Below are 144,179 nucleotides of genomic sequence, written 5' to 3'. Positions count from 1 at the left end.
AACTTTTGCCAGACAATTTGAATTACTGCTGTCCTCAGCCTCTCAGGGACACAAAACAGAGCCAGGTCCAACAACATTTAAAAAAAAAAATGTGAAATTACGCAGCAGCAAACGAAACTCCCAGGTGGGATGTATTCACTGCTTATTAACCATTTCTAAGATGCTGAATGCCAAAAGGCAGTCGATGGAAATTTGCCTAGACTTGTCCATTGGTACTAATAGAGTTACAAAGAAAACAGATGAAGCACTGATCTTAAATTAGAACTGCCTCATCATATAAAAAGCCATTGTTTATGCCAGTATGTCCAGGTGTCAGATGAATTATAAATGCTAGATCACTGTTTCATAATAACAACATCTGGCAAATTTTTTGTTGCTTCTAAAAGAAATTGGCATAGTTCAAATGATATCATTACAGGATGCTTCCTTTTCTTAAAATAGTTGAACCAAATTCAAAAAGAAATACATCCAAAATACAAAATGAAATTTTTACCTAAAATTTATTTTTAAAATATAATACCAGGGGACCAGACATGTATAATATGAACGAAAACATGAAGTATAAGAAAGCATCTCCTCTATGTCAACTTAGAGTAAATCTTTGAGTGTTTCTTAGAACTTTTTCATTATTTCCTACCTTGAGAAAAACAAGTAACAGTTATAACTTTGCTTTGAAGCTTATTGAAGTTGTAAATTTACTCTCTCTGGTCTGCCTGTGTGATACAGTCCTCCTCATGGTTACGACATGCCAGCACTGTGCTAGGTCCTATTCCAAAAAGAAAAACTATTCATCTCTTGAAGATAGGAACTTTCCTTGTGAGCACATGTGTGAGAAGCTAAGCTGCCCTCACACAGTTTGGTTACTCCAAAATTTATCCATGAATACTGGCAAAATAACTGCAGTTAATGGATTAATGGTCTATTCAAAGTTTCTGTGTCTGCCCGCTTCCCATTTACTTGAAAACTGGCAGAAATTGACATAACCCAACTTGTTTAATATCAAAACAATTTTACATTTAAGTTTTTGAGCCCATAAAGTAAATTTGTATCTACATATCAGTCTTACTTACTAATTTTTGATCTTTAATAAATTATTTAACCTCTCTTTGCTTTGGTTTCTAGATAGATACGTGGATAGATAGCTATCAGAAGGATCACAAATTTTATGTAAAGCGATCGGCACAGTTAATGTTTGTTAAATCTTTAAAAACTAACATTAATTATCTGTTTTCTAGGCTGTGTCTGTCATACGCAGTTTTTCCAATGTTGATACCATTCTATATAGGGTCTCTTGTAGCTTAACGTTTCTAGTTCTTGAAAGCAAAATCCAATGTTAACTTACTATATTTTATTCCCAAAATGTTGATCTTTCCTGGGATTTGAGTCATAGCTTATTTTATGGGCCTTTAAATTTTATAAAGTACTTAGTGACACATGGGCAAAAAATAAGACGCTATAAATTCATGTTTCTCCAAATTCCATTTTAGAGCCTTTTCTTATAAATAAGTAAAAGTGGCAGGTTTCACTCCATAATGGAAAACAAAACTAAAATAACCTCACATAGCTTTGTCTTTTAAATCTGTATAAATTTCCTCAAACTCTAAATAGTATCTATTTCTTAAGAACCTACACCTAACATCATCTGTTTTAACAGTGAAAGACTAAATGCTTTTCCTCTAAGATCAGGAACAAGATGTGGATGTCTGCTTCACCACTTCTGTTCAACATTGTACTAAATTAAGGTCCTAGCCATGCAATAAGACAAGAAAATAATGATAATAAAGACATCCACATTAGAAAAGAAGTGAAATTATCTTTATTCACACGCAAAATGGTTGTCTGTGGAATCTATAAAAAACTACTAGAATAAGTGGATTTAGCAAAGCTATAGGATACCTGATCAGTATTCAAAAATCACTAGTATTTCTACATACTAGCAATGAATTATTGGAAAATTAAAATGTAAAAATTATTATCTTTACAACAGTATCAAGAAACATGAAAGAAATCTAACAAAATATCTTAAAAGCCTAAACACTGAAAACTACAAAACATTACTGAGAGAAAGTAAAGCCCTAAATAAATCAAGAAATACCTCTTGTTTATGGGTCAGAGGATTCAATATTGTTGAAATGTCAGTCTCCCCAGATTGATGGAAAGATTCAGAGCAATCACAATCAAACTCCCAGGGGCTAGCTTATTTGTAGAAATTGGCAAGCTTATTCTAAAAGCCATATGGAAATGCAAAGTATCTAGAATAGCCAAAACAGCTTTGAGGGGCACCTAGGTGGCTCAGTGGGTTAAGCCTCTGCCTTTAGCTCAGGTCATGATCTCAGGGTCCTGGGATCGAGCCCTGCATCGGGCTCTTTGCTTGGTGGGGAGCCTCCTTCCCCCACTCTCTCTGCCTGCCTCTCTGCCTACTTGTGATCTCTGTCTGTCAAATAAATAAAATTTTAAAATCTTTTTAAAAATTTTTTTAAAAAGCTTTGAAAAAGAACAAAAATTGGAAGACTAGCACTATCTGATTTTATTATAAAGCTACAGTAATCAAGATTGTGTGATAATTGGTGTAAAGATAGGTCAGTGGAACAGAATAGAGTCCAGAAATAGTCCCATACTATATGTAATATGTGGAAAACTGATTTTCAATGAAGGTGAAAAAGCAATCAATAGAGAAAGGGTAGTCTTTTCAACAAATAGTTGAAAGACAGTTGGATTTCCAGATGCAAAAACAAATAAAAAACCAACTTCTGTCCAGATCTAGCACCAATACAAAAGTTAATTCCAAAGGGATCACAGACCTAAATATAAGACCTAACATTATACGATTTCTAAAAGGAAACATAAGAAGATGGGGCACCTGGGTGACTCAGTTGTTAAGCATCTGCCTTCAGCTCAGGTCATGATCCCAGGGTCCTGGGGTTGAGCCCCGCATTGCACTCCCTGTTCACAGTGGAATCTACTTCTCCCTCTCCCTCGGCCCCTCCCCTACAACCCTCACTACCTTTGCTTCTGTGCATGCATTCTCACTTGTTTTCTTTCTTTCTCTCTCTCTCTCTCTCTCTCATGCATGTGCATGCAAAAACAAATAAAATCTTCAAAAAAATAAAATAAAAATAAAAAATTAAAACTCAAAAAATAAAAATACTAAAACAATAAAACAATACTTAACAGAAGGGGAAGGAAGCATGTGGATTGTGCTCTTATGGAAACTGCTGTGGTATTTTATAGCAGAAGAATCTAGGTGTCTCATTGACAAGGAGGAAAAAATGCCAATGAAGTAGACAAACTGAGTCCTTGGGAGATAGGACTAAATGGAGAAAGTATATTTTTTCTTTTTTACTGGAAATATAAGCACCATATTTTGTCATGCAAATACAGTCAGGTCTTTGCCTCTTGTTATGGTAAGAAGACATTTCAGAAAACAGAATTGAGAGTCCAGAAGTAAACCCACACATATATGGACAATTAATTTACAACAAAGGAGCCAAGAACATAAAATGGAGAAAGGACAATCTTTAATAAATGGAAAAACTGGGCAGCTACATGCAAAAGAATGAAACTAGACTAGACCACTATCTTACACCATACACAAAAATTAACTCAAAATGGATTAAAGACTTGAATGTAAGACCCAAAACTATAAAATTCCTAGAAGACTCCAAAGGCAAAGGAAGCAAAAGCAAAAATAAACAAATGGGACTACATCAAACCAAAAAGCTTCTGAACAATGAAGGAAACATCAAAATGAGAGGGCAATCTACTGAATGGGAGATGATACTTGCAAATCATCTATCTGTAAAGGGGTTAGTTTCCATAATATATAAAGAACTCCTACAACTCAGTGATTAAAAATATATATATATGGGCAGAGGATCTAAATAGGTATTTTTCCCATGTTTCTTAATGTCAGATTCCAAATGTGGCTTTCTACATATTAATCAACCCAGCATTCAGGTCAGTCTGATTTTCTTTTTTCATGGAAGAAAATCCTCACATGCTTGTTTCTTAAACTGTAGCTAAAGAATTTTTTTTTTTAAAATGCTTATATCTTCTTTTCTACTTCCAGTAGACCTGATAATTAACCCCAGTTTAGGGGCAGATTGTTTTTCGACCTCAAACAGCGCCAGCAGGTGCCCTTGTGGCATGCAGACACACAGACACACACACAGTGCCCCCAAGTACTGACACTGTGATGCTATCTAAGCACCAATTACAGTTCAAGCAGGGTGAGTGCCAGTGGCCTTGAGAAGTGTCTAACCTTTCTAACATAATTGTATGCTCCAGGATTTGTGGTGAGGCCCAGTCACTCAGTACAGTGGGCTATGAAAGTATTTTTCCACTTGTAGAGGAGTTTTGCTTCTAGTCCTAGCATATGATCTCCCTGAAATGCCTGTAAGTTCAACTTAAGGTCATATTCATTATCATTTCCATTCTACTTTACCACATAAGTGAGTCTTCAAAATCATATACGTAAGCACATGAAGTGTCAGAATAATCAAAGAAAGATACAGATTTTTATGAGGCAGTGGTTTCTATGGAGAGTGGTCATTGAGAGAACGGTTTTGTTATTTGCAACTTTGTTTAATAAAAGTTTTTTTTTAAGTTTTTAGAACCTGTTATGGACTGGGTCCTTAGAAATAGCCCTAAACTTTTCTTCCCCTGTGTCTAACAAGGTTTATTCCAATGTCTGTTGGGGCAAAGTTGTTCTTGGAGCTCACTCTCCTTGAGCACATTGCAGATTCCTCCTCCCTAAGACTCTCAGATGGAAAGGAACCAAGTTCCATCCTGGGTCTGTCTCCTTCTGTCCTACCAGCCACAATCTGAGTCACACCTCTCTATCAACACTGGCTGTTGGAGTGGTGCCATTGATTCCAAACCAGGAGCTTGGGCTAGAGTGCGTACAGTTCTGAAACCCTGAGATAGGGCACACCACCTGGCTATTCAGGGCCATGTCACAGTTGTCCCATGGAAAGCTGTCCCATCTTATGGGAAGCAGCTCTGCAATATACAAGCCCACTGAATGAAAGTCATACTCTCTCTTAATATGTTTTCCTAAAATCCATTTTATTTTAATTACTTATGAGCTAAAATTTTAGTTCATTTTAAAAGTCATTAAGAAAATGTTGTAGGGAGAAAAAAACCTTTAATCACAGAAAACTGGGTTTCTAACCAGATGATAAACTCTGATAAATCAATGATACCCAGTTCATGACTTTAAATTCTCACTGATCTATTAGGCACTAACATCAACATATTACACACATGCCTGCTCACTTTGGCTGACCAAATGTAGGCCTACATTGCCAAATTAAACATGGAGAGAAAAGCTGGCTTCTAGACAGCCTGCCTTAACATGTTCATTTGAAACAGCTTTTAAGCAAATATAATTGTGATTGGAACTTATCTCAACCAAACAGAATTCTCTAATGGTCATGAGAGATTGAGCAAAATGGAGGTGGGATTGCAAGGTGGAATGGAGTGTCACAAGGTCATCAGCCTACCTTCTGTGAACATAAGAAGGCTCCACGGAGTCTGCATACAGCTTATCTAAAGTACACTGTAGCTCAGTGACCATTCCAAGCTCTGCCTTGCTCCTGCTCTCCCGTATCATGCCTTCATCCTTATTCCTACATCCAGTGACCTCACTGCCTAACTTAATGATCACCAATTAAGTTAAAAGGCATAAGCTCTTCCCCTTTCCTTTGGCACTTGAACATCTCTTTCTTCTAATCTACTCTTCTATCCCTTCTCATTTCCAAGCTATTCCCTATATCTGAGCCCTTAGCCTCATTCATTCTTGCTTTCCCAGGCCTTGCTCTTAGTTATCAGATCTTTTGCCACAATTTGTTCTCTCTCTACTGGCTTCTCCTGCACTGTCTTCAGACAGCCATATATTTCTTTTGTCCTGAAAACTACCATCTCCTCTTCTCATTCCTTTCACCACCAAACTTCTCTGTACAACTTTCGTTTTATTACACACTACTGTATACCACAAGTACCTGAAAAGCAAGTTATGACTTACAGTAATGTATGTCTGTCAAGAACCTAGCAGAGTATAAAGCAGTGAATGAGGCCCAAACCTTGGGTTCAAATTTGGTCTCCCTGGTTACTGTCAAATGACCTTGGGAAATTACTTAATCTTACTCATCCTCAGCTTCTTTGTTTCTAAATGAGGAGGGGTGTGGGAATTATAATGCTTATCTTCAGAGGCTCTAAATAGGGATTTTTCCAAAGAAGACATACAGACAGCCAATGAGTATTATGAGAAAGTGTTCAACGTCACTAATATCAGGAAAATGCATAATCAAAACCACAATGAGATATCACCACACATCTATTAGGATGGCTAGTATCGTGAAGACAAGAGGTAACAAGTATTGGCAAGATACAGAGAAAAGGGAGCCCTTGTGTATAGTTGGTGGGAATGTAGATTAGTGTAGCCACTGGAAAAGTAGTTCCTCAAAAAATTGAAAACGGGGGACGCCTGGGTGGCTCAGTGGGTTAAGCGGCTGCCTTCGGCTCAGGTCATGATCCCAGCATCCTGGGATCGAGTCCCACATCGGGCTCCTTGCTCTGCAGGGAGCCTGCTTCTCCCTCTGCCTCTGCCTGCCTCTCTGCCTGCCTGTGCTCGCTCTCACTCTCTCTCTCTCTTACAAATAAATAAATAAAATCTTAAAAAAAAAAAAATTGAAAACGGAATGACCTTATGATCCAGCAATCCCACTTCTGGGTACGCATCCAAGGGAGTGAATTTGGTATCTCAAGGAGATAGCTATACTTCTGTATTCACTGCAACATTCTTCACACTAGCCAACATATAGAAACAACCTAAGTGACCATCTATAGATGGACAAAGAAAATGTTTTATACACACATGCACACACACACACAATAGAATATTATTCCGCCATGGGGGGGGGGGGGAGGAAATCTTGCCATTTGCAACAATGTGGCTGGACCTTGAGGGCATTATGCTAAGTGAAATAATTCAGAGAAGAATAAATTCAGTATGATCTCATTTATATGTGGAATCTAAAAAAGCCAAACTCATAGAGATAGTAAAATGGTGGTTGCCAGAGGCTGGGGATTGGAGGAAATATGGAGATACCAGTCAAGGGATACAAACTTCTACTTATAAGAAGAGTAAGTTCTGGGAACTCAATGTACAGCCTGATGACTGTAGTTAACAGTTCTGTATTATTTACTTGAAAGTTGCTAAGAGACGGGATATTAAATATTCTCACTAAGAAAGATGCTTATGAATTTATGTGAGGGAATAGAGGTGTTAACTAATCCTATTGTGGTAATCATTTCATAATAGATAATGTGTATCAAGTCATCACATTGTATACCGTAAATTGACCATGTTATATGTCAGTCATATCTCAATAAAGCCAGGAAAGAGTAATGCCTATTTTATAATGTTGTTATGGAGATTACATGAAATTATGTTTATAAAAATCCCCAGCATGGTGTCTAGCATGTAGTAGGCACTGAGAATGCCTGGTTCCCTTCCCACCTCCACTCATGGTAGGGGCGCAGTTGATGGATCATACGGTCTCCCACAGATTTCAGGTCACTATTCAGTGGCATAGCATCCAGTTTTTGTTAAGTTTGATTTTTACTCTTTTCTTTGTCGTGTATGTTTCAGGTTCACAACCAATATCCAACAGAGTTTGAATTCAATCTCTATTACTTAAAGTTCTTGGCTTTCCACTATGTGTCTAATCGCTTTAAAACATTTCTCCTGGATTCGGACTATGAAAGATTAGAGCATGGTATGTGTTTGCACTCCCTTATTCCATCTTTTTTGTTAGTTTTGTGTGTTTTTAATTAAAATTTCTAGTAACTTACTACCCCCAAGTGTGGCAAGGTCATTTTAGGGTTTTACCCTGAACTATAAAAGTAGAATAGATATGAGTGAGTGCCTAAATTCTCAGGTTATGTGCTGTGCTAACTTTTAGGCTAACTCTTAGACAAGTGGTCATCCCTATAGCAAAGGTGAAATCTGCTTACTATTTTAACAGCTCAAAGTGGTATCACTGTTTAAAGAGAACATTTTACTTAGTTTTTCCATCCCTGGTATACTCACTATAGTAGGGAAAGCTCCTGCTTTTGGAGGCAGTGTGAATAGCAGGAAAGGCCATGGGCTCCGGAGAATAGATCAGGGTTCAGTTCCAGTATTTCCAGTCCCAGCTGAGCACTTTGGACAAGTTAGGTACCTTTCTGAGTTTCCTCAGTGTTCTCATCTCTAAAAATGATGACAATAATAGCACCTACCCCTTTGGCCATAATGATCACATGAGGAAATAGTTATAAATTTCTTAGCACAGTTTTTAGCTTTTAATAATCATTCATTGAATTTTAGATATCCCCATCATTATTATAGTTTTTAATAGTAGTAATACTTGTAAAGAGTAGATTTTGAAAGTTAGCCTCTATGAAAACATTCCCCACAGGGATTTTACATTCTTACATTTGTTGTTGTTTTAAGGAGAAGGGAAGGGATGATACACAGGATGTTGTTAAGAAAACAGTAAAGGAAAAAAAATAGCTATTTCCAATATATGTACCTGGATATTCATAAAGAGAACTCTTCTACTGGCTAAAAATATTTACTGATGTCCTCAATTTAAAAAATGAAATCTGAAAATGTTACAGTTCCAGTGATGCTATTAGGTGGTCTAGTAGGGTGTTTCATACTTTTGGTAAAGGAGACAGCACTGGTTCTTATTTATACTTATTTAGACCTTTTTTGACTCGTCATAATCAGAAACTAATTTCTTAAGCACTGTGTGTTGGAAAGACAGTAAGGAGAACTGATTACATTGGACATTGGAGTCCCTTAGAGAGCTGTTAAAATGACTAGTATCTGGGACCCATCCTCAGAGATTCTGATTTAAGTGGTCCGAAGCAAGCCCTAATAAGCACTGGGATTTTTTAAAGCCCTTGATTTTTCTGATGTGTGGCCAGGGTTGAGAGCTACCACACTGGGCTCTGCGGGTAAAAGTTAGACAAGAAACAATAATTAGTCTTGGAGGACTCTTGTAGGATTTTGTGCAGCCTTGGGCTTGAAACATCTTTTCCGATCAACTGGTAAAATGCTTGTTGACTTTTGACTGTGTCATTTCATTCAAAGCAAGACAGCACTGCTAAGAGAAGCACCCTTCCTGGCCCTTTGAAGAAGTACCCTCCTTCCTCACCCTTACACATCTTCTCTGTTAAAACCAAAGTGAGCTTATGTGAGTGGCAGATTGAGGGTTTGATAGGTATAGAATAAGATCAGAAAAAGCCTGAAGCACCCCCGCCCCTACCTTTGGCTTTTGTTAAGTCACCCAAAGATACAGACCACACCCTTCTATCATCCAAAGTCTCCATGACCACGATTTGCAGTATACATAAACTATTTAAAAAAGAAGAAACTTTAAACAGCTTCATAATGAACAGCTGAAACTGGAAAAAGAAACCTAAAATTATGTTTTTCTTTTTTTTTTTTTTTTTAATTTATTTTTTATTTTCAGCATAACAGTATTCATTATTTTTCACCACACCCAGTGCTCCATGCAATTCGTGCCCTTTATAATACCCACCACCTAACCGAACTTCATCACATCAACTCAAAGTCCTTCCCATTTCTCCTGAAAAATGTGTAGAATGACGCCTGGCATGGAGCTCTTTGAATCTAGATATAGACATAGGATGTGGATTAAAAGACGGTCATGATGTGCTGCTAAATACTTGGGAAAACCTTATCAGCTGTTTCCTTCCATTTGGGTTTTTTTCCCTATAGCAGTAAGTTCATTCCTGTCCTTAGCTTTAAGTGACCTCCTAAGGTTTCTGCACATACATTGCTATTTTGAGAGCCATAAGATAGAGTTCACTTTTCATCTGCTACATGCATCATAGTTTTAGGCAAACTGTTGATTTATTTGACTTTTGTTTATTGGGTTGTTTTTGTTTGTTTGTTTGTTTGTTTATTTACAGGAACTTTGTTTGATGATAAAGGAGACAAGCATGCCAAAAAAGGAATTTGTATTTGGGAGTGTATCGATAGAATGCACAAGAGGAGTCCCATTTTCTTTAATTATTTATATTCACCAGTAGAAATAGAGGTATAGTAAGAAAGTATTTATTTTTCATTTTCTGAATGTTTAGTGTTAAAGTTTTCCTTACTTTTTTTAAAATTTAATTTCTTTTCAGTGTAACAGAATTCATTGTTTATGCACCACACCCAGTGCTCCATGCAATACGTGCCCTCCATAATACCCACCACCAGGCTCCCCCAACCTCCCACCCCCCACCCCTTCAAAACCCTCAGATTGTTTTTCAGAGTCCATAGTCTCTCATGGTTCATCTCCGCCTCTAATTTCCCTCAACCCCCTTCTCCTCTCCATCTCCCCACATCCTCCGTGTTGTTACTTTTAAGTATATATAAGCTGTTAAAGTTTTTTCTAAACATTGGACTAGGAAGCTATTGAAAATACCAGAAGCTATTTAAAAGTTTGATACACCATGGGTTTGGGTTATGGTGGAATGGAAACTGTTCTTCATATTCTTGACCATAAAAATTATGAGCTGGACCCCCAAATCTAGAAAGGGTAACTTAAAGAAAGTCAAAGCAAGGCAACTTTCCACAGGATGAAAGACCAAACAAAACTTGAAACTGCAACTGGTTATCTAAGCTGAAAAAAAAGGTCTAAAATACTTTGGGAAAGATTTCTTTAAAGTCCACTTATACCAAAGCCATGGGAAGCAGGGATGTTTGGAGCCCAGCCCAAGAAGCAGGACATCTCAGGGGCAACCATGCTGTGTGATGCACGTCTGTACGAAGTAAGCTCTGGGATGGGACAGACTGGTGTGATGAGCAGGACCACCTTCCTCAGGAACAAGAAGGCCCTTGTCCTTGGCTCCATTCTTAGGACCCCTCCCTGGCCCTTCTCCAGCAACCCCTTCCTCATAAGATGCAGAACACAAAAAAACCAAGTGTTTGTGCTTAGATACTCCTTCTTTATCTAAACCATGCTCTGTTACCCCAAAATTTCTTACCCAAATCTAAGTTACTAACGAGGCTACTTCCAGTCTGTCTCCCGAGCCAGTACATGTGCCCCTCATTCAGCGCCAAGTGTGCCTAAGAAGTAGCTGTTTGGCAGAGAGTAAACAGGGTTTAGCCTTGTGTGTTGGAGTATATATACACATTCATGAAAGACCCTCACAATATAGGACCGAGCCAGAGTGAGAGGAGCAGGGACTTAGGCCAAGGAGTCTGGTTGCTGGGCCCAGCTTCTCCAATGCTACCACTGTCTGGTGTAGAGTTCTAAAGAGTCCAAGCTCTCTCATTTTGAGCATCGTCTTGCAGGTCATTAGGAAGTTTTATTTATCAAGCTAGGAGGAGAGACATATTTTATTTAATAGTTTATCTTAATGTATACCATTTAAATATTTAGAATATGGTATTGAACATCCATTCATGCTCTTGCCCTAGATCCTGCAGATGTTAGGGGCCAGCCTGCCTGTGCACTTGAGGTACTTTGAGGTCAAGATGAAACTATATTTCAGAATTCTCTTTGAACAGGCCCTGAAGCCCAATGTAAATGTCTCCAGCCTCAAGAAGTGGGATTACTACATAGAGGAAACACTTTCCACAGGGCCTTCATATGACTGGATGATGCTAACTCCCAAGCAGTTCCCCTGTGAGGACTCTGAAGCAGCCGGAGGAGCTGGGCCTCAGAGCCAAAGAAGAACGGTGTGGCCATGCTATGATGATGTCAGCTGTGCTCAGCCTGATGCACTCACCAGCCTCTTCGGTGTAAGTCAGGCCCACGGAGACATGCATGTAGGGCACCTGAGGCCTCAGGAACCAGGTTCAGTTAAAACTGGCTCTCAGACTTCTAGACATGGCTCTCCTCCCTCTGGGCTAGTGTTCTACGTGGCACCTCAGGAGGGTGAGGAAACCAAATTTGCTCCCCAGCAGCAGCAGGGGATCAGACTCAACTACTGGAAAAGAGTAAAAACAGTAAGTTTTCCAGCATTATGAGGAAGCAATCAAGCAAATGGAGCAATTTGCAGCTTCCCAGCTGTTTTAGCTGCCCAGCAGCCTGAGTCAGTCCTGGATTATGGCTTTTGTGGGTGCTTTGCTTCCTCTGGTCAGAAGTGTGGGTAGTTGATGGCCTGATGGCGTGCTGCCAACCATCTTCTCCAGGGAATATTCTGGAGTGAAACAGTCCCAGCAGTAGCCACCCTGATGAGAGCAGCAGCCTGGAGGAAGGGGTTTGAGCCCTGATCTGGGCCAAACAGTTCCTGAAGAGTCTTCGTCCCTTCTTGTGACCAGCGGGGCATAGGTATGCTGCAGGGAAGGCGCTGTCACAGGGCAGCTGCTCTGCTCACTGGCATCCCTCTCCAAAGGAAATTCCGTTCTTGGGCAGTTCTTGGCTCATTTTTTCCACATCTGGTTTTAAATCATCAGAGGTGGGGGTTCCTCTGTCAAGAACAGACCTCCACCTTGCTGTTAGGGTTTGGACACCAGCCCAGTGCTTGACCTTTTGCTGTGGCCATCAGATTTCCTGCGGGGTGGCCAGAGGTGAAGGTGTACCTTTGCCACAGTATGTCACACCAGCTAGAGCTCCCACCCCTGTTCCTGCCTTGAGAGACCTCTGAGGCCACCAGCTTTCTCTGCCTTCTGGCCGTGGTATTCATCGGGCCCAGTACAGAGGAGATTTGGCTCTGGGGACACTTTCTGATTTCTATGAAATTCTTAGTGTCAGAAAAAACTCCTTTTAATTACTTCACAGGAAATTGAAAAATTGGAGCATAAATTGAACCAAACCCCTGAGAAGTGGCAGCAGCTGTGGGAAAGAGTAACAGTGGACCTTAAGGAAGAACCCAGAGCAGACCGTGTGAGTTGCTAAAATCCTGTGAGGAGCTACTTCTGAGCTTTCTGAGCCTGCTCGGTCAGGTGGGGCCTGCTGCTGCAGGTAACCCAGGTGGGCTTATGGCCAGAGGGTGGGGTCATACCCTGGAGGTCCAGGGCAGAAGGTTCCAAGTGACTGAATACTTCCTGAGTGTCTCACTTTACCACAGTGACATAAGACTTGTGTTTCAGGGCCCCGTACTCAGGGAAAATTACTGGGTTCTTTTCTATCTGCGCCTCTGTGGTTTCAGCTGATTTTCTGCCACATGAGTGGGGAGGGGAACACCAGGACCATCTTTCCTTCAGAGAAATAGCCAGAGAAAAGAAAATATTTTTAAAAGACAGATTATGCTACTTTCCCTTGCTCACACCCCCTTTTCTGTTTCTGAATTAAGAAACATTTATCATAACAATATTTTAAAAACACACACTGTTTTCTGTCTTTCACAGTCCCTCTTCTGTTTTTGACTTCAACCTCTATCAGGCATGGAATAGGTGCAAGAGACGGTGCTGAGCCCCACCCACACTTTAGTGTCCTCTGCAGCCCACAGGGAGGGGGTCGCGTCCCTGCTCACATGCGAGGGGACAGGCACAGAGATCACACACCTCATATTGGATACAGCCACCATCAAACCCACTTCAGACTGGCTCCAGATGGAACAGAAGGGAGGTCAGGACAGCTGTGGGTGTTCTGAAGGGACTTCACATGTCACAGAGGGACAGGGAGAGGGGGGCACAGAAGAAAGCCTCTAGCATGCTGAGAAGGGCCTTCAGATGGCAACTCAGGGAACTATTGTCAGGCCACAGGCAGGTGGTGTCTGACTTTAATTCTCAAAGCTTTATTCTTTAATTCTCAGAAGAATAAAACCATTTCTTGATATTTTTTCTGATTATGAGAGATATATCTATTCTTTTAAGTAAGATAATACCACAGATAGTTATAAGCAGAGGATAAAAATCACCTACAATTTATAGCCTAGAAACAAATTGCGAGCTGTCAAACTTATTGTATCATTCTTACACACATAGAAAGGGATTTACTATGCATACTGTTTTATTCATTTATTTATTTATTTATTTATTTAAAAGATCTTATTTATTTATTTGTCATAGAGAGAGACGTGAGAGCAAGCACAGGCAGACAGAGTGGCAGGCAGAGGCAGAGGGAGAAGCAGGCTCCCTGACGAGCAAGGAGCCCAATGTGGGACTCGATCCCAGGACACTGGGCTCATGACCTGAGCCGAAGGCAGCCGCTTAACAAACTGAGCCACCCAGGGGTCCCACTATGCATACTGTTTTAAAACCAGCTTTCTGGAGCGCCTGGGTTGCTCAGTAGGTAAGCATCTGCCTTCAGCTCAGGTCATGATCCCGGCATCCTCGGCTGTAGTCCTGCATTGGGCTCCCTGCTTAGCAGGGAATCTGCTTCTCCCTCTCCCTCTGCCGTTCCCCCTGCTTGTGCCCTCTCTCTCTCTCTCTCTCTCTCTCTCTCTCTGGTAAATAAATAAATAAATAAGATATTTTTAAAAAATATATGAGGCATACATGACCTTCCATTTGTCATATATGTCAGCATAGCAGTTCTGTTGGCTGTCTAGAATTTCACTCTACGGAAATACCATTTTTTTTAAAAGATTTTATTTATTTATTTATTTATTTATTTGACAGAGAGAGATCACAAGCAGGCAGAGAGGCAGGCAGAGAGAGAGGAGGAAGCAGGCTCCCCACTGAACAGAAAGCCCTACGCAGGGCTTGATCCCAGGACTCTGAGATCATGACCTGAGCCAAAGGCAGTGGTTTAACCCACTGAGCCACCCAGGCATCCCCGGAAATACCATTTTTTTTTTAAAGATTTTATTTATTTATTTGACAGAGAGAAATCACAAGTAGATGGAGAGGCAGACAGAGAGAGACAGAGGGAAGCAGGCTCCCTGCTGAGCAGAGAGCCCGATGCGGGACTCGATCCCAGCACCCTGAGATCATGACCCGAGCTGAGGACAGCAGCTTAAACCACTGAGCCACCCAGGCGCTCCCGGAAATACCATTTTTTTAACCAGTCCCCTAATGATAGACATTTACATTGTTTCTGGTTTTTTATTATCATAAACAACTCCAGGATAAACATCTTTGTATGTGTATTTTTTTAATTGCTCCTTGAGTTACTCAGTTTTCTCCTTGAGATAAATTTTTAAAAATGAAATTACTGGATGAGTTGCTCAATAAAATCTTTATAAGGCTTTCCTAGCTCTTTTTTTTCCTTTAACTTAAAATGCAAATTTATCATCTTACAGTTTGGGTTTGTTGTTTTTTTTTTTTTTTTTATCAAAGTATGGTTCTTTTTCAGCTGCAGAGACACCCTTCAGGCTCCCCAGGAATTGTGTCTACCAACCTGACCTCCTGTCAGAAGAGGTCTCTGCTGCACCTCCCAGACAGCAGCGTGGGCCAGGAGCACAGCGCCAGCATCTCCCCGTCCAATGGCGTGGACCGCAGAGCAGCCACGCTGTACAGCCAGTACGCGTCCAGGAATGACGAGAACAGGTGGGCGTGCCGAGCTGCTGGGCCTGGGCAGGACAGCCTTCTGTAACCCTGAGATGGATTTGCTTTCATTCTTCGTTTCTGTTGTAAATGTGTCAGATGGCTCTTTGAAGAGGAGAAGTCAAAATTACAACTAAAATAACGCCAAGAAGTTATGGTGATTTGTGGTTGAGTCCTGGTTATTATTATCTCATGCCTGTCAGATCGTTTGAGAGAGTATGTGTTAGTCAACACTTTTTTAGTGGTAGACATCAGAAGTTCAGCTCGCGCTAGCTTGAGCAAAAAGGAATTTACTGGCACACCTGGGTGGCTCAGTGAGTTAAAGCCTCTGCCTTCAGCTCAGGTCATGATCCCAGGGTCCTGGGATCGAGCCCCACATGGGGCTCCCTGCTCAGCTGAGAGCCTGATTCCCACCCCCCACCTCTCTCTCTCTGCCTGCCTCTCTGCCTACTTGTGATCTCTGTCAAATAAATAAATAATTTTTTTTTTTAAGGCATTTAACCCCAGACCCTGGAAAGGCCAAGGATGTGCCAGTTTCTCACAGTTTTCCTCTAGTGGTTGCATCATTCTCAACATGGCACAAAAGATGGCTATTGAGAGCTCCAAACCTTACAAGTTTGTTAATTCCAGCAGAAAGAAGCAGTCTTTCCCCCAAAGATCTAGTGAAAAAGAATCTGGAAAGAATTCTGATTGGCTTTTTTTTTGGACTATCAAGGGAAAGAGAGACTTGGCAAAAACAACAGACATCCCCTTCATAGCACTTTTTAAATGAAAAACCAAAATTAATTGCCTGTCATCATTTCTTCTAGGTCCTTCGAGGGAACGCTTTACAAAAGAGGGGCTCTGCTGAAAGGTTGGAAACCCCGTTGGTTTGTGTTGGATGTAACAAAACATCAGGTAATAATACTGTCAAAGCCTACAGAGAATCACCTCTCTCTAGGCTAGACTGTGGCCTCATTCTACCTCAGAACTGACCAGTCAGCCTGGAGGCAGAGAACCCTTTTGTTTCTCAACACATTCATCTCTAAAATGAAGTCTGTTGAGGGGCACTTGGGTGACTTAGTTAAGCATCAGCTCTTGATCTCCCTCAGGTCTTTACCTCAGGGTTGTGAGTTTAAGCCCCACATTGAGCTCCATGCTGGACATGGGGCCTACTTTAAGATAAGATAAGATGTATAAAATAAAATAAAAAATAAAGGCTGTTGAGAAAGATACAAACTGGTACCCCTATACAGTGTTCTGTAGGACCTGCACCTAGAAGACCATTTTCACATAAAGATCTTAAGTGGGGACCACGTTTCCCTCTGCTCAGGGCATTTCATAAAAGTTATAGAATCTTTGTGGAAGAATATAGAGAATTTATTTACAAATATGCAATGGAAGCCCTTTAGGGGAGGTTGTACTTTAACATAACAGTGTCTCTGAAATCATAAGAATATGCTGTGGAGACAAGTTCCATTAAACCACTAAATATAACACAGGACAATCTCATAATTTTTCTATTATTTATAATTACACCAAATTATACTTGCATTCTTACCAACTTTTGCATTTCTTGAACACAAAACATACAGTTTTCCATTTTCGACCTATTTCTACCCATGCCTGACTGGAGAAACAGAGGTAAGTATGAGGCCAGGCTGTAGTGACAGAGGCACTAGACACTTCTCTGCCGTATAAGTTACAGAGTGATACCCAGTCCTGGCACATAATAACCGCTCAATCAAATGTTGAGCTAGTTTTTCAAAAATCATTTTATATCTACATGCTGTCTGGCAACTTATATTTTTATATACTATAATTGAACATATTTTCCTACCAGTTCATAAAGATCTTCCTTATCATTTTTGAAAAGTTACGGTATTCCATATTACTGATATAATTAACCAACCATCATCTAATTAACAAACACCCCCATTGAAAGACAGATACATCTCTTCCATTTTTAGCTAATAAAAATAGTGCTGAAGGAAACCTCTTTCTCTGTGTCTCTGCATGCTTGTGGGAGTGTTTCTGCAGAGGTGAGAAGGACATATCAATAGGCATAAACTTTTTAAATTTGAGTTGCTGTTGCCAAATTTAGTCCAAAAGGTTTCTAACAAATTATATACCCACTAACAGTGTTTGAGAATACTTAGTGCCTTACAATCAACCTGAATATTATCAGCCATTTTTAATATTTCTTAATCTACGTGAAAAGTGAAATCTTACTGATTACATTACCCCTCTTCCATCACCGAGGTTGCACATCTTTTCAGATGTTTATAGGTCATTTGTATTTCCTCTGTGACTTGCTCACTGAGCTTTTTTAATCATTTTTCTACTAGATTATCTTTTTCTTACTGATTTCTAGGAATTCTGTACATATTCTAAAGAACCTCTTTTTTTTAATAGTAAATAATTTTTTATTTAATTTTTTATTTTTTATATAAATAATATATAAAGAACCTCTTTTTTATATGTTATATATATTTTTTACAACTGGTAGTTGACATTTAATTTTATTTTTAATATGTAGTATTTTTATGAATTCAAATTTCAAAAAAAAATATTTTTCCTCCTTTCTGTCAGCCACCAAGAAGCAAGCAGTGTTTTTATTTTCTTATTTATTCTTTTAGGCATAGGTTAGCAAGATACAAAGGAAGGTATTCAAATACATTTTGAAAACCCACGCCATTTTCCCTTTCTGTGTGTCTTATATCCCATCTGTATCCTTTTGGTTCCAGCTGCGATACTATGACTCAGGTGAGGACACAAACTGTAAAGGCCACATTGATCTGGCTGAAGTAGAAATGGTCATCCCTGCTGGCCCCAGCATGGGAGCTCCAAAGCACACGAGTGACAAGGCTTTCTTTGATGTAAGTTGATCTTGTCTTTTTCTCACTCAATCTGTACATGACTCCTTACAACCCATCCATCTATAAGAATTTTGGGGCCTCAGAGAAATTGATGGAGACAGCAGATAGGTTGCAGACCCCTTGGATATGGGAATTGCTACAGAATTTGAATTCAGCACTCAGTGCCCAAATCTGACCTCTCCTGGCTGTTCAGATGTCTCAAAAAGGCTGCATATTACTTTACACAAAGGACTTCTTCAGTGGGTATCCAGCCACATATGGAGGAAAATGAATTCCCTGTTAAATATTGTTAGTTATTTTACTCACCACCTACTGTCAAGAAGATGCTACTTCCCTTTGGATCCAGTGGTCTTCATGCTTGACTGTCCATAAAAATTGTCCATAGTCATACATGCTGACTGTTTGCCCTAACATCTTCAGCAGCCCTTAGGTGAGCCTTGGGGCATTTTATGGGCCACACAATGGAGTTCTTAGTTCTGCTTAGTTCCCATAGCCAAGCAGGGCTTCATAAAGAGCACAGTCATAGTGAGGGCTCTGTTCTGGCTATGAAGCCATTTCCCTGAGTCTGGGCTTCCAGGGTGGCCCCAGCTGAAGCCTTTAGAGAAAGGGATAGAAAGAGGACAGGAAAGGCGACTTGCTCATGGTGTGGACGATTCTCAGGCTTCACAGAGGATCACAGGAAGCTTCCATGGCACCTTTGCTGCATCTGTGACTCCGCGAGAGGCCAGAGACTCCGCAGCCCTTCTTGACCCGCCTTCTTAGTCAAGGAAGGCCCAGGAAAATGCGAAGTTAGACTCTCCTAGCATGTCTCCTTTTCTGCCAGTGCCCTTCTATTAACATCTTCAGGGACTCTGGGGACCCAAAACACGAAGTGACCATCAAGGCAATGGCAGTATGGTAGTGGAGGGGAGAGAGAACATAGAGGTTCTGGGGTGGCATGGGCAGGGAAGTTCACTGGGATTGATTCGCACACTTGCCCAAAGCCATAGAGCAGGCCTGCCCTTCATCTGTGTTTCTTGTCTTTCGGTTTTGTAGCTCAAGACCAGCAAACGTGTGTATAACTTCTGTGCCCAGGATGGACAGAGTGCCCAGCAGTGGATGGACAGGATTCAGAGCTGTATCTCTGATGCCTGATGTCCCTGGTCAACCCAAGCAGAAGAGGGAGGAAGGACTCAAGCTGTCAGATAGAACAAAGTGCATGAATCCTTGAGCAGCTGACAGCTTCCTGTTTGGTTCTAAAGAGTCATCCCAGGCCTGAAGTTCTCCTGCCCAGTCTTACCCAGTGCCCTCTTTGAGCAGTTGCTATGTCTGCTTAGCCTGATTGAATGCATCCCAGAGGGCTGGCCAAGAGCCCCAGGCACTCCCTGTGTCTTGCACTAGGTTGTTCTAACAGGGTCTTAGTGGTTAGGGACCAGAAGAATGCTTCCTGAGCCAACTGTCATCCATCCCCTAGGCAAAATGGCTACCACTTACTTGACTCCTTCTTGATGAAACTAGATCTTTTTTGTTACCAAGGTCATAATTTCCTTGAAGAACTTTCTGACAAGCAAAAATCAAAACTGTCCAAGTTGATCTTACATTCTGTCTGGAACAGGTTTCCCAGCAGAATAGTTCCTACTCTTACTGTCTGACCTTAGAGATGCTCAGTTCTCTGGTGCTGCCTAAAGGTGCTTCCATAACCCCTGCTTGGCCACTGGGGATCATACAGGAACCTCAGTGCTCAGTGGCAGGCAAAGGGGGCGCACACAGGATTCTCCTGAAGGAAAAAGATGGCAGGGAATGATGCAACAATGACCAGGCCAATGCAGGAAAATATTGCTTCCAAAACACTGAATTTTCTAGGCCAAAGGTGCCCTGAGGATCCAGGACTTTGTGTTCCTATGTATTCTTCTGCTCCCTGACAGCTTCTTACACGAAATAACATGCAAAAAGCCGAATGCACTAACTCACAAAATAAACCCTTGCACTGAACTCTTAATGAAGTGAAGATGTTGGAAAGACAGAAGCCAGCTGTCCATGAGCACAGCACACCTGTGACAGGCTGTGTAGACAGCAGTCGCACGGTGGCATGATCAGTTGCCCAAACAGCACTTCTGCACATGAAGAGTAAGCAGGGTCGGTAGATTTTCTTTACTTTTGATAATATTGTCTTTGTTCAGCTGAAGATCTGAGGAATGCTGTGTGTTCCCCACCAGCGGCCGCAGCGAGATCCCTGCTCACAGGCGCTGTGGCCGGCTGGAGTCAGAGGTAGCTAGAGCGTCATTTTGAAATGTTAATATGTTAAATACCAAACTAATATTTCAAAAATATGTATATATGATTTCTATATCCTTGTTTTTCAGATAGCCTACTTATAATTTAATATAAAATTAACTGATTCATGCATAAGATTTCAGTCATGAAAATAGTTCCCTTTTTAAAAGATAAGAAACCACTTTGTCTTTGTAGATTACAAATAAATCAGATTTTCAAATTTAAAATTATCTACACACTAGGAAATAGAACTGTGTTAATATATAAGAAATTGGGGAAAAATAAGAATGAAGGATTTTTCTATCATTTTCATTTTATAAATTGCCACCTGTGAAAATGATTTTTGCACATTATTTGTATTTTTTCTTTGTATATGAAATAATTTTTGTACTTTGTAAAATATGGAGCCCATTGTACCTTCAGCTATTTGAGACTGTGCACAGTGCTTCTTTTATAACTGGATTCTTTTAACTTTCTTAAAGGTGTTCCATGCCTTACAGTCACTAACCACCTTGAATTAAATTTATTTCTTAAGAAAAAGCATCCTCATTTGCTGTGAAATAAAACTCACTGTGTAGTACATACTGCTCAGAAGGCAACATCCAGGATTTATGTATGAGACTAAAAATTCAAGGGTGGAACAGCCCATTTCGTGCCTTGCTTAGGTGGTCACTAGACACTGGACATGCTGGCTTGAGCTTCTGGGCTCTAGACACACAGCCGCCGAGTTTAAGTAAGAGACCGGAAGCCACTCTTCCCACCCTGTGCCTCTCATGGCAGTGTGAAATTGTTGGAGTCCTTTTCGTCTTCTCGGTCACAGGTTTACCTCCTATGTATGGTATGTGGCAGTTAGTGAGAATTTTAGGCAGGAAGAACTGAACTGTAGTCAGGTGGCTGGCTTTTCTGTTTCAGGAAATCATTAAAACAGCACAAATGAAGGATCAGTGATTTCCGTTCTGGGCAACGTTTCTTCTGGTTGAACCCTTGATTTTACTTTGGGGACCTTAGCTACATCCCAACATGGAGCCAACAGAATTGGGGTTCTCAGCCCAGAGCTGAACCTCTCAGTCTTTTGATATCCAGGATCCCACTCTGAGCCAGGCAGAATGGGCCCTTGAAGCCTTCAGGTTGCCTCAGTCTAGAGGGCTCAGGTGATCCAGGCAGGGGCTCTCCGGCTTCACTGGTCCCAGGATTCTGCCCTGCTTCATTCACAAGAGAAACTACTGAGATTGGGGGTTGAGTACGAGAATATCCGGATGCCCTTCATTCTTCAGGTCTTAGCTATGGTGGGGGGGGGAAGAACACTGGATTCCAAGGAAGAAAGATTAAGGCCTTGCACCTTGTAAGGAGCTTAGCAGCCACCGCCCCTCCCCTGTGGCGCTTGTGACAAACCTTTCTATGGCTGGGCTCTGGAAAGATGCAGATCCTGAAAGGAGCACATTGTACAGGTCCGGCTTCCCAAGCCCTTTGGCCCAGGTTCGTTCTTCTCACTTCCCAAAGCCCTCTGCCCAGTGGCCTCTGTTCCAGGGCTAGAGCTTAGACTGCTAATGGCACAGCATGTTTGCTTCTCAACAGAAATAGACATTTCTAGATACTTCATTGGGAGTTCTCTTAAGAGTTATTAAATAACCCCATCATCCCATAAAGAATTTCTGAACCATCTCAGAGTGATAACTGGGATATGCCTTCAGCACCAGCCACTGGAGCTATGGGTTAAGCAAAGAATAAGGCAGTATTGATGCAGACAGAGGGCTTCAAGCAGCACTGTCAGATACATAAAGCAAGCCATATAATGTATATTTTTTAAAGTAAAAAAGCAGATGTAGCGTCTCCCACTCCAATTCCTCCCCCTTCATTTTTCCCTTCGAAATAAACGGAGGGTTTTAGAAAGGGGGTGTGGGGAGATGGGTGAGCCCGGTGATGGGTATTAAGGAGGGTACGTACTGCGTGGAGCACTGGGTGTTTTACGCAAATGATGAATCATGGAACACTACATCAAAAACTAATGGTGTACTGTATGGTGACTAGCATAAGAAAGTAAAAAATAATAAAATTTTAAAAAACAAATGGAACTGATTTTAATAACATTTCATCTTATTTTTAATATATTTTTACTTAACCCGGTATAACAAAAATATTATTTCAACATGTAATCATTCCAAAAAATTATTAATGCTGTATCCCCGTGCAGTTTACCCATTGCCCTTTGCCTTACTCAGGCTCAATCCCAGAGGTAGTTATCTCCATCTTACGGACTGCCTCCAGGCCCATCCATTTTTATGACTTGATGCATCCAATAGAACCCAAGTCATAATGGACAGTTTCAGATGTCCCTCTTGGTGTACTTTGGTCAAGTGTTCTGTCTCTAGTAACATGCTAGAAACTGTTCCTCAAAATGGTGTGTAATTCGCTGTTGCTATTAACATGGCCCTGCTGGGGCATCCAAGGGGCCTGCTTTGGGACTTTCCCACTGAGCCGTGCCGTAAGCACCATACTACCTCTTCCCCTTTCCCACTGCCAACATTCCCAACACCTCCGGCTTCCAAGCACGGGAGCCTGGCCCTGTTGCAGAGCCTTCCCCTGCTGTGGGACCCCCCCTGCAGCCGACAGCCCTACACATCATCCAGAACACTTGTGTTGTCCCTAAACCCAGAGATAGCTGCCATCCACCGTGCTTCCTTCACAGTGGCAAGGGATAGAAGATACAATAATTTCTCTTACTCTTGACTTTCTTTCACTGGCCACTGAACCCCTTAAAACCTCATTAAAGTGGCAGGTCCTTAAATCTTTACCAGTTTTATATGCTACACTCTGGAGTGCATGTGACTGAGCCGTGACCGCCAGCACAGGACACCTCTTACTCATCCTGCCTGATCAGCACAAGGTCATTGATGTAATGGATCAGTGTGGTGTTCTGTGGGATGTCCACATGGCCCTGATCTCTTGACATGACATTAAGACAGAGGGCAAGGCAGTTTACACAACCCTGAGGCAAACTGTAAATGAATATTGTTGTCCATCCCATGTGAATATGAACTGTTCCCAATACTTTTTTCCAATTGGAATGGAAAAGAACACATTGACCAAATGACTGCAAACCACATACCTACGGCCTTATTAATCTGCTCTAGCAATGACCCATGTCTGGCACAGCATCTGCGAGCAGGGCTCCTCCTTGGTTCAGCCAGAGGCAGTCTAGCTAGTCTTCCTCCAGAATCCATCAGATTCATGCAGAGGTCAGACAGGTGAATTAAAAGGAGAAATGGCAGGGACCACCACCCCTTCGCCCTTTAAGTTGTTAACGGCGGCATTACTTTCTGCCATATACCCTGGTATGAGATGAGATGTTTTCATTTACTACTTTGGGCAAGGCGAGGGAGCCAGGAGAAGGCAGCATGTTCAGAGGTCTGCACATGGCATTCTCTGCTATGACTGCTCCAACCCAGTAAGCCAGTGGCCTGATGTGGGAGTCACTCCAGCTGTAAGAGCACATGAGTTCTGATGGAGCACCTCGGTGCAAGGGACTGCTGGGCAACTTCGTGGACACAGCGAGCCCACTGCAAGTCAGACCTTAGCTGTGACTCCCCTTTTCCCTGACCCCCAGGGGCCCCACTCTAAAAAAGGGCCCATGATGATGCTTTGAGTCTCATAGATTCATGTGAACTAGAACTCCGGTATCCACTAGTCCCTTGTCTCTAGTGAACAGTCACCCAAATAAATGGCCATAGACCTTTGGGAGAAAACTTCAGGAATCACCATATATACTTGCTGCAGTTTTGCAGGGTCCTTCCTCCTAGACCCCTGGCCCCTCTTTAGACGATGGGTTCCGGATCCTCAGACTGGCTCAGGTCTGGGAACTGAGCAAGCGACCAAGACTTTACATTGAGCCTGCCTCCTGCACCTCCATTCCTGTGGGCTTTTTTCATTGTACTTTCAAAGCAGAACCTTATTGGCTGCCTGTTTTGTACCTAGGGACACCATGGTCCACGTGCCTTCTCCACAGCTTTCTGTGGGTTGAGCCGTCTTGCCTACCCCTCCATCCTTACTGGCCTTACATAATACATCCATTCCAGCACCCCCACTCTGGCCCAGCTTCTTTTATTTCTTCTTTACCATCTGCCAGGAAAACTCGGGTATTTCCACTGCTTTTTCCAGACTTCTAAGAGCCACCCCAGCAGAATCTGCCCTATCGCCTCATGTCCCATCCAGGGTATTAAATCTGTGTCTCAGGAAAATGCCCCCAAATCCATGACTTCTTGCTTATCCGGTCTTACTTTCTAGCCCCCTTAATCAAGCGTTCCCTAAATCCAAGCCCAGAGCCATTCCTCTGGCTCCTGCTAATGTCTGTGATAGTTAACTATTCTTTCATGTTACTCTCTTTCCTTCACCACCGGGCTCAGTATGTCCCCAGCTGGATTATTCTGGAATTCAACCCTAATCACCGTCCATGGCCAGTAGGGGAAGAAGTGGGGGCAACTCCCTAGAAAGTACCCGTTGCCCGGCAGGGGTGAGGCCTCTGTGGCATCCTTCAGCACAGCAGAAATGGTAGCTCTTAGGAGGAGGGGTGGCTGTCTCTGTAACTAAGCCTGGAGGCTCAGGAAGGCTGCAGCCCCCACATCCTCAGGGCATCCACGCTGATGTCTTTATCTCATGTCGCAGGGTTCCAGACTTTCTGACCTTCACAGAAGTAGCTTGGCTGAGCGTTCAGACTTATCTGTGCAACTCTGATCTTCAGCCTGCCGCTCCGCTGCATCTGTTCTCCACGGCCGGAGATAAGTGCTGCTTTGTAAGCTTCCATGGAAGCTTGCTGGCTTGCACGCTGCCCCAGTAACTGCTTGTCAGTGGCCCGCGGTCCCTCTTCAGTCCTCCGCAGAATATCAGCTTGCGTTCACAGTCACCAGTCAGTTCTTAGCGGGCATTTTTCCATCCCCAGCCACCCACCCCTACCCCCGCCTTATTTTTTAAATGCTTGGATGATCGCACCTACCACAACATTCCCCTCCCCTAGGAAATTTTCCCAGGCCTTTACCCATGAAATCTTTAGCATTTGAGCTGCTACCTTACTCAAGGGACTATCTGGGGCCCCCATCAACCAGGACGGCTTCCTCTTCCCCATCCGCTCTCAAACAGGCCCAAATCCCTATCTTGCCACTGTTTCCGCAGACCACTTATGTTAGTTCTGGTCGTTCCACAAAGACAGGACTCTCTGTGTGCAAGAGACTTACAGGGGAACACGTGTGAGGGAAGATGAGCAGAGCACAGGTCGGGGAGGTTGGGAGGAACGTGAGGCAGTGATGCAGATTTGACCCTGTGAACGAGAGACAGAAGGACGGGAGGCGGGGTGGAAGAGTTGGAGGCTGCAGTTGGGATCTAAAAGGAGCAAGGCCAATGGGGAGCCCTTGTGTCATTAAAACCGCCTGTCAGAGAAATCTTGTATCTCGCAAGAAGGAACCCATCTTAGTCACTGGCTGAGAGCAGCCTGTGGGCCTCAGTGCAAACCCTGAGGATATGAGAATGCAGCCACAAGGGCCAGTCTGAAATCTGAGAGGTGCATTTTCATGGCCACCACCCAAGTTCTAGGGGTTTCTCTCCATTGGAGCGCTAGACCCAAAGGAGCAAAGATGTCTGCATTTTCCACCTGAGGGAGTATATACGGAAGCTCCTTGTTTCTGTCACATACAGCTTCTTTGGCCCAACTTCTCTGAGCCTTATTTTCCTCACCTGTAGAATGGGAACAAAAGTCGTGATAATACATATGAAAGTACCCAGCACAAATGAGTTCTCAGTATATCACTTGACTGAATCAGATCTATCAAAATATGTAATAAACCCAGTACAGGCTGGGTTCTGAGGAGTCTATGGATGAGTCAGAGGCCCAAAGAGTTGGAAAGAGACAGGCCATCTGTGGTGTGCAGAATAATGCCCACTGACCCTGAAGACATCTACGGCCACATCCCCCAGAATTTGTGAACGTGCTACCTGCTGCCGCAAAGGAGCGTTAAGGTTGCAGATGAAATTAAGGCTGTGCATCAGCTGATCTCAAGAGATCATCCTGACGCACCCAGTGCCATCACAAGGGTCCTTGTAAGCTGAGGAAGGAGGTGGAAGCGAGTGGCAGAGAGGGGTGACATGAGAGACATGGCCAGTCACTGCAGGCTTAGAAGATGGAAGGGGCCAGAGGTTGGGGGCCAAGGTCGGGGGCCAAGGACCGTGGGCAGCCTCTGGAAGCTGGGAAAGGCAAGAAAACCTCCTCCCCTCAAGCCTCCCGCAGGAATGCAGCCCTGCCAACACCTGGAGTTTTGCCCAGTGAGACCCGTTTGGACTTCAGACCTTCAGAACTGTAAGATAATAAATCTGGGTTTTGTTTGTTGTTGTTGTTGTTACATAAATTAACCCATTTATTACAGACTAGCGATGTTTCAAACGGTGAAGCTTCTACTGATCTTTCAGCTCCTCAGTCTTCGGGTGGCGGGCTCTACTGTGATGGCAGAAGTGGTTCTGTGGGCCCAGGTGGCCCGCGTTCCACGTCTTCATGCAGGATCCCCAATGCCAGATCCCCACAGCTCATCTCTTCATCTTGGCTTTGCCACAGGAGGAGCAGGTGCACTTGGCATGCTGGCTTATTTCCATTTTCTTCACCATTTTCCTGAGGGAGGCAGCACCACAACAGATCCCACACTTAGCAACAACCTTGCCCTTCTTGGTGCACGTAGCCATGTCACCAGATGAAGTCTGAGCCGGGAGAGCAATCAGTAGCTGTTTGAAGCCTCTACGTTGGCAGTAATGTGTCACAACAGCACCAGAAAACAAATACAGGTTGATACAAGTGACCTGCAGTGACAGAAGCGTGTGCAGGGTACAGGAGCCCGGGACAGGGATGCTGGCTGCGGGGTGGCCCAGGGAGAGGGGAGAGGGAGGTAGAGGGCCTGAATGCCACGAGAGGTGTGGGCTTGGGGGGTTGCGCCAGCAGGGGCTTCCTGCCAGGCCCACCTGGTGACACAGGCACGTTGCATGCAGACACTGTCAGACACAGGCCCACCTGTCACCTACAGTCCACCTGTTTCTGGTGACCTCTCTCAACATCCACGTTTCCCAGGGGCAGATGAGTTTGACAGGTGGGGTTGGGAATCCCTGCTGTGACCCCATCACTTGAAGCCTCACAGTGGGAGGCGGCTGGAAGTCATTTCTCTGCAGGGACTTCAGGAGGCAAGGTGCCAGGGAAGCCTGATGGGGTGTGCGTTCCTCCCAAACCTCCCACCGTGAGATGGAGCCTACCACAAAAGGTGCAGTCACTCAAAACCACAGAGGCCCATCTTTTCATGCATTTGCTCATTGTTCAGTCAGTCAGTACATTTATAGGTACTTGCTGTGTGCTGGTGCCCATTGAGGCTACTTTGGACCCCAAATAAGCCATTAGCCACACCTGCAAGGTGTCCTATCTAGGGTAATCAGAACTGTGACCAGGTGGGGACAGTTATGGGAGAGGACCCCAGCCCAGCCCCTGGCGTCAGAGAAGACCTCCCAGCGTGAAAAACTGACGTGACTGGAGTCATTTTAAAATGAGTCGGCGGGCGGGGGGAGGAGGTCACTACAGAAAAACCGCCTTACCTGCCCGTGTTTGAACTGGGCAAGATCATCCACAGACTCAACAGTCTGTGGACAGCAGCCTTCTTGGCCATAAAACTGCTGGCTGTGGGCTTTGGAAAGACAGAGCAGGTCTCTAGAGCATACCAGGAATAGTTCCGTTGTTAACCCAAGAGTCCATCAGTGTGCACCCCGCAGCAGGGCGGCCTGTTAGCACCAAGTCACGAAAATGCCCCCCTTCCTCTCCCTCGCTCTTGCCCCAAGGCAGGAGGATGCTTTTCCCAGTTACTGCCAGAGTCTGTGCTCTGCGCACTGCAATTCCTAGATCCCAAATACACCCTCATTTTCGTCTTGTTGTGGCTCCTTATTTTCGGGTTAACACCCGAATACATGACATGGAGGCTAAGTCTTAGGACAAGAGGGAGCCAGCTGGGCAAAGGGGAAGGGCAGGAGGGCAAGGAAAGGCAGATAAGCCAGGATGGGACATGTGTTTAGAAAGACCTCCCTGCTGAAGACGCACAGGGGGACTGGGAAGTGGGGGGCGGCTGGGGGCTGTTGTGGCTGTTCAGATCTGAGAGGGCAGGCAGCAGGGCTGGAGAGACGTCCCTGAGGTGGCCTACCTGCTGGGGTCAGTGGGGAGAGAGGGGAGAGGGACAAGACTATCAGGTTGGTGCCTGAGAGACCTGAAAATGGCCGCAGCCTCTGAGTAGTCCAGTGGAGGAAAGATGGCCAGGCAGGCCCTGCTGGAGAGAGGGGTGGGCAGCCCTGCCAGGCTCTGGGAGGGCTTGTGTCCCACAGCAACAGGCAGGTGGACCCCCTGCCCAAGTCACAGACACACCATGCAACTTGAGAGAATTGGAGTGGCCACCCTCTGCTCTGCAGCTGAGGGCTCCCTGCTTTGGAGAGAGAGGTCAGAGGCCCAGGTCAGACGGTAGTGTCTGATGGAGACAGGCTTGAACCCAGGCTTGAGTGACTGACTGTGTCCCGATCTCGCCCTCCCTAGTCATCCATACTTCAACCAGGCCAGTCTCGGCACCAGAGAAAGGAGATGAGTAGGGATCACTGACCTCCACCTCCCAACCAGCCAAGCCAGGCCACTTAGAGGGCCATTCAAGGCCAGGAGCACACTGCCATGACCTCGCCCTCCTGGGGACTTGACCAGGACATCAAGTTTCTTCTGCAGATGGAATGAGCTAGGGCCTCCAGGAGAGGACAGAGGGGCCCACAACTGACTCAGCTCCCTTACATTCTCTCCACACGGGCCACGCACCCCACAGACCACTTGAGAAGCATATATCCCTGTCTGGAAGCAAGGATTCCTGCCTCCTTGCCAAGAAGAGCACAGGCCTAGCCCAGATCATCCCCCACTGTCACACAGCTCAGCAAAGCTCGGCCTTCCAGGAAATGCACACCCGGCCAGAAGAAACCGAGTTCAGGGCTTAGAACAAGGACGCTCATGTGATCCTGGTGAGATCTGGTCCTGTCTGAGCCTGTTTCCTCATCTGCAATGTAAGGCTGGGCTCATTTACCCTAAAGCTTCAGCAGCTGTGACGCTCTTTTGTGTCTGCTGTACAGTCTCTGGCCCCATTCCAGTTGAAGGGTTGCACACCAGATGCCTGGTCCCTGCAGAGAACCCCCGACTCTGGCCTCAGAGATCCACCTCCTCACTCCCCGCAGTTCCCCCGAGGTCCGAGGTTCAGTGCAGCCCCAGCCAGAGGAATGTGAGCCATTCCCGGCATCTCCTCCCCTGTGGCCAGCCCAGAGAGGGGCTGGGGCCTCTGGGCCTTTCTGACAGGAAATTAGCTGGGCCTGGCCTTCCCCACTACCAGCTGCTCTGCTGACCCTGACCCCGTGTTTTCTGAAACCTGATACTGCTAAGTTCAGAGCCTCCTCACCATTCCCAAGGAGGCCTGGGTGAGCTCTGTGTCTAACCTCCAGCCTGCATGCGGGTTCGCCTTCCTGCCCTGGAAACTCCAGCCCTACTGCGACCCTAAGCAGGCCCTACTCTCTCTAGGAGACTGGTGTCCCCATGTCTGAGGCTTGAGGCAGAGCCCGGGTGCAGAGTGGCTACAACATGGAAAATGGCTTGGAGGGAGGCAAGTGAGAAGGGCTGTGGAGAGACCATGTAAGAGGCTGTAGTGATCCAGGGGAAGAGTGCAGGTGGTGAGGATTAGGAAGGGGCAGTGAGGCTATGAAGAACTGAAGAGTTCAGAGCTATGGAGGCAACAGGATGAAAGGGGTGGTAGTCTGGCCACGGAGACTGCAGGGTGAGGTGTGTGAGGCCCCCTAGCTTTCTGAGTTGCAAAGACTCTTGGGGAGCAGCAGGGGCTGAGCAGGGCTGTGGGGAAGGACTCCAGTTTGCCTTGAATCATCCAGGCTAAGGTGCCTTTCAGGTGCCCTAGTGAATATTTGGAATCAGACAGGAATGAGCCAAAGTGCACACTAGGGAGGCAGGACAGCAGATGGTAACCCAAGCTGAGAGGCGGACAGGGGGCCCCAGGCGAGAGTTCAGAGAAGAGGAGAGAGCCAGCCTGCGCCCAAGGACAGTAACGCTGAGTGGCCGGCCTGGGCTGGGTGGACCCGGAAGGAGCCACGAGGAGCGGCCGGAGATACAGGAACAACCCAGAATGCTGCGCCCCACAAGGAAGGGAGAAGGGCAGTTCGAGCCAGCGCTGAAGGCTGCTGGACAACTGGGAAGAGCAAGACTGGACAGTGTCCTGGGGTCACTGACGACTTCAGGGAGCACGTTCTAGGTGAGGGAGGGGCCGATGAGGCAGGCTGCAGTGGGCCAGGAGGCCCGTGAGAGGGAAGCAGTGGAGCGGCCTGCGGAGGAACTGCCCTGTGCAGCGGCAGGGGGGCTGTGGGGTCAGAGACAGGATCTGGCTTGTTCGTGTTTAGGGCGAGCGAGAAGCGAGCGTGTTTATGCGTAGCCGCCGAGGCTTGTCACTGAGGGGTTGCTAATAGCCTTGAGAGCAGGGATGACCCTCAGAAAGATCGCCCGGAGCCTGCAGGGACCCCGCCCCTCAGGGGCCGAGCTCGAGCGAGGTACGCACGTGGCCACGACGGGGCGCTGTCCTCCGCGGCCACGCGGCCTGGGCTCCCCGCCCCCGCCCAGCGCACGCGCATGCGCACACGAACGCACGCGCCTGAAAGACTAGGGAACCCGGGGTAGACCTCGGCCACTATGAGGTCGTGTGTCCGGGAGGTGACAGACGTACACGGTCACACACACTTCTCATCCGAGTGTGGGGCATCCCTGAGAAGTCGAGTCGCGCCCAGTGCCAGGCTCCATCCTGAACGACGGCAAGCTGCTGTTGCTCTAAGTTGTCCACTCACGGGTTTTCCACGAAGCTGCCGTTCGCCTCTGCCTGGAAAGAGCCAGCGCCGCGCCGGCACACCTGCGTGTCCGCGCTAGGCTCCTGGGGGCCCCGGGAGACACAGGCGGGCGCCCGTGCCGAAAGGCGGAGCTGGGATGGCCACGTCGTACCCCGGCCCTCCCTGTGCGCCGCGGAGCTGAGTTGGGCACGTCACCCTGGGGCACGGAGACACCAGTCATAAGCCGGAGCCTCGCCTTTCCCGAGCTCTCCGCGGCTCTTGCCAGCACCCCCTCTGGCTTCAGACATGCTCTCACCCAGTGTCTCGTGGTTTCCCTCCAGCCTCTCGTCCACTCCGTCCACTCCGCACAGACCGACAGTGCTGCCTGTCGTCCCCAACGCCCGGGATCCTGTCTCTGCTTGCCCCCTCCCTGGAGAGCTGGCGCTGCCGCTTCATCGCTGTCGCAACTCAGGCCTAAGCCTCCTCGCGAGCCCTGGCTGCCTCTGGACGCCTCCACCCGACCTCTACCTGCACTCCCTGCCCACCGAAAAAGAAACCTTGCTTCACTTCCTCTGAACTGGGAACTCCTTACACTTGCCCTTAGCCCCAGGCCGAGTCGTCCTCCACGGGATGTTCCTTGCTCTCACACCCACAGCTGACACTACCTTCAAAATACACCCTCAGCCTCACCACTTACCGCCTTTGCCACCGCCAGCCTGCCCCGCCTCCCACCTAGGCTTGTGCAGGAGCGCCCTCGGCAGTCTCCCTGCTCCCACCCAACAGTACCAAGGGCGCCCTTATAAATGTAAGGTCAGGGTATCCTCTGTCCAACATCCCCCAGTGCTGTTCCCTCTTCCTTGGACTGGAAGTCTCTAAGACCTTACAACACCTACAAACCCTGTGGCGACCCCTCCCTCTGCTGCCAGCCAGGCGTCGTCTCTGCCCAAGGGCCTCACACTCACCTGCACCAGCAGCGACATACTTGGCCTGCCCTCTTCCTGGGACACTCCTCCCGAAGACTTCCCTGAGCTCGCCCCTCACTTTGCTCCCCTCTCTGCCCCCAGCATGTCCTGGGTATGTCCAGAGCCTCACCATTCTGGCGCAGCCGCCTGTCCCTGCCCTCAGAAAGCCAGCTTTGTGAAGGCCATAATTCCTGTTAAGAGTCTCTCAACACATGCAAGCATGGTTAGGCACAAACATGCACGTAAATAATCACTTGGCAGGAACGTGTTGGAGGAAGGAGCGGAAGTAGCTGAGAGAGGATGGTCACTGGGCATCAGGGAGGATGCCAGCCAGCTGAGGGAGGATCAGAAAGGACAGACTGAGAGATCCACAGAAGATGGAGAGAAGGGCGCCCTTCTGGACCTGCCAGGTCCAATCTGCATGTGACTTGAGTGTTGGTGAGGGCTGCGAGGTGGCTCATTTTATCCTCCACTGTCTCCCACCTCTTTCCTGATGATGCAGGTTTCTGCTCCTTGGAAGCAAAACAGTCTTGACTCAAGCACTGTCCTTCTACCCACCCTCCACATCGCCACCCTACATCCAGCCTTCCCAGCATCTAGACATCTGGTCATCTAGACATGACTAGTCCAACAGCCCACTGGGCCCTTCATCCCCAAGAGCATCTGCCTGCCCAGAGTCCACCCAGCCACCTACCAGATAGAACAAACAACTGTCGCTCTGCACATCAGCCCCTCAAAACTACATGTAGCATAGGGCCAAATCATAGAGGGTCTTGAATGCCAGCGGAGCTATGGAAGAGAGAAAAGTTAAGTAATCTGATTGGTATTTTAGAAATAGAACACTGGCGGTTGTGAAGAAGATGGATGAGAGGAGGTAATCTAAAGCAGGAAGACGGGTTGGGGTAATAATCCAATACTTCAGATGATGCAGTAGGGCAGAAGCTGAGTGGCTAGGGAAAGGAAGCTTCGAGGAGAAGACCGGAACAGCCTGGGAGCAGGCCTGTCAGGTGGGGGACCGTCTAATGGGCCTCAGCTTGGCAGCCCCCGAGGTGGGCCTGGGCACCATGCCTGCCCCAGCCCTTAGGTAGGGCTGTGCCTCCTGCACATATGGCCCCAGAAGTTCAGGACAGGCAGTCCTCAGGGGCTCAGCCCAGATCCAGTCCTTTCTGGGCCCATCTACAGAGCCCTCTGCCCTATAGCTCAAGCCCCTGAGCAAGTGACATTTCCAGAGTACACTGTCACCACCAACTCCAGTGTCACAGCTCAGCCTGGGCTACAGAAAGCGGGGGCCTCTTCTCTGTTAATTTTCTCCAACTTCTCAGAGGCTGGGCCTCAGGCCCAGTGAAGTCACAGTTTGGGAGGCAGCCCTGGCTCCCTGCCGCCCACGGAGGCTATATTTGGAGCAAGACAACTCCCTACAGACATAGACTAGGGACCCACCCTGCAGCACTGCCCCAACCAATTTTACCTATCCAAGCAGTGTGAGCGTCACTCACATTCGCACGTACCTGCTTATTCATTCTTTCGGTCCCTCACTGATTCATTCCCCATAGAGTTACTGATCCCCTCGTATGACGGGACAGGCACAGCAGGATGTATGGTGGGCACGTGTGTGTGTGTGCAAGTATATGTGGGTATCTGTGTAGAAATGGGGATGGCAGAACATACTCTCAGCACCCTCCTCAGGGTTCCACGCTGCCTGTGACTCAGGATCGGGGCTCAGCGGCATCTGTGGGCACCTGTGAGCCTGTGCGTGCAGGCACGTGCTCTCCGAGGAGGCAGCTGTGACTCAGCTATACCTGGTGTCTGTACGGTACCTGGGTACCTGTGCGGATAGGACTGTGTGTGCCTCGCGAGCCCTTGCCCCCAGGGGGTGGGGGAAGCAGTTGTGACTGACTCAACTGCATTCCATGACTGGGTGCCCCCAGGCCAGCTGTGACTTTACACCTTGCTCACTTGCCAAGCCCAACAGCCGGTGCTGGGTGCACATATTCTGCACAGAGTGTGCAGGGACAAAGTCCCAAGTCAGCGGCCTCCAGTAAGCGATCCGGGCCCCACTGCTTCCGCCCCTCCCCTGGCAAAGGGCCCTCATCCCAACCTCTCCGGCCTGGCCTCCTGGAGCCTAGAGACTGTGCGCCATGCGGACTCCTCCGTCTCCCCCACCCACGAGTGCCAGGTCTGCATACATTAGGAACCAGGCTGAGGGGTACAGAGCAGCCAGCCCGATCCATTTTCTTCCCATACTCCAACCTCTCCTGTTTCAGCCATGATCACATCTTTCTCCACCTCCCAGTCGCAGCCTTAGCAGGCACAACCCCCGGCAGCATTTCCAGTCTCTGGGGCTCCAGATCCCCAGCCTCAGCTATGGCACCGCCTGGTCCCTCCCTGTCTTCTTCCTCTGTGCTCCTTGACCCCTCTTTCCCCGGCGGTCTCTCTCCTTATCTGCCCGAGGGTCTATCTTTGTCTCTTTCCGAGGCAGACTGTCTGCGGCAGAGGCTTCACAGGAGTGGAGGTGCTGACAGGGTGGGGGTGTGGGGAGGCCACTTGGTGTCGCTTCTTGAGCCTTATCAGCAAAACCGAAGTTCCTGCTCAGGGCTCAGGCTGGAATTTCGCCCTGGATGACCTTGCTCCGTTTGCTGGGGCCTCCGCAGGGACAGCCAGGGTCAGACCAGTCAGGAAACAGGCCCCTGCTTGTTGGCTGCTCCCCCTCCCTCCTCACCCACTCTCATCCCAGTCCTGGGGGGCCCCCAGCCAAGCCTGTCCACAGAGGACACAGAGGGGAGAGGACTGTCCCTTCCTAGGCTCTTACAGGAACAGGGCCCTGGCTGTGTGTGTTGGGGGCAGCAGGGAGGGGTGAGCCATGACCTGAATGCCTCAAACTACCAGCAGGGCACTTCCCAGGCCCCCCAAGCGGGCAGGCACTGCAGGCGTGTGGTACATGCCCAAGGGCTGGGAGAGGCTCTGAGTCCGGACACGTGGGTTTTGTCCCCCATCCACCACTGCCTGCCCTTGGGCAATTACCACATTCCCCTCATCCGTAAAGCAGGAAAAAAACGACACCTTTTTGGGCTGTTGATGACACAATGGTACTGCCCACGGTCGCCTCCGGTAGGCTCAGTGCCCGTGGGTTTCCTCAGTCCTTGGCAGACACGGCCACCACCCACTGGCGCTCCCACCCGCCCCAATGGGACCGCCCTGCTGCGGGTGCGACAAGGGACGGCAGGGAACGTGGCCGCGGCGCACGCCTGCCACCTGGCGGCCCCCAGCGGCATCGCCCAGGCCGGCATCCCGCATCCCCGGCTCTGCCTGGCCAAGCGCTGCAGGGACACAGGGTCATTCCCCCAAAAGGCACCAACAGCTCACTGCTCCTGGGTCTGGGCTGCTTCAGGACCTGCCAGGGAGACTCTGGATAGGGGGCTCGTCTCTTATGGGGGCGATCGTGACCCTCCTTCCAGCCGAAAGTAGGCCTGAGACCCGGGGCAACCATGGTCCATTGTCCCTGGAGGGTGGGATTAGACGGGTATTTTATTCTCTCTGCATACTTCCTTTGTCTCCATTTTCCACATTTGGTATGTACTACTTTGTGATGAGAAAAAACTACAAACATTTTTTTTTAAGATTTTATTTTGGGGAGTGGTCAAAGGGAAAGAGAGAGAATCCCAAGCAGACGCTGCACCCAGCTTGAAACCGGGTTCAAGGATGCGGGGATGCGGGGCTAGATTCCACTACCCTGAGATCATGATCTGAGCTGAAATCAAGTCGGTTGCTTAACTGACTGGGCCACCCAAGAGCCCCCAAACGTTATTAAAAAAAAAAAAAAAAAAAATCAGGGAAGGGGCCTAATTGACTTGTCCATCAGGGAATTTTGAAAGACTTTCTAGTCTCTCTATTGGGAGAAATGGAGACTAGGACTCGAGACCCTAGGACTGATGGTCCATCCTTCACATAAGCTGGCATTAACTCTCTTAAGAAAGGCAAGAAAAAGTAGCCCCAGCCTCTGCACAGGGTGGCATTAATGCTCTAAACAGACCAGAAATTCTGTAGAAGAGAGTTGCTTGCAGGTCAGTCACTGTTGTCTCCTGTGAGCTCTGATCAGGCCCAGGCGACTATATCCAGGACATATTTGAGGACAAGGGTGTCGTGCCAAAGGGGCCATTAAAAAGCCAGCCTCTACTAAGTACCTACTCGGTGTCAATATAGCCATGAGGAGGATCTCCCACCCTTAAGGAGCCTTGGGCTTGGGCAGCTCAGTCAGCTAAGCGGCTGCCTTCAGCTCAGGTCACGTTCTCAGGGTCCTGGGATCGAGCCCCGAATCGGGCTCCCTGCTCAGCAAGTCTGCTTCTCCCTCGCCCTCTCCCTCAGTGATCTCTCTCGCTCTCACTCTCTCTCAAATAAAAATCTTAAAAGAAAAGGAGGAGCCTTGGGCTCACCGCTGAGAAAGCACATCAGGGCTAGAGAGCAGTGGGGAGCCTCACCCCACATGTGTTGAGACAGAATCAGCAAGAACATCAGAATTGGCAGCAGGAACAGTAGCTGGGTGAGGCCCTGGGAGGTGGTAGTCCCAGACCCTTGAGATCCACTTCAGAGCCTGGCTGCGGCCCCCGCAAAGGGCCTGTGTGACTGGGAAGTGGGAGTCTCACTGGACAGGAGCCATCACCTTTAGGACCTCTGCCATGCAAACGTTTGCCAAATACAGGCCTTTGCAGGACACCTGCTATGGAAATGCAAAGAGAGCACGCTCCAGTGGCTTTGCATGATCACCTACTTCAGTCACCTGCAGTTCACCAGCAATTTCTCTGTTGTGTCCTGGCCCAGCCAAGATGGAAAGCCCCTTCACCACCTGACTTTCTAAAGAAAATGCACCCAGATGAAGCAAGGCAGCCAGGGAGGGGCTGCGGGGAGAGCATGTCTTTGCAGTGTGGAGAAACCTGAACGGGTTTATATTCCCTCACCAGTGATGGACAGATGAACATCATGTGCTTCTAGGTGTGACACCCCCAGAAGGACACATGACCTGTGCAGGACCCCTCTGGGAATACAGAATCTAACTCAGGTGACACAGTAAGGTAGAACTATGAGTAGAACCCAGGTCTGTGTCACTCTGAAATCCAGCCTCTTCCAGCTCAGCACTTTTTTTTTTTTTAAAGATTTTATTCATTTACTTGACAGAGACAGAGAGATCACAAGTAGTCAGAGAGGCAGGCAGAGAGAGAGGAGGAAGCAGGCTCCCTGCTGAGCAGAGAGCCCAATGTGGGGCTCGATCCCAGGACCCTGAGATCATGACCTGAGCTGAAGGCAGAGGCTTTAACCCACTGAGCCACCCAGGTGCCCCCAGCTCAGCACTTTTGAAGGACATTGACTCCTTGTGATCTCGGGCTGAGAGGGCAGCCACGCTGGAAAAAAATCATTCTCCCTGTCCCTTTAGCCATCTTACAGCTCACCGTGCTGTGGGCAGTACAGGGCCTCGGGACTCAGGGGTGAAATCTTCTGCACACCTTTTTGGATTCCCTGTGTGTTCCTGCTAAGCGAGTATTTCGGAGGCAAATGGCCTCCAAATGGGAACAGAGAGCCCAGTTTGGCAGCATCAACAGCAGCGCTGATTCCTCTTCTCATCCCGGGCACCCTCCTCCACGCCAAAACCAGCCCGTGGGCTCACAGGGCGTCTTCCCCAGGGAGCTGGCCCACGATGGCCCATCAGGAGGGCAGGGGGCCCGAGATCAGAGCAGGGAGAATGTACAAAATGGGGCCCAGGGAGGCCTGCTCCCAGAGACCCCGTGTGGGCTGCAGGTCAGAGCAAAGCATCAGCTGAGGGGAAGAAGCAGGGTAGCAGGGACAGGAAATGAGGGGTTCGGATGGGGAGGGAGCGTCAGCTGCTAGCCTCAGGGGCTGAACGGAAAGGGGGCTGCCTGCCTCTCCCCCCTCCTCACACCTTGCTGGCTCTCAGCGAGGCGCCATGGACCGCTGTTGAGGAGGTGGACCCAAATGGGGGAAAGGCTTGCATTCCTGTGGTACACAACCTAAAGAAACTGTGTGCTATGTAGAGGAGGAGGGATCTGAGGCTAGCTCGGGCTGGCATTCCCTGTCCACAGCAGCTTAGCCATGGCGTGGGGCTGAAGACACAGCAGCCTCAGGCCAGCAGAAGCTGAGCATAGGACTGGAGCGGTCACGGCCTTTCCTCCAGAGCAAGGTGAGGCATGGACATGCAACTGGCTGGTGATGGGGACAGAAATACATGGAGATAAACACGTTTGATGTCCAAGCTTAAAGGGGAGCCAGGGCAGGTACTGAACCACATCCCAGGAGAGGCATTCCAGTGTGGACTTGGCTCCTCCCCTTCCAGGTCCTTCTCTGCAAAGTGAGGGGTTTGGACCCCCTGACCTCTAGGGACTAGCCAGTTCTAGCATTCTAGATGCACTACAGTTACCAACAGTCAACAGTACAAATATTGTGTCGAGTGGATGCATTTTACTTATAGAACAGCTGCCCATTTCCAGCTTCCCAGAAGGTTCACTTATGCTCTTTTGCAATCAACCACCCCGCCTACCCCAAGGTCACTCTACTTCTGATTTGGAAATCCACAGATTAGCTTTGCTGGTTCTGGAAATTACTATAATCACGCAGAATGTTCTCCGGTTTCTTTGCTCTACGTGATGTCTGTGAGATTCATTCATGTTTTCCCATCCTTCAGTGATGTGTTATTTCTCATTACAATGTCGTGTCCTTTGGATACACCAGTTCGTCAGTCTCCCCGCCGGTGGGCGCTGAGTGGTTTCTGCTTTGGGGCCATCCCGGCAAAGCTGCTGTGAACGACCCTCCCGCTGGGTCTTGGTGGGGACACAGACCTCAGTTCTCCTGGGGGTGGAACTGCTGACGGCTGGACACATGTTGTTTTTAGCTCTAGTAGATATTACCAAATAGCTTCCCCAAGCAGGGACGTGACTTTTATGGGCCTCAAAATGAGTATAAATAAACAAGGACATAGAGGGGAAGAGAAAGAAACATATTCCTTAAACAATTCCCAGGACTGATCCTTTCGATACATTTTGAGTTCCTGCGGTGAACTGGGGACGGCTGGGCGGCGCGTCTGCCGCACATGCTCGAGGCCTCAGGTGAGCCTGATCCCGGCTCCTCGGGCCGCCAAGCCTTGCGGGCCTCTGCTGAGGGGACAAGGCTCTGCCAAGCACAGCAGGCGCCAGTACAAGGCCCAGCAATGAACGCTCGTTCCTTACCAGCTGCTCAATGGTTGCGAGAGACCCTCTCTCTTGTGGAAAGAAAATCAAGCTCATGGTAACTTTCATATTTCAAACCTCAGCAACCTGCAACACAGAAAGACTTTAAAACATACCCAAGCAATTCCCTCCGGATCTTTGTGGAAAAGGCAAACTCAGGGCACCTGGGTGGCTCAGCGGTTAAGCGTCTGCCTTCGGCTCAGGTGCAGGAGGCCTGCTTCTCCCTCTCCCACTCCCCCGCTTGTGTTCCCTCTCTTGCTATCTCTTTCTCTGTCAAATAAATAAAATGTTTAAAAAAAAAAAAAAGGCAAAACAATGAGAGTTTCTGAAGCATAGCACCCCACGCCGGCTGTGCCAGGCCTCCTGCCCTCGGCTCTCTGCCAGCTACCAGAGCAGGCAGCCTCTCTCCAGGACAACTCCTGGGACTCCTTTTTTTTTTTTTTTTTTTTTAAGATTTTATTTATTTATTTGACAGACACATTGAGAGAGTGAGCACAAGCAGGGAGAGTGGGAGAGGGAGAAGCAGGTTCTCCACTGAGCAGGAAGCCCGATGTGGGGCTCCATCCCAAGACCCTGGGATCATGGCCTCAGCCGAAGGCAGACGCTTAATGAGTGAGCCACCCAGGCACCCCTACTCCTGGGACTCTTTGAGGGAAAACCCTGACTGTGTTCTGGGCACTAGAACTTGCCTTTCTGTAGAGCAGGTCTTCTCAATCTTGGCACCATCGACAGCTTAGGCCAGAGGACTCTTGGCTACAGGGAAGTGTCCCATGATTGTAGGAAGTTCGGCAGCATCTCTGGCCTCTACCCACCTAGACTGCCAGTAACAGTACCAGTTGAGACAACCGCAAATGTCCCCACACATTGCCAAATATCCCCTGGGGGAGGGGGGCGCAAAAGTGTCCCCTGTTGAGAACCACTACAGTAGAGAAAGATGTTTAAGAAAACATTAGCGAGTGTGTTCTCTCCTTCTAGAAGGGAAAGATCAGCTTTCCAAGACACAATCAAGCTGGCCTGAGTGAGTGGGCTGGCTTAGCCCACAGTAGGCATTTCAGTCTTGGCAACCATGTGAAACCAAAGCAAAAACCACACTATTTACTCTGGTAAAACTGAAAGAAAAACCAAAAGTCATAAAAAGAAAATTCAGGAAAGCAGAGGTTAAGCGGATTTGGAGGTAAGAGCAACAATGAGGGAGATATCTTAAAAGCTCCCGTTTGTGAGCGCAGACATCTGCCATGGTTTCCCACAGGAGTAACTCAAACACCAAACATGAAGACTTAGTTCACCTTGTGACCGCACTCATCTGGGGGTCCAAGCTCCAAACTCAGGGTTTTTAGGGAGTATCCCTCAACTCAAGTCCATCTCATTATGTGAAAATATACAGATATCCACAAAACCTCACCCTGTTCTAGTAAATCAGGCAGTTTAAAATGCATGCTGTTCTTGTGTTTTTAATTTTCTAAGTCCATTTTACTAAAAAACACACACACAAAAAAAAACACCAAAAAAACCCACAAAAAACCCAAACATACAAAACATTTTTAATATATCTTAGAAAATTAGCAAAAAATTAAGAAAGTTCAGCATATTACATTGTACAATATTTAGGTAAGAATGTTTGCAAATTATAAATATTTGTTCTCTCTCAACATAGGACATCATAAAAATACATTTTTTAAACTTTCTTCATGTGTAATTCCTATAAATGATCATATCCCTATTTATTAAGGAAAAGGCCTGATTGTAACAAGCATTCACACACTCCTGAAATTTTCTGTACAGTAACTACAAAAAGCAAGGGGGTCTGGCAGCAGATTGACCCTCCAGACCATTTTAAATATTAGAAAGAATTCAGTTAGTATCAAATCACCACTCCAATGGGGCTTAGTTCATCGCTGTGCTATCTTTCATTCCTCAGGATCTATCAGCCAAAGCACTCGCTCCCTTGAGTTGGGGCCACCTGGGCCAGGATGTGGATCAGCGGCAACGCATTGGGTAGAGAGCCCCACACAACTGCATCGGGGACCGCGAGCAGGGATAAGGGTCACATGCTGCCAGATGGCCAGAGCAGCAGTCGCAAGCCTCCTGGCCAGCGGCACCCGCAGCAGATCAGCGGGCTGGTTTAGAAGGCTGCGCTCGGAGACAGGGAACTGCTGCCACAGAGGAGGGAGAGCGACCCCGTCCCCCATGGCGGCTGACGGCGCCCCCCCGCACGGTGTGTGCACGGCTCACTTCCCACGAGCACCTGAGGGAGCTAAAGGGAATTTTCAGAAGCTGAAGTTTTCAAGGAAAGAGTAGATAAAGAGCTTGATAGTGTCGAATTTTTTTTTCTTTTCAGGTGAGCCCTGATTTTCAGGCAGAGAAATCAGATGGCTTCCTTAGTACATTGACCTGATAGGAGGCACAGAAGGAAGATCAGAAGCGGCAAAGCCAGTTCCTCTGTCTTTAGCATCGAGCTTTCCAGCTCCACGGGGCTGTGCCCCGACAGGCCCGGCCCCTCGCCCCCCTCACTCCGTGCTCCTCTTCCCCTTCCAGCTCTTCTCTCTCTCTTCCAGCTCTGCCTGGGTGAAAGCCGCAGGGCCCCAGTTAGTGATCAGGTGAGGGTGTTTGGAACCTAAGGGACAAACACACCTTAAATACAGGAAGTACCACACCCTTCAGTTAACATACCCATTTCCCCACAGAGAAAACAGTCACTTTCTCCTTTATTTCTCCTCTGAGGAATATCCATCAATGTCATACCCCCCAAAACCACCAGAAGACGAATGCAAAGGGAATTCCTGGGCCTTCTTATCTATTACAGGGCAAGTTACTCAAGAGCAATTGACCCCAACAGTTTGGTTTCTACGTATTTGGACTAATGAAGACTTTTAGCACAATTCAAACACACAAATAAAAGAGAGGAAAAAATTGGGAGAATATCTGATTACTCCAAGGAGTGTGTTACCTGGCTCTATCAATCGAATTAATCCTTCATGCTGAGCCACTTTGTCTTTCCAGCTCTTGGTCTTACTAGTTGCCATCTCCAGCTTCTTCTTAACTCCCTGGAACACAAGGAGATTTTGGATGATGCAAACACAACGGGAGCTCAAGAGCCAAATAAAAAATGACTGGGTGCTGGACTCTATGATTGCGGGTTATTCCAGGAAATCCTCCCAGCCACTCTCAAGAGGAGCAACTCTTATTACCCCCATTTTACAGATGTGGAAACCAGATGCAGAGAGCTTGAGTAACCTGCCTGAGGTCAGCTAGGGGACCTACTGACACTGCTACACATGAACGGGTAAGACCCCTGTGTAAGCATCACGGCTCGCCACTCCTTGGCTCCAAACACCACCTCCCCTGTCCTGTGTGTGACAGCAGGTAACTCTCCTTGCCAGTGGGCACCATTAAGGTTGGTCAGTAAAGGGCACTGAAGGGACACTGGAGGAAGGGCCTCTGCTTCCGGGTTCTACTGGACCCTTCTCGGTTGCTGAGAACCTGCCACTCTTCTCAGCAGCTACTGTGGCAGGGGGCACCCCAGGGGCTCACCCCAGTGGCCAGAGGACAGCCTCCCAGTCATTGCTCTTTTGCCGTCCAGGGGGCCAAGGCCATGCTCTCTCCAAGGAGGTCGGGATCACAGTCATGGGCATAAGGGGCCAGGATCAAAGGGGGACCCTCTTCCAGCTGGGTCCCCTCTCTGGGTGCCCTGCTTCAGGCACAGAGGCATGGGCTGCTTCCTGTACCTGCCATTGCTGCCTCCTTAGAGTCTTCATTGCCTAGCAGGCAATCCCCTTTGTGGCTAATAACTGCTTATATTAGACCTCTCCTGTTCAGATTACTGTGTGCCTTTTGACTGGACTTGACCTGATCCCCCTCACCACCTATAAAAACTACTACTACTCACAGCTAGGCAAAATTCTCACTACAGCTTCTTACAGCTAAGCAACTGTTGTTCTTTCTAAATGTTTAAGTTTTTACTTTAAGTCCAGTTAGTTAAGCCAGAGGACTAGATTAGTTTCGGGTGCTTAAACGTTTGTTTTGGAAACCTGAATACCAGGCATCACCTCGTACTGCTCCAGCGCCTGCTTCCGCTCGAGCTCCAGCTGCGCCAGCTGCTCCATGGCTTCCTGCAGGGCCCGCTCTTTCATGACGCGCTGATTCTCCAGCTCCTGCTTCTCCGCCTCAGTCGTCTGAATGGCCTGCTGCTGCTCCAAGTGCCACTTTTCCAGTTCAGCCCTCTTGGAAGACTCTTCCTCGAGCAACCTGCGACACAGAGCGCTCAGGATCTAACCTGCCCGGGCGCCCACACCTGGCAGATGCCAGTGCCCCCGAGGCCATCTCAGCCAACCCCCTTCTTTCACAAGGAAGAAACGAGCCGCAGAGGCCCACATTCCTAAAGCTGGTAAGGCGACCCTTGCCGCCTGTCCTGCTCCTCTCTGTTGCACTCTTGTTTGAAAACAAATTAACATTTATGAGAGGTTTACTGTGCCACAAACTGGGCCAAGAACTAAGTGTATTTTCCTAATGAATCCCCACAATAAACTTAAGTGCTCTCAGCATTCATAGTTCAATGATGAAGAAAGTGAGGCACAAAAGCTAAGTGACCTGTACCATGTCATTCACCTGGCAGGTGGGAGGGCCAAGTTGTGAAATGTGCCTGGGCTGCTGTAACAGCAAAACATTTCTCATCTCGTACAGACCTACAACCAAGGACAATGCTAACAAACTAATTAAGTGAGGGAAGAAGGAGCCAACAGAAGGCAGACTAAATCAGCTCCCACTTGGCTGAACAATCACTACGTGTATGTCACTCCCTTGACTTCTCGACTGCTAACCCATCAGTTCTGCAAGGTACTGTCATCCCTCCAGATGAAGCAATAAAAAGTCAGGGTGTAAGTACATTACACAGCTAGTAGTGGATTTTTCACCAAGGTTTGTGTGACTCCAAAAGGCTATCTTTGAGTCACAGGCTGCCTATCTAAAATATCGAGCTACAGAGGCTTTTAAATAAACTGAGGTACAGCCCAAACCTGTACCAAGTACAGACGGTGTGGTTAGATGCCGGCCCAGGACCAACACACTTCCAGTGGCCCAAACATCAGCATATTCTTCCAAAGCCAGCGAGAGGAGGAGTAAAGTGATGGACCAGACGGCCTCATGTCACCACCCCAAGCTGCAGCCTGCCCCCCCCCGCCCCGTGAGAACTTCCTCTGCGACACCCTGCAGGGTGCTTATCCGACTCTGCTCAAACCATCTGAGGGATGGCCCGCCCACTGCTTCACGGATCCAGCAAGTTTATTTATGGGCAGCCGTGGAAAGTTCTTCCTGGACTAGGAATAGCTCTCCCATCCACTGCTCCTAGTTCTACACAGGACCGGCCACTCCTCCTTAGATGTCTTCCGGAGTGTAAGACCCACAGCTGAACACAACACTGCAAATGTGCTGTGACAAGTGTTCATCCACCCACTCAATGTGTGCATGTATGATGCACCTTCTGTGTGCTTTTCTAGGCGCTGGTGAAACAACATGGAACAGGAAAGGCCTATTTTTTCATCCTAGTGGTAAGAGTATAGAAGGGGATGCACGTTTGCAGGTGTTCAGGCTGCCCGGTCTGAATCCCCTTCACGTGTCCAAGGAATCTGCACAATGGGCATCTTGATGGGAAGCAGGGCCCATCTCCCACTACGGAAGCCAAGGCCAGACCCCTGCCCTCCTGCCCTTTGGCAGCCAGGGCACAGTGGGAGCCCGAGATGGGCCTGCCTAAGCAGATGCATTAGGAAGAAACGAGACTCTGGAACTTGGACTCTGAAGCAACCGACACAAAAGAACAGAGACAGTGGAGACTTTATCTTGCTGGAGGTGGGAGCATCCCGTGTTGAGTGACAGCAGAAGGCGTAGGGACCAACACATGGTGCCAGTGCTGACGTCAGTGGCATCCTCAGAGCGCTCTCCCCCCAGCCTGGCTGGTGCTGTGGCTGGGCTGCTCAGCCTTGGTTCATGCCTGTGTTCAGGCCTGGCGACCTGCCTGCTCTACACAGATGGAAAGCCTGTCTAGGGCCCTAGAAGCCAGGGTCTTCCAGGGCCCTAGACCAAGAGTAAACAAGTTGGCCAGCCAGCCAGGCCTCCAAGGTCTCTCCGGTCTGGCAGACACTCCTCCCTCTTCACCAGAACGTTAGTCATTCCTAGAAACAACATTCGCCCCTGCAAAGCACATAAAGACACAGGAGACAAACAGAAATGGCACCTGGCCTGAAGCTTCCGCACGGTCTCCTCGTCTTGCCGGGCCTGTCTCTCGTCCTCCAGGGCCTCCTGCAGCTTTAGATACATGTCTTCCAGCTCCCGGACTCTCTGCAAATACTGTTCCAGTTCAGAGGACTTCTGGGCAACTTGTTCTTCCATCTGCTGTCTAATCTGATGGGATAAAAGGGTCATGTTACACTCAGGCTGACTTTATCCCCAGGGAAGGTCTCCCGCTGCTCTCAAGGGGCTGTTCCTGATGGCCAGCCCTTGCCGCAGCCCAGCAGGGTGGGCAGGGCCCCGTCCCCCACTCCCAGACTGAAGATGGAGCCAGGAGAACACCGCAGCCAATACCAACACTGAGACCGCAGCACAGTCGGGGCCACAGGCTACAGCCCTCATGCTGTCTTTCTGCCCAGGGAACATTCCATCCCTTCCACTCCACACTTTAAGATTCAAGTCAAGAAAAATCGTTTCCCTGAATAATTTCTCTTTAAAGTCCTTTCTATTATACAACCACAACCTCTTTACCCATAGTCTTCTCTAAAAGGAATGAACCTCTGCCCAGTTAGAACAGCCAGAGGGAGGGTTAAAGGGGAAAGGGACAACTGACCAGCAGCCAGCGACTCCTCTTACCTGGCTGCCTCCAGGCCCCTCTTCTTCCTCCCTGGGGCACATCCAGCCTTGGGGGGACTCAAGCACCCAAGTTATCACCCTAACAAGTATATGGGTTCTCCTTTCTGTATTAAACAGTTTTGAATCTCAAAAATTGGAAGACAAGGATATCTCAATGTAACAGCACACCAGCATATGTGTTTGTGGTTTATAAAATATTCTCACTGCTCACTTCCTTGTCCTAAGAGTCATGAGAGATCACATGACAACACCTCCAACGTAAAGAGAAAACTTATGCTCAAAAGCAGGAGTAGAGAAGAAAGAACCCAGCTCTTCTGGCTGTGAGTACAGCGCTCCTTCCCCCAACAGCTGCTTGCCTATGAACTTTTCTCTCCTAACATGAATATATCTATCTCAACTCCAAGCAACAAAAACTTAATAAATGTCACCAGCATCTATTTGATGGGCACTGGGCTCAGTACTCTCCCATACATTACAACTCCGCGTAAGACCTGTGTTCCAATGAACTAGCTAACCACCTCCAGCAGCCTGGCTCTTGGGTGTCTTGGGGGATGAATCAGAGCTGCTAAGGGAAGCAGACCAGAATTCATATGTTCTCATGATTTCAGAACCTCCCACTTTGCTCATGACAGAAGAGGAATGTCATGGAACCCGTGCTTACTTTTTCCATAGCTACTTATTTTCCAAGCCAGGACTCTTTGAGAAGGAAGAAGAATGCTGTTAATAATTATATCAGGATGGCAAGGACTAGCCCAGCAAACCAAGACATACAGTCACCCTAACCACAGTACTTATCACCCCATTCCATGAATTTCTATTCTGGGGTACTAAAAGCAAGGCTTACATCTTTTACCTTTATATCCTTGGCCTGGTGGCTGGCACATAGGTGCTCAATAAGCCCATCCCGAATGAAGAAACACAGAATTCCCTAGAGCCCCCCCCAGGTCAGAAGCATAGCCCAGCTGACAAGCTGGCCTCCCTCCAGCCTCCCAGGCCTTGGTCCCTCCCCCTTCACCCAAACTGGCTCTGTGAGCGAAGGCAGCAGGTCCCAGGTTCCCAGCTGTGTGGCACTCACAAGCTTCTCTCGCTCCAGCTCTGTGCTGAACCTGGCCTGTAGTTCCACTTGAGTCTGAAGACGTTTCTTTTCTTCTTCTGCTGCACGAGATGCTGCTTCTTCCAGTTTCTACCCAATCAAAAACCCACCCCCAGAAAAGCAATAAATATTAGAGTGGAGGTGCATTAGGAAAGAAAAATGGTGGCACGTGGGTGGCTCAGTCGGTTAAGCATCTGACTTCAGCTCAGGTCATAGTATCAGGGTCATGGGATAAAGCCCCACATTGGGCTCCACTCGGCACAGTCCGCTTGGGATTCTCTTTCCCCGCTCCCTCTCTCCCTCCCCGCTGCTCGCTCTTGCACTCTCTCACTAATAAATGAATAAATCTTAAAAGCAAAGTCTCAAAAGACTTAACTTTACACTTCAAGGAACCAGAAAAAGAAAAAAATGAAGCCCAAAGTTAGTAGAAGGAAAGTAACAAGGACTAGAGCAGAAATAAATAAAAGAGACCAAAAAGATAAGAGAAGATCAGTGAAACTAAGCTTGTTCTTAGAAAAGATAAACAAATTGACAAGTCTTTAGTTAGACTCACTAAGGAAAAAAGAGGATACCACAAACTACAAAGGATCATAAGAGATTAGGAATAATTATACACTAACAAATCAGACAACCCAGAAGAAATTTACAGATTCCTAAAAACATACAACCAATTTGATTACTAGAAGGAGATTCAATCAGTGATCAGAAACCTCCCCAAAAAAACAAGCTGTCCCAGGACCAGACAGTTTCACTAGTGAATTCTACCACACATCCAAAGAAGAAGTAATGTCTATTCTTCTCAAACTTTCCCTCCAAACTCATTTTATGAGGCCAGTGTTACCCTTATATCAAAAGCAAGAAAAGAAAATCAGGGGTTAGTATCCCTGATGAACACAGATGCAAAAATCCTCAATAAAATATTAGCAAACCAAATTCAACAATACATTCAAAGGAACATATACCATGATCAAGTGGGATTTATTCTTTTGTATAATTTAAATTTTTGAACCCTATGATTATATTATCTATACAAAAGATTATGTATTTTCTAAAGAAACCACGTAGAAATAAAAGTTATTTGGCAGAGGAGCGGGATGAACAGGGAGAGCACAGAGGATTTTTAGGGAAGGGAAAATAAGCCTGAATGATACTGTAATGGTAAATACATGGCATTATACATTTGTCCAAACCCGCAGAATGCAGAACACCAGCATGAACATTAAGAGAAACTACGGACTTTGGGTGCTATGAGTATCAGTGCAGATTCATCAATTTTAACCAATGTACCACTCTGGAACGGGAGAGGCTGTGCGTGTGTTGACACCGGAGGGACATGGGAAATCTCTGTATCTTCCTTTCAAATTTTATTGTGAACCTAAAAGTGCCCTACAAAAATAAAGCATTTTTTCAAAAACAAACAAAAAAAAGTGGGCAACCCCCTTAAAGAAATGTATTAATTTACAAAAACTACATGATTTCTTGTTCTTTCTTCCAAATTAAGTGAAGCCAATCAAGTCTTACAAAACCCACAAACATTATTGAATTCCAGGTGATTAAAATATTCATCTAAGCAGTTTTTTCCCTAAATATGTTTCAACAAAAACTTGATGAATTTTATTTCTTTATGAGAAAAGGAAAACTAAAGATTTATTAAGGGATCTATAATAACTTCTCAACACTTAACAAATCCCAAATCAGTTTCTTAAATAATTCTGTAAATCGAGGTAGGAGGAGAGCTGTCTAGTTTGGCCTAGGCCTTGCCAGCTCTGGGCATACATTCACATAAAGCAGAGCAGGGCACCTACATCCTCATGGGAGACAGAGTTTAAAAGAGTCTAAAGGTTCAAAAAGATGCCAGATGGGTGAATCTCAAATGCATGATGCCAAGTCAAAGAACACAGTCTTGAAAACTTACATACTGAGCAGTTCCATTTATATCACAATTTGGAAAAGGCAAAAATACAGGAACAGAGAAAAGATGAGCGGTTGCGGGGGTTAGGAATTTGTGGACAGTCTGAGTACAGCGGGCAGTGTGAGGAAATTCTGTGGGGCAGTAGAATTGTTCTGCATTCTGTCTGTGCTGGTTACAAGAATCTAGACACATGTAAAAACTCACACAACTATATATAAACCATGAATCTTACTGTTTGTAAACTGCCAAAAAATTAAAACGAAAGAAAAAAGGACACCAGAACTTTCAAATTTTGGCAATACTCTATCCTAACTTGGGTAACAGGAGAGCCTGCTTCCTCCTCTCTCTCTCTCTGCCTGCCTCTCTGCCTACTTGTGATCTCTGTCAAATAAATAAATAAAATCTTTAAAAAAAAAAAAAAAAAGGACACTGGAACTTTCAAATTTTGGCAATACTCTATCCTACTTGGGTAATAGTTTCAGGGGTATTCCCTTTGTGATGCTTTCGGACACACTCTTTCGTACTCTCTTCTGTAGGACCTATTGCATAATTTTTAAAAAATTATGAAAGAAGGACAACCAGCCCAGATTTCCACCCCACTCTGCTAACATCCACTACTGCCATATGTACAGTGGATGAAGGAAGCAGTGATCACATACTACAGGTGCTCATCCTAGTGGGATGTTTTAAAAACTTACGGGAGTTTTTAAAGAAAACATATTACAGCAGAAAGGCAAGATGCAAGAGTGATTCAGGAGGAAGAGCAACAAGACCTAAGAAGCTGCTTTTAGAAAGTAGGCATGTCGGGGCACCTGGGTGGCTCAGCTGTTAAGCGCCTGCCTTCGGCTTGGGTTATGATCCTGAAGTCCTGGGACAGAGCCCCATATTGGGCTCCCTGCTCAGCAGGGAGTCCGCTTCTCCCTCTGCCCTTCATCCTGCTCGTGCTATCTCTCTCTCAAATAAATAAATAAAGTCTTAAAAAAAAAAAAAAGAAAGAAAGAAAGAAGGTAAGCTCTCTGGAAAACAGTATGAAGAGTCCTCAAAAAGTTAAAAGTAGGGCTACCCTATGACCCAGCAAAGGATGCAAACATAGTGATTCTGCACCCCAAAGTTTATAGCAGCAATGTCCACAATAGCTAAAATATGGAAAGAGCCCAGATGTCCATCAACAGATGAATGGATAAAGATGTGGCGTATATATACTCGACAATCAAAAAGAATGAAATCTTGTCATTTGCAACAACATGGATGGAACCAGAAGGTATTATGCTACGCAAAATAAGTCAGAGAAGGACAAATACCATATGATTTCACTCGTACATGGAATTTAAGAAACAAAACAGATGAACATAGAGGAAGAAAAGGAAAAATAAAATAGATGAAAACAAAGAGCAAATCATAAGAGACTCTTAACTACAGGAAACAAACAGCGTTACTGGAGGGGAGGTGAGTGGGGATGGGGTAACTGTGATTGGCATTAAGGAGGGCACATGATATAATGAGCACTGGGTGTTGTATGCAACTGATGAATCACTAATAATATACTATATGTTAACTAAATTGGATTTAAATTAAAAATTTAAAAAGAGGGGCGCCTGGGTGGCTCAGTGGGTTAAGCCTCTGCCTTCAGCTCAGGTCATGATCTCAGGGTCCTGGGATCAAGCCCCACATCGGGCTCTCCGCTCAGCGGGGAGCCTGCCTCCCCTCCCCCACTCTCTCTCTGCCTGCTTCTCCACCTACTTGTGATTTCTGTCTGTCAAATAAATAAATAAAACTTAAAAAAAAATTTAAAAAGAAAGGTATGATGGATAGGAGCAACTTTCTAGCTTCGTACACCCACATTAATTCCTAAGGTTACAAAAGTACTAGAAAATTCTTTGTGAATCTACTCAGGGGATGTCAGCACAAAGTGTGGCATCTCCATGAACTAGAAAGGGAGAACCCCACCAGGAATGTGGGGGCTTATACTGTGAGTATCTCCCATACTCCACAGCAAAGGTGCTACAAAAGAGGTAGGAGACACAAAAGGGTCTTTGATCTTGTAGACAGCAGGTGCTCACTGATTCAAGGCAGAAACAAGGAGAGTGTCCATACAATGAGGACCGTCACCTCCAGAACCATGATACAGCTGAGCAACAAGGTTTTCCAATGAATGTCAATTATCCTATACAATCAATAGTACTTGATCTCCTAGCCCAGAGATGGAAGGAGAAATTGACCCAGACTGTATCTTTGATTCCAAAAGGTAAGTGAGACCCACAGTTCTATACTAAGAGTATTCATAAGTAAAGCTAAGGGGGGGGGGGGCACTAAAAAAGCAACACATCACGCCCAGGTCACCAAAAGTGACCTTGACATCGAGGAAATAAAATTTCTCATCTTTCTCTGACAAAATTCAACTGTGCTCACTATTCTTATACATGTTCTTGTCCGGTCAATGAAATGGCTTGCTGACCTGAGGCCCTCATATTTTCAAGGCTGGGAAAACCAGGATGTCTCACTCAGCAACCTAGATACACTTCCTGAGAAAATAATTTACCAAAGAAGCTGTCTAAAACTGCACGCGCCTGGTCTTGGTAGACCCAAAGCTTGTCAGGAAGGTAGCTGTGGCCCCTACAAGGGAAGGGAGAGCCCCCCCAGCCCGGTGTCCACACCCACCTTCCTCACGGTCTCCAGCTCCTGCTGCTTGTTTTCGTTGGCAGCCTGGAGCTCCTTCATCTGTCGCTCCAGCTCCTCCTGCTCAGCCAGCAGCTTCTTCCGCAGTTCTTTCCGACGCTGGCGGGCTTCTTTATGTGGTGGGGGACTGCCCAACTTCAACAGATGGATAGTAGAATGAATAGCTGTAAAAGGTGTAGGACAGAAAAAGGGATGGACTGTTTATTCTTCATAAGCCTAAAATGCGGATGGCATAGTGGGAAGAAAACCAGAGGCCCAGTGGACATTCTGCTTCTGCCACTGAGTGCTGGTCCACCCTTCCATAAGTCATAACCTGCAGCATCGGTCTCCTCATCTCTGAAATGAAAGATGTGATCTCCAGAGTCCCTTCTAGCTCCAAAATTCCATAACTGCGTATCTATTCTTAAACAGATACTTGACACGGGAATAGTGCACACATTTGAAGAACTTACAACACTTTCAATTCCCTTCTCTGTATTTCTAAAAAGGCCAAATAAGAACAAGAAGTAGTAAGAGCTGAGATTCAAACTTCCTGATATTTGATTTGCTACATGCTGGGTTCAGTCTGCCCTTATCTATGCCTTATGAAACCATATCCTTATACACTCCCTTCCTGAGATGGTAAGAGTAGCTAGCATTTATTGAATACTTGCTGTATGTGTATCTTTACATGCATCATCTCATTTTTATGTATTTTCCTGATTGTTTTAATTAATTTTTTGAACAGCTATTACTTTCACATTGTTCAAATTCAAAAGCATGGAAAGTCATGCAGGAAAAGTCTCCCTCCTGCTCCTATCCCAATTTCTGGCTTCCCCTCTCCATTACCAACTAATGTTAACAGTTTCTTGTGCATCTTTTCTAGAGATATTTTAAGCATATACAAATAAATATGCATATGCATCCTCCATCTTCTTTTGACATAATACACTCTTCTGAGCCTTGGTTATTTTCACTTAATTTATCTTAGATAGCTTTCTGTATAAAGCATTATACTGGGCACCTGGGTAGCTCAGTCGGTTGAGTGTCTGCCTTCGGCTGGAGTCATGAGCCCAACGTCTGGGATTGACATCAGGCTCCCTATTCAGCAGGGAGTTTTCTTCTCTCTCTCTCCCTCTCCCCCTCCCCCTGCTCATGCTCTCTCTCATTCACACACACACACACACACACACACTCTCTCTCTCTCTCTCTCTCTAATAAAATCTTTTAAAATAAGTAAAACAAATAAATAAAACATTATACATACTGTACAGAACTGTTTCTTCTATCATTTATTCAACCATTTTGCAATTAATGGACATTTAGGTTATCTACAATCTACCACATTTCTGCAATGATGTGCCATTTTTTAAATGTGCAAGTGTATCTTCATTATCTGTTAACCATCACAAAAACCTTAAGAGGTAGGTACTATTTTTTTAAAAGATTTTATTTATTCAGACGAACCACCATAGACTATGGACTCTGAGGAACTGAGGGATTAGGAGGGGAGGGGGGTGAGGGGTTGCGTGGGCCTGGTGGTGGGTATTGTGGAGGGCATGTATTGCATGGAGCACAGGGTGTGGTGCATAAACAATGAATTCTGGAACATTGAAAAGAAATTAAAAAATAAAAATTTTTAAAAATTATGTATAACTTCACTTGAAACAACAAAGAAGACTTCTATCAGTTAAAAAAAGAAAGATTCATTCATTTGAGAGAGAGGTAGTGAGAGCATGAGCAGGGAGGAGAGGGGGAAGCAGGCTCCCCACTGAGCAAGGAGCCTGATACGGAACTCAATCCCAGGACCCTGAGATCATGACCTGAGCCAAAGACAGATGCTTAACCAACTGAGCCACCCAGCTGCCCCAAGATGTTGGTACTATTATTATCCCCATTCTATGGAAAAGGAAAAACAGCTACAAAATTCATAATTCAAGTGACCTAGGAAAGAGGATTTAAACCTAGGTGCACTTGCCTCAAAATCTTAAGCCACATCAAAATGACCAAAATTTTCAGTATAATTGTACTTATGTCCAAGAATATCATATTCAGAAGCTCCTTTCATGACTAAAAAAGAAAATCTCATATGTAGTGTTTCATTCTTTACTAATTTTAGAATACTTTATAAGTTATTAAATCAAAAGTTTGTGTTCTTAAAATAATTATTTAAAACTAGTGATTTCTTATGAAAATAACAGATCTTTTTTTTTTTTAAATAACAGATCTTAAAAATTACTGGAAATATTCTAAAGTGATTGCATTATTCCTCTTTTGTTTTCTGTTTATTAAAAATTCAAGATGGTCACTTAAAAATCCTTCTAGTTCTTAAAAGTAGAAGTTCCATTCTCTTTAAACAATAAAAGTTAATAAAACCTAAAATACCCAGTCTATAATTTTCCCATAAGCTTATTATGCAAATGAAACTGATGAAAACTTCGGGAACTCTTCTAAATTTGTTTTTCTTTCAGCTACTATGCTGCAGGCAAAAATGAGAACAATGAGAGAACAATGCCTTTAGCATCTTTAATGAGATTAAAATACAAAGTCAGAGCTCTCAAATTATATCTTGACAAATAATAAAAACTGTCTTACCTTGAATCCACTCCTGTTTCTTCTTCTTATCTGAGGCACTGATTTCAAAGGTCTTATCAAAACATTTTATGAGAAAAAGACATTTCTTCCCATCTTTGTCAGGCAAGGACTAACACAGAAAGCAAAATCAGTTTTTCTTTATTTTATTTTTAAGCATTTAAATTTAATCTCAATTATTTATACAAATCCAGCTGAAATTCAACATCAAGAGCATATTTCTGATTTACAAAATGCTACTCTCTAGGCAACATTACCTATGGTAACAATGACCCCTGATTAGGATACTTCATCTGGACTGCGAGAACCACCCAACACCTGCTTTGGCTCTCCCGAGCACAGGAACTCTTGCATGTGAGCACACCCCTTACAGGAACCCTGGAAGGTATATCCACATTGTTACAACAGGTACTGACCCAGTGCACTACTAGACTACTAAGCCAGGGTGATTCCCATGTCCGCCTGATGCAGATCCATTCTCTCTGCACTTGAGCTGTTACTAAGAGCAAGCTGTAGCTCCTGTCCTATATCCGTAAGCAGACTGGTATGGCCTATGGTAAATCTTGTGAGTCTCCATGTTTAGCCAAATCTAAGAAGACCCCTTCGTGGACAGTGCACACCCTAGGGTATTAATATAGCCACACTATTTCATCCATCAAAATACACTGTCATTTATGAGCAAGATTTTAGGTAATTTAAATGTTCTTCATCAAATACAGATGTGATGATAGTTCAGATATAAATAAAAAACTCAAAATTTATGTTTCTTCAAGGCTTCACTTCTTTACAGAATTAACAGCAATGAATAAGGTATCCTGACTGAAAGTCACCTAAAATATTCAAAGAGAATGCTTGTATTTTCTTTAATTTTATTTACTGTACTCAAAATGGCCCAGATTGCCTCATATATTCGTGATTTCAAACACTGTCTTACTGAATATTTTTGTGTTTTCTTTTTTATAACTCCATTTTATTCAATAAATATTTCCTTAGTGTTCAAATAAATCTGACGTAATCCCTATACTTTATTCATGAGACAAAAAATAAATTCACATCACAAAAAATTTTTGTCAGTTTATCTTGGTTTTGGTTCAGAAAATCTGCAACTGCCTATACTATTTTCTAAGTATTAATTTTAAGATTATTTTAAGGTTCTATAATCTAGAAGCAAGATAAAAGATTTCAGCAGCAGGGGGCAGCATCAGAAAGAGGTAACAAGAGACTCTTACCTCCACACAGCAATTTTCATCCAAGAGAATGTCTCCTTTCTTATCTTTCAGATCCTCACTCACATAGTAAGAAATTATGTTGGGTTTTAGTACAAACCAGCGTTCAGTCCAGTTTTTCCGTTTATGGCCTTTTTTCATCATGTAACCCTACGAAGGATTAAATCTGCTATAAATGCCTGGCCTTTTATCTATTGGAGACAATATCAGTGGTTTTTGACCTTTGTGGATCTGAACCCACTAAGGATCTATGAAGGTCGAGGGCACTAAATCCAGTCAAATACATGCATATGGAAGTTTACACAGAATTCTGGACATGCAGAGACAACAGTCCGCCCCACACCCCATCTCCCAGTGCTTATAGCCTTAGAACTCCCGGTGCTAAAAGCATTGTCATTTTTTTAATTCTTTTTTTTTTTTTAAGATTTTATTTATTTGACAGACGGAGATCACAAGTAGACAGAGAGGCAGGCAGAGAGAGAGAGAGAGAGAGAAGCAGGCTCCCTGCTGAGCAGAGAGGCTGATGCGGGACTCGATCCCAGGACCCTGAGATCACGACCTGAGCCGAAGGCAGCAGCTTAACCCACTGAGCCACCCAGGCACCCCTTAATTCATTTTTTTAAAGACAGGGAGAGATAATCTTAAGCAGGCTCCACACCCACTATGGAGCCTGACATGGGACTCAATCTCATGACCCTGAGATCATGATCTGAGCCAAAATCAAGAGTTGGATGCTTAACTAACTAAGCCATCCAGGTGCCCCTGGATAATAAAAAATTATATATAAACTTTTTTATAGTGATTCTCAGTAAATTAAAATCTCAATTAATGAAAAGGGTAAACTTGGCCAAATATATCTTTCAACCAAAGGCACCAACCTAGCCTTCTACCGACCTCTCTCTCTCACTACTCTGGAGGAAGAACTCTGCTCCAGATGAACAGAAAAGGAATGAGCAGTTAGGATTCTGGCTTCAAAATGTAGCTTCTACACTCACACTTCATCTAGGCCTATACTTCCTTCCCAGATAGCAGTCATGAAGGTGCATAATTCATATTTTTACTTAAACAAAATGACACATTATTACAGGCCAAGCCCTTCGGGGTTGTTTGAGAATAGCTGACCTTTTTTCTTTTTTTAAAGATTTATTTATTTATTTATTTGAGAAAGTGCTCGTGTGCTCAAGGGGGCGGGCAGAGGGAGAGAGAATCCCAAGCAGACTCCCATGGAGCACAGAGCCTAGTGTAAGGCTCAATCTCACCACCTCAAGATCATGACCTGAGCCAAAACCAAGAGCGAAACACTTAACTGACTGAGCCACTCAGGAGCCCCAAGAATAGCTAACATTTAAGTATTAAATGTACAAGGGCTGATGGCCTATAGCAGACTATATGTTATCATTAAATATTTATTACCTTGCTGTATCATTTGATTATTATGCCAAGTTCTAATCATATACTTGTTCAGTTTCTTAATCCTTAGACATTTAAGTAAAAGCTATCTCATACTGAAATTCACCTGTAGTCCGATTATCCTGCCATCCTGGTGGGCCTAGAACTCTTTGGACAGAGACCATGTCTCACACTTCTTTTTAGCACTAAAAACCTAGACAAATGAAACCTCAATTAATGTTTATTGATGGGAATCAATTAGGGAAAAAGAGCAAAGACAACAATATCACCTGCTGAATAAATAAAAGACCAAGGTAAGGAAATCCCAACTTGGAGTTATTATTCAGTATAATAATTAAGAAATCTGGGGCGCCTGGGTGGCTCAGTGGTTTAAGCCGCTGCCTTAGGCTCAGGTCATGATCTCAGGGTCCTGGGATCGGGTCCCGCATCGGGCTCTCTGCTCGGCAGAGAGCCTGCTTCCCTCTCTCTCTCTCTGCCTGCCTCTCCGTCCACTTGTGATTTCTCTCTGCGAAATAAATAAATAAAATCTTTTAAAATATAATAATAATAATTAAGAAATCTGAAAAAGCCACTAAAAATATATATAATTATATAAATTCTATTAAACATTAAGCTTCCCATATGTGTATCAGATGCTATGCAGGTCATAATCTATAAAATAAATGCAGTTTTGCTATATAAAGGTATTTCTCTCCAAAATAAGGGTATTTTTCCGATTTTATAAAATACACAATCAGGGGGGCGCCTGGGTGGCTCAGTAGGTTAAGCCTCTGCCTTCAGCTCAGGTCATGATCCCAGGGTCCTGGAATCGAGCCCCGCATAGGCCTCTCTGCTCAGTGGGGAGATTGCTTCCTCCTATCTCTCTGCCTGCCTCTCTGCCTGCTTGTGATCTCTCTCTGTCAAATAAATAAATAAAATCTTTAAAAAAAGAAATACACAATCAGGGGCACCTGGGGGCTCATTGGGTTAACCCTCTGCCTTCGGCTCAGGTCATGATCTCAGGATCCTGGGATCAAGCCCTGCAGCGGGCTCTCTGCTCAGCAGGGAGCCTGCTCCCCCACCTCTCTGCCTGCCTCTCTGTCTACTTGTGATCTCTATCAAATAAATAAATAAAATCTTTAAAAAATATATATATCTATATATAAAATCATATACATACATTCATGTATAGACTCATATAAAGTAGTAAGTTCAATAACAAGTAAGGAATAAAGAAGAAAATAAAATTTACAGAAATCCCACAATCCAGATCACTTTTAACATTTTGGTGACCATCCAAGGGGTTGTAAGATACTTCCTGTTCAACAACCTGCTTTTTTCTCTGAACAATATGCCATAAGGATCTTTCAGATCAACAAATATGGCTGTACACATAACATTAAAGTACTTCAAAAATAGTAAGAAATGTGTTCACTTAAATGCTTAAGTGTACTTTAAAATTATATCAGTAATTTTTTTTAATTAAAGCCTTATATAAGACTAGGAAAATAAGAAACTTTATTCCTGTTCTAATCAGTGTAAAAGTATAAATGACTTGTACTCAATGAAAATATCTTATTTCAAACATACATTCTAAAGGTAAGGAGACAGGACTCTTACCTGTTTCAACACATCTAATATAAGCTCATTAAAGACTTCATTAATCGCCATGGACACTGTCTGCCGGTCCATGCCTTTGCTGAACTGTCCATTTCCAATAAGCTCAATCAGTTCCCACACAGAAAGGCCATCTTTACTGTCATCAAAGTTGATTTTATAATGTTCAAATTGTTCTTGCTGCCAACCTCCTCCCATAGCTTCTGTAAGTTTCTTAAGTAGGTATTCAATCTGTACAAAGAAAAATGTAAAAGTATTAATTCCTAGTTTAAAAAAAAACTTCTTAAAACTTAGATATATATCTATGTTACTTACACTGATAGGGTCAACTTAGGAAATGTTTTTTTTCCAGTTACAAAAGCATATCTTTAAATAATCATGATACTATCATGGGGAAAGGTATGGATACACTGGTCTTATACTAACCTTATGAAACAAGTAAAGGTTTCAAAAACTGATAACCCTCTAAAAGTACAGTGTATCAGTACACAAACTGCATACATACAGTACCATACACAAACTAACTGATGAGATTTCATTACTCTCTGTTGGATGAGTATTTCAATATACCAGAATACTGATTTTACTGAACTAATATGCAAGTACTAAATTAAATAAGCATTTCAAAGTAGAATGTACAAGTTAGTCCTCAACCTACACATTTTCCACATAACCAATTATTTGAAAGTTATAATGCTTCCTCCCATTAGAATGTTGACAATGTCAGCAACAATGGCTGAACTTTTAGCCCATGCTGGAAAAGCTGATGAAATCCTGAAACGCATAGCTTTGTGTAGAAATACAGTAGAAAATATTGCTATTGAAGTAGCAGCAGATGAATAAAAGAGTGAGGCAGTAATACTCACTGAATGAAAAATTGGTATCTTATCTTCCAAAAAGTCTAGGTTTCCTACAGGGCTCTTGAATTCAACAGGTCCAAAAATAAATGAATCACTTCTACCTTCCAAATGGCTTCCCCTATTATTGATTTCAGCTGGGAACACCATCATTTGTCCATGCCAATCCTTGTTCCCCACTCCTTTATACCAAAAATCAGTGATAATAACCTACTGCTTTTACTTCCCTAGATCAGTGTTTTTCAAACTGTACATTATAACCCAATATAAAATCGACTTATTAGGTAATAACCACCATTATCCTTAATGGAATGAAAATACTTGAGTTCACCTATAATAAAGATAAATGTTTTGTGGTAAGTTTGGCTTTGTGGTGTGTCTATGTATGCAGGGTCATGAAATAAAATACTTATCTTCCTACGGATTACAGTCAAAAGAGAATGAAAAACGTTGTCCCAGCAGTTCTCAAATCCATTCCTTCCTACTCCAGCTGCCTTGGTTCAGCATCCCAGTTGGTATCCTTGACTCCAGCATTGCTCCCTTGCATCTATACTGTTAGAGATATTCTTCTAAAACACAAGCTGAGCCTGTCATCTCCCTCTTTAAATCCTGTCTTGGCTCTGTGTCACCTCAAAGATGAAGGCCAAGCTCTTCTGCATCCCTTGGTGAGCACGACCCTCCCAGGCCCACCCCGGCTTACTATCTGTCTCCAACATGTCTTCCCCCATGCCCACTCAGACTTTACACTCCACCATACACAGATCAGAGGTCTCAAGCTTATTCTGTAAAGGGTTAGGTAGTAAACATTTTAGGCTTTGTGCATTTCTATTATAATTTACTCTTTGTTTTGGTTGGTGTTCTTTTTTTTTTACACTTCAAAAATGTAAAAACTATTCTTAGCACATGGGCTATACAAAAGTAGTCTATGGGCTAGATTTGGCAATGAGCCATAGTTTGCCAACACCTGCCATAGATTATAAAGAGTTTACCAACTTAACACACTTTTTTATGCTTCTATGCCTTTCCCCATGCTGTCCTCTCTGTTTTGAATACCTTTCCTCATTTCTATATCCAGCTACCTGGTATTTGTCCAAAATCTGTATCATGTAGGATATTCCTACTTAAAGTGAGGTATGTGGAACAACGGCAACAGCACCACTTAGACGCCTGTTAGAAGTGAAGAAATCTTGAACCCTACCAAAGACGCAAACATCAAAATCTGCATTATTTTTTTTTTAAAGATGTTATTTATTTATTTATTTGACAGGTAGAGATCACAAGTAGGCAGAGAGGCAGGCAGAGAGAGAGAGAGGGAAGCAGGCTCCCCACTGAGCAGAGAGCCCAATGTGGGGCTCGATCCCAGGACCCCAAGATCATGACCTGAGCCAAAGGCAGCGGCCTAACCCACTGAGCCACGCAGGCGCCCCCAAAATCTGCATTATAACAAGAACCCCAGGTACTTCCCCATGCACACTGATGTTGGAGAAGCATAACCCACTGAGCCACGCAGGCGCCCCCAAAATCTGCATTATAACAAGAACCCCAGGTACTTCCCCATGCACACTGATGTTGGAGAAGCACTGCTCTAGCAAAACTGCTCTGACCAACCCTAATCCAGGTTAGGTGGTCTTCTATGTCACTGAACTTAGCATACTATACTGAAATCATCTCTTTACTCATTTTCTTCCTCATCATTTTCTGAATTCCTTATACAAGAGACCATGTCCCACCCATCTTTGAATCTCTAGAAATCAGCATCATACCTAGAATGTGGAAGAGCTCAATTAACGTTTATTAAACTGAAATAAACTAAGCTAAGCCTCAATTTTTTCATCTATGAAATGGACATAGTAACACTTGTCATAAAGAACTACTATGGGGATAAAATGAGACAATTACTAATTATTTTGTATAGTGTCTGACACAGTACGTACCCCATCAACATTACTTCCTTTTGCATTGAGTGAGTGGTATATTATTCAAACATTTAAAATTACATTTTAGGGGACACCTAGGTGGCTCAGTTAGTTAAGCGGCTGCCTTTGGCTCAGGTCATGATCCCAGGGTCCTGGGATCAAGTCCCGCATCAGGCTCCTTGCTCAGAGGCGAGCCTGCTTCTCCCTCTGCCTCTGCCTGCCACTCTGCCTGCTTGTGCTCTCTCTCTGACAAATAAATAAATAAAATGTTTTTTAAAAAAATAAAACAAAATAAAATTACATTTTAGAGAGCATTTATGAAATAACATAAAGAAGAATGCAAAATTAAATTTACTTATAGTTTCCACTGCATAAAGAGTACACAAATATTTTGACAAACACTAGAGGAAAACATAGAAACAGTAAGTCTAATTTGTTACAGATAAGATTGTGAGTTAATTTTTCTTTCTTTCCTTTGCACTTGTGCTAATTTGGTTGTAATGATGTCTGTGAAATAATGTATTTTAGCAGAGAAAGAAGGTCAACAATAGGAAAAATGTGCTTGCAAAGAAATGTATATCCACAAAATATCACAGAGTCAAAAATATCAAGAGTTCTATGGATTTAATTTGATAGAATACTGTAAATAAGTCCTCTGGTGTGGAAATGGTCTTCTCTTCTAAATCTAGCATATGGTAGGCAATCAACAATGTTTACTTGTTGGAGAAAAAGCACAGTTAGATCCTTCCTTTCTCTTGTTGGAAACAGATCATGTACTATTATTAAGCTTATCAGATGTTATTACTCCCTTGGCTTTTAAATAGAAGTATAGGGATGGGAGAGGGGGGCTGGCTATCTCAGTCCATAGAGCATGTGACTCCTGATTTCAGGTCGTGAGTTCAAGACCCACATTGAGTAAAGCTTACTTTAAAAGAAAAAAAATAAGTTCATTTGCACCTGGCTGGCACAGTTGGTGGAGCATACAACCCTGGATCTTGGGGTTTTTAGTTCAAGCCCCACATTGGGTGTAGAGATTTCTTAAAAATACAATCTTTTTAAAAAAAAGAAGAAGTAGTAACAGGGATAGTCAGTGGAGGAGAGAGAAAAAAATGGTCAACAAGACAGAGAAAAAAGAGAGGAGGAGAGAATGGGGCAGAAAAGAAAAGGAAGAAAGACTATCGACAAGAAAAGATTAAAGAGAGACGAGAGAAAAAGTCAAAAAGGACATTAAGATAAATAAATGCCCAAAGTAAAATATATTAGAGGCATTAAATTAACATGCACAGAAGTTCAGTCCCACTAACTTAGCAGCACAAAGAAGGGCCCAGGCTGTCTGATCACAAGTTTTAGTAGTAAAGCCAACAGAAGGTACGTACATGCCTATGGTCACGTGTACACGCATGACAAAAAAAATGGTACATCCGAATGACCATTCATACTACGGTCAGGAAACAGTCTCAGCTTTTTCTCACATACCATTGTGAATACACCCAAGTCCCTCCCACTCCAAGCTTCAGTTCCTCTTGTATATGGAATGGTCTTTTATAATGTTAGTAACTCAGAGTGCCTATTAGTAGCCAACTCGGCTCTAGAGGCAGCCTCCCAGGTTCCTCCTGAACCTTTCTGAAGGCGCATTCCCAAAGCCTTCTGCGTTTGTCATCAGCACTGAGCATCTGCCTGGACTGTCCCAGGCAAATTATCTAGATTCATTTCCTGCTGACTTCCAACACAATCATACACTTATCATTAGCAAATAATTGAAGGACCTCTTAATTCATTATATTGGGCCAGGGAGACAAACATTACCATTCTCAACTACTCAATTGTACTAAATAATAAATCACGTGCCACTGTGTTAGTCTCAAGTGGCCTGCATCAATTCTAAGAGCTCATTCAGTTTCAGGAAGCAGCTTACTTCCTCCTTCCAAGCAAGTTTCACCAAAAATAACAAAGAATAAACTTTCAGGCTGCATGTGATTTTTAAGGCCTTTGGCTCCAAAAATTATTTTGTTACAAGTTCTTTCCCTGTCATCATTAAAAACGGCCTCCATTGGCTTAACAACAATTCAGGTTTTATTTCACTAAGGGTCTCTAAAAACTATTTTAGGTTTGATATTTAATTGCATCAAGACAATTCTTCCAAATAAGCCCATAACAGACACATCCTGTTTTGTTCTTGGCTCTGTGGAAAATGAATACTAATGAAAAAACTACCGACACACATTTCCAGGAATATCATTTGACAAAAATTACAGAACCATCTTAAACAGGAACTTACTGTATCTTGACTTCTACATGATTAATTCACTTAAATATTTAATATTTGAATATTATATATATAATTTTTAATATATATAAATATATATTTAATATTTTTGACTATTTTAACATTACTTTCTAGGTATTGGGAAACAGAGTCAAAAGCAAACATTTATACAACTTATGTCATTCATATAACTACCACTGTTATTTATATCTTTTATAGCATTAATCGAAGCTAGCGAATAAAATCTTAATTAAAAACATTCTACACTTGAGGCACCTGGGTGGCTCAGTGGGTTGGTGCCTCTGCCTTCAGCTCAGATCATGGTCTCAGGGTCCTGCGATCGAGCCCCGCGTCGGGCTCTCTGCACAGTGGGGAGCCTGTTTCCTTATCTCTCTCTGCCTGCCTCTCTGCCTACTTGTGATCTCTACCTGTCAAATAAATAAATAAAATCTTTAAAAAAAAATTCTAGACTTAAACAAAATACTAATAATCATTATGATAGATGGATGAATAACTAAAAACATAAAAATTACCTTAAATGTATAAAGCCTAAAAACTGTTGGTAAGATTACAAATTAAATTCATACATACACTTGTGACAAATTAAGACATTATATTCCAAATTTTGTTTTTAAAATATGCCTGTCTTTACATTAGATTTTATTAATGTAATAAAATCTAATCATTTTTATTAATTAAAATTAATAAATTTATTAACTAGTCTAAAAACTAGTTCAAATCATGTTTTAAAAAAATGTACTAAATTATTTAGGAAGGAAGCAAAACATAACAGACAATAGCCACCTTTTTTACTTATTTATCTGTCACAGAGAGAGAGAGAGAGAGAGCGAGCATGCACAAGCCGGGGAGTGATAGGCAGAAGGAGAACCAGACTCCCCACTGAGTAAGGAGCCTGATGTGGAACTCGATCCCACTACCCTGGGATCATGACCCCAGCAGAAGGCAGACGTTTTAACTAACCTAGCCACCCAGACATCCCCAGACAATGGCCACCGTAAGTAATATTATGATTCAGTATTTTCCATAAAATAGTGTGACCTTAAGTTTACAGTGCTTGGTCCAAGGACAAGAGATGTGCTAAGAGCTTAATAAATACAAAGCTGTATTTTAAACTTCAGGAGGCTGGTTCAGCAACCGGACAAAGCAATTCCACATAAATCTCTCCCAATGATTCCTTCTTTCCCCACACAAGTACTCCAAGCCACAGAGAAATTGTACATCTAGGCAGAAATGCTGAGAGAGTTAAGGATGTCAAAACAGAGTAAGTCCAAATAGTATCACTAACAAGGTATGCTGCCTGCCTATTCTAAACAAGTCAAAGAGAGGTTATTCCCTTTTCAACTGAGATTAATTTATTTAGAAAGAGGACCAGAGGGGGAAAAAATCTAAACATTCTAACAGCGTGGTTTTTTCCCTAAATGAATAAAATAATATGTAAATCTAATTTAAACAAATAAAAAATATTTTATATAAATAAATACTAGATAGCATCTGGTAAAAATAAGAAAAGAAGAAAAGGCAAAAGAAAAGAAAGGAAAAGGAGCAAAGACGTTACTATCAGCCCACAAAGATAAAGTAAGAGACCCACACTACCTCCAGTGCCAAAGAAAACACAAACAAATTTAGAATACAGAGTAACTACAAAATGTCTTAAAAGGCAATACTGGAAGTTTTATTAGCATAATTCTTACAAGCAACAGCTAGGTTTTTAAAATGCCATCAGTACATCTTTTTCAACACCTATCAATATTCCATCCCCTTCTATATGTCTCTGTATTAAGCTAGACAATTTTGGTGTGCAAAACTCTACAGCACTTTTTATTCCCTGTATCTCCTTTACCATACATGCAATATTACATCATTATTGTTACTAGCACTAAGAAACTGTTCCCACCACTACAGTAAAACTGTGTTCTACCTGATTACCAATGACCACCTAATTAGTAAATCCAAAGGCAACTTCTTACTCATCACCCTCTAATTTTTCTGTTAACATCTAATGCCAGTAACTACTTTCCTGCTTCTTAGAACTTTTCTTTCTTTGGCATCCATGACTCAACACTCTCCCAGTTCTCCTCCCACCTCATAGACTATTCAATTCAGCTTCCTGTATCAAATCTACTTCCTCTTCCTGCTACAGAAACAGTCCCAAAGTTCTGTACTCAGCCCTCACTTCTCCCACAACAGTTTCTTCTTCCCTGATCTAATCTACTTCCATGGCTCCCCAATCTCTGTCTAAAGTCTGGGCCTCTCACAAGCCCTAGAAGTCCACTTCCAGTTGAATACAGGACAGCTCCACAAATATGTTCCACCTAAAACACCAATATACCCAACCCATCATCAGACACCATATCCCCAACTTATTCATAATCCAGTCATTCATTCATACACACACATGTGTACACACATTTAGTGAGCACTTATCATGGGGCTAGACACTATGCTAAATGCTTCACATCATCAAATATTTTAGTCCTCACAAAATTCCAATAAATGGAATAGTTTTCCCCATTTTACAGATGGGGAAACCCAAAGAGCTTAAGTAATCTTTTCAAGGTCACATAGTTAAAAAGTGGTAGAATTGGGATTTAAACCAGGCAATCTGATTTCAAAGATCATGCTTTTTTTTTAAGTTGTTGTTATTTTTTTTAACAGACAGAGAGCACAATTAGGCAGAGAAGCAGGCAGAGAGAGAGGAGGAAGCAGGCTTCCTGCTGAGCGGAGAGCCCAATGCGGGTTCAATCCCAGGACCCTGGGATCATGACCTGAGCTGGAGGCAGAGGCTTTACCCCACTGAGCCACCCAGGCGCCCCTCAAAGATCATGCTTTAAACAACCACACTATATTACCTTCTGATTGTCAAGGCCTGAAATTTATCCATAGTCCTACACAGTCAGGCACTATGAACTTCTTCCTGTCACCTCCAGATCTCTCCCATCTGACCTTTTCCACTCCCACTGACATTACCATACTTCAGTCCTCAAATACCAGTTACCTTCTCTCAACTTCCCATCTCCTTTCTCTCTGTATTTCATTTATTACTCGTCACTCTCTCTCTCTCTTTTTTTTTTTTTTTAAGATTTTATTTATTTATCAGAGAGAGAGAGCGAGCATAGGCAGACAGAATGGCAGGCAGAGGCAGAGGGAGAAACAGGCTCCCTGCTGAGTAAGGAGCCCGATGTGGGACTCGATCCCAGGACGCTGGGATCATGACCCGAGCCGAAGGCAGCTGCTTAACCAACTGAGCCACCCAGGCGTCCCTCGTCACTCTCTTGGTTAAAAATCATCAGTGGCTCAGAGCTCGCCACTGCCTACAGGATAAAGTTAGAACTCTTCCTAGCCTCATCTAGTACCACTCCTCTTCATAGCCATCATGTTCCAGTTAGAAATGGCATGTCATTCTTTTTGACTGCCTAGCATCTAATCCCCTTCTTATGTCTAGGCAATTCCCTACCATCCAATATAGAAGCTAAAAATCCAAATGGATCTTTTACAGGCCTGCTTTGCAGCTACCTCATGGTACCTGACACAGGCCGTAACCAGTCAGATGTGTTATCCTGACTGAACTGGAAAGTGGGCACAGAGAATTCTCTCTGGTAGCAAGAACAACTGCAGGAAGACTGGAGTCCTGGGCCACAAAAAGTGTGCAGGGCCAGAGCTGTCCCACAGCACAAGTACAGTCCCCACCCTCTGGAGGCAGCAGCATTTTGCTTGTGATTCCTCACTGGAGTGACAAGTATGGATCCAGACTGATAGCATTCAAACCTGGTTTCTCTGCCATCATGACCACTCTGTGAGCTACCCAATATCCTTTCTGGCATCACTCAGGCCGTCAGCTGTTTCTAAGTAAGCTTCCTGACTAGCTCTTCAGACAAGTGGAATACCTCACTCACCTCAAAACATGCCCTTTGCTTTCCTGACTCACATGACCTTGCCCCCTGTTTCTTCCACCCAGAATTCTTCTCCATGAGTCAAAATTCTTCCTATCTTTTAAGGCCCAGCACAAGTGCTACTTTCCCCATAAACATAAAAGCAAATATTTCATGACCACTTTCCAAAGGCCAGGCATTCTCCTTGTCCAATGTTCACAAAAACAGTAGGAGACAGATACTAGCATTAACCCTATTTTATAGCTGAAACTACAGCAAAAACAAACAATGCACATCACCCAAAGTCACATGGCTAGTGAACAGTGATAGAGCTACAATTCACATCCAGGAAATCTGACTGCAGACCCCTGCCCTTAACCAGGGAACAGCAAATGACAGCCACGATCAACTCTAGTCCATCAGCCAAACCTGACTTATGGCATGTCTTATACAACCAAGACCTAAGAACAGTTTCTGCATTTTCAAATGGTTGGGGGGGGGGGAGAATAATGTTTCATGATCCATGAATATTATATAAAATTCACAAATTCACATTTCAAAGTCCGTGTTACTAAAGCACAGCAACATATGGTCTATGCTGCTTTCTTACCATAACAGCAGATTTAAGTAGCTGCATCAGAGACAATATGGCCTAAAAGGGCACAAAGCCTCAAATACTTATTGTCTGGTCCTTTATGGAAAAAAGTTTAAGACGCTACTTTTGCCCATTAGATTACATTGCCTCTTACAAAGCTTTCCTTCCTTACCTCCCCACGCTGGAATAAATCCCATGGCCTTTGCACCTCTCTTATAACAGGCAGCCTATTTTGCTTCGAATTACACTTGACTTACTTTTTTCCTTGAACAGACTACAAATTCCTTGAAGGCAGGCAGTAATCTTTTTCACTCTGCACTCCTCCTGGCACCTTGCTTATTGTTGGCAGTCAACAAACGCTTGCTGACTTTAAATAAAGTACTGCAGTATGAACTTTTAAACAAATTTTCCTAAAAAAAATATTAATAACTCTGAATTGATAGGAGGGGTAACAACAGGCCCCCTCAATCACTGCTGGTAGGTGTATAAATTAGTACAGCCTTTCTGACAGGTAATACTGCCTGTTCAGCAAATACCTTGAAATTGTGTTTTTTAGAAGTCAGAATTCCACTGCTGGAAATCTGTCCTAAGGAAATAAGCAGCCTAGTGTGCAAACATGCAACAACAGTAGTCCCAGCAGCTGATGCATTTACCGAGTACATCCTACATGCCACATACTGAGCTAAGTCCTTTAAATGTAGAAGCTCCTAACCCTTAAACACTGTGATGAGCCCTATTTTATAGGTGAGTAAATTAAAACTCAAGAGGTGAAATAATTTGTCAAAAGTTAAGGAATGGGGCGCCTGAGTGGCTCAATGGTTTAAAGCCTCTGCCTTCGGCTCGGGTCATGATCCCAGGGTCCTGGGATTGAGCCCCACATCGGGCTCTCTGCTCAGCAGGGAGCCTGATTCCTACTCTCTCTGCCTACCTCTCTGCCTACTTGTGATCTCTGTCAAACAAATAAATAAAAAATCTTAAAAAAAAAAAGTTAAGGAATGACAGATTTCTTTTAAGGGGAGCACTACAGCTGATTGTAATTCTGTGTATTAGTCTTTTCTATACTTACTACTATAATAAGCATGCATTACATATGTAATTTTTTAAGGCAGAAAGATAGCACAGAAACCCTCCTCCTGTCTTTTTTTTTTACTTTGGAAGCTCAGGGAAAATAAGTCAAAACAGAATAAGCAAATGCCCTTTTTCATTTACTTTGGAAAGCACAATAAAAAGTCACCATTCTGGACTTTGAAATGAGGATAGTATTTTCTCACACGAAACAGCCTTGAGAATAACAATGTGGAGTCTATGCTTTCCATATAGCAACACTCAGCCAATTTTGCCCTGCTCTCCTAAAATGCCATACTGGTTTTGCCAATATGTAAGTAGACAGAAAATTATGTTGTAACTTGTGCTGAATAAAGACTCTGGATATGAAGACGGAGTCATCCATAATTATAGCAATTTAGAGAGGAAAAGTCCCACCCTGTCTGCAAATCTCCAGGGATATGACATGATCCCAAATCACTGAGTTTTGGACTTTTTTGGACTCAGGCTGTTTTGCCTCTGATCCAAAAACACTAGTCCCAGATCTCCTTCTATATCTACACTGAATTAGCACAATACTTCCATGCTAGATCTATTAAGTGCTATGATGACCACATCAGAATTTCCCAGAGCCACACCTTACCTCTTCTGGCACAATAATTAATGGATACTTGTCCTCAGATAAAAAGTTGAAAATGACCCATATTTTAAATGCATCTTCTTCTGTAATGAGCAGGGGACTCTTTGTGAGGTTCTTTTTGACACAGAGGGTCCAACACATCCTATTGAATTCAATCTTGTCAAAGTTGTCTTGGACCTAAAAAAGAATGAGTTAAAATTTCAGTGAAAAAATTCCAATGAGTGAGGAAATATTCTAAAATATGCAGGATATAAGCCAAGTAGAACAGATACAGGTTTCCGTTTTAACCAATCCAATTAACCAATAAGCATTTTCTAAGTACTTGCTTGTGTACCACACTTTCAAAAGCCCAATTAAGAATGTTATATTTAGCAGGACAGTAAAGTAACATCTACCTGTCCAAATCACTCACTTGGCACATAAAATACTAGCTTGTTGAATAGTTATTTTTTCACATGTACACATTCTCTTCTAAATAAAACTACCAACCCTGGTACAGAGGAGTGGAGAATGTCAATTACTTCGTATGAGCCATATGCAAATATCTCATCTCTACCTGTACAGTCAAAGAAGACATTTTCTTTTTGGGGGGAAGGGACGCTTTAATTGAAATTCTAAAATGATAGCCCCTACATACAGTCATTCAATCATGCATTCGATATTCCCTCAGCATCTACCATGAACCAAGTACTATGCTACAAATTAAGGATGTAAAGATTAAGAACTGGTCTCTGCTCATAAAATATTCCGTTTATTAGGGAAAATGGATATGCAGCAGACAAATTCTAATATAATACCATGTATAATGCAATAGTTTTTCACTCATTTAACAGATAAGATTTAGATAGTAATTATTATCTGCTAGGGATACTTAATATAATACTAGCCCATGTCTCCAAGTAATGTCAAGACAATTACAATATAGTATGGTAAGTACTATAATAGAGGTAAGCAGAGGGTTCTGTGGGAACACTGAGAAACTAATCTAATCTTAAGAACTGGGGGAAGATTTGCAGAAAAAGTGACATGACAACAGAGTAGAGTCCTAAAGGTTCATTAAATATCAAACAGTTTATAGTCACTAAGGAAAACAGAATGGAGGATCCTCAAAATAATTTTTTTAAAAATCCCATATGAGGGACGCCTGGGTGGCTCAGTTGGTTAAGCAGCTGCCTTCGGCTCAGGTCATGATCCCAGCATCCTGGGATCGAGTCCCACATCGGGCTCCTTGCTCAGCGGGGAGCCTGCTTCTCCCTCTGCCTCCGCCTGCCACTCTGTCTGCCTGTGCTCGCTCTCTCCCCCTCTCTCTCTCTGATAAATAAATTAAAAAAAAAAATCTTTAAAAAAAAAAATCCCATATGATCCAGCAATTCCACTCTGGGAATGTATCCAAAGGTAACAAAAATGCTAACTCAAAATAATATCTGCATCCCCATGTTCCTAGCAGCATTATTTACAATAGCTAAGACATGGAAACAACCTAAGTGTTCATCGACAGATGAATGGATAAAGAAGTTGTGCTGTATCTCAATCCCAGGACCCAATCAGGAACTGAACCGAAATCAAGAATCAAACACTTAACTGACTGAGCCACCCAAGCGCCCCTTACAACCTGCATTTAAAAATCCATATTCTGGGACAATAAGGAAAATGTACTAGAGAAGGCAGAATGGGTGGCAGGACGATATGAACAAAGCATTTCTTTTTGGAAAGAGAGAAACAAAGTGCTATGTGTACCATAAGGAAGGAGTCACTAACAGACAGCAGTGAGAAATTCCTCTTGATCTCTACCTAGAATTTGTGGTGGGCACACCAGTTCCCTAGGAGTACGAAGATCTCCTTTGTGCTCTGTTTTCAGTACCCCGTCTCAGTCTGGCACCATTTCCCACACCCCAATCGTACACAATTGATCCCACAAAGGGAAAGCAGTAGATGCTGATGCAGCTTCTTTTTCTTTTCTTTTTTCTTTAACACCATTTATGAAGACTTTTAGTGTGTATGTTTGGCATTTTATATGCAGTTTCTGACTTAAACTTTATAGTATCCACGTAAGGCCAAATATTGCCCCTATTTTACATATCAGGAAATAGAGATTAAGAAAAATAGAGTACTTTTATCAAGTTCACATGGCTTATAAATCTGAGGAAACAAAAGTTCAGAAAAACTGAATACTAAGTTCACATGGCTGGTAAATATAAAAGCTAGAGCTTAAATCAAAGCTCAAATGCTGTATCTTTCCACTATGCTAAACTGCTTACAGAACTCAGTAGATGGAGGACCTCTGTGCAATAGAAGACATCTCTACAGGACTCGTTTCACAGGCCACCACCATCAACTCTATCCACCTACACCCCCAAAAAAACACTTTGGGGAATCACATGTATACAAAAGCATGTAGGGGCACCTGGTTGGCTCAGTGGGTTAGGCCTCTGCCTTCAGCTCAGGTCATGATCTCAGGGTCCTGAGATGGAGCCCCAAGTCAGGCTCTCTGCTCAGTGAGGAGTCTGCTTCCCCTCTCTCTCTGACTGCCTCTCTGCCTACTTCTGATGTCTCTCTCTGTCAAATAAGTAAATAAAATTAAAAAAAAAAAAAAAAAGCATGTAGCCTTACCCTGAAGAACAAGAAGTGATTCTACGTGTATTATCTGATGAATTATAGGGTTTCTGAGGGGGAGTGGCTAGACTTATAGCTAGAAAAAGCAAACAAACCAAATCACAAACAGCTTTGTAATTTTAAGAAACACAATAAGAAACCCCCCATTGAATGGGGTTTAGAGCAGAGAATGAGAACAGGTCGTCAGTGGCCCTGATTACTACTTTGCAGAAAGATGGTATTTGAGGCCGACCTTGAAGTGTATGAAGAGTGCAAGGGAAAATATTACAAAAGACAGAAAAGGAAATGGCATGAGCAAAGGTATGGCAGAAACATCACACCATCACATCATACCAACCAAAGGTATGGCAGTTTAGGGAATAGTCACAGGATGGAAGGAAAGATAAAGTTTTCAATTATGAGCATCTTCCTGAAGGTCTGGTAAGATATTTAGATGGAGGTGTCCAAAGACAAACAAAGTGGAATGTAGCCTAAGAGGAGAAGCAGATCTGTGAATCAACTGTATGCTGTTGACAACAGAAGCCATGATAGTCAATGAGATCACTGACACAATACGTAAATCGAGAAAAGAGATGGGATCAAAAAACAAAACCTCAGGGCATATAGACATTTACAAAGCAAGAGGAGGAAGAGGAATTATGATGACCAAAAGAACAATCAAAGTGGTAGAAGAATCACAAAGATATGAAAATTGAGTGAGGAAACATTTAAGAAAGTTTGATCAATAGTGCCAAATACTACAGAGATTAAAAAGGAGTTGAGAAAAGACCACTGGTTTAGAAACTTAGTGGTTACTAGTTACCTTCAAGATAGCCAAGAAGTTTGGGTAAAAATCAGATTGCAACGACATCAAAAACCAAGCAAATTCTCCATAAATTTTCCCAGGAAATAAATAGTGGCTTTTTGATCCAAATCCACCATATAACTTAATTTTAATAAATTGTCTGTTTGGCTCATTCCTTTCTCTAAAATTTAATGCACTATTCTTCAGTTTAATCATGCTCAAGAATAAAAACATACTAAATGAAGGCATTTATGTATTTTTAAAAAGTACAAAATAAGATCATGTATGAAAAGCCCACGCTAACATTGTACACAACAGTGGAAAACTGAGTTTTTCCTCTAGGATCAGGAACAAGGCAAGGGTGCCCACTCTCACCACTTGTATTCAACACAATACTGAAAGTCCTAGCCAGAGCAATTAGGCAGGCAGGCAGGCAGGCAAGAAGGGAAAGAAACGGGAAAAAAGAAAAAGAAAAAGGAAAGACAAGACAAGACATAACAAGACAGAGGGAGGGAGGGAGGAATGAAGGAAGAGAGGAAGGAAGGGCATCCAAATGAGAAAGGAAGAAGTAAAATTACCTGTTTGCAGATAACATGCTCTTTCTTTTATGTAGAAAACTCTAAAGATTCCACAAAGAAAACTTGTTAGAACTAATAAGTCTGGCAAAGATGCAGGATACAAATCAACACTTAAAAATCAGTTCTGTTTCTAGACACTAACAATAAGCAATCTAAAAAAGAAATTTTAAAAATCCCATTTAGCATAGTATCAAAAAGAATACAATACTTAGAAATAAACTTAACCAAGGAGGCAGAAGATTTGTACATTGAAAACTACAAAATGTTACTGAAAGAAATTAAGGATGACATAAATAAATGGAAAGACCTCCCATGTTCATGGATTGGAAGACTTGCTATTGCTAAAATGTTCACACTACCCAAAGCAATTTACAGATTCAATGTAATCCCTATCAAAATCCCAATGGCATTTTTTTTCCCAGAAACAGAAAACATCATGCTGAAATTCACACAGAATATCAAAGGACCATGAATAGCCAAAATAATCTTAAGAAGAACAAAAGTGGAGACCTTATACTTAAACAAAATATATCACAGCTACAGTAATCAAAATAGTATGGTACTAGCATAAGGAGAGACATATAGACCAGTAAAACAGAGCCCAGAAATAAATCCTCATGTATGTAGTCAAATGATCTTTAACAAGGATGCCAAGACTATATAGCGAGGAAAAGAAAGTCTCTTCAACAACTGGTGCTAGGAAAACTAAGTGTCCGTATGCAGCAGAATAAAATGGGCCCTTATATTACACCATATACAAAAATTAATGCAAAATGGAGTAAAAATCTAAATGTAAGACCTGAAACTACAAAACTCCCACAAGAAAACAGAGGGGAAGAGCTTCACAACACTGAAATGGGCAATGATTTCTTGAATATGACAATTATAGCAAAGGCAACAAAAGCAAAAAGAACTAAGACTACATCAAACTTTAAAACTTCTGCACAAAATTAAAGTAAAAAATAGATTACTTTAATTGGCTCTATTGTTGCCCAATGGTGAACCAGTCCTTGCCCATCACAGAAGTTACACTCCAGGAGGAGGGGTATCAGTATCAAGCAATACAGCAATAACCTAACCATCTACATGATGAAAACTCTGGTAAATGCTACAAAGGGAAAACACAGGAGAGTGTAAGAACACTTTATAAGACAGAAAATTAGCTCTGGGAAGGGCAGTGTGCTCCCTAGAGAAACCTCCCTGAGGAAGTAACAATCAAGCTGAGACCTACAGGATGAACAGGAATTAGATGCATTTTAAGGGTGGAGGAAGCCTTACAACAGAGGAAGCGACATGGCTGAAGGCTCTGTGGCAGGAAGGGTCTTGGTAATATGAGGAACAGAGAGAAGAAGAGAGAAGACCAACATAACTGCACTGAAGTGAACGAGAAGGGGAGAGGAAGAAAAGGAGGCTGGAGAAGGCGGCAGAGGCCAAATCAAACAGGCTCTGCATGCCATGATAAGGATGTTGGGCTTCACCTAAAAAACACAAGCCATTGAAGGATACGGGCTCAATATTTAATGCTTGCGAGATTAAAATAAATCTATACACTGAAAAGATTTCAAGGTCTATTCTAACTATAAAAGGTCTAGAAATCTATGATTCCATACTCCATCTCATCTAAGATTACAAACTGCTCCAAAATCCCAGTTTACATCACACATAATCAATTGAAAGTCTCACATCTTTTAAAAAACTGATAACGGCTGCCAGTGGTTTCAAGGTATCCAAATGGAAGATAATACCCTAGAAAGAAGTGTATAGAGTTGTTCTCATTTTCAACATATTTCCTTCTCACTAAAATCCATACAAGATAGTGATGCTATTTATAGACCTCAATTCTAACTAAAAGACTTAAAGTATTTACAAAACTAAACACACATGTTCTCTAAACTAGAATTCTCATCCAAACCAGCTCAAGACTAAAGTTCCTGTGGCACAGACACAGTCCTCAGAAGATAGGGAAATTGGCCAGTTTGATGCTTTGGAAATTGATTGTAGAAATTGTTTTCTCAGAAAGTATTCATACTCTCCCGGGGCACCTGGGTGGTTCAGTGGGTTAAAGCCTCTGCCTTTGGCTCCAGTCATGATCCCAGGGTCCTGGGATCGAGCCCCACACTGGGCTCTCTGCTCAGCAGGGAGCCTGCATCACCCTCTCTCTGCTGCCTCTCTGCCTACTTGTAATCTCTCTCTCTCTCTCTCTCTGTCAAATAAATAAATAAAATCTTAAAAGTATTCATACTCTCCCATCAATAATTATACTTCAAATAATCTATCCTAGAAAGAGAATCAGAGTCAGATAATAATTTACTTAGAATAGTCACTATTGTTTATAAGAGTAGTGGAAAAAAATAAAATATAAGCCCACCAAAAATGGCATAGTTATAAAGCCACAGGACAAAATTATCATACAGTCATTGAATACCACTTAGTGGCTGGGTGACCTGAGGCAAGTAATGTAACCCAAAGCCCAGTTTCTTTGTCTTTACAATGGCAGTGATGATGGTACTTAACCCATGGAGCTGATATAAAGAATTAATCAGAACACTTGTTTAAAATATTTAGCAGAGGGGCACCTGGGTGGCTCAGTCAGTTAAGCGTCCATTTTTTTTTTTAATTTTTTTTAAGTTTCCTTTCTGTGTTCCAGAATTCATTGTTTATGCACCACACCCAGTACTCCATGCAATACTTGCCCTTCACAATACCCACCACCAGGCTTACCCAACCTCCTACCCCCTCGCCCCTCCAAAACCCTCAGTTAGCTCCTCAGAGTCCACAGTCTCTCATGGCTCGTCTCCGCCTCTGATTTCTCCCAACTCCCTTCTCTCCAACTCCCCATGTCCTCTGTGTTATTCCTTATGCTCCACAAGTTAAGTGAAACCATATGATAATTGACTCTCTCTGCTTGACTCATTTCACTCAGCATAATCTCCTCCAGTCCCGTCCATGTTGATTCAAAAGTTGGGTATTCACCCTTTCTGATGGAGGCATAATATTCCATTGTATATATGGACCATATCTTCTTTATCCATTTGTTCGTTGAAGGGCATCTTGGTTCTTTCCACAGTCTGGTGACTGTGGCCATTACTGCTATGAACATTGGGGTACAGATGGCCCTTCTTTTCACTACATCTGTATCTTTGGGGTAAATACCCCATAGACAATTGCAAGGTCATAGGGAAGCTCTTGATCCTTGATTTCAGCTCAGGTCATGAGATTGAGCTCCACCTGCAGGGATTAGGCTTAAGACTCTCTCTCTATCTCTCCTGCCCCTCCCCACCCCTCATGCACTCTCTCTAAAATAAATAGATCCTTTTAAAAAATGTAATGAAATATTCAGCCATCAAAAGGAATGAGGTACCATTAAATGCTACAATGTAGATGAATTTTGAAGACATGCCAAATGAAAGAAGGCAGACACAAAAGGCCTCACATTTATGAGTCCAGAATAGGCAAATCTATAGAAATAGAAAATAGATTAGTGGTTTCTTAGGAGTGTGGGGAAGGAGACAGTGAGTCCTAATGGATACAGTTTTTTTGAAGGAAGGTAAAGAAAATATTCTAAAATTGACTATGGTGTTGTCTGCACAAAAGAAGTGACTACACTACACTACACTGGGTGGTACAGTATGTTAAGCATCAGACTCTTGGCTTGAGCTCAGGCCATGATCTCAGGGTCCTGGGATTGAGCCATGTCAAGCTCCCACTCAGCAGGAGTCTACCTGTCTACCTCTCTCCCTCCCCCTGCTCACACTCGTGTTTCTCCCTAAAATACACAAATAAATGTTTTTTTTTGTTTTTTTGTTTTAAAGTCCCTAGGATGCCTGAGTGGCTCAGTCAGTGAAACATTTGCCTTTGGCTCAGGTCATGATTCCAGGGTCCTGGGATCAAGTCCCACATCAGACTCATTGCTTGGCGGGAAGCCTGCCTCTCCCTCTGCCTGCTGCTCCCCCTGTTTGTGCGCTCACTCTCTCTCTGACAAATAAATAAAATCTTAAAAAAGAAGTGGTTATACCAAGAACCACTGAATTATACACTTTAAATAAGGCTTTTATTTTAAAAAACAGTATTTCTTTAAACCATGTCACTCTTATATTGCTGGCCACAGTACCCAGTGGCATAAAGTCATCCACAATTTTCAGCATTTAACCTCTTTTTTCACCAGAAATTTTTAGTGCTGGGCACCACCTGGGTGGCTCAGTCAATTAAATGTCCAACTCTTGATTTCCGCTCAGGTCATGATCTCAGCGTCATGAGATCAGGCCGCACCCATCAGGCTCTGTGCTGGGCATGGAGCCTGTTTAAGATTCTCTCCCTCCCTCTCTCTCTGTCCCTCTCCAACCACCTCCCCACCTCAAACACATGCTCTCCCCCTCTCAAAAAATTAAAATTGAAAAAAAAAGTCCTTAGTGCTGTATAACTTCACAAATGTGATGAAAATATAGAGTCTGACTTGGCCATTATGCCAAAATAATACTATGTAACTCTTAAGCAACAATGAAAGAAAAAATAACACAGGCTAATAAATTTTAAAAAACTGTACAAAAACATGGTTTTGAGTAGTTGAGAGCAGTAGGACTTCCTACTGAATGACAGTTGTTAGGCACCCATTTGAAGATATTTTGATTGCTGATGATATACGGATTCAAGCAACAGAAATCTGAAACTTCATTTTATGGAAGAACTAGAACTGACATGAACAGCAAGCATTTGGTATGTCAGCCTAGAAAACAGAATGCAGATGCTACTAGCCTTTAGAGAAAGGACATTATATTGAACCGAAACATTTCTTTTTGCTTTTCTTCCATGTGTATGTATGTTTCCAAAAAGCCAAAAGCAAAAAAGAAAAGGATTTTTTTTTTTTTAAGATTCTATTTATTTATTTGACAGAGAGAGATCACAAGTAGGCAGAGAGTCAGGCAGAGAGGGGGGGGAAGCAGGTCCCCTGCTGAGCAGAGAGCCCAATGCGGGACTCGATCCCAAGATCCTGAGATCACGACCTGAGCGGAAGGCAGCAGCTTAAACCACTGAGCCACCCAGGTGCCCAAGAAAAGGATTCTTCTAGGAAAGCAGCAAATTCCCCAATGAGACTAGGCATCTTGCTAACAGATTACTATTGGTTTTAGTCATAAAAAGCTCAGAACAACCTTAAAATGTGGAATCAGGAAAAAGAACTGAAAATGATTCAGACCCAAAAGCCTAACAAGTTATTAAATCTCATAAGAGAATTAGATTGCTACATAAATATGCTGAAGCAGAATTACCTTTTGATGTAATCTATCAGGGCTCAGTAGTAAAAAGGTAACAAATATATTGCTTTCTTCAATTATTTACTGTCAGATAATCCAGATATAACGTCTCTTTGCAAAAAAAGAAGAGGGGAGGCTCACAAAAACATTCTTCTAAATGTTCACAGAATCCCATTTTTTACTAAAGAAGAAATTTAACAAAAAAGTAAAAAAATAAAAGTTAACACTCTGGGAAGGCAAAATAATTGATACAAGAACACAGGCATATTAATCATTTGATGTCTCAGGAAAGCTGAAAATAAATCCTGTCATCATGAAGAACAACAGAAATATGATTATCTCTGAAAGCAAATACAGAAATCAATTGGAAAAATTAGTTTTTAGAAAGTGAATTTCAACATAATTTATCTCTCAGTCCCAGCCCCTTTAGAATAATTAACCTAGACAAAGGCAAAAAACCTCTAAAACCACCTGGAGAAAATGTGATGAGAATGAACACTAAAGAACACAAGATACTAATTATGAGAAAAGACTCATGTTAAAACTTTTGAGAAAAAAACCTAAGAAACTAGAGGCTGACAGAGTTTGAGATTTGTCAGAATAGCTTTTAAGCCTCTCCCCCTTCCCCTATATACCCCCATAATTGGAAAAACAATAATTCTTAAAGGAAGTAATTAATCCCTCAACAGTACAGTTAAAAGAACACTGATCTAGAAATTAAATGGCTTAGGTTTAAAATCTCTCTAACCCTTATTAGTTAGGCAACCTTATGCTCAGCTTCCTCCTAGGTTAAATGGGAGTAATTCCAGTTATGCATTACAGGATTAACATGAGGATCGAATGAGATAGTGTGTGATGTGTGTGTGTGTGTGTGTGTGTGTGTATGTTTATGTATATGTATATGTATGACACACACAGATATGTTATCACATCTTGCAAATTTAATCATTATTTTCTATTTCTTTTGCATAACCAATTAGAATCTCTAAACTTTATGTTAACGTTCTCCAGTCACTATTGGCACTTTTTCAACCAAGTTTCAAAACAAGGCACTAATCTTTTTCAATTTAAACCCACACCATGGAAACCTTGGCTGCTTTATTTGGATTGAAGGACTGGCAAAATTCCACTCCAGGTGGCTAAGCAATAATAAACAAGAACTTACTGTTTCATCATATCCTCATTCATTTTGAGTAAGTTTTTCTCCAAACGTAGTAGCTAATTTTGAACTTTTTAAATACTGCTATATTTGCTCCCCCCATTACAAAACTTTAAAACACCTAAATACTAAAGGAAAAAACATTTTAAAGCTTAAAATTCAAGGTATTTAATGAAAGTTACACCAACAAGAACAAAATGCAGTATTAGGGTACAGCACTTTGAGACATGAAACCATGTTTCTCTATCCACTGGCCCACCCTACACAAATTCTAGCACTGAAAAGGCAATTTTCAGATTTCTGAATACTTCCCAGTACATTCTACATTTTAATAACAGACACAATTCTGCTGATTGTTTTTTAATTTGGGGGGAGGGTAGAGAGCAGAAGGAGAGGGAGAAAGAGAATCTTTCTTTTTTTTTTTTTTTTTAAGATTTTATTTATTTATTTGACAGACAGAGATCAGAAGTAGGCAGAGAGGCAGGCAGAGAGAGAGGGGGAAGCAGGCTCCCTGCTGAGCAGAGAGCCCGATGTGGGGCTTGATCCCAGGACCCTGAGATCACAACCTGAGCCGAAGGCAGAGGCTTAACCCACTGAGCCACCCAGGCACCCCGGAGAAAGAGAATCTTAAGCAGGCTCCACACCCAGTGCAGACCCCAAGGGAAAGCTCAATCTCAGAACCCTGAGATCACAACCTAAGCCAAAATCTAGAGTCGGGATGCTTAACCAACAGAGCCACCCAGGTGCCACTGACTATCTTTAATTTTTAAGATTAAACACACTCATACAGCAGGGCATCAAATATTTGTGGAATTTAAGACATATTTACTTATAATACAACTACAGAGCACAAATGAACTACCTCATCAATGAACAGAACAGCACCCAGGAAAAGCTCCAGAAAATAGTACAGCATCATATGAAATTTTGAGACCTCACAAATCAGTTTCCATATAATCTGATTTAAAACATTTCTAGGGGCGCCTGGGTGGCTCAGTGGATTAAGCCGCTGCCTTCGGTTCAGGTCATGATCTCTGTGTCCTGGGATCGAGCCCCGCATCGGGCTCTTTGCTCAGCGGGAGCCTGCTTCCTCCTCTCTCTCTGCCTGACTCTCCGCCTACTTGTGATCTTTCTCTCTGTCAAATAAATTAATAAAATCTTTAAAAAAATAAAATAAAATAAAATAAAATAAAAATAAAACATTTCTAAATATTTATTTATTTATTTATTTCAGAGAAAGGGGGAGAGAGAGAAAGTTCACAGGCAGGGGGTAGAGCAGAGGAAGAGGGAGAGGCAGACTTCCCACAGACCAGGGAGCTTCCTGCAGGGCTCATTCCCAGGACTCCTGGATCATGACTGGAGCCAGAGGCAGGCACTTAACTGACTGAGCCACCCAGGCGACCCTAGACAATTTTTTTTTGAAACATAATTCACATACCATAAAACTTGCATTTTAAAGTGTACAATTCAATAGATTTTAATATATTCACAAAGTTTTGCAACTACCATCACTATCTAATTCTAGAACATTTTCATCATTCCAAAAAGAAATCCCAAGCCCATTGGTAGTTACTCACCATTCCAACCTCCCCTCAACCTCTGTCAACCACTAATCTACTTTTTATCTCTATTTGTTTGCCTATTTTAGGCATTTCATATAAGTGGAATCACATAATTTGTGGCTTCTGTGAGCCTTATTAAATCTTGTATTTCATTATGGTAGATTTCTCTTATTTTCCTAATAATTAGGCATGATCAAAGCAATGTTATCATCTCTACAAGGAATACTTAAAACACATATAAGCACATATACACATAAAACAAACACAAATAAAGAGCAGAAAATTGTATTGTGGGGTGCCTGCGTGGCTCAGTGGCTTAAGCCTCTGCTTTCTGCTCAGGTCATGATCTCAGGGTCCTGGGATCGAGCCCCATATTGGGCTCTCTGCTCAACGGGGAGCCTGTTTTCCCCTCTCTCTCTCTGCCTGCCTCTCTGCCTCTCTCTCTCTCTCTGTGTCAAATAAATAAATAAAATCTTAAAAAACAAAAAAAGAAGAAAGAAAATTGTATTGTGAGGCTGATACGGAATAATAGACACAGGTACAAAGAATCCTACATAAATGAAAACATTGTAATCTTGACAACCTTTGCAATAAAATTTCTGAAAAATCTGATTTTTTATATTTTAAAATTTTATTTATTTATTTGACAAAGAGAGAGAGCACAAGCAGGGGAGTGGCAGGCAGAGAGAGAGGGAGAAGCAGGCTCCCTGCTCAGCAGGCAGCCGAACACAGGGCTCAATCCCAGGACCCGGGGATCATGATCTGCGCTGATGGCAGATGCTCAACCGTCTGAGCCACCCAGGCACACTAAAACATGAGACTTTTTAAAAGAACCTTGACCAACATCTTGACCTTTTCCAAACTACTAACTTAACTTATTCTCATAAATTTTAATTACTGTACTTTACTATTATAAAAAGATATTGAATATTAAAAATGTATACAAATACAGCAATAAAAAAATCCAAAGAAACCATAGGAAAAAATACATAAATAGTTGTGGTATTTAGGTGATGGGAAAATATAGTTTTTAAATTTTTTTTAAGTTTATTTATTTAAGTCCTCTCTACACCCAATGTGGGCTCATACTCACAACCTCAAGATCAAGAGTCACATGCTCCTCTGACTTAGCCAGCCAGGTGTCCCTAAATGTATTTTCTTTTTAATTTAAAAGTATTATCACTGTCACTTTTTGAAAGGCCTTTTTAAGATATATCCAAAAATTTCATGCTTGGTGTTATAAATAGCCAAAGCAGGAATTTCCCAGCCATTCATGTGAATATATAATTAATTTCATACCTAAACAAAGTTAGACAATATGGAAAAATGACACTAATATATCATTCAGTTAAAAAAAAACAATTTGGAGGGAGGGGGGTTGGGAGAAGGGGTGTAGGATTATGGACATTGGGGAGGGTATGTGCTTTGGTGAGTGCTGTGAAGTGTGTAAACCTGGCGATTCACAGACCTGTACCCCTGGGGATAAAAATATATGTTTATAAAAAATTAAAAATTTAAAAAAAAAACAATTTGAAGAAGTTTATGTATAGCATGATCCAAGCCCTATGGAAATGAACACTATGTATTATGTACAGGGATATTTACATGCATATATTTAAAAAGACTGGCAAAGATATTCACCAAACTGTTAAGGGTGGTTACTCATGGAGAGTGAGACTAGAAAGAGTAAAGAGACATTCACTTTTTATTTCATATATTTTTGTATTAACTGCCTATTTAATAAGCATACGAAACCTTTCGTAATTTTTAATCACCGATTTTTTTTAATTATTTGAAAGTGCCATCAGTTTATTTTCTTCTAAATAGAAATAGAAGTACATTAAATTCAACACCTTCTTCTGTCAATTTTTAATTATCCAAACCAGAAGAGAAATTGAACATGGCAGCAATGCCAATAGGTTATATTTGGCTTCCAAACACAAAACAGGTTTTTGCAGCATCTTTATTCATTATATACCCCAGAGGGAGCATCTGAGCAATACCCTGAAAAGTCTATGATGAAAACTTTGCTGTACAATAGCTATTTAGTAAAGATAATTAATATCACCTTTGGTATTCATGTTTTACCCTAACACACCCATGCTTTAACAATCATTGCCAGTACATGTGGAACCAGAATTTTAAAAGGAGGGGGGGAGGGAAGCACTCTAAGGAGACATTACAGACTAATACAAAGTACAGTTCTTAATTTCAAAAAATGAGCCAAGCTGCAAAATACCAAACCAACTTTAAGAAGACAGTGAAGAGGAAGAAATAGGAAATGTCAGTCTCCCATTCTTTCTTTCGTTTCTGACTGACTTATCCTCCTGATGCATCACACCTAAACTCCTTACTGAACGAACTCACCAGCAAGAGGCTCTGGGGCCCACTTGAAATGTGCAAACCAAACCACTCTGAAAGCAAGAAGACATCAGAAGCATACCTTTTCCAGAATGAACTTGTTTAAATATGGCATGTAGCCCTGATTGGAAACAGGCCCCTCATCATCATCCCGGAAGTGCTCTTCAAGGGCAACAGGGTCATGTGGAACCTTCAGCACCGTGCACAGGTTATGGGAAAGGACCTAAGGGGGAAAGAAAGTCATTTAAAGGCATCCACAAACCAACACATGGCAGCTTCACTGTCTGAACACTACTGGCTGCTCCCTGCCCTAGGAAAAAAAGATGGAGAAATGAGCTAACAAATGCTGGGTGAGTACTGCTCGCCTGCCTGCTCCTCCCCAGTTCTGGCTCACTTCAAAAAGTCTCTTTTACGTGCCTATAATGAGCCGGCTCCACGCCAGATCTGTGACTCTACACAGGAATAAAGGGAACAGCAACGGGAATGCAGTCAATAAGACTGTGACAGTGCTGGGCGGTGACAGATGGAGCTACGCTTGTGGTGGGCACAGCATCAAGTATAGAGAAGGTGAATCATGACGCTGTACACTTGAAACTTCTAGACACTGTGTGTCAACTCTACTAAAAAGAAATATGTTTACATATCCGTGACTATAATATTCCTTAGAGTTTTTTATTACTTGGCCCACATTAGAAAGAAAAAAGGGGGGGCGCCTGGGTGGCTCAGTGGGTTAAAGCCTCTGCCTCGGCTCAAGTCATGATCCCAGAGTCCTGGGATCGAGCTCCGCATCGGGCTCTCTGCTTGGCAGGAAGCCTGCTTCCTCCTCTCTCTGCCTGCCTCTCTGCCTACTTGTGATCTCTGTCTGCCAAATAAATAAATAAAATCTTAAAAAAAAAAAAAAAAAAAAAAAAAGAAGAAGAAGAAAGAAAGAAAAAAAGAGCTGGGAAGGGCCAAAACAATGTTTTCAAAATTAAATTCCCCAGGTAGAGCAGTGTCAGTGAGAGCTGTCTGAGAAAGAACGTGGAACCGGGCAGCTGCAGCCAAGGGTTCTGGACAAAGTGACTGACCAGGGCCAATCATACCTTTCTGGGCTCCAGTGTTCTCTCACTTGTTACAACACAAAGGGCCAAGTTAATATACAAAGGTACCAAACATTATTTAGCAATTGCTAAGTGTCCAAATATCTCTAAAATCCTAGGATACTAGACTGTTTTCAGCATGAGTATTAAAAAAAATAAATATAAAAAGAAAAAAGATGGGGCGCCTGGGTGGCTCAGTGGGTTAAAGCCTCTGCCTTCGGCTCAGGTCATGATCCCAGGGTCCTGGGATCGAGCCCCACATAGGGTTCTCTACTCAGCGGAGAGCCTGCTTCCTCCTCTCTCTCTGCCTGCCTCTCTGCCTACTTGTGATCTCTGTCTGTCAAATAAATAAATTTAAAAAAAAAAAAAAAAAAAAAGAAAAAGAAAAAAGAAACCAAGGGCCTGGTTTAGAAGAAATAGGAGAAAATTTATTGAAAAAATATCTCAGAAGTCACCAAAATGGTTGAAAGTCTTTTGTAGAAAATTTGCATTCCATATACAAAGCGTTACTGGTTTTGGCATAACCTGAGCTCATAATTAATACTCAGGCAGTTCAAGTAGCAGTTTGGGCTCTCTGAGTACTAACCTCATTTTGCATTAAATGAAAGTTTTACAGTAAAACTTAAATCCCTCCCGTTTTCATTTGTGCATTCTGTACAGGTCAATTATAGAGCTCTGGCTGTACTTTAACAGAGAATCTTACCAAATGTTAAATTCCAGGTTAAAATACTACCTACTTTTCTCAGCCCTACACATTTAATCACTTGAAGAACCACATTCATCTTAATGCCATTAAGCAAGTCACTTTTTTCTGCATACACATGTTTCAGTTAGGATTTTTTAAGATTAAAAAAAGTAACCTATAAAAAGAATATTTGCATATCTTCTCTCTATATTTGTTTTGTTTCTCAAAGCTTCCTTTATCTGGAGATCCTTTTCAACATGCTCTACTGGTTTTAAGGAAGTAAGTAAAGGAAAGGAAGTAAATTCACAAATGGTTATAAATGAAGTAATGAAGACTTTTATCAGCCCCTACAAAGCAGGCTGTGTTTCTCAAGCAAAATCTCTATTTGCCAATAGTAGAGCACATGAAAAGAGCACGGTAGAGCTTTTGCTGAAGAATCTTGTACCGCAGTCAGCAGAAACCTAAATAGATATTTCCTTTCTCTATTTACCTAGTAAAACTTACAGAGTAAATTACCTACTTCCAAAGAGGTTTTGTGAGGATCAACTTCAAGTACATAAAGCGCTTAAAACCTGTAAAGCACCATAGAAATAGGAGTTTAGAGAAATAAGGAGTGATTTTCTCAGAAAAGGCTCAAAGGTCATTCAAATCCGAAATCATTTGGGACTTCGAGTAAAAATTCCCAACCACTGGTTAAATTATGATGCATTCATAAAACATTAAGAACAATAAGGAAGCTCACTATCTAGTGATATGAAAAGATCTCTAAGATAAGTGAAAAAAGTAATATGCTTAAGATTATGTTTAGTGTGCCATCTTTTATGTAAAAGAAAAAGAAAGAAAAAATAAGAAACTCTAGCAGAGTGGCACCTCAGTGGCTCAGTAGGTTGAGTGTCTGCCTTCAGCTCAGGTCATGATCCCAAGGCTCTGGAATCCCATGCCAGAGAGCCACATCAGGCTCCTTGCTCAGCAGGGAGCCTGCCTCTCCCTCTGTCTGCTGCTCCCCCTGCTTGGGCTCTCTCTCTGACAAATAAATAAATCTTAAAAATAGATAAATAAAGGTTCTATTTCTTTAAAAAATTAAAAACTCTAGCAGAATATATAAAAAACTAGTAACAGTCGGGGAAAGACTAGCTTGGTGGTAGACCTGAGGAAGGAAGACTTTTCACTGCACCTCCTCTTTTTCTTAAGCTTGAAAAAAATTTTATCTAATCAAAAATGTTCTATTAAAAAAAATTAAACATGAATTTTTAGAAAGTGGCTGACATAAGATCATACAGCCAGATCTATTTAACTTCGAAGTCTATATTTTTTCTTTCACATTAATCCACTCTTTAGAGATAGATATAAAAGGAAGGCATTTTCCACAGCAATTACCATGATTAACAGATGAGTGTGATGTAAGGACAATCAATGAGTTCAGAAAAGAAAAACAATGTGTGTTAAAGTGATTTCACAGAGGAAGTGATATGTAATCTAGGCCTTAAAATATGGAGAGCTTTTTGGACAGAAAAGGGCAATTAGAAGGCTTTTAGATAGGGGAGTAACATGAGAAAAGTAGTTGATCAATGCAAACTCCCAAAGGTACAAAAAGGATACACCAATCTCTCCCACACCCCTCTCTCTCTGCCTTCAGGTTTTATAGATCTTCCAACTAAAGTCCTGGCAGGAGCTTTACGTGCCATATTGTCATCCTCCTCATCCTATAGTTGATAAGTACTGGCTTAAAGACATAAAATTTCTCTTGTTTTGTTTTGAACTAAGGTTACTTAGCAGAACAGAGACTAGAATTCAGGTTTTTTAATCCCTGGTCCAACACTCTCTAGTAATAAAGGACATCATAGTTTTAGGTCTCTAAAGTAAACAATGCTCTTTGTATGTGTAGGTGCTTAGTTCAATTCAGTGATCCCACCAAAGAAGATTTAGATTTGAACTCTAGACTTCTCTAGAATTTTCTTAACTGCCTTTCTTTATTTTATTTAGTTAAACAAACTGAGGGAGACAACACTTAATAGTAACAATGACCCTAGAGAAGATGTGAGCGCTAGCCCTGCTCATGCAGTCTGTTCCTGCTCAGTGGTTTGCCACTTACCATTTTATAATGGTTTAATGTTTTGCTACCTATTTGCTCATACTGAGCACACTCACTGCAGAATAAGGTGTTAAACCTGCTTCTAAAAAAAAAATTTTTTAAAGACCAATCCTTAACTGTCAACCCAAACTTGCTTTATGAATTCAGCAAAAGCACTATAATTTGATTATTAACTGGCTTTTTTCATTGTTAATATGGCCTAGAATAGGGAAGTCTTCATCAAACAAAATAACAAACTGAATAATAGATAACTGAAAAGGTTTTGTTACTAAAACAGAAAAAAAAAGTGTGCTATCTTTAAAACTTTTCAAAAATTTTTTTCAGGATAAATAAATAAAATCTTTTAAAAAGGTGGGGGGTGGCATGCCTGGGTGGCTCAGTCAGTTAAGCATCTGCCTTCAGCTCAGGTTATGATCCCAGGGTCCTAAGGTAGAGTCCCACATTGGGGTCCCTGCTCAGTGAGGAGTCTGCTTCTCCTTCTCCTCCTGTTCTTGTGTTCTTTCTTTCTCAAATAAATAAATAATGAAATCTTTTTTTTTTTTTTTAATTATCAGCAATTTTTTTTAAAACCCTGAATGGTATCTCAAGGTTTTTAATAAAAAAATGTATAAAGTAATCAAAATCTTTTTTTTTTAATAAGATTTTTAAAATTTTATTTATTTGACAGACAGAGATCACAAATAGGTAGAGAGGCAGGCAGAGAGAGAGAGAGGAGGAAGCAGGCTCCCTGCCGAGCAGAGAGCCCGATGTGGGACTCGATCCCAGAACCCTGAGATCATGACCTGAGCTGAAGGCAGAGGCTTAAGCCACTGAGCCACCCAGGCGCCCCTAAAGTAATCAAAATCTTAAAGGCCAGAATACAAACTATTAGTAAGAAGTAAACACTCCATACGCTTGTATAGTACTTTATGCTTTTTAGAGTAGACTGGCATCGTCCATTGGTGGTTTTAGTCTCACCCCGGGGAAAGGTAGGTATTATTGCTATTTTACAGATGAAGAGTCTGAGTCAGAGGTTTGGAGATATCCCCAAATCACAGAATTTTATGTGTAGTGAAACTGGGCCAGAACCCAAGCCTCCTGTTCTGATGCCCCTTCCACATTTGCCACTTGCCCTCTGTTTCTGGAAGAACAGAGAGCCCAATACCCTGTGGCCACGTATGCATGTTGTAGATAAGGTGCACTGATGGACTGGTACTCGCCTAGCCCTACCTAGTCAGTTCTCCAGGACCCAATAAGATGTCTGGCACTATTTTGTGGAGCCAAGTTAAATCCAGTGGCAAAGAACTACACATGCCTAGAACTCTGGAACCATTCTCTCTCAGGAAGCCCCTCTCCTAGCAGCCATCTTTGGGGGAACCAGTTCCAAGAAGTGCTAGCCTCTCCAGATGAGGAGGCTGGAAAATAGATCAGGACAAAAGCAATCAGGACAAGAGGGCTGCAAGTTCTCGATTTGCATGAGGACTGCCCATGAATCACTCTAATCAGACTGTTTGCAAGTTTCTCAAAAAAGTTGAATTGATCCCACTTCAAATGCCTGCTTCCAAAGGCCATTCTTCTAGCGCCCACATGATTGCTAAGCAACTTTGCTCTCATTCCCTTGATTTGAAGAATAAACTATTGTTACTATAATAAAAGATCCATATCCATGCCAACAACCCATCTCTCCAGTCCTTTCATATCTACTATTGCCTCTGCAGGGCCTTTGCTGAAGAGAGATGACTAATTAGCTGCATGAGCCCTGTTCGTTGGTCTGTTCCTATTCAGTGGTTTGCCATTTACCCTTTTTAAGCACTTTACTCCAACTATCATGAAAACAAAACCAAGGATGACGAACGACTAAGCAGTGTTTTAACACACATGAGTGCATAATCTTTACCCTCCTCCCTCCCAAAGATGTAGAGATTATAAAGGTTCTCTGAAATGTGCCCCCCCACAAGTCACACAGTTTCCCTTTACAGGATGTGCGTAATGGGCAAACTTCAACACTGAAGAAAAGGAGGGTGGGGATCTCTATTCCAATAAGCTTATCTGAACCAACACAATTATAGAATTATAGTTCATAATAAGCAATCTTTAGGAAAAAAAAACATGAAAATTCCTGTCTGATTTATAAAATTTCAAGCTAATGGCAAATTACCAGAAAACTCTTCCTAACAATGAAGCAGAATGACCAATTTCCTACCAGTATTATGCCCTGCCTTAAGAGCATTGTCTTAATAGAAGTCCTGCCCCTTACCACATAGAGTCATTTTCCCTTTCCTGACAATATCCTTTCATCCTGCTTGTCACTGTTTCAATCTTGCTTGCTTTCTCTTAAATTATCTTTACTGTATTCAACCTCAGAAATCTCCAACTCAATGTTGATTCAGCCCTAAATGCAATACTAGACACTTTTACCAAATAAATCTTTTTTTTTTTTTTGAAGATTTTATTTATTTATTTGACAGAGAGAGAGCACGCGCTAGAGAGCACAATCGGGGAGCAGCAGAGGCAGAGGGAGAAGGAGACTCCCCGCTGAGCAGGGAGCCCAAAGCAGACTCCATCCCAGGATTCTGGTATTATGACGTAAGCCAAAGGCAGATGTTTAAAGGACTGAGCCACCCAGGCGCCCCTGACTAAGTTAATCTTTAAGTGCTGCTTATACCACATTATTCCCTCATCTAAAATTCAAAAAAAGTCTACAGAAGTAAAAAACTAAATAAGTATCTCATCCGTATATTTAAGTCCACTCGACAAATCAGGCCCTTGTTAGCTTTCTAGCATTTCTTCCTACCTCTCTGTACCAACAATACAAATCCCACCAAACAAGTTTACTGGTTGAAAGCATCTAAACACCTCAAATATCTAAGAATAGTAAAGTGGTTAAATAAAACATGGTGCATCAACACAGTGAAATAGTTTATAGCCATTATTAAGAATGCTGTCTGTATCTATGAGGAGTGATATGCAAAGATAACCCTAACACCTCTTTAAGAAAATAGGTTACAGAGGTGTCTAGGTGGCTCCGTCTGTTAAGCGTCTACCTTCGGCTCAGGTCATGATCCCAGGGTCCTATGATCAAGCCCCACATCGGGCTCCCTACTGGGCGGGAAGCCTGCTTCTCTCTTCCCCCACTCTCCCTGCCTGTGTTCCTGCTCTCGCTGTCTCTCTCTGTCAAGTAAACAAAAGAAACCTTAAAAAAAAAAAGAATAAAAAGAAAATGGGTTTAAAAAGTATATGAAATACAGTCCCATTTATATAAAAGGATGAGTATGTTTGTGTATATGCAACTGTGTGCATGCATGTGTATATGCATAAAGAGTAAGGAGAAGGAGGAAAAAGCGGTGGAAGAAACAGAAAAGATGTTAGAAAGATATTCACTGAAAAGTTAACTGCATCTGCCCTTGGTGGTGGAATTTTGGGTACTTTTAACTTTGCCTTTATACTTCAACGCATTGTTTGAATATTCTACATATTATCTTTATAATCAGAAAAAGTGAAGTTCTTATATTTATGGAAAACTTAAAAATTAAGTATGTCTGGAGGTTCCAGGGAATACCAATACAATTACAAAAAATTACAAAAATATGAAGAGATCACTCTAGGAATATAGAATTGATGAAACTAACTCAGTTCAGTCATCACAAAGAACTAGGCTTTGCCATGCCTCTTAAAGAAGCCACATAATGGGCAACAAAGTCTCCCAATCTGGGACAACTTCCTTAGATTCCAGTCTCCCTCCTGCTGGATTACAGCATAAGCAAATGTTTTAAGATAAATCATGTATAAAAATATTTAACTCCAATAAGTGTATCTATCTCTCCCATACTCTGTAAGTTCTGTAAAGGGAAGACCTATATTTTATCCAACTGTACAATACCAAAGCCTAATAAAGTACCTGATGTTCAACAAATGTGTGCTAAATGAGCCCTATTTAAGGAATTTTCTTATGTCTCTCTCTCTCTCTCTCTTTAATTTAGTTTGCTTCTCCATCATTTTTATCTAGATCTAGGTCTTTGAATTTACTTTATTGTACTACCACTATATTCTACTGGAGAGCATTTTTGTTTAATTGGAATCTCTAATTCAGATCATTTTTAGAGTAAAAACCAATGCCCCCATTAGTTATTCATGCCACCAGAACTAGCAGGCGTAATTCATTTGACCTGCAGTCTAGTAAAGCAATCCATTTCCTCAAAATTCAAGCTGAGATTTTTTTTTTTTTCAAGTTGAGATTTTTGAGGAAGGGACTCAGTAAGAATTAAACAACTGTGAGAGAGAACACTGTAACAGAAGAGAGAAAAATTAGGTCGTTCAATTTAGTACACTCTACTCCAAAAGAAAATCTGAAGACACAGTATACACCCAAAGTGATGATAAACGTCACAAATCTGAGGTTTGTCCCCTCTTCTGATCACTGTCTCCTTATGGCCCCCATAATATGGCTCCCATCCTTATCAATCTCATGAAATTGCTTTTTCAAAAGGATTCTGTGGCAGACACGTTTAGGCTCCTCAGCCAATGACCGAGCAAGATGGTGATATCATTTGCTCCTAGTTTTGTCAGGTCCGTATCACAATTAGATAACCTCCTTTTCCCAATTCTGCTTCCTCTTTCTCTCTTTTTTCCCCCCATAGGTGCTTCTTCTCAGTAGCCCTTTTGCAATCCCAACTCTGTCTCACCATCTGCTTCCTGGAGAACTTATCGTAGGACAGACACCTTCTGAACAAGTCATTCTCCCAAGTTGCTAGCACTTGGCAATCTGGATCACCCCCATCCTCTTAGACTTATGTTGGTTCTTCTCCTTAGGAAAATGAGGGGTGAGGGAGGTGAACCCATAAAGGCACCCTCTACCAAAGCTCAATTTTCAACCCTGAGTTCTTTCTCCCTATTCCCTTCTTCAAAAGTGCTTTTATTCTGACAATGTTAAGTTACCTCTATTTTAATAACTCACATCTCCTTTTGGTCTTTCCCTCTGATTTACATCCCTACATCTAGAGATTTCTACACTAAATTTACCTCACATCCAAAAAAACCCAAAGAATTCATCACCTTTTTCCCCAAAAAACAGGCTTCCCACCCTGATGCTAACTTTGGTACTATCATTCCTTTCACAACAAATCATGGACTCTACTCTTCTTGTACCTCCTTAACTTAAAGATTGTCCTATTGCTAAATCTAATTCAGCACCCCCCAAGGCCAACTCCTCTCTCCACTGAATGAACTGCTCTATCAACTTATGGCTAACCAGAGAATGTAATGCTGGCGAAACAGGGGCTCCCCATCCTCAGCAGCAGGTTCCATTCTCCCTTCTGAGACTCCAACAAAGAGCTGCTGCAGAGCAAACACTCAACAGGATATGACTGTGGTAAACACATCAAGCTAACATAGTTAAATTAGAAGGCTAACCCTCAAAGACCTCATCAGATACTCTACATTTTACAAATGAGGAAGCTGAAGCCCAGCAAGAAGTGACTTCCCATGGCTACACAAGTATCAGAGCAAAGACAGTTCTGACTCCCCAACAAAGTGCTCTTTCCTGAGACTTTTTCCTGTTTTTCCAGAGGATTTATTTTCTGTATCTTTCATCATAGATGTTCTTACAGACAAGTCTGACGCATCATCCCTTAAGGTCCACGACAAATGCCTCTTCCTCTAGAAGTATTCTCTGACCTAACTCCTCCAATCCTCCTCTTAAGCTAGGTAAGTTCCCCTCCTCTGTGCATCCAGCACTTTTTTTCTGGTGAAAGTTTAATTTAAAAATAGTTAGAAAATGAATGCTTGTCTTTAAACAAGAATGACAATTAATAAATGGACAAAAATGATAAAACTAATCTTAAAATTCACTATATTGGGGCACCTGGGTGGCTCAGCGGGTTAAAACCTCTGCCTTCGGTTCAGGTCATGATCCCAGGGTCCTGGGATGGAGCCCCACATTGGGCTCTCTGCTCAGCGGGGAGCCTGCTTCCCCCACTCTCTCTCTGCCTGCCTCTCTGCCTACTTATGATCTCTGTCTGCCAAATAAATAAAAATCTTTTTTAAAAAATCACTATATTGCACCCAACAATAAAATAATTCATTACACGCAAGTGTTATGAATAGATTCCACAAGGCTTAGGTGAAATGTGTACTTTATCTCACTATATTTGAATTGACAGTTTGCTGGGTCTCCATCATTCCCAGGACTAAAGCTCTATAAGGGTAAGGAACAAACCTGTTTTGATTCCCACGGCCACCATCCCAGTCCAGCCCTCATCAACTGACTCATCAACTTTCACAGATGCTCTCCCCAATTGGTCTTCCCATCTCCAGCCTCTCACCTCTAATTACCACACCCACATCATCACAAAAATCTCAAAACTCTACCTTTGTCATAAATACTGAAAAGTTTTCGTAACTTCCCCTTTATAGGATCAGTTCTGAAGTACTGGCACTAATGTTGTCAGTCAACATTAGTGCCATGTTAACCATCTATTCTGTACAGGAATGAAAACATCGAAAATGTAACCCCACATCCATCACCCTATGAGCTGAAAGAACTGATGGGGATGTGCTGCCTGGCAAGGTGATGCTCCATCCTCCCACAGCTACTTACGCAATGAAAATAGAATACCTTCCACACTGTTCAGCATGTGTCGGAGTCCGGCTGGTACACCGTGCTCACATACACACCACTCTCCATGCTTGATTACCAAACAAAGGTAATTATTCCTAAGTAAGCAAAAGGTATAGAAAGCAGAGAGGAATCCCAAGATGAAAAAATTAGTTTTTCCAATATTGCAGAAATCTCTCCCTAACCACAAGATCTCTTCATTTATAAAATTCAGCTACATGCAGATTTACTTACTCCTAAACACCTTTCTACAGTTAATTAGTTGCTGAGAATTGCAGTTTCAAGGAATCACAGATTTTGAATTAAAAAAAAAAAAAAGGAATCTGAAGGTACAATGAAAAGGAAATAAAGCAGAAAGCTGAGCAGAAAAATAGATTCATGAAATGAATCCCTGGGGAAGATAAAGGAAGCAGAGACAAAGGGCTACCTTAGACTTATGTAGTAGGACAGGAACAGGGGCACACATAAGACAAACTGTGGAGGCAAGCTGGAATACCTCGAGGTCCAACGTGCTAATTAGCCACTGAGGGGATTACATAATAAGCCTCTTGTCGGGAGGGAATGAGAACATAGCTACTCTGTGATGGCAAATGGAATAAGTGAGAAAAGGTCATGCAAAGCCTCTTCTGTCTCTAGCTTCCAGGTACTATGTACCTCAGGATTATAGTGAGACCCAAAAGGAAGTATGAAATGGAGATCAAGGTTAAGAACTCTGAGTCATAAGATTAGAAATGCACGCTGGCTCTTAAGATGGAGGTGCGCGCGCACACACACACAGCGCCTCACAGTTTACCTTCAATAAAGCAGAAGTTTACATGTTATTTCAAAAAAACCCCAAAACTTCCAACTCACCTCATTGAAAAGCTGTTAGCAAATAAGGAATGAGGAATGGAAATAACCCAGAATCCATTATTACCATTTTAAGATTTTTAAATGTCTCTTACATGTTCTTTATTTGGAGAACTGTCTTTACTATTTTGTTTTGGTGAAATATAAAAAATATTTACAAAGGCATATTCATGATTCCAATTCCTGAATCCCATTTTTTAATTAGAGTTTTTAGTTCTTCAACAGAAAGAATTTTTACCACAGAGGTTAACAGAAACTTAATACTAAAGATTAAGGAAAAAGGGGCGCCTGGGTTGATCAAGCAGTTAAGCGTCTGCCATCAGCTAAGATCATGAACTCAGGGTCCTGGGATCAAGCCCCACACAGGGCTCCCTGCTCAGCAGAGAGCTTGCTTCTCCCTCTCCCTCTGCTGCTCCCCCTGCTTGTGCTCTCTTTCTGTCAAATAAATAAATAAAATATTAAAAAAATAAAGTTCAACACCTTAAAAAATTAGGGAAAAATATTATACATGCCAAGTTCACAAAAATTAGACATATTTTTACATTGTGTTTCACACAATAAAAGCCTTTTACAACTTGCTTCCTGTATACAGTTGTCCTGCTTATGCAGTGGACATATTCCAAGTGGAATCCTGAAATCCTATCGGATAGTACTGAACCCTAGATATATGTTTTTTTAGATACATATATACCTATGATCAAGTCTAATTTATAAATTAGGCACAGTAAAAAGATTAACAACAATAACAAATACTAAAATAGAATAATTATAGGATGCCTGGGTGGCTCAGTGGGTTAAGCCTCTGTCTTCGGCTCAGGTCATGATCTCAGGGTCCTGGGATCTAGCCCCACACCAGGCTCTCTGCTCAGCGGGGAGCCTGCTTCCCCCTCTCTCTCTGCCTGCCTCTCTGCTTACTTGTAATCTCTCTCTCTCTCTGTTAAATAAATAAATAAAATCCTTAAAAATATATATAGAATAATTATAACAACATACTGTAACAAAAGTTATGTGAATGTCATATCTCTCTCAAAATATTACCCTATACTTACCCTTCCTATAATTATAAGAGATGATAAAAGGCCTACGTGATGAGATAAGTGAATGATGGAGGCACTGTGACATACTATTATGCTATTAGAGAACTTCTGAAAAATGTCAGAATAGGGATCATCTGCTTCCAGACCACAGATGACTGCAAGTAAATGAAACTGTGAAATTCGAAAATGCAGGTAAGTAGGGACTACTGTATTTTCAACTGACACACTGCCCAGGCTCAATTACTTTTGTAACTAATAAGATTCAAAAATTTTAAGGCTAAATGCCTACATGGGAATAGAACATATAATGTTCTATTCATAAGATACATATAATTCATAGAACATATAATGTTCTATTCATAAGATTCAAAAATTTTAAGGCTAAATGCCTACATGGGAATAGAACATATAATGTTCTATTCATAAGATACAAAAACTGCAAAGCAAAGAATAAAAATATTTTGCTAAAAATGATCATTGAGAAATGAATAAAGATTCAAACTACCCATATTCCCAAAAAATTTTTTCCACTTAGATTCTGTTTTACTTCAAAAGGGCACAATTTGAAACAAACAAACAAAAAAAAAAAAACCTGTGTTTCTAAAAACAACAGAATAAAAGTGTACAACCAAAAAGCTTATTTCAAGACATTTCCAGGACTGACATGTAATTCGCACTCCAACCATAATTGCAAAGTAAAGTTATAATAAAGGCTGCAAAAAATATCACTAGACTTGGCTCTATTTAAAAGGACAACACTTGGGGCGCCTGGGTGGCTCAGTCATTAGGCATCTGCCTTGGGCTCAGGTCATGATCCCAGAGTCCTGGGATTGAGCCCCACATCGGGCTCCCTGCTCAGTGGGAAGCCTGCTTCTCCTACTCCCACTCCCCCTGCTTGTGTTCCCTCTCTCACTGTCTCTGTCTCTGTCAGATTAAATAAATAAAATTTTTTAAAAATAATAACAATAAATAAAAAATAAAATGACAACACTTACTAAAACAATAAGAATATTAATCTTAAAGTACATTTTGATCTCTGGAAGGAACATAGTAAACTAGTAATAATGGTTACCTCCAGAGCAGGAAAATAGTGTAGGACAAGGGTTGAAGAAAATTTACTTTTCACTTCTGTAGATGCCCTTTTGAACTTTATGAATTCTTTTTTTTTTTTTTTAATTTATTTGAGCAAGAGAGAGAGCAAGAGAACATAAGTGGGGGTGAGGAGCAGAGGAAGATGGAGAGCAGACTCCCCACAGAGCACGGGGCCCGACATAGGGCTTGAGCCCAGGACGCTGGTATTATGACCTGAGCCAAAGGCAGACGCCCAACTGACTAAGCCATCCAGAACTTTATGAATCCTATACCATGTGTTTATATGAATTATTCGAAAGTTTCTCTTTGATGTACAAGAGTTCACATAATAGTTTTCATTATCTTATCTTCTTGAATTACATGCATTTTTTTTCTTTTTTAAATTTTTATGTTATTTTAAGCCAGTATAATTAATACACAGTGCTATATTAGTTTCAGGTATATAATATAGTGATTCAAGAACACATTACTCTGGGGGCGCCTGGGTGGCTCAGTTGGTTAAGCAACTGCCTTCGGCTCAGGTCATGATCCTGGAGTTCGGGGATCGAGTCCCACATCGGGCTCCCAGCTCCATAGGGAGTCTGCTTCTCCCTCTGACCTCTTCCCTTCTCATGCTCTCTCTCAATCTCTCTCAAATAAATAAATAAAATATTAAAAAAAAAAAAAAAGAAGAATACATTACTCTGGGGCACCTGGGTGGCTCAGTCAGTTAGGCATCTGCCTTTGGGTCAGGTCATGATTCCAGAGACCGGAGACTGAGCTCTACTTGGGCTCCCTGCTCATTGGGGAAGTCTGCCTCTCTGCCTCCCTCTGTCCCTCCTGTCCGCCCCCATTCATTTTCTCTCTCTCAAATAAATAAATTCTTAAAAAAGAAAAAAATACTCAGTGCCCATCACAATACATGTACTCCTAATCACCCTTCCTGCACCTATGGCCCTCCCCTTGAGTAACCACCAATTTGTTCTCTATATTTAAGTCTTTTTTCTTCTCTTTTTTAATCTGTTTTTTCTTAAATCTACATGCGTGAAATCATATGGTATCTGTCTTTCTTTGCCCAACTTACTTCACTTAGCATCATGCCCTTTAGATCCATCCATGTTGTTGCAAATGATATTTTTCACTCTTTTTCATGGCTGAGTAATATTCCATTGTATGCATATGCCACATCTTCTTTATCCATTCATCTATCCACGGACACTTGGGCTGCTTCTATATCTTATTATAAATAATGCTTCAATAAACAGAGGGGTGAATATATCTTTCAAATTAATATTTTCATATTTCATAAATACCCAGTCATGGAGTTACTAGATCACACAGTAATTCTCTATTTTTTGAGAAACCTCCATAACCATCTTCCAGAGTGGCTGCACTAGTTTGCACTTCCACCAACAGTGAAGAAGGATTCCTTTTTTCCACATCTTTACCAACACTTGCTGTTTCTGGCGTTTTTTATTTTAGTCATTCTGACAGCTGTGAGGTGTTATCTCATTGTGGTTTTGATTTGCATTTCCCTAATGGTAAGTGATGCTGAGCATCTTTTCATGTGTCTGTTGGCTATCTGGATGTCCTCTTTGCAGAAATGTCTGTTCACGGATGCCTAGGTGGCTCAGTAGGTTAAGCATGTGCCTTCGCCTCAGGTCATGATCTCAGATTCCTGGGACCAAGCCCACTTTGGGCTCTCTGCTCAGCAGGGAGTCTGCTTCTCCCTATACCCCTCCCTCCTGCTCATGATCTCTCTCTCTAATCAATAAATAAAGTCCTTACTTTTAACTAATTTTTAAAAGATTTTATTTTATTTATTTATCAGAGAGAGAGAGAGAGTGAGCAAGCACACAAGCAGGGGGAGCAGCAGTCAGAGAGAGAAGCAGACTCCCCACTGAGCAAGAAGCCCCATGTAGAACTTGATCCCAGGACCCTGGGATCATGATCTGAGCCAAAGGCAGATGCTTAATAACCCAGCTGAGCCACTTAACCCAACTGAACCACCCAGGCATCTGAGTAAAGAAAATCTTTAAAAAAAAAAAAAAAAAGGCTGGGGTGCCTGGGTGGCTCAATTGGTTAAGTGACTGCCTTTGGCTCAGGTCATGATTCTGGGCTCCTGGATCCAGTCCCACATTGGGATCCTTACTCAGCAGGAAGCCTGCTTCTCCCTCTGCCTGCTGCTCCCTCTGCTTGTTTGCACTCTCGCTCTCTCGCTCTCCCTGACAAATAAATAAAATCTTTAAGCTTTATTTAAAATAATAATTCAGGGGTACCTGGCTGGCTCAGTCATTTAAGTGTCTCCCTTCAGCTCAGATCCTGATCACAGAGTTCTGGGATGAAGAGCCCTTCATCTGGCTCCCTGCTCAACAGGGAACCTGATTCTCCCCCTCAGCCTGCCCCTCCCCCACAACTAGTGCTCCCTCTCTCTCTCAAATAAAAATCTTTAAAATAATAAAATAATAATTCAGTTTAATGTCCCTCTGTATCCAGCCTGAAAAACAGAATAATACCAAATCAATATGACAATTTAAAAAAATAAGCTGCCTTCTAACAATCCCACCACAAATTACACTAATACAGCTGATGACTTCTATGGGAATACACAGTCTGAGTGTGGTGGGGAATGAAGACTTGTACATCTGCAGCTCAGGTGGGGAGCCAGAAACACAACTGGGGCCAAAGAGAAGACTACTGCAGAGGATGTACAGATTCCAAGAAAGAAGCCTGAGAGATCACAGGGAATGCGGAAGGACGAGGGGAAAGAATGAAGGGTAAGAAAAGTGAGGCAGAGGTGGTTCCCCCTTTTTTGGAGGGTACAGAAAACAGGGGCTGGGGGGGAGAAGGGTTCATTAATGAAGATCATGAAGATATTGACCCACATTGACCTCATGCCTAATTGTCTTAACAAGGAAGCATCACAGTGACTAAACAACCTCAACAACTTGCCTCTATAGTAGCTTATGCAAGTCCCAAGTGGTGTTCCAATTTTGTGTTCCATATTTTTATCTTACTGATAAATTTAATGAAAGTCTATGGCTGCAAAACAAAATAATATGTTGTTTATTCTTTGGATTTCAAGTTTCAAGTTTTTGAGGTAGTAATTTTTGTTTTCTCAAAAAGAGAAAATTAATTAATAAAAATTATGTATAAAACAAGTTTTTGTACTAAACTGGAGACCCTGAAGGAAAATATTCACTAATTTTTTAAAAAAGATTTTATTTCTTTTAGAGAGAGTGTTCCTGCATGCAGGGTGAAGCGGGGGCAAGGAGGGGGTTGGAGCACAGAGGGCGAGGGAGAAGTAGTCTCTCCACTGAGCAGGGAATCCAATGCAGGGCTGGATCCCAGGACCCCGAGATGATGACTTGAACTGAAGGCAGTCACTTAACCGACTAAGCCAGGTGGGTGCCCCAATACTTACTAATTATAGCAATGACTCAAACACATCTACCTAAATCAGTACTATACTAAAAAGTAATCTCCTAAAAGTAAAAAAATGAATTTACGCCCAAAACAATGCCAAAACTTCAAACTTTTCACAACTTCACTTTAGAGAAGAAATACGTAGTTTATAAGCTATAGCAGGGAAGAGACACTTTCATTACTTCACAATCTCCAAAATATATATAGAGAGAACAATAATAATAATAACTCAACTCTCAAAGATAAGAGACCATGTTGTCCTTGAAATCTCTTCTCCCTCAGTTCCAGTGTTGCTCCAAAGTGGTTCTTGCTCTCCTTTCCGGACCCTTCGTTTCTATTCTTCCTTTCACCACATACTCTAGCCATTCCCCAAGGCCATTAGTTAATCTCGCCTCGCTTTTTTCCAAGTTTCAACTAATCAGATCCTGTACTGACAGCCCCACCCTTGCCAAGGATATCATCTCCAACAAGGACTTCAAAAACAAAACAAAGTAAACAAAACCCTATACATGTTAAAAGCTAACTTTCCTTTCTTTTCTAAACAGTTCCTTTTCATAGCTTTCCTGTTTCTGTTAAAAACCACTACAATCCATTGGTCATCCACAGTTGAAATTTGAAACTTTTCTGACTGTCCCTTTCATTTCTCACACCCAATCATGAGCCAGCTACAAGAGAGCAAAATTCCTTCACCCACCATCCCCCACTTGTCCATCCTCAACACCTCCGGCCCTATAACCTCTCATTAAGGCTACTACAATAGTTTCTTAATTCCAATATATGCCCAATCCACTCTAACCCAGGTCCATGGCCCATCACCTCTCAGAAACCTTGGAGGCTCTATGGCACCTACCCCACTAACCCAGTACTCAAAGTCTTCCATGCATTAACCACAATCTATTTCTATTGTTTTATCACCAGCAATAACTCTCTCTTAAATATTCTATATTTAAGAGAATATTCTATACTGCAATCAAAAAAATTTAAAAGGAAGTCCCCATAAATGACTGATTAATTCCTGATTGCTGCAATAGTTCACAGGGATGCCCTGGAGCTAACAGCAGTCAACAAATATCCAATGAATATCCAATGAATGAATCAATGAATGAATGACTAGAATGGGCTTACCCCTCCCTCCTGCCGTTTGTTTGTTTGTTTATATATAATCACATCCCCTCTTTCGGAGTTTATTTCAAAGAAGCTTTTTTCATGAAATAATCTCACCAGTAAAAAGTAATCCCCTCTTCCTTTAAAGTCTAATGGTGCCTTCTTCTAACCCACTCAACATCCTCTATCCAATAATACTTGTTTCTTATCTCAACCACCAGACTTTACATTTCTTTTTTTTTTTAAGATTTTAATTATTGGGGTACCTTGGTGGCTCAGTGGGTTAAGCCTCTGCCTTTGGCCAAGGTCATGATCTCAGGGTCCTGGGATCGAGCCCCACGTCGGGCTCTCTGTTCAGCAGGGAACTTGCTTCCCCCTCTCTCTCTGCCTGCCTCTCTGCCTACTTATGATCTGTGTGTGTGTGTGTGTGGGTGTGTGTGTCAAATAAATAAATAAAACTTTAAAAAAAGATTTTATTTATTTGAGATAAGGAGCAGAGAGAGCACACGAGTGGTGGGGGAGGGCAGAGGAAGAGGGAGAAGCAGACTTTACATTTCTTAAGGATAAGGTACCTGAGTAATGTAATTGAGAGAGAGAACCAACCATCTCTAATGGTTGATTAATTTCTTAATTTGCCTACCAAAATTTAATCTCTTTGAAGCAAAAATTTGTATTTGTTTCTCCCCTCTCCCCCAACTCTACTACCATCCCTAGCATTGGGCACAGTATCTAACACATGAAGTATCTATTAAATAGTTAGTGAATATCCATTTCAAAAATATTTTAGAATGTCCAAACAATTTTACAAAGTGATAAATTATAACACTTGTTTTGGATATTTAGTCTGGTATTTAATAAAGCAATTATGATATTAACTCTTAAGAACCTAAAAATAGCAAAAATGAGCTACTGGGACTTCATCAAGATAAAAAGCTTTTGCACAGCAAAAAAAGGTCGACAGAACCAAAGACAACCAGCAGAATGGGAGAAGATATTTACAAATGACATATCAGATAAAGGGCTAGTATCCAAAATCTATAAAGAACTTATCAAAGTCAACACCCAAGGAACAAATAATCCAATCAAGAAATGGGTGGAAGACATCCAAATGGCCAACAGATACATGAAAGTGAAGAAAAAGTGTTCAACAGCACTCAGCATCAGGGAAATATAAATTAAAACCACAATGAGATACCACCTCACATGAGTCAGAATGGCTAAAATCAAGTCAGGAAATGAAAGGTGTTGGCGAGGATGCAGAGAAAGGGGAACTCTCCTATACTGTTGATAAGAATGCAAGCTGGTGCAGGCACTCTGGAAAAGAGTATGGAGGTTCCTCAAAAAGTTGAAAACAGAACTACCCTACAACCCAGCAAATTGCACTACTGGGTTATTTACCCCAAGGATACAAATGTAGTAGGGTGCCTGGGTGGCTCAGTTGTTAAATATCTGCCTTTGGCTCAAGTCATACTCCCAGGGTCCTGGGATAGAGTTCCATATTGGCTCTCTACTTGGCAGGAAGCCTGCTTCCCCTCTCCTGCTCCCCCTGCTTGTGTTCCCTCTCTCTGACAAATGAATAAATAAACTTAAAAAAAAAAAACTTTAAAAAAAAAGATACAAATGTAGTAATCCAAAGGGGCACGTACATCCCAATGTTATAGCAGCAATGTCCACAATAGCCGAACTAAGGAAAATGCTTAGATGTCATGTCCATTGACAGTTGAATGGATAGAGAAGACATGGGGTATATATATATACAATGGAATATAATGCAGCCATCAAAAAAATGAAATCTTGCTATTTGCAACAACATGGATGGAACTAGAGGGTATTATGCTAAGCGAAATAAATCAGAGAAAAGCAATTATCATATGATCTCACTGATATGTGGAATCTGAGAAACAAATTCCAGAGGATCATAGGGGAAGAGAGGAAAAAAATAAACAAGATGAAACCAGAGAGGGAGATAAACCATAAGAGACTCTTAATCTCAATAAACAAACTGAGGGTTGCTGGAGTAGAGAGGGGTAGGAAGGATAGGGTGGCTGGGTGATGGACACTGGGGAGAGTATGTGTTATGGTGAACACTGTGAATTGTGCAAGACTGATGAACAGATCCGAACCCCTGAAACAAATAATACATTATACATAATAAAAAGTAAAGAAAGAAAATAAAGAAAAAAGAGCTTAAAAATACTAATCTTGATATGAAATTAACATGGTATCATACACAGAATAGACACACAAAAGGTTATTGTATGAACAAATGAATGAACATATTAAGGCAAAAACTCTACTCCTATACAATAAAATCAGTGGACTTCAAATTTCAGGGTCAAAACAAAAAGGAAAGATCTAAACAGAAATTTTTTCTTAATATTTTCCATTCCAGGAAGACTGGCAAGATAAACAGAACTAAATCAATCCCAAAGTCTCTCAGTGAAGCAGACAAGGGACAGACAAAATACAATTGCATAGCAGCATTATCAACATCTTGTGGATGAACACTTGTACTGGGATTTACTATTTCTTGCCAAGCCTTTCAGTCAAGAATCCCCTTTCTCTATAAGCAGTTGCAAGGACAATTTTGAAGGGAGTGCAACAAAAGTAATAGAAACATCTCATTTATGTCATCAACCAAATGAGAAAAAAATGAAAAAAAAATTGGCTCAAAGGTTTAAAAATCTTGGTACTAGATTCAGCTGCTACTTACAACTGGGAGTCTGGGCAAGCCATCAAACATCTCATAAGTTTAATCCACCTCACCTATAAAATTAAAGAGTTATCAGGGTACCTGGGTGGTTCAGTCAGTGAAGCGTCTGCCTTCAGTTCAGGCTCAGGTCATGATCCCAGGGTCCTGGAATTGAGCCCCAATTTGGGCTTCCTGTTCAGTGGGGAGTCTACTTCTCCCCTTCCCTCTGCCTGCCACTCCTCCTGTTTGTACACACTCTCTCTCTCAAATAAATAAATAAAATCTTTTTTTAAAAAAGTTAAAGAGTGGGGCGCCTGGGTGGCTCAGTTATTGGGCATCTATCTGCCTTTGGCTCGGGTCATGGTCCCAGAGTCCTGGGATCAAGCCCCGCATCAGGCTCCCTGCTCCAGAGGAAGCCTGCTTCTCCTTCTCCCACTCCCCAGCTTGTATTCTTGTGTTCCCTCTCTCACTGTGTCTCTTTTTGTCAAATAAATCTTTAAAAATCTTTTTTTAAATAATAATAATAATAAATAAAATACATAAATTAAAAAGTTAAAAAGAGTTATCTGAGGAGAAAAAATTATTCTTAAGAGATCTTTAAAATGAAAATGGTGTTTGAAAAAAATTTTAACATTGTCTGGTAAAGTTTTCAATGTGTGTAAATTAATAAATATGACAATTATAAAGCGGGGAGGTTAAAAGGACTAAATGGTCATAAGTTTTCCACATTTCTCCTAAAGTGGTAAAATATTAATTCTAAGTAGACTGAAAAGTTAAGTATATATTATAATCTCTAGAGCAGACATTAAGGAAACTATATAAAAAAATACAGTCAAAAAACTCAGTATCAAGGCACCTGGGTGGCTCAGTCGGTTAAGCATCTGCCTTCAGCTCAGGTCATGGTCCCAGGGTCCTGGGGTCAAGCCCCATTTTGGGCTCCCTGCTCAGCGGGGAGCCTGCTTCTCCCTCTCCCTCTGCCTGCAGCATCCCCTGCTAGTGCTCACTCTCCCTTTGTCAAATAAACAAATAAAATCTTTAAAAACAGGGCGCCTGGGTGGCTCAGTGGGTTGGGCCGCTGCCTTCGGCTCAGGTCATGATCCCAGGGTCCTGGGATCGAGTCCCGCATCAGGCTCTCTGCTCAGCAGGGAGCCTGCTTCCTCCTCTCTCTCTCTCTGCCTGCCTCTGCCTACTTGTGATCTCTCTCTGTCAAATAAATAAATAAAATCTTTAAAAAAAAATCTTTAAAAACAAAAACTCAGTATTAAAATGAAATACTGAAGTATATTCAAGTAATCTAAAAGAAGGAAGGAAAGGAGAAACAGTGGAACAAAAAAATTGGAAAACAGAAACCAAATAGTAAAATTAATGGCCTTAAATCTAACCATATCAATAATTACATTAAATGTAAATGGCCTAAACACAACAATTAAAAGACAGAGATTGTCAGAATGGATTAAAGAACAAGACCCAACTACATGCTCTCTAGAAGAAATCCACTTTAAATATAGTGGTATAATTAAATTAAAAGTAAAAACAATAAGGGTGCCTGGGTGGTTCAGCCTTTGGCTCAGGTCACACATGATTCCAGGGTCCTAGGACTGAGTCCAGCATGGGGCTCCCTGCTCAATGGGAAGCCTGCTTCTCCCTCAGCCTGCTGTTCCCCCCACTTGTGTGCACTCTCTCACTCTTAAGTAAATAAATAAAATCTTTTTAAAAAGGTAAAAAGTAGGGGCGCCTGGGTGGCTGGAGGATTAAGTCTCTGCCTTCAGCTCAGGTCATGATCTCAGGGTCCTGGAATCGAGCCCCGCATTGGGCTCTCTGTTCGGCAGGGGCCTGTTTCTCCCTCTCTCTGCCTGCTTCTCTGCCTACTTGTGATCTCCCGTCTGTTGAATAAATAAATAAAATCTTTAAAAAAAAAAAAAAGGTAAAAAGTAAAACACAGCTCTATTCGTAATCATCAAAAAGGGGAAATAATACAAATATTCAAGGATTAATGGATTAACTTGGGTATATCCAGACAATGGATTAGTTAATAAAAATAAGTATGCATACTGGGGCACCTGGGTGGCTCAGTTGGTTAAGCATCTGCCTTTGGCTCAGGTCATGATCCCAGGATCCTGGGATAAAGATCTACATCAGGTTCCTTGCTCAGCAGGGAACCTGCTTCTGCCCCTGCCTGCTGCTCTCCCTGCTTGTACTTGCTCTCTCGCTCTCTCTCTCTGATAAATAAATAAAATCTTTTTTTAAAAAATAAGTATTAATACATACACACAATAACATGGATGAATGTCTACGGCATTACCCTGAATAAAAGAAGCCAGTGTCAAAAGGCTACATACCAAATGGTTTCATTTGCATGACACTGTGGAAAACACAAAACTATAGCAATTAAGAATAGAACACACCATTGGCAGACCACAGCTGGAGGTGCAATGGCAATATGAAACTTTCTGGCATGACAGAACTGATGGAAACCTGATTTAAATTCCATAGAGATTTGTACATGTGTTTAAACTCATAGAACTGTACATCAAAAAGTCAATTTTACTGGAGTTTAAAAGTAAAATAAAGATTAAGAGAATGATCTCTGTGAACCCTTCCAGACTATGATTTTATGAATGAGAAGAAGAAAGAAGTGTGAAAGAAAGATCAAGGGAGGAGGGTGAATGCTAAATCCTACTGACATAAAAGCCACCACTCATAAAACCCTTCTGATTACTGCACAAAATAAACAAAGCAAATCCAATCTTCAGAAACTCATTCCCAGAAGAGGCTAAGAAAACCAGACATTCAGATCCAAAATGTGGATATTAGAAAATGCCTGTGAATGGCTCTTCTTGTCTGTTTCTATATTTTATACTTTCAAGAAGCTGCCAGTTTCTCCTGGCTAAGTGCCACTTTCCCTGCTTGGGGTTACTCAGTTTACAAGCATTCCTTTATTTATATCCTATACTCTCAATGATGGGGTCTTTGGCAGTCACAATAAAGACTCTGCCAGAAAGATCAGGGCTCCTCACCGGAACTAAAGTCCCTGAGGGACGCAGCACACGAGTGACCGACCTAAAGCCCGCTAGGCGGTGAGGTGTTTCTAACAAGTGCCCCATCACCAAAGCCCCCAAAGGAGGAAGCCGCTGGAGACCAGGCGCCGGGCACTTCTCCCTCCTCTGAACAGCCAGACTGCCTCGGGTGCAGCTGGGTTTTGAGGGCTGCCCGGGTGTGGAGCGTGCGCTCTGCAGAAGGTTCTGCCTAGCGACCTTGGGTAAGTCCCTTCCTCTTCCAGAGTACAGCGGTAACCTGGGTATTCTGTCTAATGAGGAGCTCCCCCTCGCCCTCTTCGAGTCTGAGACTTTCTGGGCGTCCCCCCGAACGCCCCCCATCGTACCTTGCCGAAAGGAGCCCGCCAAGCCCCTCAGACCCCATCCCCGCCTAACCCTCCCGCCACCGCTCACGGGAAGCCCTGAGGGGACTAACTACCCGCCCCAGCGCACCGCCCGAAGGCAGGAACGAGGCAGAACGCCAAACCCCTGTCTCTGGCCCCTGTGCGCGGAACAGGCCGCCCGGCCGCATTCCTGCTCACCCCCCCACCCTGGGCTCACCGCCCTCCCGGGCCGGTTTCCACCACCGGGGGGTGGTGGAGCGCGCGCCGGGGAGAGTCGGGCTTGGGGACTGGGACGTCGGAGGTTGGGGGGGGCGCCCACCTTAAGCTGGGATTTAGAGACCTTGCCGCTGTGGTCCAGGTCGAGCGCGGTGAAGGCGTGCCAGATGGCCTTGAGCAGCTCGTCCTTCAAGCCCCCCATGGCCGCGGCGTGGCTATCCTGACTGCCAGCCCTGCCTCGCGGACCCCAGGGCGAGTCTGACACCCCTCCGTCACCGCCGCCACAGCCGCGGGCCTTTCAGTCACCTGACCGTGGCAGGCCCCGCCTCTTCTAAGCCCCGCCCCCTAGGCTCCTGCTCCGAGCCTGGCGCGCTGGGGTGGGAGTGCAGGGTGGACTCGGCAGTGCACCGGGATTCCCACCCGTGCTGGCCTTCCCTCCCGACTTGGACGCTGAGCACAACCCCGCAGGTGCTCGTGTACCCCATACCTACTCGGGCTACCTTTGGGGCTTGCGACCCCCATTCCTAGGAAAAATGAGAGTCGGGGTGAGGCAGCTTCCAGCCCGCGCACCGCAGTGGGAAAAAAAGAGCCCCGCAACTGTCCCGCGGACGCGCCACTGTCTTCGGGAGAACTAAGAAGAGCCGGAAAAGCCCCTGAGCAGTGGGTCCGTTGCTAGCTCAGCTCCTAGCCAGAGAGGATGTTGGGGGGAGGGGGGAGGCAGGGAAGGGCTTCTGAGAGAAGGTTTGTATTAACTTCTCAAACGTTTCTTGATGCACACCATGTCTTGGGCAGTGGGGGCACAGAGACGAGGTTTAAGGTTAGTTGAGAAGCCACAGAGTCAGGCAACCCTTTCTTCCTAAACCTCAGCTGTTGAGGGTCAGTTCACAATTTAGGAAGGCTTTGATCCCGGTTATTGTGCCGTTTTTGGTATTTCTGTGCTTGCACAATAGGAGTTATGAGAGAATCACAGCAAATCACTCCACCTATTTTACTAGTTAGAATGGGCGGACCATTTAAACGAACACAGCCAAGCCTATAACAGCAACCTCTTCATCATAGATGTTTAATTAGTATCTGTTAACGACGGTCACCTCAGCTCTCTGGGCTTCAGATCCTCCACATACAAATGAGCATGTTGCACCAGCTGTTCTGGAGGGGTTTCTCTCATGTTCACATCCTGGGATAATAAGGATTGCTGGCTGACTCCAATCTGATGATGTCACCAGGCACAGTTAGTGCCTTGCCTCTCCAATCCAAAACTAAATCTGGGCAATATGGACAGAAGAACAAATACCAAGAGTTTTCAAAAAAAGGTCATTCTCAGATCAAGTTTGGTTTTTGTTTTCCTCTTTTATGTACCTAAATACACACATATGTACCTTATAAAAAAGGGAAAAAGCATCATAAGGAAGGGGATTGGGAAAAAGCAGAAAAGGAAGAAACTGCTCAATGAGTTAGAGACCAAAGGGAACTTGGTAGGCCAGAGGAAAGGATCACCTAGGTGAAGGGAGGGGGCATAAGCAGAGGGACTGCTGGTCCCTCACTCTGACCTTGAGGCCCTACCTCACTCTATCACCATTTGCCAGGACTTATGTTGACATGCCAGTATCATTTCTATCATTTATCTTCCCAGCTCCAGGCTAAATCTGCCAGTCAGGAAAAATACATGATTCAACCTTTAATTTCTGAAGGCCAACTCAGCTTTCCCTAGGCAGTGACAAAAAAGAAACTCTCCTTATTCTCAGGGTTCAGTTTAACCAGTAGGTGGTTCTCTCAGTATCTGTTAGCACCAAACAGGTATTTCAAAGCTTTTTACATATATATAATCACATGACTAGGATATTCTGAACTTCCAAATTCCCATTTCTCCCACAATCCCAATTCTCATAATCCAACAAGTTTTAAAGCAGATAGATGTCATGAAAAGAGCTGTGCTTTGGAACCTAACAAATTGTATTAGTTCTCTAGTACTGTGTAACCAATTAAACCAAATTTAGCTTAAAACAATAATAAACATTATCTCAAAAAAGAAAAAAAAATCTCATATTTTCCAGTGGGAGGAATGGGACACACAACTTGTCTCTTTAATTCACAGGTCTTCAGATGAAATAGAGCTCCAGTCAAGGAGCCTCATACACCTGGTCGTGACTTAGGCAATCCTGGACTTTCAAGGCAATTCCATGAAAGGTACATGAATTGTAGTGGCTGGGATGAGGTAAGGACTATGGTGGATGGTCTCCAAGATGGCAGCAATTAACTCTGTTCCTCTCTATGGATCCATACTGATCTAAAGATCAAGAAGTAAGGGCGCCTGGGTGGCTCAGCCTGTTAAGAGGCTGCCTTCAGCTTAGATCATGATCCCAGGGTCCTGGGATCGAGCCCCACATCAGGCTCCCTACTCAGCAGAGAGCCTGCTTCTCCCTCTCCTTCTGCCTGCTGCTCTGCCTACTTGTTCTGTGTGTGTGTGAAATGAATAAATAAAATCTTAAATAAATAAATATCAAGAGGTAAATCTAATTCTCCTCCCCTTGGATATGAACTGGGTTGAGCGGCTTATTTGACCAACAGAATGTGGCGAAGTAACAGCTTCGGACTTTTTTTTTTTTTTTTCTTTCCAGCATAACAGTATTCACTGTTTTTGCACCACACCCAGTGCTCCATGCAATTCGTGCCCTCTATAATACCCACCACCTGGTTCCCCAACCTCCCACCCCCCCCTTCAAAATCCTCAGATTGTTTTTCAGAGTCCATAGTCTCTCATGGTTCACCTCCCCTTCCAATTTCCCTCAACTCCCTTCTCCTCTCCATCTCCCCTTGTCCTCCATGTTATTTGTTATGCTCCACAAATAAGTGAAACCATATGATAATTGACTCTTTTGACTTAGTTCACTCAGCATAATCAAAAATACGGAACGCTTCACGAATTTGCGTGTCATCCTTGTGCAGGGGCCATGCTAATCTTCTCTGTATCATTCCAATTTTAGTATATGTGCTGCCGAAGCGAGCACCAGCTTGGGACTTCAGCTTGGGAATCAGATGACAAAACGCCTTTCAGCTTTCACCTGGATTTCTTGGAATTCTTTCTTTGGAATGTTCCTTCTTGGAACCTCACCACCCTGCTGTGAGAAGCTAAGGTCACATGGAAAAGCCACATGAAGAGAGAAAACAATGCTGGCCATATCCTAGCTGTTTCAAACATACAGCCGGGACATAAATGAAGGAACCATCTTGGATGGTCTAGCCCCAGCAGACACTGCATAGAAAAGAACCCAAATCTCAGACATATGACCCCAGTCAAGCTGTCCCTACCATCTCCAGCCATTTTTGTGCCATCACCACTGAGGCCCCCAGACGCTGGGAAGCAAAGACAAACCATCCTTTCTGTGCCCCGCCCAAACTTCTGACCCCCTGAATGACTATAATGAAATGGTAGTTGTCTCATGCCACTAAGTTTTGAGTGGTTTGTTATGTAGGATTAGATAACTGAACAACAGTGAAAAGATAATGTTCCCAAGATAATGTTTCCTTCCCCAAAGAAGATTCTGGTCTGGCCTACTCATTCTTCCCTTCCCCTGATTTCCAGGGGAGTTCTACCTTCCCAGACTAGTTCTTAAGCTGTTCTTTGTCATGGAGAACTAAGAAGAAAAGAAGAAGGAAAGAAGACTACAATGCAGAAATTTGGGATGTGGGGGGAAGAGGTGAAGGGACAGTTGTTGAGAAGAAAAGAAAAGCAGCTCTAGCATGTGAAGGCAATGGGTAGGAAAGGGGGGATTCTCACAAGTCTCATGGAAGACTCCATGAGCTTCACAGCCTTTGAAAGGTATAGATAAAGGATTTGAAATCTTTTCAAATAGTTTTGGCTAGATAGACTTTGTTCTTTCATTCAGGACCAGATTAATTATGGCTAATACTTATGGCTTTTAAGTGTTATAAAGGGCACTCCCTCCCCTTGGACCCCATTCCAGACCACGCTGTGTTTTTCTGCTAAGTGCTACAGAGGAAAGTATGGGTTGATATGAGTGTGTACAGGTGAACATGTTACGCTCTCCGGAACAGGGAAAGCTGCAAATGAGGAGGGACAGTGAGGCTGAGTCCTGAAGGATGAGTTGTAGCTAACTGGGCCAACGTGAGAGAAGAAACTTCCAGACAAATAAGAGCCTACATAGAGGATGGTTTAATCAAGAAACCCAAGTGAAGGCCAGTGTAGAGTGTGGAGAACAACAGAGAGAGCAGAGAAGTGAGAAGAAATTGGAGAGGTTGGCATCTGAGGCCAAATAAACAAGGAGCGCCAGGCCTGTCAGTTAGGTCTGTAGAGCTCTTATCTTCCCCAGGGGTCTGAAATACCACGTAATCAGTGGCACGATCTGGCAGCAAGGAGCAGAAATGCCGAACAGCTCAACAGCTCGGCCTGAAGTTGCAGATGTGGGAGTGGTGTCCAGCCCCTGGCCACTTGGCTGCTGATAGCATCTCTATTACGGCCATACCACAGCTTTCCTAAGGACAAGTGGAAGCTTCTGGTTCCATGGGAAATTTCACAAATCAGGTTATGGGAGTCAGGCCAGCTCCACATCCTCAAAGCCAGGTGAAATCGCAATCCCCTCCACTGGGAAAAACAATAGCCCTCTCTGCCTCACAGGGGTGGGTTATTATGAGGAACAAATAAGATACTATCTGTGAAAGCACCTATATTCACTAAAGCCTATCTAAATGGGAGGGGCAATAGTGACGAACAAGAAGAAGGAGAATAATAATAGAGTTCTGATGCCAACAAGGACAAAAACCTCTGAGGCTTTAGGGTTGGGTGGTTTGCTCAAGGTGCAAAAGGAGCAAAATTTGAGCTTTTAATGATGAGAACCGTGTGACAGGGCTAATTCTTAAAGCCTTCTCAGACAACAGTAGCTGGAGTTTAGGCTGAGCCCAGTGTTCTATGGAATATCTTGACTTAATGATCTTCTGTTGAGACCAAAGTCGGATCTACTGACCCACTGAATGCATGAAAGTCAATGTCAACATTACCCACTGAGGATAGGGATAAGGGTAGGCTTCACAAAGGTGGAGATTGAGTCTTGAAAATTAATTAAAGGTTACAGACAGCTGGAGAGTAGAAGGAAGGACAGTTCAGAAAGAGGTAGATGAATGTGCAGAAGTATGAAAGCCAAAAAATAAAATTAAAAAAAAATAACTTCGGGGAGATAAAAAAAAGAAGGAAGAATGTAGAATGGTATTTTGGCTAAGGGCTCCTGGGTGGCTTAGCTGGTTAAGCATCTGGGCTCAGGTCATGATCCCAGAGTCCCTGGATCAAGCCAAGTAAGGGTCCCGCTCAGCAGGGAGTCTGCTTCCCCCTCTCCCTCTACTCCTCTTCCTCCTCCCCGTTTGTTCTCTCTCTTTCTCTCTCTCAAATAAATAAAATCTTTTAAAAAAATAGCATTTGGGCTACATGATATTGTGATTTATAATAAGAAACATATATAGTTGACCCTTGAACAGTGTGGAGATTAGGGGCACTAACCACCTCACAGCTGAAAATCCGTGTATAATTTTTGACTTCTTCAAAACTTAACTGCTGATAGCCCACTGTTGTCTGGAAGCCTTACTGATAACATAAACAGTCAATATATATTTTGTATATGTATTATGTACTGAATTCTTACAATAAAGCTAGAAAAAAGAAAATGTTATTAAGAAAATCACAAGGAAGAGAAAATACATTTATTGTACCCACTGTTTCGAAAAAATCCACATGTAAGTGGACCCATGCAGTCCAAACCTGTGTTGTTCAAGGGTCAACTGTATTTGGCCTTCTTCCAATCCCTGGCACAGAATTCCTAAAGCCCATGAATTTCCTAGGTGATGAGAATGACTAAATTGTCTTTTTTTATGTTCATGAGCTTTTGGAAAGCACCTGAGGATGAGGGCTGGTTGCCAGTGTAGCCAACCATATCATTAGAAGGTTGGAACTTCCACTTCCACTCTGACCACCAAGGGAGGGCAGAGGGATTGAAGGTTTAATCAATCACCAATGGCCAGTGATTTAATCATTCATCATTCTGTGATGTGATGAAGCCTCCCTAAAAGCCCAAGAAAACAAGGTTTGAAGAGTTTCTGGGCTGGTGAGCCAGCCCACACCCATGTGCAAGGCCCCACACTCTGCAGAAATCAGCTTCCATGTGCAAGACCTCACCCTATGTATCCCTTCATATGGTTGTTCATTCATTCTTTAAAATCTTTTGTAATATGTCAGTAATCTTGTAAGTGAACTGGTTTCCTGAGTTCTGTGAGGCACTCTAACAAACCAATCGGACGCAGGGAAGAGGGGTGTAGGAACCTCTGATTTCTAGCTAGTCTATCAGAAGCCCTGGTAATAACCCATGCTTAGACTGGTGGTTAACGTCTGCCCGGTGGGACTGAGCCCTTAAACTGTAGCATCTGATGCTATCTCCAGGTAGATCATGTCAGAATTGACACCAGCTGGTGTGGGAGAACTGCTTGGTGTAGGACAAACCCACACATCATAGTTGGTTTCAGAATTATAGGTTAAGACACCTTGGTCTTTGCAGTCAGAAAGATGACCCAAAAAAGAGTTTTGTGTGGTGTGTGTGTGTGTGTGTGTGTGTGTGTGTGTGTGTTTAAGGTGAAACTGAATGCAAAAGCCAGACAGGGCCTCCAAATGAGTAGTAAAATCTACTAGATTTCACTTCTGGAAAAAGGACTACACAGAGAGGAGGGGAATTGGGTGCAAAAGCAGTGGTGCAGAAATCAGGGAGAGCAGCCAAACCAAAGCTCCAAACCCAGGGGTGGGAGGCAGAGCCTGAAGACGTGCTTGATTTGTACATGGTTCCTGTGGTTAAAGGCAAGAGGTTGACCTGAGGGCTTACGGGTTAATGTCTATCCCAGATGGGACATACAAGTAGATGAGTGGAGGAGACCAGCTAGAGAAAGCCGAAGATGAAACAAGGGTCTAGAGTCCAGGAACACCAAAATTTAAGGGATGGTTTGAAGAGGAGTCCTTGAAAAGGACTAAAAAAATGTAGCCAGAGAGGTCATGCCCCTCATTCTTGAATTAATTCTTGATTCTTCCCCCTCCACCCTCTCCATCAAAACTCCTCTTCTGAGTGTGAGAAAGCAATCTGAGACAAAGTGATCCACGTTTAGATTTGAATGACCAATTCTTCTCTACCTTCATCCTTGAGTGTAAATCTCCAAGTGTAAATTCATCTCCAGTGGATAAATGTTCAGCCTACTTGGGAGTGGTAAAGAAAACTTCAGTTGTGGCTATTTACTTCAGCTTGGGGAAGAGAAGCCAAGGAGAGAGTTGAAAGCAGCTATGAAGTCCCTCTGAAGTCCTAATTTAGTGACACTCACGTGGTCCCCTCCTTCCCACCTCCCATTTTTATTTTTAATTTAATTTAATTTTTAAGTAGTCTCCACACTGAGCGTAGAGCCCAGTTCAGGGCTTGAACTCATGACCCTGAGATCAAGACCTGAACTGAGATTAAGAGTCAGACACTTAACCAACTGAGCCACCCAGGAGCCCCTACTCTCCATTTTTAATGGGGGGTATTCATGGTTTGAATCTGCTGGGAACGTCTAACTGATGGCCATGCATACCTAGAAACTCTGGGAACTAGGACAAGCCAAACAGTAGTGTCCTGGGTGTAGTTCAGTTTCAGGTTGAATATCCTTCTTTCTTCTTTCCCTTTATTGACTCTCAGCAAGGACAAAACAATTTAGGTCCTCAGACTCCATAGAGGAAACTGATGGAGAGAGTAGTAGAGAAGAGGACATCTCTTTCCATTCATTCTCTTTCTGGGAGAGGCATCAAACATCTTTTCTTCTGGTATAACCATTATGAAAAACAGTTTGGAGTTTCCTCAAAAAATTAAAAATAGAATAATCCTATAATCAGCTTCAGGTCATGATCTCATGATCTTAGGGTCATGGAACTGAGCTCTAAATGGAGCTCCATGGTGGGCTTCACACTCAGGAGTCTGCTTGGGGATTCTCTCCCACTCCCTCTGCCCCTCCCCCCACTCACACGTGCACTTTCTTGCACACACTCGAACCCTCTCTCTCTCTCACATAAATATTCTTTTTTTAAAAAAAAGATTTTATTTATTTATTTGACAGACAGAAAGCACAAGTAGGCAGAGAAGCAGGCAGAGAGAGAGAGGAAGAAGCAGGCTCCCCGCCGAGCAGAGAGCCCGATGCGGGCTCGATCCCAAGACTCTGGGATCATGACCTGAGCCAAAAGCAAAGGCTTTAACCCACTGAGCCACCCAGGCACCCCACACATAAATAATTCTTTAAAAGAAAAAAACTTTCCATTTTTATCCAACTGGAAATTCCTTTTGTTCTAACAAAAATATACTTCCTTAACATACCATATACTTCCTTTTTTAACCTCTCACCAAATCTATATTATAACCTCTTCTCTTTTATAATCTTTATTTGAATCACCATCCAGAAGTCTCTTGACTTATGCAAATTTGTTTGCATTCTTTTTTGGTCCAAAATAAATTTAGTACTCAACTGTAAGAAAGATTTTCCAGTTAACTCTTACTGTCTATACCATGGTTATTTATAGATGACCTGTGTTCTGCTTCAATTCAAATCCTTTTTTCATAAGAATCTCGGTATAAATATAAAATAAATGAATAGAATAGTGTTGTAATCAAGTGAAACCTGATGACAAAGCAACTCATATATATTTCATGATTTGTTGTTGTAATGAGATAATTCAGCATGATGGAAAAGTTTATATATTTTTTTTAAGATTTTTTTAATTTATTTGACAGAGAGAGAGAGCACACAAGCAGAGGGAGAGGCAGGCTCCCCACTGAGCTGGAAGCCAATGTGGGACTGGATCCCACGATCCTGGGATCATGACCTGAGCCAAAGGCAGACCCTTACCCAACTGAGCTACCCAGCCACCACTGGAAAAGTTTATATAAATGATGATAATAACATAGAAGGATGGTATGTCAAGGGTTAGATGGTAGGAGAGAAGGAAGGAAGGAAGGAAGGGAGGCAAGCAGGCAGGCAGTCATGGAGAAAGAGAAAAGGGGAGTGAATGACTAATATATATGGCATGTTTGTATTTCTCTTTATTTCCAGTTATTCCAAATAACTGGGTCAATACATAACAAAAGACAATACAACCAATCATACAATACAAAGTAAAACTTTCAAAATACATAATTTCAGGGTCGCCTGGGTGGTTCAGTCATTAAGCATCTGCTTTTGGCTCAGGTCATGATCCCAGAGTCCTGTGATCGTGCCCAGCATGGGGCTCCCTGCTCAGTAGGGAGCTTGCTTCTCTTTCTCCCACTCCCCCTGCTTGTGTTCCCTCTCTCACTGTGTTTCTGTCAAATAAATAAATAAAATCTTTTTTTAAAAAATCAACAACACATAAGTTCAGGGACCCCCCCCCCAATGAAAGGTGTAGGCCTGACAAATAACACCGATGGAGCAAGTACAGTTTAATAACTTTTTTAAAATATTTTATTTATTTATTTGTTTATTTGACAGACAGAGATCACAAGTAGGCCGAGAGGCAGGCGGGGAGGGGGGGGAGGCGGAGCAGGGAGCCCGGTGCAGAGCTTGATCCCAGGACCCCGGGATCATGACCTGAGCAGAAGGCAGAGGCTTTAACCCACGAGCCACTCAGGTGCCCCAAGTTCAATGTTTTAAAGGAGTCAAGTTTCTATATAGTGTATGATTCCATTTGTATGAAATGTCCAGAGTAGACAAAGCCATACAGACAAAAAGTAGTTTGGTGGTTGTTCAGGGCTTGGAGGAGGGAAGAAATGGAGTGTGAATGCTAACCAGTTTCTTATTGGAGCGATGGAAATATTCTTTTTCCTTACTTTCTTCCTTCCTTTCTTTCTTTTCTTTTCATTTTCTCTCTTTCTCTCCTTTCTTTCTTTCTTTCTTTCTTTCCTTCTTTCTCTTTCTATCTTAAGTAGGCTCCATGCTCAATGTGGAGCTTGAACTTATGATCCTGAGATCACCAGTCACATGCTCTACTGACTGAGCCAACCGGGAACCCCTCCATGAAAATGTTCCAACAGTGATTGTGGTAATGGTGGCACAGCTCTGAAGACACTAAAAACCATTGAATTGTATACTTTAAATAGTCAATTGCATGGTATGTGAATTTTATCTCAATAAAGCTGTTATGAAAGTAAGGTCAGCCTGATGTCTGACAGTTCAGGATTAGAAGTTCCCACCACCACCCCCCTGCTGCCAGCCAATAACAAATAATTACAAATAACAAATCAATTACAAATAACTCCAACCTACACAAACAACCAAACATAAGTAACCTACAACTGTGGCCAGTATGAAATGGTATTATTTTAATTGGGGATTACTAAAATTACTGTAACCCTAGAAGAGTATCAAAATAAATATTACTTATAGAGATAAATAAAATCTGTGGTTTTAATATTTTAAAATTAGATTTAAGCGTAGTTGTAGCCTGTGATTATTTTATTTTCGCGTTTCTGCCTGCCATTTTGTGTGTTAGGATGTTTGAAATGTTCAAAGAATCGATCGGTTTGTGCATCTAATTTGGATTGTTTAAGTGAATTTAACTAAGTGTATGCAGTAATCATTAAGGCGGATTGCCCTACACTCATTCACTCTGGGATAATTAGTAAAAAGGCAATTGGCAGTCCCATGGTCCTAGCCAGTGACTGGTCTAGGAATAGACATGTGACACAACTCTGACCAATGAGATGTAAGCAAAAGTCCACTCATGGGGCTTCTGGGAAAGGTTTCCATGGTCTCCACTCCACAACAAGGAAATAAAAGTCCCACTTCCTGATCTGAAATGTTGTGTCTGCATAGGATAATGTCATTGCAGCAGCCCCGTCTTGAAGAGCCTGAGGGTGTTGCCAAAACACGGAGAAGGGTAGAACCAAGCCCACCCTACCATGGGGCTTTACCTTATTATAATAAAGCTATTTTCTTATTATTTAAGCCACTTTGAGTTAGGGTTTTCTGTTATTGTCACCCCCAAAGAAATAGAAGTTATAATCAGGATTTAAATGTAAAAATGTTTAAGAAATTTTTATTTTCTAAGTTTTACTAAGCACGTAAGTTTGATAAATTGAGCATCAGTTGTCTTGATACTGGGAGTTGCAGAGAGAATTCCTCTGCACACGCAGAAGCCCCTTGGACTTTGAAGAACCTAGAAGCAGCACCAACAGACAATTTTCAAAGAGGGATTCGTTCCCTTGATCCTTGTATGAAAAGCTACTGGTAACTTGACACATCTTCAACTGTGGCATTAAATATAAACTCTGAGAAGACAGATCTGTCCGAATCACAAACACTGACTTCTGGTATCGTTTCTGGTGGAGGAATAGAAGTTAGAGAACCCAAAGGAACAAAACACAAGTCATCGTGCTCTCCGTCAGTGACTAAAGGAGACTTCACAGGCCAAGAGTCCCCAACTCAAATGCCTTTAGGGTTCAGGCAATTTCTGTGACTAAAATTGAGTGGAAGTGAGGCAGCAGGAAATGACAGTCCCACCTAGAGGATCCCAGCCCCAGATGATGTTACTATGAGGAAAAGCTACAGCTTCAGTGTTGCCAGACTGTCCCCTTTTAAGAAAAGCCAGAAACCTGGATCATATGAATTTTTAGATCAAGCTAACCAATTCAACTTCAAAAATAAAAGCAAAACATTGTGTGGCCAAACAAAACACATCTACAGGCTGTCCACAGGCTACCAGCTTGCAACCTCACCCCACTGATTTGTAGCATTCCCATAGAGCAGATGTGTACGGCTGTGACATCTGTCCTGTGCTGCCAGCTAGGGCCACCATTTCCCTCCCACAGGTGCTTCTTAGACACTTAAATTCAGGGCCACCAAGCCCAAAAGAGGTGATTCATACCAATAGCCCAGCCAGAAGGATTAGCTGCAAAATGTACCTGCAGAGTTGAATGAATGATTTGTCATGTGGGGCTGCTTAAATGTTGTCCTCTGGGGATCCTGGGTGGCTCAGTCAGTTAAGCAGCTGCCTTGGGCTTGGGGTCATGCTCCCATGGTCCTGGAATTAAGCCCCACATTGTGTCAGGCTCCCTGTTCAACAAGGAACCTGCTTCTCCCTCTCCCTCTCCCTCTACCCCTCATCCTGCTCATGCTCTCTCTCTTTTGCTCTCTCTCTCTCTCTCTTTCACTCTCTCTCTCAAATAAACAAAAATTTTTTTTAAATGTTGTCCTCTACTTCAAAGCAGAGTGACACATAATTTGCATTTCTATCCTTTGCCAGATCCAAGTGATTAGCTACAAATGTGATCAGTCCTGCTGAACTCCTTTTTTGTGTTCCTAGGCTTTCTAAATTAGGATCAACCATTCACTCACAGATGAGAGAAACTAGACACACACACACACACACACACACACTGATTCTTCTAGTCACTGGACCCTCATCACACATCTCCAGACCTTCCCAGTTTTCCCCAGCACAGTCTGCAGTCTGCAGGGGTCACATGACAAATATTCCCTGGTTTCTCGAAGACTTAAGAGTAAACCCAAGGTCTGTGAATGCCTCTGACTCATAGAAAAATCTGCTCATTTTCATGGGTCTATTTGTGTGTTATTTTAAAATACGTGTGCTATGACACATTGTAACAGGAGGAACTTAGGTTAGATATTAAGAACAGTTTCCTGATGAACAGATTGTGAAACATGAGAGCAGGTTATGAATGAGGAAGTAGAGGCTACGTCTCTGCTGGACTTTTCCACGAGGGTAAACGCCTGATTCTGCCAGATGCTATCACTGAAGTCAGCAGCACTGGTGTGAGATGTCTCCACCAGCCTGCTCCTCACTTAGTACGAGCTGCCATTGATAACATGCTCCTTGTTATAGGTCCTTACCAAGTCCTCCCAGAAACCCCTGTAAGACCAATTATCCCCATTTTACAGATGAGGAAGCTGAACTTCATTTCAGAGAGATGAAAATAACTTGCTTCACCCTGGCAGGGTTAGGGTTAGAACCTACCTCTGTGGGACTTCCAAGCCTAGGCTCCTTCTATGAGACCATGTTGCTGCAGGTCCCTTGGCAGAGCCCCCATAACTACCTGGGGGAAGAACAACCAAAGGGCAGGTTCCAGCAAAGAAAATATTCCCCAAAACAGTTGTGAGAGCGCTGCTGAGACCCAAAAAAGGAAACCAGCGTCAGGAAGAGAGATAAGATGCCAACCAGGGAGGAGAAAGAGACAAAAAGGGGAGGCGAGGTCAGAACCTGGAAGTCAAGGGATATCCTTTTAGACTATGAGTCTACACTGACATGGACAGTCCAGGAAATGAAGATAGTGACCAGGGACTTCCTTTGAAACAACACCCCCCTTGCGCTGCTGAGCCTGCCAAGCACCAGGCTGGATGCCGCTGACCCTCCCAGCTCAGATTTTCCTTAGGTGACTCCTGACTTGCTAACAGCGCCCTTGGACAACTCCCGTTCCCACTGTCCCACCCGCCAGCAGTTGTCTTTGATGTACAGGAACTGGAACACTTTCCAGCAATGGCTTTGCAATGTGGTCAGGGGTTTATGCTTGTGTTCAGAATACCTGTAAATGGTATAACCTCCCTTCTCTAAAATATTGGCCCTGGTGCTTCCACCCTGCTAGGGCCCAGGCTCCTGGAATAGCATCATTGCTACTACATAAGAGAGGGCAGGTTGGAAACCAATGGGTCCCCAGAGCCCCAGTATATGGTATGTTAAGCCACACTGATTTTCCTACTTAACCCTTGTGGCTGAAAATAGTTAGTATCTGTATTGTGAAATCAGCCAAAGAGCAGCTCCAAGACAACTCCAGTTGCGGGGGAGGGGGGCGGGGGGGGACAGGGGGAAGACTCTCTATACATTATTTTAAGAGGTAATCTGGGTCCCTCTTCTGTTTTATTGAAGTATCATTGGGGCACCTGGGTGGCTCAGTCATTAAGCATCTGCCTTCAGCTCGGGTCATGATCCGGTCATGATCCTGGGGTCCTGAGATTGAGCCCCACATTGGACTTCCTGCTCATCAGGAAGCCTGCTTCTCTCTCCCCCACTGCTTGTGTTCCCTCTTTTGTTGTCTCTCTCTGCCAAATAAATAAAATCTTAAAAAAAAAAAAAGTACAGTTAACACACCGTGTTACCATAGTTTCAGGTGTACAACCTAATGAGTTGACAATTCTATACATTACCCAACGCTCCCCACAAATGCTGTCACCAGCTGTCACCAAACAATGTTATTACCATCTTACTGGCCATATTTCCCTATGCTGTCCTTTTCATCTCCATGACTTATTTATTTTATAACTAGAAGTTTGTGCTCTTAACAGCTTGGTTTCCCAAACTCCAGAGGGCTGTAGGGACTCCAGACTCTGTGCTCAAATAGGAAATTTAAAGAAATGAGCACAACCACAGAGACACAGAACAACAGACTCACTGGCTTGAGTTCCCAGCTGTTCGACTAGAACTGACACCCAGTTTCTTCCGTTAAACTCAAAACTTCCGAGGAGCTTGGGCCTCGAGGAGCAGAAGGCAGACCCAACTCTGTCCCACTGGCCAGAGTTTTTTGGGGGAAGATTTTTCATTCAGTCTGTACTTTCCTGATGCACACTGCTCTACAATAAGGATGGAGAGAGAAAAAGTAAAGCAGAAACTTAAAAAAATAAGTCAGGTCTTTTCTTTTTTCCTGACTGGTCATAGCTTGGCCAGGTCAATAAATCAGTGCAAGGACACATCCGCCTGAAATTGTTTATCTCACTTCGCCCTCCACTCAGTACAAAAAAAAAGCCAGAGCTGACTTATCTATGACTCCAGCAGAACGTTAAAGCTCTCCAAAGCCTTCTGAGAGTTTGGCCTAGGGAAAAACAGAATTCTGGGGAATGCTTTGGATTTTAGGTTCATTCAGTCATCCCACAATCATTTATTGGGAATTAACTGACTTTCTAGGTGCTGAGCTAGGAGTGGGGGAGTACTCCAGAATGACGAGAGCACAGATCCTGCTCTCCAGCTGCTCAGGGGGTAGAGGGGAGACAAAGCATGAATTAGAAGGCTGTAGATAGAAGGAAAAAAATGCTAAGTACCACGAGAGAGAGAAAAAGAGAGAGAACGAGAACCACATAATACTCATTTATATTTAAATGGGACTTTCTAAAATCAGTCTCCTTATATTATCTCAATTGCTCCTCAGCACACCTGTGGCAGACAGACACCTGCTGTGATTCTTCTCTAGCATCCTCTCACCGTTCTGATCAATGTACCCTAACTTCTCACTGGAGAAGCTCCACCTACCCACTCTCATCCCATGTGCTGTTGCCAAGACTACACCCCAGCATCTGAGGTCGGACAAGTCTTCTGTGTCCCAGCTGATCCAAGCAGCCAATTCTCTGGCCATAGGGACCACCTTAGGGATGGGAACATGACCCAGTTAGAGCAATGAAAACTTGGTTGGGACTCCTGCAAAAGTTCTCGAGCTTGTCTGCTGGAGTTGAAGCAGGGCTTGGGTTCTCGGACTGCTGCCAGCCATCTTGTCACTCTTTGAATCTGAGCCTGAAGGCGTCAGTAAAATGCAGCGCTGAGAGTCTTGATAATATCATTAGAGCTCTGAATTCACCAATGCCTGAAGCCATCTCTCCCCCTAGACTTTTCAACTGTGTAAACCATTAAGTGCCCTTTTGTCAGAAGCTGATTTGGGTTGGGTTTTCTGTTACTTGAAACAAAAAGAGTCACAAAAAAAGGCTCTAACTCTATGAGATAAATATGTCCATCTCTGTGTCACAAAAGAAACATTGAAGGTCATATAGGAAAAAAAAAAAAAAAAAACCCAGCTAAGGAATAGCAGGGCCCCATCCAGAACCCACAAGCCCTGATATCAATTTATCGGTTCAGTCCTTCACATCACAACTGCTTCCCTCAGTCACAGAAATCCTGAGGAATCACAAATACCTAGGCTGGAGAGATTAGCCAGGCTTCATAAGAGTACCAGCTGAGCTGGACTGTGAAAGACAGGCTGGATTCCACTCAAGCTGATGGCAAAACAACTATGGGTAAAGGAAACATCATACACAAGGTCATGGATATGAGAAACTCAGGGGTAGCTGGACAAGAGCAAGTACTTCGGTTTGTCCAATGCTTTGGGGGGACAAGAGAAGATAATAGAAAGCTTATTTATGATCAGCAAGTTTGGGGAACTTGAAATTTATCCTGAAGGTCAAAAATTTCCAAACCCCACTATATTGAAGAATTGGTTTCAAGTGACTGGAACTCAGTTTTGGCTAAGCTTGGTTGTACAAGGTCTTGGGGATAAGGTCCTGGAAAGAAGATTCAAAAGAACGCAGTGAGGAGAAAGAGTCACATTCTTGGCTCTAAGTTCCAAAATGGTATCGTGAAACTAGGACAAGATGATGGATCTGAAGCAAGACTCACCTCTTTGAGACTGAAATCAAGAAAGGGAAGTTCTCAGGAGCCAGAAATCAAAGCCAAAGCTAGCACAGTGAACAGAATCTGAAGCTGGGACAAGATGGCCTTAGAGATTAAGGACATTTTAACATCGATGTGGCAACAAAAGATGAGGTATTGTGCCCTGACGAGATCTGGATTGGTAAAAGAGGTCCTACCTGCTCCCCATAGGAGGATAGAAAAACCAAAGAGGGGAAGGAGCAAGAGAACTTGACATTAGCCCAGATTACAAGGAGAACAATCGTCTGTGATAAACTGGAGCCCCAAACCTGTTTTTGACCAGCATGGGACCTGAACTCACAGGTATATCAGGTCCTGTGCCTTATCCATTAGGGGTAGGTCCCAAGATATTGAGTAATATAGAAGCAAATTCATATCTCCAAATTCATAATAAGATTGAAGAACATCAATTATAAAAGACAAAAAACGTAAAAGCAATCTATTAAAAAGAGTACCTACAAAAGACTAACAAACTGTAGGAAGCTACTCAACATCAGCAACGATAAATGCCAGAAGACAAAGAGATATCTTAAAACTGCTAATCTATGGAGCTGCAAAAGACAACAAAAATGAGAATCAGGAGAGTACCAAGGAATCATGCAGAGAGTGATATTTTAAGAACCAGGCAGTAAGGGATGCCTGGGTGGCTCCGTTGGTTAAGCCACTGCCTTTAGCTCAGGTCATGATCCCGGAGTTCTGGGATCGAGTCCCACATCAGACTCGCAGCTCCTTGGGGAGTCTGCTTCTCCCTTCTCATGCTCTCTCTCCCTCTCTCAAATAAATAAATAACATCTTAAAAAAAAAAAAAAAAAAAAAACAGGCAGCAATACAGCATTCTTTACAATAGCCAAAACATAGAAACAACCTAACTGTCCATCAATGAATAAATAGATAAGAAAATGTAATACACACACACACACACACACACACACACACACACACATACACACACACAGGAATATTATATAGCCATAAAAAAGGAAACCCTGCCTTTGGTAACATCATGGATGGATCTTAAGGATATTATGCTAAATGAGATAAGTCAGAGAAAGACTAATACTGTCTCGTCTCACTTATTTATATGGGTGTCTAAAAAAATAAATAATTCAAACTCAAACAGATTGGTGGCTACCAAACCTGGGGGTTGGAGGAGTGGGCAAAATGGGTGAAGGTAGTCAATGTATGAACTTTCAATTATAAGATAAATAAATCATGGGATATAACATACCTCAGTCAGTTAAGCGTCTTCCTTTGGCTCAGGTCATGATCCCAAGGTCCTGGGAGCAAGTCCCACATCAGGCTCCCCTGTTCAGGGGAGAGCCTGCTGCTCCCCCTGCTTGTGCTCACTCTCTCTAACAAATAAATAAAACCATTAAAGAAAAAAAGTTCTCATCACAAGAAAAATATTGTAAATATGTATGGTAATGGTTGTTAACTAAACCTATTGTGGTAATCATTTTGATATATATATATCAAATTATTACATTATACACCTAAAAAATATGATGTTATATGTCAGTTATATCACAATTAGAAGAAAAAAACAAAACAGGTGGTTAATTATGTCAAAAGCTGCCAAATAGGAGCACCTGGATGGCTCAGGTGGTTAAACATCTGCCTTTGGCTTGGGTCATGACCCCAGGGTTCTGAGATTGAGCCCCTAATTGGGCTCCTTGCTCAGTAGGGAGCCTGCTTCTTCCTCTCCCTCTGACTGCTGCTCCCCTGCTTGGGTGCGCACTCTCTCTCTCTCTCTCTCTCTGTCAAATAAATAAATAAATAATCATTAAAAACTGCCAAATAGTCAAGAACAATTAGGGCAGAGAAACGTCCATTGGATTTGGTAACCTAGAAATCACAAGCGAACCTGACTTCATGTTCAGTATTTGGGGGGGTGGGGGTGGAGGACAGAAAGCAGGTGCCAGAACTCTGAAGTCAGCACAAGGAAGTAAATTTTTATCTCCAAAAACCCCTTTGCTTCAAACGTATAGCCATGGCATTTAAAAATGTAAAAGTGAAAAAAAAATTAAAAATAAAAATGATTTTTTAAAAAGACATAGCTGAACTCAGCTATCCCAATGAACCAAAAATGGAATAGAACACAGTATGAAGTCTTAGGTTTAGGGGCTCTAAGTCTAGAAGTTGTAGAGCAGCAGCTGGTCAAGAGTTCAGCTCCTTTGGGAATAAAGTGCTCCCCTCATTGTGGGAGACTGATGCTCACAGCTCCATACCAGAGGATGATGTGGGCTCCACAGCTTATTTAAAAAAAAAAAAAAAGATGAAGAAAATAGCTGTCAATCTGTGGGCTCTGTCTTTATTAGAGCCCCGAGAGGTGAGGAACAAAGAGAAATTGTCAAGTCATCTGCTGGCCCCATGACTAGATCCGCCATTTCCCTGATATCTGGGGGTGGAGAACCATGGGCAGAGGGCCTGGCTCTAGGTTGACACCCAGAAGGCCAGATGGAGGCATCCTGGGAAGGGATGAGGGGAAAGTAAGAGAGAGAGAAAAATCAAACAAAAACAAATACTTCCTCATTCAAAAGCTTATGAATAGTAATAATTCCAAATACTAATTCATAATAATTCCAAAACATATGAAAGGACCTCCTTGTGGGAAAGCTAACCTTTAAAATGAACAACCAGATTAGAAATTTTCTGAAATTTTCTCTGGAAATTTGTATAAGAGCATAAGGAAGCTTTAAAATAGTATGTTGAACATGTTCAGAGATGAATGTACAACTTCCATTTCAAAAGGAAAGTGTGAAGCAAAAATACGCAGAAATGAAACAACGTGCACCATAACCAATTGAAATCCTTGAAATGAAAAATACCCTACGGGCACCTGGCTGGGCTCAGTCAATAGAGCATAAGACTCTTGATCTCGGGGTCTTGAGTTCAAGCCTTGCCTTGGGGGCTGAGATTCTTTTAAAAAAGAAAAGAAAAATACTCTAGTTGAAATCTAAGGGCCATTAAAGGGAGAAATTCTAGAGCAAGTTACTCTCAAAGAGTGTATTAGAAAATTGGAAGAGGGAACAGAGGAATTTACTCAGAACACAGCATGAGATTAAAAAAAAAAAAAAAACAGCAAAAAAAATTAATTAAAAAAAAACAAAAACCCTATTCCTTTTTTTTTTTTTTTAAGATTTTATTTATTTATTTGACAGAGAGAGATCACAAGCAGGCAGAGAGGCAGGCAGAGAGAGAGGAGGAAGCAGGCTCCCCGCTGAGCAGAGAGCCGGATGCAGGCCTCAATCCTAGGACCCTGAGATCATGACCTGAGCCGAAGGCAGAGGCTTAACCCACTGAGCCACCCAGGCGCCCAAAACCCTATTCCTTTTTTGCAGTTCTTTGGAGCTCCTTTCTGTTTGCTAGGTGTGATGTATTCATGAATCACTGAATAAACCCAATTAGGTTTTCAAAAAAAAAAAAACAGCAATTAAAAACATGCAGAATATATGAGGTTTAAATATGTATATAATAGGAGTTCCAGAGAAAGACAATTGAAAGAAATAACAGAAAAAGCAATATTTGAAGAGAAAATTACTGAGCTTTTTTATTCCCAGAATTTAAGAAAAGATCTTACAAATGAAAGAAATTTATACTCGGGCAAATTATTATTCACATGTTGGGGCAGAGGGGAGCTCAGCATATAAAAACTGAGAAATGTTCGCTACTCACAGGTCCTTGCTAAATTACAGGATTTTGATTCTAACACATGCGTCTGTTTATATGTTCACATCTCCAAAATCATTATGTGTTACAATCAATCAGAAACTTTTTTTAGAAATATTTTTTTAATTTATTTTTTATTTATTTTCGGCATAACAGTATTCATTATTTTTTCACCACACCCAGTGCTCCATGCAATCTGTGCCCTCTATCGTACCCACCACCTAGTACCCCAACCACCCACCCACCTGCCAATTCAAACCCCTCAGATTGTTTTTTAGAGTCCATAGTCTCTCATGGTTCACCTCCCCTTCCAATTTCCCCCCACTCCCTTCTCCTCTCTAACTCCCCATGTCCTCCATGCTATTTGTTATTTATTTATTTGACAGAGAGAGATCACAAGTAGGCAGGGAAGCAGGCAGAGACCGGGGTGGGGGAAGCAGGCTCCCTGCTGAGCAGAAAGCCTGATGAGGGCCTCAATCCCAGGACCCTGGGATCATGACCCAAGCCGAAGGCAGAGGTCTTAACTCACTGAGCCACCCACGCTCCCCCAATCAGAAACTTTTATTTTTAGTTTTATTTGCTCTTAAAAGAAAGGTCTAGACTTTTATTTGCTTAGTTTTCTAGGTACTTATCCTAATATGCCATTGAATGTTCCAATAGCTGTGCAAATGTGCTCTCCAGGATCATTCCCATTAGGCACTCTGTCTGTTCCAGCTATTCGAAGAGCTCTTGCTGGAGCCTTCGGACTTGCTCCAGAATGAACTGGCTGTTCTCAAAGTCTATGGCATCATCCCTACCTTAGAATTCCTATTCAGCATTATTTTGGTGATTTCCTTCACCTCTGTTCTGTGATGAAGACCTAGTTTCCTGGGTCCCATTATTCTTCCCTTTTGGTTTGTTCCCCTTTTAAATTTTATTTTATTTAAGATTTTATTTATTTATTTGACAGAGAGAGACACAGTGAGAGAGAGAATATACAAGCAGGGGGAGTGGGAGAGGAAGAAGCAGGCTTCCCGCCGAGCAGGGAGCCCGATGCAGGCTCCATCCCAGGACCCTGGGATCATGACCTGAGCCGAAGGCAGATGCTTAACAACTGAGCCACCCAGGTGCCCCTTCCCCCCTTTTTTAGTGGAGCAAATTCTCCTGTTGTATCCCAACAGTGCACTGGAAGGAACATTTTTTGAGATTTTGCACTTCTGAAAATATTTTCTTACTCTCACTTGGTATCTTGTTAGGGTTAGAGTTCTAAGTTGGAAATTATTTCTTTCTCGGTATTGTGAAGGCATTTTCCTATTGTCTCATAGTTTTCCATGAGAAAACTGAGAATTCAGATGCACCTGATCCTTGAGCCTTGTGGAAAACTGTTCTTCCTTTCTAAAAGGTTTTAGGAATGTCTCCTTGCCCACCTGTTTTGGAATTTCTCCATAGAGTACCTATTTTCATTCACTCTGCTAGACTTTTTTTTTTGGACAGAGAATGAGAGATCACAAGTGGGCAGAGAGGAAGGCAGAGAGAGAGGAAAGGAAGCAGGCTCCCTGATGAGCAGAGAGCCTGATGCGGGGCTCAATCCCAGGACCCTGGGATCATGACCTGAGCTGAAGTCAGAGGCTTCAACCCACTGAGCCACCCAAGCGCCCCCCACCTTTTTTTTTTACTCTCTACTAGACTTTTAATGGGCTCTTTCATACTTCATGATGAAGTCTTCATTCCAGCTTCAAGTTTTTTAGGGTGAAGGCCTCATCTCCATGTCAACATTAAAATCCCATCCTCAGTGCCTTACCCCTATTTTGTTTCAGCTTCAGATTCTGCTCACCATATGAGTTTTGAGCTCCTCTTTAATTTCTGGTACCTGGGGATTTCCCTTTCTTGCTCCCAAACTGCCTTGGTGACATCATCCCAGCTCATGGCTTTTATTGCCATCTATAATGACAACTAGCAAATTACTTATCCAAACCTGCAGTCAACTGCTCCTTGATACCTCCATGTGTATATCCAATAGAAACCTCAAACTTAACATTTCAAATTTAAACTCCTGATACTCCTATAAACCTGCCTCTCCCTCCATCTTCTGCTCCTCAGTAAATGGCCTTCTTCTATGTGCTCAATCAGAGTCACCCTTGACTCTTCCCTGTGCCACACCCGTATTCAACGCTGTCAGGAAATCCCCTCAACCCTGCCTTCAAAACATACCCAGAAACCAGTGAATTCTTACCATCTCTAGTGCTAACACCTGGGTCTACACCACATCAAGTTTGGCCTCTATTATTAGCCTTCAAGTCAGTGGTGTTGAACTATCACTGTTGTCCCTTGTCATTGAATGCCACCAATAAACTACAGCTCCTATATTCATATTCGTTTTTCTTTCTCTTTTTTTTAAGTAGGCGCCATGCCTAATGTAGGACTTGAACTCATGACCCTGAGATCAAGAGTTGCATGCTCTAGCCACTGAACCAGCCACACACTCCTTTTATTCTTTCTTCTTTCCTTTTTTTAAAGTCTTCATGTTCTTGAGGGACCCACTCCCTCAAATCCGCACTGGCCCTGTACCCTGCTTTAAATAAGAGAAAGTGGCAAAACTGATGCTTGCCAGTGATAAGCCAAAACCTTAAGAAGACCCCATAGCCCTTGGGTGCCCGGATGGCTCAGTTAAGCATCCAATCCTTGGTTTCAGCTGTTGTCATGATCTTGGGTCGAGAGATCGAACCCCACGCTGAGCCCTGTGCTCAGCGCAGTCCGCTAGAGATTCTTTGTCTCCCTCTGCCCCTCCCCCTTGTTCATGCTCTCTCTCAAATAAATATAATCTTTAAAACAAAACAAAAATCCAAGAAGGCCCTGTAGCCCTGAACAGCCATGTAAGAAGCTACACTGTTTGGGACGCCTAGGTGGCTCAGTTGGTTAAGCAACTGCCTTCGGCTCAGGTCATGATCCCAGCATCCTGGGATCGAGTCCCACATCGGGCTCCTTGCTCCGCAGGGAGCCTGCTTCTCCCTCTAACTCTGCCTGCCACTCTGTCTGCCTGTGCTCGCTCTTCTCTCTCTGACAAAAAAATAAGTAAAATCTTTAAAAAATAAAAATTTAAAAAAAAGAAGAAGAAGTTACCCTGTTGGAGAGGCCACATGAAGAGGGAGAGTATATGAAACCACCTAGAGGTAAACCGGGAAGTCCAAGCAACGGCAAAGCGCCCAGACATCTGATGCGCATGCGGATCTCGCAGCCAGCCCCCAGCTATTGATGAACACACGTGAATGAAGAAGCCATAGTGGACATGCCAGGTCCAGGAGGAATTGCTAGCCAGGCTGTGCTTGGTCCCAATTCCTCATCCACAGAACCATGAGTAATAATAAGAGTTTGTTTGTTTAAGCCTTTAAGTTATAGGGGAGCTTATTTTGCCACAAAATAGAACATAAACTCTACTGTCTCTGCTTTCTCCTTCACTACCACCCTCACACCCCGCCATCTGCAGTCTATTCTCTCTATAATAGCTGGATTGATTCTTTTAAAATATAAGAGATTAGGCACACCTGGGTGGCTCAGTCGGTTCAGCTTCTACCTTCAGCTCAGTTCATGATCCCAGGGTCCTGGAATCAAGCCCCATATTGGGCTCCCTGCTCAGCAGGGAGCCTGTTTCTCCCTCTCTGTCTGCCTGCCCCTCCTCCTGGCTTGTGTGCACTCTCTCTCTGTCAATAAATAAAATCTTTAAAAAAGAAATATATATATATGTATATATATATATATATATATATATATATGTATGAGATCACATCACTTCTCTGCTCACAATACTCCAATGCTTCTCATCTCACTCAGAGGAACACCAAAATCTTTACAACAACAGCCTACAAGATCCCAAGAGCTGGCAAACTCTCGCCCGTTTGCCAAATCTTTGTATTGCCAGACTTATTTTTTAACAGGCTATTAAAAAAAAATTAAAAAGAGAGGAAGAACGCATGACAGAGACCATATGTGACCTTCAAAACTTAAAATATTTACTATCTGGTATTTTACAGAAAAATTTGCCAACCTCTGCACTGCATAGCTGGCCCCTTGGTGACTCTGTTCATCTCCTCCCCTGGTCATCTACCCTTTGGCTCACATAACTCCAGGCAGACTGGCCACCTGCTCATTCCTTGCATTTTCTTACAGTTTCTCCTACCAGCCACGCTCGCTCTTGCCCTGAGGCCTTTGCTCCTGCTGTTTTCTCTGCAAGATATGTTCTTCCCCAAGTTAGCCATCCAGAGTCCTATTCTCTCAGGGCTTTACCCAAACGCACCTTTTCAGTGAGCCTTATCTGACCACCTTATTGAAAATTACTATCCAGGGCACCTGGGTGGCTCAGTCGTTAAGCATCTGCCTTCTGTTTGGATCTCAGAGTTTCAGGATCAAGACCTTCATGAGCTCTCTGCTCAGCGGGAAACCTGTTCTCCCTCTCCCACTCCCCCCTGCTTGTGTTGTCTCTCTCTGTCAAATAAATAAATAATCTTTTAAAAAGAAAGAAAGAGGGACGCCTTGGGTGGCTCAGTTGGTTAAGCGGCTGCCTTCGGCTCAGGTCATGATCCCAGCGTCCTGGGATCGAGTCCCACATCGGGCTTCTTGCTCGGCAGGGAGCCTGCTTCTCCCTCTGCCTCTGCCTGCCTCTCTGTCTGCCTGTGCTTGCTCGCTTTCTCTCCCTCTATCACTGGCAAATAAATAAATAAATAATCTTTTTAAAAAAAAACCCATCTTAAAAAGAAAGAAAGAAAATTATTATCTCCCTGCATATCTCTCTCTCTCTGCTTTATTTTTCTCTATATCTCACATCACTGACATTTATTTTTTACCTTTTGTTGTCACTGCTTTTCTTCTATATCCTCCCACTAGAATGCAAATGTGTGGACCAGAATCTTTGCTTTCTTCACTGATGCATTCTCAGAGCCTAGAGCTCCTGGTGCATTGTGGGTGCTCCGTGTGTATTCCTTGTGTGTCCTTTTGGGTTGTGAAAACCATCACATCCCTCTGTTTTCAGCATAACACTTGTCACCAGCTGCAAATGCCATATTTAGTGGTCTGTCCGTGAACTCCATGAAAGCGGGAGTAGAGCAGTGTTCAACAAATATCAAATATCCAGGGTAATATCTATCCCAGAAATAAATCCACTTCCCACACATCTTTTAAAAGAGTGAATGGGGGGCGCCTGGGTGACTCAGTGGGTTAAGCCGCTGCCTTCAGCTCAGGTCATGATCTCGGGGTCCTGGGATCGAGTCCCGCATTGGGCTCTCTGCTCAGCAGGGAGCCTGCTTCCCTCTCTCTCTCTCTCTCTCTGGCTGCCTCTCCGTCTACTTGTGATTTCTCTCTGTCAAATTAATAAATAAAAATCTTTTTAAAAAATAAATAAAATAAAAGAGTGAATGGGAAATGGGGATATAAAAACACCATCAACAACTCTTTCAAGAATTTGGCTGTGGAATGGGAGCAGAGAAATGGAATGGTGGCCAGAAAAGGTTATATGGTCAATGGAGGGTTACCAATGAGGATACAAGGAATAATCCAGATCGACACATATATTAATAGCATAGGAAAAAGGAGAAATTGAAGAAGCCAAGTTCTTGGAGAGGTGAAAACAACAGGGGCCAGAGCCCAGGAGGAGAGATTGACTGTGATGGGCGGAGATCTACCCTTCCCTTGAACAGGAGGAAAGAGCAACATCCAGCGGTTAAGGCCTCGTTGATGGCAAGATGAGGGAGTTCCCTTCCGGCTTCTAGTACCTCACTCAAGTGTGGGAGGTGAAGTTACCAGCCGAAATTAAGCAGTGGGCAGAGGATTGGAGGTTTGAGAAGAGGAGACAGAAGAGTGTGCAGACAGATAGAGACCGTACTAGAGAACTGTGAAAGGATAGTCAAGAAGTTAATGAGGACTCATTTGGGATCAATAATCATGAATTTCAACAAAACCAGTCACCCTGCTCAGTAGTTTCTCTTGAGAAGACAGAAGCGAGTTCAGTCAGGGGGTTGTAGCAAAGCAGTGATTCTCAGTGCATGGTCCCCAGACCGTGCAAATTCTCGGGCCTTACCCCAGAACTCTTGAATCAGCATCTCTGCAAGAGGGCCCAGCAGTCTATGCTTTAACAAGCCCTTCAGATGATTCTGATGCTATGCTCAATCAAGGTGATCAGCACTGCAATAAAAAGGAAAGAACGAGAGAGCTAAGGATCCTTATAAGGAAATAATTGTAATGGCAGGCTAGAGAGTCTAAGTTGGAAAAGAAAGGAAGTAAAGGCATGAGGGGGCTGATCAGTAATGAGAGTGTGGTGGCATCAGTGTCTTATATAATAGGGCCAAATAATTACTGTATGGTGGATTCATGTTCTGTTGCTGCCATAGCAAATTACCAGAAATGAGGTGGTTTAAAACAACACCCGTGGATTACCCCCTTGTTCTGTGTAGGTCAGAAATGCAGGTTCAGCATGGCTCAACTGGGTCCTCTGTTCAGAGTCTCAGAAAGGCGATGATATATGGGATTGCATTCGTCTCTGGAGATTCTGGGGATAAAACTTCCTCCAAGTTCACTCAGGTTGTTGACAGAATTTAGTTCCTTGGAGCGCTTGGGTGGCTCAGTCGGTTAGGCATCTCCCTTCAGCTCAGGTCATGATCTTGGGATCCTGGGATGGAGTCCTACACCAAGACCCATGATGGGTTCCCTCCTGCTTCTCCCTCTCCCTCTGCCTGCCAAGCCCCCTGTTTGTGCTCTCTTTCTTGCTCTCTCTGCCAAATAAATAAATAAAATCTTAAAAAAAAAAATCCATTCCTCAGAGTTTTTAGGCTCAGGTGCCCACTTCCCGGCGGGCTGTGAGCCCAGAGCCTTTATCATCTTTTCCAAACTGCCCATATCCCTGTCACATTGCCCCCTCCATCTTCCAACCAGTAAGCTGGTGATCAGAACAGCGCTTGAAGATAGTGGTCTTAAAACTGGGGTTTCAAAGGGGATGCAGCACGGAGTGTTCGAGACCCCCTGTTCAGGGAGGGTCTTTGACTTCATATGTACTTTTGCTAAAAAATGACCTTCTGGGTGTACCATTATGCCTCTTGTCCTTCCCCTCTACCCTGTTCACAATCCTCCTTCTCTTGATGGAAGAGAGGTTTATCTCTCACCCATCCTAAAGCTTGTATTATTAATTGACCCAGAATATAAAAAATTCATCTCTTTAAACAGGAAACCTATGGTAGGCTTTGTGTCTTCCCCTGTCCCATACACATTTCTGTTAAGTTTGAAGTACCATGTTGGAAACGGGGTAACTTGGCACATGTTGAAATGTTCCAGTTTAGGTATATGGCCAAATGGGTCCAAGGAATAATGACAAGCTTTATTACTTCTTCCTGCCTCACAGTGCTGTAAAAGAAAGCGCTGCTGCAGAGAGAGAATTCTGTGAGAGCAAAGTGAAGGGAAGTCTGGTAGGAAATACTGGGAGTGGCAACATCTTTTATCATCCAGACACAAACTCATGGCCAGGCTCTCTTGCCTTCTCCAGCCAGTCAATTTAGAACTAGAATTCTGGGAGCACCTGGGTGGCTCAGTTAGCTAAGCATCTGCCTTTGGCCTATATCATGATCTCAGGGTCCAGGACAGAGGCCCACATTGGGCTCTCTGCTTAGCGAGGAGTTCGCTTTGCCCTCTCCCCCCGGCTCCTGCTCTCTCTCTCTCCCTCTCTCTCATGAGTGCATGCGCGCTTTCTCTCTCTAATAAATAAATAAAATCTTTTTTTAAAAAAAGTACTTGGGATGCCTGGGTGGCTCAGTTGGTTGGACGACTGCCTTCGGTTCAGGTCATGATCCTGGAGTTCCGAGATCGAGTCCTACGTTGGGCTCCCAGCTCCACGGGGAGTCTGCTTCTCTCTCTGACCTTCTCCTCACTCATGCTCTTTCTCACTGTCTCTCTCTCAAATAAATAAATAAAATCTTAAAAAAAAAAAAAAAGCTAGAATTCAGTTGAGATCTGTTTGATGGAAACACAACATGCTTATCACGCTCAAAAAATAAAGCCTGGTTGGCTGATTGATTTGATAATACACTGGTTTTGCCAATTTTTCTTTTCTTTCTTTCCCTTTTTTTTTTTTTTTTAAAGATTTTATTTACTTAAGAGACAGAGTAAGAGAGAGCATGAGAGAGGAGAGGGTTGGAGGGAGAAACAAACTCTCCACTGAGCTGGGAGCCCAATGCAGGACTTGATCCTAGAACTCCACGCAAGATCAGGACCTGAGTCAAAGGCAGTCGTTTAACCAAATGAGCCACTGAGGTGCCCACCAATTTTTCATAATGGTAGACATTTCTCTTAAATTGAATGAGTCACATATGCAGCTCCAAGGTTTTGACAAAGTATACATAAAACCTACAATAAGATAAAAGCATTTGATCTGTAAAAATTATATTGGCAAGGCATATTAAAATTAATATTTTTATGTTTCCAATTCTGAGTACATGGAGTTAAAGAAAGAGCCTCTATATGAAAGAATAAAAGATACAAGTAACATTAATTTGTTAAATCTTCGTAAAGCCCTTCTTGGTATATTTCCCAGAAACTGAAAAGTGAATGAGTCTAACTGGGCAACAAATCCTTTTGAAAGTCAGGTGATTTCCAGTGCCTTTGCTTTTAACAAAACTTAAAATCAAGTTACCAGCCAGTCAATTATTAAAAGTAATTTTTGATAATAGATTACTATGTGATTTTTGGCACATAACTCAGAAGTGGCTCAAGTAAGAAAGGCTGAAATAACAAAACTCCTTCCATTCTCATTTACTGATTTCTGTAAGCAGGATAACATTTAACCACCAATTCATAGACTAATAAAAACACAGGCCCAAGAGAGACAGTGTCGCTAAAATTTTGTTTTGATGTTTAATAATTATTTATAACTTATAATATACTTGTTTTTTTTTTACCAAGTGTGTACTAATAATCGTTGCAATGCTCTTCAGTCCAGAAGAAATACAGCACCTATAAACCTAATGATGGCAGAAAATTTTTTAAAATTTCAATTCCTGGGACGCCTGGGTGGCTCAGTTGGTTAAGCAGCTGCCTTCGGCTCAGGTCATGATCCCAGCGTCCTGGGATCGAGTCCCGCATCGGGCTCCTTGCTCCACGGGGAGCCTGCTTCTCCCTCTGACTCTGCCTTCCACTCTGTCTGCCTGTGCTCGCTTTCGCTCGCTCTCTCTCTGACAAATAAATAAATAAAATCTTAAAAATAAAATAAAATAAAATAAAATTTCAATTCCTATATATTGTTATTACAGAAAAGAATAATAAGGTAATCAATAAAAGACTTTCAAGGATAAGAATATGTTACATCAGGATAAAATATTATAGGGAGAAGGGCAGTGGATTTTATAAATTTGAGAAGAGAATGGCACAAGATAAAATTCCAACTTTAAGAAGACTTTGTCTATTTTTGGAAAAATGGATAATGGTGGGCATTGAGCTGCCACGGTATTCAGATTATTTTTTTCTCTCATTCTTTCTCTTTCTCTCTCTCTTTTTTAAAATTTTAATTATTTATTTGAGAGAGAGAGAAAAAAGCTAGTGGAGGGGCAGAGAACAAAACAGACTCCCTGTGAACAAGGAGCCTGACACAGGACTCAGTCCCAGGACCCTGGGATCAAGACCTGAGAGGAAGGCAGACACTTAACCGACTGAGCCACCCAGGTGACCCCTCTCTCTCCTTTTTTTAAGTAGGCTCCACGCTCAATACGGGGTCCAACTAATGGGCCTGAGATCAAGCGTTGCATGTTCTACCAACTAAATCAGCCTCTACTCTGGTATGTAGATTCCACTAGATACATTTTCTAAAAGATGTTATAACAGTTTTAAATGTCAATATACACAATAAGCCAGAAATTATTTCGTCCTTTGAAATTATTCAAACTTATAATACAAATTCCAAAACTGATTTCAGAGAACACAGAGAAACTGGACAGTTCAAAGACTGCTGGCTGAGGACGATAGCAGGGAACACGTGGCCTGTAGGAGCATCAGGTGTACGGCTGCTGAATTTAATTAGCAGCACATGTAAGAGGCAGGGAGACCAATAGGCGATCACTGCCATAGCCCATTCACCGTTAATATTTATTGATGGACAGACTGGCCACTCGGCTGGGAGCTGTACTGTGCTCCGGACACCCAATAGGAACTCCGGCCTTGCCTTCCTGGAGTTCACGAGCCTGGAGAAAAGAGAATGAGGGCTAAATCAAGGCAGGACCATGGAGGGTAGAGGTAAGGGTAAAGAGGTCAGGAATACTGACACTGGCTTATCTGTGTGTCCGTGTTTTTATCCCAATTTTTTTTAAAGATTTTATTTACTCATTTATTTGACAGAGAGAGATCACAAGTAGACAGAGAGGCAGACGGAGAGAGAGAGGAGGAAGCAGGCTCCTCGCCGAGCAGAGAGTCCGATGCGGGGCTCAATCCCAGGACCCTGAGATCATGACCTGAGCCAAAAGCAGAGGCTTAACCCATTAAGCCACCCAGGTGCCCCTTTCTTTTCTTTTTTTTTTTTTAAAGATGTTTTATTTATTTATTTGAGAGACAGAGAGAGAGCAAGAGAGAGATCAAGCAGGGTGCAAGGCAGAGGGAGAAACAGACTCCCCACTGAGCTCTTGATGCGGGGCTCAATCCAGTACCCTGGGATCATGACCCCAGCCCAAGGCAGATGCCTAAAGACTGAGCCACCCAGGCGCTTCCCCCACCCTCCTATTTTCCTTTTAAAAATATCAGAATAACTTGCAGTAAATTTAGTCAATCTACTGAGGACTCCAGTGCATGGCCCCCCTTGAGACCGAGTGATTTTGTTACACGGGCCCTATCCACCATCGATTTTTTAAATAACAAAAATTAACTCCTGGGGCACCTGGGTGGCTCAGTGGGTTAAGCCTCTGCCTTCGGCTTGGGTCATGATCCCGGGGTCCTGGGATCGAGCCCCACATCGGGCTCTCTGCTCTGCAGTGAGCCTGCTTCCTCCTCTCTCTCTGCCTGCCTCTCTGCCTACTTGTGATCTCTGTCAGATAAATAAAGAAAAAAAATCTAAAAATAAATAAATAAATAAATAAATAATTTTTAAAAAATTTAACTCCTGCTCATTTTAAGAATTCAAATAATACCGAAGTATAAAAAGTGAAAGTTTCACCTTGTCCTGCGCCATCTTATTTCTGCAACCATACTTACAAAATGAGATGCTTTTTATGATACCACCGCCCAAGTGGGAAATGATGTGGAGTAAGTGGTACACAAATGTAGACACTCAGGGTGGTTAAGGATAAAACTGCGACACCCTAATTCCAAATCATCTCACTCCTTTCAGAAACCTGCACGATTGAAACCCCTGCTGGTTAGCTCAGATGAGTTTCTAATTGGTAGGTCTTCCCAGCACCCCCTCCATGGGCCAACATACCCTACCCCAGGACTTGACTGGCCTCAGGCGGTTCACAGGAGGTGGGGAGAGAAAGGAAGGCTCTCAGTGTACACAGCAGCCCTACAGAGCTGTTTGGGAAGGTGGGAAACTCTGATCCCAGATATGCTGCCCTGGGATCAAGCCATTCGGCATTCTGCTCAGTGGGGAGCCTACTTTCTCCCTCTTCCTCTGCCTGCTACTCCCCCTTTTTGTGCACATACATACTCTCTGTCAAATAAATAACTTCTTAAAAAAGAAAAAAGTTTTATTTTGAAGCAATCTCTATACCGAGCGTGGGGCTCGAACTCACAACCCAGAGAGCGAGAGTCTCAGGCTCCAGCAACTGAGTCAGCCAGTTGTCACAAGAACAGTTCTTAATATATAATAATGATACTGCTATAATCACATAATCCTATGTGTACATAGGAGAGCTGATATTAAAAACAAAATTAGTTATTGTTGTTAGGCCTATTAGCGGGTTTATGGGTGGTTTTGTAACTTTTTTTCTTCACATGGGCACAAAAATCTTGCATTCTTTTTTCCTTAAAAGGAACACGTTTTAACTCCCTGGTCACATTGGCTGAGGAAAACCCAGCCCCGTGAAGTCAGCACCTAAGTTCCCCTCCAGAGACTCCCACGCCTGGAGGGAGGGGTCCTGGGCTGGGCTTATGCAGAGGGCCGCCCCAGAGGCTGAAACCAAGTACAAATGAAGCATAGGGCATTTGCATGACTAACCCAGGGAAAAAACCCACCAGAGAGTTATTTCTATTTAAGCTTAGAGAAATGCAGAAGTAAATCAACTTGAACCTAACTTGCCTTTAAAAGGAAACCAAAGTTGCCCCTTAAGTTTTAGTGGGGGGAAGGGGAGTACCTTCTGTAAGGAGCGAGAGTAAATTCAGGCTGCCACGACCCTCAGCAGAGAACCATACTCTTCCACAGGGGTCCAGATTCGTGGCTCTCGGACCCTCAGTGTTAGCGCAAACGGTTTGGAGTCCCTAAACCCACTGAGCCTTAAATTTAGACTGGCCCTGCTTAACCAAACTAAGGTTGTAAGCTCTTTGGCAAGCATAAAAGCTACAGAACCCTTTCCAGAAAAATGCACATCGGCCCAAAAACTTGAAACAATTTCATGCTTTTCATGGATGTCTCCTCCCCGCCTCCACCAAATCCGACTAAACAATTCTACTTGTCCCCCAGATTAAGAACACCCGCTGGGCCATAATAAATACAATGTCTTACCTACAGGTATACAACGTGAACGCTATTTTCCAAGCCTGTTGAAAGGACTGTGATGAATAAATACAAATTCATGTAAAAGAAATACTTGGTTCAGAGACTTGGGTATGTTCTCCAGAGAGACAGTAAGTGCCTGTGGAGGACGAAAGCCGCCTCTTAGCGCAGGTGTCCCTCATCCCTGCAGCAAGGCTGTCTCCTGCTGGCCGCTCCCCTACCCCAGGCCCCAGGCAACTGGAGGGTGCAGGGCTCCAGATCGCAACCTTGGAGAATCTGCTGAAGCCTACCCCAGCTTTTCGGGGAGGGCGGGGGGTGTTTCACGGAAATGCCGCAGCGGCTGGTCGGTTCGCATGTATTTACGATTTACTCTCCAATTACGACTGGGTTTTCCGGACGCCGACTGTCAGCCCTTGTCCAGACTTACGGGCGTGCCCCCCCCCCCCCCCCCCCAGCGCGAGAGGCCGCCGCTGAGGTCGCTGCGGATGAGCGCCCTTGGGTGGAGCCGCGAGAGGCCCGGGCGTGGGCGGGATGTCCGGCCAGCTAGCTCCCTCCGCTGGAAGCGCCCGTGGGCCGGGCCCTGACCTGGAGAGCCCACCGCCTTCGCGCTGCGCGGCGGCGGACGCGGGGGCTCTGGGAGCCCCCAGACGAGCTGTGGTCTTGTGCTGGCCGTCTCCGCGCCGGGACTGTGCGGTCCCTGGACACCCCCCACCCCATCTCGGCGGCTGGCGGATTCATGGGTAGAGAGCGAGTAGAAGGGTGCAGAGCCCAGCCCATACCCCGTTGCTGCCCGCTGCAAGACCATCGCCCCAAACAGTATTTGGCACACAGTAGTTATGTGTGCATGTGTTGAATATAGCAAATACTTTCTTTTTCCTGTTTGAACTGCGTGTGCTTCAACACTTCCAACAGCTAGCCCCCTGTTAAGAGTGGGTACAGTCAGTAATGTGCGAAGGAGAGTGAGGAAGTGGAGGGAAATGTGCCGGCCCAGAGGCAGCTTCTTGGTACGCAGGAAAGGCTGCGCCCAGAATCTGTCCGAGCGCTGCGCCTCGGGGCCGCGGAATTCAGCGCCCTCTGTGGGAACCGCAGGCCGAGTGCCCCGGGGCCAGCGGGGTGGAAAGATACAAATAAGAGAGCCCAGCGGCGACGGTCCTCACTCGACGGTAGGGCTCAGGTCCGGCTCCACTGGGTACCAGAGATACAGGATCAGGGAAACTTAAAGGCCCCAGGAGTCCTGCAGGCCCCATATCTCCGGGGCCCCGAGGGCAGGTTCCAGAGCCGTGAGCGCCCTTGCTGCGGGGTCGCAGACTTCCTTGATTCTGGGGAACCACTGCCGCCTGCAGGGGGCGAAATGTTCCTTTGGTTCTTCTGAGCCCGGGGCGGGGGACTGCGGTCTGCGGACCTGAGATCTGAGCTAAAAATAGAAGCTGAGCTCAACGCAAAGGAACGAGACTGAATAAACAGAACGTGTGTATGCATGGGAAAGTAGTATTCCCAAATACGCTGTAAGGAAGGGTTACTTAGGAATGAAAATTTGGAGAGAAGAAAAATCCAAGTTCCACATTATTCATCAAAATAAACTCTGAAAGGATTGAAATGCTAAATATTTAGAGACACTATATTAAGTAGGATAAAACAGTTATTTTGTGGATAATTGTCAACATTCTGGAGGCTTTCAAACAATAGAAGAAACAAAGATTAACATTTAAAGATTTCAGGGCGCCTGGGTGACTCGGTTTAAGCGTGAGACTCTTGATTTTGCTTTTGGTCATGATCTCAGGGTCCTGAAATGGAGCAGGAGATCTGCCCTGGGCTTAAAATTCTCTATCTCTCTGCCCCTCCTCCCCTCTCTCAAAAAAAAAAAAAAAAAAAATTAAACTTGATTTTGAAAAGACAAAATCTTGAGGAAAAAGAATATTTGCATCAGGAAATGCCAAAAATGTATAAAAGCTTATTTAAACATGTAAAAATAATCAAGATAACAATAACTAAATAGACAAAGAAGGTAATAAATAATATAATTCACCAAGAGAAATAAAATTAGTACACAAATGCATGGGGAAATGTTGGCTGTCCTTGACAATCAAAAATTTTAAACTCAAAACAACCTTGACACAGTACCTTACACCTACTAAAGTAGCAAAAATATTGTAAGATTGCAATGTATAACATTAGCAAATTGGTAAAATAATAAAGTCACTATAGTCCATACATTTCTTTTGAACAGCAATGTACTGATCTACATTCGTGTAGCAAATAGCTGTTGAGAAGTTCATTGTCATGGAGGAGAACAGACAAGAAACAGATGTACACCACAGGAGAAAAATAGAACAACTAGTGATGGGATGTGCTATTTGAATCTGGCTAGGGTAGGCTCTGGGATAAGATAACATCCGAACAGAGACAAATCTTGTTCATATTTGTGGGAAGAGTGCTCCAGGTTATAGGGAACAGAAAGGACAACGACCCTGAGGCAAGGGCATGTGACTACTAGAACACCATCAGATTCCTTTTTTTTTTTTTTTTAAGATTTTATTTATTTATTTGACAGACAGAGATCACAAGCAGGCAGAGAGAGAGGAGGAAGCAGGCTCCCTGCTGAGCAGAGAGCCCGCTGCGGGGCTCGATCCCAGGACCCTGAGACCATGACCTGAGCAGAAAGCAGCAGCTTAACCCACTGAGCCACCAAGGCG

General features: G+C 43.1%; 2 protein-coding genes and 1 long non-coding RNA gene across 6 annotated transcripts in view; 2 read left to right on the top strand and 1 right to left on the bottom strand.

The window, feature by feature from the left end:
* SBF2 (SET binding factor 2) overlaps nucleotides 1-21,093 on the top strand; it is a 415,224-nt gene extending 394,131 nt beyond the window's left edge. Inside the window, exons 27-34 of the mRNA XM_082682393.1 lie at nucleotides 7,655-7,781; nucleotides 9,988-10,115; nucleotides 11,576-11,809; nucleotides 12,792-12,896; nucleotides 15,252-15,445; nucleotides 16,252-16,339; nucleotides 18,169-18,300; nucleotides 19,336-21,093. Coding sequence (XP_082538519.1) covers nucleotides 7,655-7,781; nucleotides 9,988-10,115; nucleotides 11,576-11,809; nucleotides 12,792-12,896; nucleotides 15,252-15,445; nucleotides 16,252-16,339; nucleotides 18,169-18,300; nucleotides 19,336-19,434 — 1,107 coding nt within the window. The 3' untranslated portion in view covers nucleotides 19,435-21,093. The remainder of the gene's footprint in view (nucleotides 1-7,654; nucleotides 7,782-9,987; nucleotides 10,116-11,575; nucleotides 11,810-12,791; nucleotides 12,897-15,251; nucleotides 15,446-16,251; nucleotides 16,340-18,168; nucleotides 18,301-19,335) is intronic.
* Nucleotides 21,094-41,164: 20,071 nt separating this feature from the next.
* Nucleotides 41,165-109,051, bottom strand: SWAP70 (switching B cell complex subunit SWAP70). Of its 4 annotated transcripts, none has more exons than XM_082683102.1 (13): nucleotides 108,822-109,051; nucleotides 94,945-95,042; nucleotides 84,579-84,719; nucleotides 70,194-70,367; nucleotides 58,986-59,213; nucleotides 55,980-56,126; nucleotides 54,754-54,862; nucleotides 52,162-52,343; nucleotides 47,574-47,681; nucleotides 45,870-46,036; nucleotides 43,690-43,888; nucleotides 42,591-42,687; nucleotides 41,165-42,257 (listed from the first exon to the last, which is right to left on the bottom strand). In XM_082683102.1, exons 3-13 carry the CDS (start codon nucleotides 84,609-84,611, stop codon nucleotides 42,151-42,153), a joined length of 1,551 nt encoding a protein of 516 aa, XP_082539228.1. In that variant the 5' UTR covers nucleotides 84,612-84,719; nucleotides 94,945-95,042; nucleotides 108,822-109,051; the 3' UTR covers nucleotides 41,165-42,150. The 4 variants fall into 4 exon arrangements, with proteins under 4 accessions (XP_082539228.1, XP_082539229.1, XP_082539227.1 ...); XM_082683103.1 differs by having other exon boundaries at nucleotides 94,927-95,042; nucleotides 108,822-109,021; XM_082683101.1 differs by lacking the exon at nucleotides 94,945-95,042.
* Nucleotides 107,784-113,498, top strand: LOC309840737. The gene is made up of 3 exons (XR_014298763.1): nucleotides 107,784-108,382; nucleotides 110,814-110,905; nucleotides 111,703-113,498. It is a non-coding gene; the product is annotated as an uncharacterized lncRNA (long non-coding RNA).
* Nucleotides 113,499-144,179: the final 30,681 nt, after the last annotated feature.

This window comes from Mustela nivalis (assembly GCF_964662115.1).
Source record: "Mustela nivalis genome assembly, chromosome: 9".
Lineage (NCBI taxonomy): Eukaryota > Metazoa > Chordata > Mammalia > Carnivora > Mustelidae > Mustela > Mustela nivalis.
Note: the sequence above shows the minus strand (reverse complement) of the source record. Positions and strands in the feature narration are given on the sequence as shown.

Coding starts and splice junctions, on each gene's coding strand:
- SWAP70 (XM_082683101.1), bottom strand. CDS start 108,920: ATGGGGGGCTTGAAGGACGAGCTGCTCAAGGCCATCTGGCACGCCTTC. Junction 59,214..70,193: donor TAATTATTGTGCCAGAAGAG/GTAAGGTGTGGC, acceptor TTCTTTGTACAG/ATTGAATACCTACTTAAGAA. Junction 47,682..52,161: donor AGCTGGAGACCGTGAGGAAG/GTGGGTGTGGAC, acceptor TTGATTGGGTAG/AAACTGGAAGAAGCAGCATC.